We start from the raw sequence: 144179 nt of genomic DNA on the forward strand, positions 1-144179 counted from the left end.
CTTATTGATTTTCTGTCCAGAGGATCTGTCCATTGATGTGAGTGGGGTGTTAAAGTCACCTGCTATTATTATATTCCCATCAGTTTCTCCTGTTACGTCTGTTAGTGTTTATTGTCGGTATCTGGGTGCTCCTATATTAGGCACAAATATATTGAGGATTTTAATATCCTCTTCTTGAATTATCCTTTTACCAATAGTGTCCTTCTTTGTCTTTCTTTATGGCCTTCATTTTAAAGTCTATTTTGTCTGATATGAGTATTGCAACTCCTGCTTTCCTGTCTTGTCCGTTGGCATGAAATATCTTTCCCATCCCCTCACTTTCAATCTATATGTGTCTTTTGCCCTAAGGTGAGTCTCTTGTAGACAGCAGATTGTAGGTTTTTGCTTTTTTATCCAATCTGCCACTCTATGTCTTTTGATTGGAGCATTCAGTCCATTGACATTTAAAGTAACTATTGATAGATATGTATTTATTGTAATTTTAAACCTTGTTTTCCAGTTGATTCTATGTTTCTCTTTTGTTCTTTTCTTTTTTTAGTTGGATGATTTCTATTTATTTTATGCTTGAGTAATTTTCAGTTTTTGTGAATGTAATGTTGGTTTTGATTTGTGGTTGCCCTGTTTTTTAGGTTTGTTAACCCCTTCCTGTATCTGCTTACTTTATTCTAATGGTCATATAGGCTCAAACACATTATTAAAAAATATTCAATCTATGTTTTCTTATTTTCCTTCCCCACATTCCATGATTTTGTAGTCGTTTTTAACATCATCTTCTTGTGCATACTTTTGCTATTCCTTGTGTTTATCATTGCTTTTGAAGTAGGTTTCTTTTTTTTTTTGTCTCCTCTCTTAGATCCATATGCTCGTTTATTTAAGTGATTGCTTTCCAATCATGGTTTCCTCCATCCTGTTTCTTCTTACTTTTTTTTATTTAGAGAAGCCCTTTCAGTATTTCTTTTAGAATGGATTTAGTATGGCTGTATACTTAGCTTTTGTTTGTTGGAGAAATTCTTTATTTCCCCTTCTATTTTAGAAGATATTCTTGCTGGATAGACTATTCAAGGCTTCAGTTTTTTTTCCTTTCAGCACTTTAAATATATCTTGCCACTCCTTTCTGGCCTGTGGTGTTTCTACAGAGAAATCAGCTGGTAGCCTTATGTGGATTCCTGTAAAATTAACACTTTGTTTTCTCTTACTGCCTTTAGAATACTCTCTTTACATTTAACTTTTGACATTTTTATTATTATGTATGTCTTGGTTTGCTTCTATTTGGGTTCAACTTGTTTGGGGCCCTCTCTGCTTTCTTTATCTTGATATTAGTTTCCTTTAGACTTGGAGAGTTTTCAGCCATAATTTCTTCAAATATATTTTCAATCCCCTTTTCTTTTTCTTCTCCTTCTGGAATTCCTGTTATGCAAAGATTGGCCTACTTTATATCGTCCCATAGATCTCTTATATTACTTTCATTTTTTTTCATTTGGTTTTCTGTCTGCTGTCCTGATTGGGTGATTTCCATTATTCTATCTTCCAAGTCACTAATTTGTTCCTCTGGATTATTCATTCTGCTCTTTTGTGCCTTTAGCTCAGTTCGCATCTCTGCAAATGAATTTTCTGTTTTCTATGTTTCTCCTTATATTTTTTTAGTTCCTTTTTAAAGGAATCTGCATTGCTTTTTATCTCTGCTATTATTGATATTTATTCAGCCTTAATTCCTTCAGTATATTCTCTATTTCCCTTTTGAACTCAATGTCTATCAAACTGCAGAGGTCTGTTTCATTGTTTGCTACTTCCTGTGAATTCCTCTGTCCCTTTCACTGGGAATGGTTTCTGAGCTTCATCTTGCTTATGTTTTTCTTTTCCTGTGAGTTTAGGGAAGCAAAACTATGGTCTTGGGGGGCTACTTCCTTTGTATCTTGTGGGGGGTTACTATTTATTTTTGGCATGGGAGTTTGAATATTTGCTGTCTCTTTCTTTGGTGTGAGCAGGCTGTTATTCCCAGCATGCTGAGTGTGTTTACGGGTAGAAGAAGGCAATGGGTAGGGCTAGTAGTCAGTGCCTGGTTGCTAGGCTTTTGACAGCAGCAAGGACCTGCAGGAAGGTGCCACTGGCTACTCCTAGTTGCAGGGCCCTTATGCAGATCAACAAGGTGCCCAGAGCATTTGGCAGTGGCAGCAGCAGGGTATGCGAGTTCTCAGGGGAGTGAGAGCAAAAATAGGTGGTGTTCAATTGCAATGCCCTCTTCTGAGGTGATTGGAGCCACCAGTGGTGCCAGTTCAGGGACCTCTCATGGTAGCGGGCCATGCCCACCTCTGGAGTCTGTGATAACTGTGATGGTTTTGCCCCCACCACCTGAAGACCATGCATGAAGCACTCCATCTCACATAGCCCACACAGGAGGTGCTAAACAGGCTGCTCCTAGTTGCAGGATCCTGGAAAGTGACAGAGATCAAGCCTGTGGGCACTGCTTGGAGCATTCAGCTGGGGCAGCAACAGGGCCAGTGTGCTTCCAGGTGTTTAAGAACAATAAAAGATTGTGTTTGGCCACAATGCCCTCCTCTGTGGGGCCCTTGAGGTAATGGGGAATGCAGGAGTGCCTGTTTTGAGACCCCTAGTGGTGGCAGGCCACACTCACCTCTGGAGTCAGTGATAACTATGGTGGTTTGCCCCCACCACCTGTAGACTATGAAAGACGCACATCATCCCACTTAGACCCCACAGGAGGTGCTGTACTAGCTACTCCTAGTTGTAGGTTCCTGGGAAGGAACAGTGATTAAGTGCCTGGGCATTTCCCAGAGCATTTGGCAGTGGCAGCAGCTGTGCAGGTGTGCTCCCAGCAGGATCAAGAGCAACAACAGGTGGTGTTCCATCACAATGTCCTCCTCTTTGGTGCCCTATGAGGTTGTTGGGACTGCATGTGGTTCTTGTTCAGGGATCCCCAGTGGTGGTGGGCCATGCCCACCTCTGGAGTCTGATAACTGCAGTGGTTCGCCCCTGTCGCTTGCAGACCATGCAGGAAGCACCCTGTCGCATTAGCCTACACAGGAGGTCCTTCAACAACTGCTCCTAGTTTTAGGGTATGAGTGCCACCCAGAGCATTTGGTAGTGGCAGCTGCAGTGTGGGTGTGTTCCTAGGGGCATGAAAGCAACAGTGTGTGGTGCTTGGTTGCAAGTGCCCTCTTTTTTTTTCCAACCCCTAAAGTACCAGGGGCTGCAGGAGGAGCACACTCACAGGCCCACAGTGATGGCATACCATACCTCCCTCTGGCCTCTCAGAAGACTGCTATAACCTGTCCCTGTCACCTGTAGATCATGCAAGAGGCACCACATTGTACTTAGCCCCCTCGCTGCCACCAGACCACACAAGAGGTGCCTGGTGACCTGCAGCCCTCACAAGAAAGCCCAGTCTCCCATAGCCTGAGCAAGTGGGTTTTCACCACTGGTAGCCTGCACCAGAGCCACCCCATCCTTTGAGAGCCCACATGTGCATGCGTGGTGAGATTCCTATGGTAGTCCACCCCTCCTCTTCTGGCCCTCCCCAACAATGGGGCCTTACTTCTCCTGTGGGCCCAGACCATTTCCTAGGTTCCCTCCACCATGGTGTTCCACTCCATAGCACACCACTCCCCTGCCTGTGGCACACTGCTCCTTAGCTCCTCAGGCTGTCCCCACACAGCCAAACAGGGCATCTCAGGCTGTGGTGTCTGGGGTGGTGGTGCAGATGATCTGTGTGGCTCTCACTCTACTTTGCCTTCCTCAGTTCAGTTGCTGTGCTTTTCTCAGTGACTTTGAGCTCTCTCAGTCTTGGCCGATCTCCCCGTAGGTTAGGTGGCTTCCCAGAATGTGGGTTCCTTTTCTCTTTCACAGCTCCCTCTCTGAAATGCTAGTCCCATCCTGATTCCTTTTCTCTCTCACTCTTTTTCCTTTTGTTCTATCCAGCTATGTCAAGAGTTTCTTGCCCTTTTTAGAGGTTTAAGTTCTTCTGCCAGCATTCAGTAGTTGTTCTGTGAGAGTCGTTTTACATGTAGATGTGTTTTTTTGATGTGTTTATGGGAGAAGGTAAGTGAGACATTTTACTCCTCCACCATCTTGTTCCACCTCTCCATTTATTTATTTATAAAGAAAGATTCAGAGGGTGAGATAAAGGTTACCTTACTTATAGGAATGAAAAGATGACAAATTTAGAATCCAAATTTTGAACCAATGTCTTCTGTCTGATTCAGAGACCAAGTTTTTCCCACCATATGATGGTTTATCCTCAATTGATCCATTGCCTGCCATTGGTCAATTCACTTGGCAGATAAACCTGTCAAGAATCATGTTTTTTTTTTTTAGGTGTGTTTTTTTATTTTTATTTGATTTTTCTTGTTGTTTCCATTAGTTAAGCTGTTTCTTCAGTTTGTAAATAGATGTAAGCTTGTAGAATTTTATTTTTTGTTTTATTGGAGTGATGGCCTTTTTAAATTTTGAATTTATCATTGATTATCAACATAAAAATCAATTGAGTTTTCTTAGAAATTTTACTATTTCTTCACTAGACTCACTAGAGCCAGTTCTAGGCCATTTTTGCTTGTATGGCCAATTTGGATGATGGGAAATTTAGATTAAGATTGTCAAGAATTTCTGGAAAATGAAAAAAACTCCTACGGGTTTATTGAAGATGAAGCCAAACAAGGCACAGGGTTTGGATTCCTTTGTCCTATATTTATCATTGCTATCTTCTATTTGTCCATACTCCTAAAGTAAACTGATTAATAAATGGAATTAATAGTATGTTTTTTTTTTAAGTGTTTGTTTTGGGGATAAAAACAGGATTGAGAAATTAAAACTTTTTTCTTAGTTGCTTGCAAAAGCACCACTGATTTTCAAAACAACATTAATTTCAACAAATATATGTTGTCACCTCAATGGACTCATTTGGTGGGAAGTGGTTTTACATGCCAATCTGTGGCCTAATCTAAACTGATGCTTTTGTAAAAGTATATATTTTGAAATTTTCTCTTCGTACTATTAAGCTTTGTTCCTCCTCTGTGATATAATCCACTGAACACAGCGAAAGACATGTTTCACAACAACAGTATTTTTTAAAAAGAAGATACAAAAGTCTTCTTTTTAGAAAATAGAAGCCTATTTTAGAAAATAGATGTCTCTCTGCTCTATTGTTTACCAGCAAGTTGCTTCAAGTTTCCAAAACCTGTGGCAATTTGCAGTTTTGATAATATGTGACTTTACATTCTGCAACCAGGTACAAATTATTTAAAACAGTAAGAAAGAGCCCAACTGATTACCTAGGATGAATATCTCAATAAAATAGCATTTCATTTAAATTTAATCATCTATGACTTGTTAAGTCATTAATTATTACTATTAATTTATTAGAAATAAAACTATTATTCAGTTAATAATTTCAGTATTATTATATGATTAATGTGGAAAGGTAATATTTTCCATTGCAATTCTTTTTGTAATAATCCTGTCTTGAGTCATTGCTTTGTTAATGCTTTATTTAGCAGATAAAAAACCAAAAACCTTGTATAGTTAAGACCCAGTAATAATTTTGTAAAGTTTAGGATAGTTTATTATTTATCAATTTAATACTTTTTAAAGATAAATGAATCCAAATATTATTTGAAGAAATAAGCATCATTTTATTTTAAATAGTTTTATAATTTTACATATAATTTTAGTCATGAGAAAGTTTACATGTCAAAATGTATTAATCCTTAATACAACTAAAAATATATATATGTAATTCTATCAAGTATAGTCCAATTCCATTTGTGATATTCAACACTAAATTTGAGGTTCATTAAAATTAAGATGTTCCAAAGATGAATTTTCTATAAGAGAAATTATTTTTTAAGAAATACAAGGATTTTTAACAATACCAATATGCATTAACATTTTTCCATAAAACATACACTTCAACATTAGTAAAAACATTGGTTATTGAAATTAAATTATCAAAGGATTTAATATTCTATACTTTCAATCAGTAATCACTTTTAAAATATATTAAAGATAGTCTTTCATTGAAGAGATCTTTCCCTTTGACAAACAAAACAAAAAAAATCACCTTTTAAAAATGGATTAAAAATGTATGTATAGTGAATCTAGGTTTGCATTTTACATTTTGCTACATCATGTAGTTTTTAATTAGGTATATTTTATAAAAATAATACCACTCTTTTGAGTTCCCGTCGTGGCGCAGTGGTTAAGGAATCCGACTAGGAACCATGAGGTTGCGAGTTCGCTCCCTGGCCTTGCTCGGTGGGTTAAGGATCTGACATTGCCGTGAGCTGTGGTGTAGATTGCAGATGCTGCTCGGATCCCGTGTTGCTGTTGCTCTGGTGTAGGCTGGTGGCTACAGCTCCGATTAGACCCCTAGCCTGGGAACCTCCATATGCCGCGGGAGCAGCCCTCGAAAAGGCAAAAAGACAATAATAATAATAATAATAATACTCCTGGATTGCGATGTTCAAATATGATCACCCAAGCTAATGCAATAACATTTGAACTTCATCAGTTTGACTTCTCAAAGCAAACTGATAAAAAGCCTTCCAAGTAAAAGATTATCTCAAGTATGTACAGTGCCTCAATTCTCTTAATTTTATCTCAACTGGATGTAAAGGATGATTAATAGAAGTGCTGATCATAAAATGATTTTCAAGGTACACAAATAGATTCAGTCATCTATTTAAGTCCACAGGTACTTTTCCAATAGCAAGTGGCCATGGGTACAAGTTATTCCCTGAAGCCAAAACAATTCATTCCACTTTGAAAGATTATGTGTTTGAGCAGGAAAAAATTATTATTACTGCATAATTCCCATTTCTAGAAGTTCACATTAAATTTATAACTAGCACCCAAGTTTCACCATGTACCCCGTCATCATCATTATCATCTTCTCCTATAAATACTTACTAAGAAGTATGTATAAAATATTATATACTAGACTTTTGTTATATTTGGCATTTACATTTCTCAGACTGAAGCCAATTTTACAGAGCTGAATTAATACTAGAATTTAGTATGATTATTTTAAAATTCCCTCAAAAGACAAGGAAAGTTTCCATGTAGATAATTCAAACTGTTATGCATTCAAGGAAAAACTGGATTTTCTAAAAGGGTATATAAAAATGCTTTCTATTTCCATTGTATTCAATTTTCTCCTCGAACTAAAATTCTATTAATGACTATAATCAAAATGAAAATGTGCAAGTCGGTTTATGTTGGTTGCATCTCTGGGCATTGTTGTTCAGATAAAATTATTGTCCTTAGAGTGAGGCAAAATTGTAAGGCTTCTCAAACTTTGCAAATAACATAACTTTGTGTTAAGTATATAAAAATTTAAAAAATACAAAATGCATTTTTGGAAGCAAAATTCAAACTTTTATAAAATAAGAATGTAGTACTTCTACATATCCTTTGTAAATGGACTACATATATATTTTCAAATTTCGTCAAATCAAGTAAATTAATGAACCAGATGATAATCAAAAATAACCTGGTTATAACTTTAAAAAATAGAAAAAGAGAAAAAAGAGAAAGAATGAGGCATTCACTCTTATTAGAAGGTATATGTACTCAACAGCAGGAATCGTAGGAACAGCTGTTAGCCACCATGCTTAAATTGGCTGTGAATACCTGAAATAGTTGTCCATAGTAATAGGAAATTCATGGTTATTTTACACCTTTAGAATAGCTTTAGTTCCAGCCTATTAAAGCTCATTCTTTCTTGGAGGAAGCTCAGGATTACACGGTTTCCACATCTGTGGAGCATGTTGTGCTTCTCAATCATCTAACTGCACTAGACTGGCACAATAAGATCACTGTTTCTAGGCATTTTCTCAAGTCATGTTTGTTTTCAGCAAGACAGCAGAAGGGAGGGCAGGAGAAACAAAAGCAGATTGCCCAGTCAAAGGATTAGAGGCCATTTTTCAGCCCACGTAAAACTGTTGGTAGAACCATGAACAAGAAACCCTCTTTGTCTTTCCTTTCTTAACTAGCTTGACCTATGAGAAAAGAAAGTTCTCTGCATTTCCCTTATCATAAAGAACTTCTTCTTCTTTTTTAATAGTTACAGCTTTAGATCTTTATGGAGAGGAATACTATTCAGTGAGTAGCATGAAACACTGTTTTCATTATAAAATAACAACATCAGTCAAGCTTTACCAAAAAGAACCTTTTTTAGATAAAATTTTATAAGCCTACTCTTTTTCTATCTTGAATGTTTTTGATCTCAAATTTTTAGAAAATAATAAATGACACAAGAGATTTTTTTTGAGGTATTACTGAGAATATTTGCCTGAGTATAAAATGTGAAAGTTATTATGTAAGAAAAAAAAAGTTAGAGGTGTTTTAAAAGTATCTAAAAAGATAGTCATTTGTACTGAGTTTGGGATTTAAAAAAGATGTTTACAATGGGTTTTCATCCAGCTATGATTAAAAAAATAACTAACAAAAAGGACATTGCAAAAACTATCTTAAGGTCCAAATAAACACATTATTCTCCCCAGCAAAATTTTCAGAAGCAGTAATCTTTTACTTCAGTAGTCATTGAAATTTTCTCTAGAAGACTAAATTCTTCTTTAGTTAATTGGACTTCATGAAGTGGAATGGACAGGAAGAAATTGAATGTTTATCTGCTATTTTTTACATACCTATCACCATTTCCATATATTATTGGATCAGGATATGTTTTGAATTGGATGGACATGACTAACTCATACTTTATAGGACTAATTGAATTTGATTAAAAAAAAAGACCTTTGCAAACCAACTGCAAAGCTGACCAAAAACTTCTCCTATCCATTAAAAATTATTCTCCAAACATGTTTTATGAGATATGCCTACCATCAACTTATTTGTCTTTCATATGAGTTTTTGAGGGTATTTATTGGATAAATCAAACTTAGGAATATTACAGAGATGAAAATAGAGGGAAATTTACAGTGAAGGAAAAAGATAACAATGATTAAAATTTATGTTTTAAGGCAAGAGTGCACAATTTTTATTTAATAAATCTCTGGCAAATTGTGATGTCTCTAATAAGAATAATTCATCTTTTTTCAGATTGTGTCTATGTAAGAGTCCCAACAGAAGGGAAGAGGACAGGAATGACTTTTGATGGTTATTTGATAGTATTTTTAAAAAATCTGAAAACGATTTCATCAAAGTTGAATCTGCTTATGTTAAGGTAGCCAATTGTGCTGCTTATTTCTCTGATGACTTTGGGGCAAATGAGTTGACTAGTTGCAAAAAGATTAATTTGCAAAACAAGATGTAAAAAGCAGTTCTTTTGCTTTGGTGGACTTTCTTCTGTGCTAATCCTGTCCAGTTATAGTTAGGGGTTGGTATCTTCTTAACTTCAAACATTGATCTCCAATTTATATGCATTTTTAATCCCTTCTTACAGCTCATCGAGTCATGGCTTTTATTATTTCACTGATTAGTAAATGGTTTTTGTTGATACTTAGTTTTATATGGCCCAATTTTGACCACTTTATCAGAAGACCTATAGGAAATATTTTCTTAAGGTATGAATGATATTTTTCACCCTCTAAAAGTTATAAGTTCATACCAGCTCAGGATTGGGTAATAAGTATGGAAGGCTCATAATTCTTACCTGATTGACTGAATTTTGACTTTAGCTTGGCCAGTAGGCTTGGCTTTCATGTGTTTCTCATAATTTCTTCTCTGCCATGCCCCTCCCCAACCCTCACCAAATGGCACTGGGTTTTTGTTTTTGTTTTTTTTTTCTCTTAGATTTGGATCTTCATGTTTTCAGCCTTAGGTTTATAAACTCAGCTCTTCTCCTAAGCACTCTGTTGATATGCTTCTTGGAGTGGATCCCTCAGCCCTTGGTTTTTGTGCCTTTGTATCTTATTCCTCTGCCCAATTTCCTGCCTTACAGAGGCTTTTGCATTTGCTTCCATCTTATTTAGAAAGTATGTGTGAAGTTAATCATTGGAAGTGAGCATTATGAACAATTTAATAACCTATAAATTAACTTTACAAAACAGAATTTGTTCTCTACAGCCTACATGAAGTCTGGGCTGTGGGGAAAAGTATTTTGATTTGAAAGCAAATCTTGCTTTGGAAACTTGCTCAGTTTCCAAAGATAGATGAAAAGTCTCTGAAATTTTGGAAGAATGCTTAGTTTTTGCAGCTCAAGTTATCAAATCATTCATATGTTAATTATTCTGTTTTAAACACATATTACTTAGGGTCAGATGGTTTAAACAAAATCTGTATTAAAATTGTCATTTGATTAAAATGAAAAGCTGTAAGAAATTAACTCAGAATACTGGGAAAAATTCCATGGTGCCCACTTATACCATACATTTATTTACTTATTTAACTTTTTTTTTGGCTTTTTGGCTTTTAGGGCCACACCCATGGCATATGGAGGTTCCTAGGCTAGGGGTCCAATTGGAGCTGTAGATGCTGCCCTATGCCAGAGCCACAGCAACATGGGATCTGAGCCACATCTGCAACCTACACCACAGCTCACATCAATGCCAGATCCTTAACCCACTGAGCAAGGCCAGATATCGAACCTGCGTCCTCATGGGTTCCTTAATCACTGAGCCATGATAGGAACCCCTTATACCATACATTTAAAGGGGCAAGATGTCAAGCTATTTCACAAATCTAAATCCCCCATCCCACAGTAAGACTAATGAAATGACCTGCTACCTAGATCTGCAACATAGTTCAAAGTTGCATATATCAATCACTTAGTTCAGCCAGCCACAGAGAGCTGTTAGGCAATACAACCTTCCACATAGACTTCTAAGAAAACAATTGTTAGATTATATAGATTCTGTAACCATGTTCCATGGAAAAAGCTTTCTTTTTCCTGCAATGCTACCATTTCAATAACTGTTTATCTTAGTTTATTCAAGGTGCTATAACAAAATACCATAGAACAGGTAGCTTATTCAACAAATTTATTTTTCACAGTGCTGGAAGCAAGGAAGTATGACATCAATGTGCTGTTAGAATTGGTGTCTGGTGTTTAGACAGCCATCCTTTGGGTGCAATTTCACATGACAGAAGGGATAGCGATCCCTTTGTGGGCCTCTTTTATAAGAGCCCTATCTCAATAATATGGGCTCTACCCTGGTGAATGAAATACTGCCCCAAGACCCCACTTCCAAACAGTATCACATTGGGGATTAGGTTTCAAATATGAATTTTGAGAGGATGCAAACATTCAGTCTATATAGCACTCTTTAATTTCTTTCATTTGCCTAACAGGAATCAGGCACTGCACTAGATGCTGTGGATATAAAAGAGAATAAGACAGCATTTCTGTCCTCCGAACCTCACAGATTGGTAGGCAAGACATGCTTAAAAGTATAAATTTTCATGGTAACAGAGGTATTTCTCTAATAGAGTTCCTCTGTTAGTTTATACATCTATTTAGTGTTCACAGGATTATTTTCAATAATATAAGTAAATATGGTGTTGGCTCATAAGCTGGCTATGCCTAAAGACTGATCTTTTCAGTGAACCAGAAATGATCCTCTAGGGTTTCCTATTCTGAAATGATCACAAAAGACTGATATATAAAACTGATATATATGAATTCATTAATTCAGTAAGAAATATAATTATAAGAAGATTAGACGTTCATATTCATTTTCCAAGCATATTCTTTCCCTTTAGGCAATCTGTATTAAAAGCCAAATTATTAGGATATTGCTTTATGAACAGGATATAAAAGCAGGGTACTATTACTTTTTGACTCTCATCTCTATGAACATGTTTTGTCCATTTCCACAAAACCTGGTAGACAAGATGCTAGCACTCGTAGTTGTAGCAAGGTGAATCTTGCATAGGACTTCTGTTTCTTGGTAAACACCATCCCAAGTAGGATGTTTATTGGCTCAATATTCAGTCATGTCTAAGAAACCATTGACTAACTTTAATAGATAACAAACGTTATATTAGCTACTTTTCCTATATTGTTTTGAGCTGAAACCTGGCTCTTGCTTGAAGATACCACTGTCTCTTTCAATTTTGAGCTCACTTTCCTGAAGGTCAAGAAGTAGGACTGCATCTTGTTTTTCTTTCCATTGCAGTTCCATAATAATTAGTAGACAGCTTTTTAAAATAAAATGGTCTCTTCTTTTAAGATTCACAGTGTTATGTTCAGTTATCTTTTGCCTCTGCTTTTCTTTTTCTTCTCTCTTCCTGATTCCTAGGTCAGTCCCCCTCATTCACTGAAAAATTTGGCAGGGAATGAATCACATGCCTTTTCACTCAAATCCCTCACTATTCTCACTCTGAAATAATAGCAGCAATTCTATTAACGTGGAATTTCCATAGCCCGGAGGTTATTCTGACTCCTTATTGTGGCCGTATACATTTCTGTAGCAAATTGTTACACATTAATGTTGAAATTTAAATCTTTTAGGGAAATCTTATTTTCACAATCTCCAGGTTCTTGGAGTCATTCCTGTCTCCTCTACGTCCTGACTGTAAGTTTCAGCTGAAGAGGTGGCATAAAGTGAGTGTCAGGCTTTTCAGGGAGAGGAGTAATGGAAGAGTTAGTAAAGACTTCATCAGAGCTTAGTTTTAAAAGATCGGTAGGAGTTTACCACGCTGGCCAGATGGCAAAAACCTTCCTAGTAGAACTACATTATAAAGTAGCATGCTAGATGATGAAGTGCATGTGGAGGAATGGTAAGAAATGAGACTGGACACATAGCCAAAGATTCCTGATTGCTGTCGTCATGATTGGTTTCATCCATTCACCGGCATGTGTGAAATAAGCCTTTGATATGGCTTTTATTAGTAATCCATGGGTAGCCTTCTTACACTTCCTCTGAGTTCTTGGACTTGACTTCACTTCTGTCTCTTAAAGTATACATTTTTTCTTCCTGCCACCCAATCTACATAGCCACCACACCTCAGACAGGTATTGAGCTAGAATAAGGCAGTTACCAGATTATGGAAGGCCTAGTAGATATGCAGATTTTTTTTTTTTTTGGTCTTTTTAGGGCTACATCTTTGACATATGGAAATTCCCAGGCTAGGGGTCAAATGCGAGCTGCAGCTGCCAGCCTAAGCTACACCCCATAGCAACACAGGATGCGAGCCCCATCTGTGACCTATACCACAGCTCACGGCTATGCTAGATCTCTAACTTACTGAACGAGGCCAGGGATTGAACCTGTGTCCTCACAGATACTAGTCAGATTCATTTCCACTGAGCCAAGAAGGAAACTCCACATCAAAATCCTTTTTTTATTACAATTCAAAGTGTTGAAAACCAGACAATTTAGTTAATACATGATGCTCTAATAATACTCTGGCCAACCTATCCAATGTTTTCTTTACATTCCTTCCATGAAAGTTAATTTGGTTCAAATTCTTTTGTATGTGTGTGTGTATGTATGTATGTATGTATTTTGCTTTTTAGGTTTGGACCGTAGGCATATGGAGGTTCCCAAGCTAGGGGTCGAATAGGAGCTTCAGCTGCTGGCCTACGCCACAGCCAAAGCAACACAGGATCCAAGCCACATATGCAACCTACACCACAGCTCACGGCAACACTAAACCCTTAACACACTGATCGAGGCCAGGGATCAAACCTGCAACCTCATGGTTCCTAGTCGGATTTGTTTCCACGGTGCCATGATAGGAACTCCACTTTGCTTCAAATTCTTGATATTGGATTTCGTCTTACTGCTTTCAGGCTCCCCAAAAGACACTACCTGAGACCTAAGTGCTTTGTGTCAAATCAAAGTGAAATTAAGTATATTCAAGTCATTGAAATGAAAACTACATAGATTCCTTATAAGTTATCTGTATCAAGGTAGAAAAGAGATATATGAAAAAAGACATCATAGGACTTACAATACTGGTTAGCAAAGTTGTGGTATACAGTTGGTCCTAGCATAGAGTAGCTTTCCCAAGCTGTTTCATAATGATATTAAAATTACTACCAAGAAAACATAGTTCAAGAATAAGATTTATGGTTCAACTGATGGCTTATCATTATTGTTCCCCTAAATATCCTCAGAAAGATCTTTTGATACAGGCAATAATGACAACTACCTCTAAATTTTTCCACTCTTATTTGGGTCTCCATGTCTGTATGCTATGGATCTCTTAAGTCAGAGGAAATGGTTTTTAATAAATTGAATCATCCTTTCCATCCTTTCTTTTCTGCACAATGTCCCCACACCTGTACTCCTATAGAATATGCCCTCACCAAGTCCCCATCCACTCTGTTAAAATGGATATCCTGGTAGAAGGGAAGGCAATTTGGTACTAGGTTGAGAGGTAAGTTACTAAGGTTTTCTACTAACACTTCAGATAGGTTGAGAGGCAGTTGGAATTTCCTAGGAATTTTTGTCCATGGACATTTGAGGAGATTCCAGGATCCAGGTTCGGTTAAGCTCTGATGAGTCCATTGGGAGTCCAGTCACAGCTTGACGCTCCTCCTACTTAGGTTTCCAGTGGAAGTTGATGTTCAAGAGTCTCAAATTGCTCCAAAGTAGATTGTGTGGCTGTGGGGAACCTGTTGGCAAGGAACCATCCTTCCCTTCGCCTCTGATCTGCCAGATTTTTGCTTTATTATTTTGCCCAAAAGGAAATCATTGAAGTGATTAGAAATCCAACACATATTATCAAGGGGAACTGCTGGCTTGAGTGACTGAGTCAATGATGGCAAAAGTAGCTTCACAAGTTTCACTTCATTAACAACATTAAATATATTTAACTTTAACACTCTGTGATTCTTATTGTAAGTTAAATAATTCTTTAAGATGAAGGTATTCAGAAAGAGTAGACAATAGTAAGGATAAGAGAAAACTGCTTGAGTAAACTTTTGCCATTCAAACAGCAAAAGAGAGAAAAAAAATCAAAACAAAAAAAAACCATTTTCAGTTAAAAGGAATGTCTGTAAGAAAGTTTAGACTTCTTCAGCTGATGTTGGGACACATCATATGCCCATTTTTACTGTACTTTGAATACTATATACCATTAAGTTGTCTGTACCAAAATATGGGAATTTTTTCCCAATTCCTCACTAGTTGCCTAGGGATTAGATCTCATCTTTAGTATCTGACCTTGTTTTTTAACTATGAACCTATAGGGATTGACTTGTTCATGATTTGATACATATAAAAAATAATGATCTATATGGTACTTAAACAAGAAGGATTTATACTTTTTGCTGCTAGGAAGTTTGGTAGAGGAAGTTTGCTGAATCATGGGTGGATGGTTAATCTGTCATCCTGGGCTCTCCAAGTAATCTTTTCTTTGACACCGATAAACAGTTATCTTGTGCTTTCTGCCCAACCTTAGAGGAACCAGAAACTCTGATATATTCTTGAAGATATCAGTTGTCTTTCAGGTACCAATTTACTCTTGAAGACATAAGTTGCCTTTCAGGTACAAACCTGATATGCTACCAGATGTTCTGGTTTCAGTTTTATTGTTTCTAATAAAATAAAGGCCACCACTCTAGCTGGTCCCTGGCTATCTGCTCAGCTGAGCCTGTTGTGCAACACTCAAATGAAGCTGAGTAATTGGAGCAATGGTAAAATTATGATTATATTTCACTAAAAAATAAACACAAAAAATTAGAAAAGACTTCAATATTTTTAAAGACTTCAATATGTTTGCTATATGGGAAACACTTTGATGGATTGGATGTCATAATGTCTGTAGATTTATCTAGCTCTCAAATTCTATGATGTGAATTGTACCTTAACTATCTTTATAAGAAAGACATACCAATGTGAAATACAGTCTAATCTAGTCATATGATCCAGTTGCTCGCAAAACTGTGGACATTTAAGTGTTGGGGGAATTTGTAAGTATTGCAAAGAATCTATAAACTCTTTTTGTACATACTCCTCAGGCATAATTCATAGATAAAGTAAAATATCTCTAGTATATATAGATTTGTCTATAAGGATTCTTTTACTATTAATGAATTCACTTAAAAGCTTCCAGAAATAAATTTAGTAGCTTTTGTATCTATAAGTACAATAAAAATTTTTTTGAAAAAGTTAAAGGAAACATAGGAATTTCTCAACACAAGGCATGATAGAACAATATAGAAAACATAATTAAAACTCTGAAACGTATTATAGAACAGAAGATTACTAAAGAGAGAAAAATATATTTTGTTCTAGAATAGGAAAATACTGAAATTTGTCAATTCTCCCTAAATTAATATATTAGTGCTAAGCATTCAATCCCAGTCAAATTCTTAAAGTATTTTTTAACATGAAAAAATAATTCAAAAGGACATCTGTAGGAATAAAGATAAGTAAGAAGGAAAATAATGGAAAAAAAGACATTACTAATAGTAACTGTATTATAAAATTTCATAAATTAAAAATTAGTGTGGACATAGATCAATAGTTCATTGATCTGAATGGACCAGATTAAACTCAAGTATAATGGAAATTTAATACCTTGTAAATGTCATTTAAATTAGTAAAGAACTAATTGGATCATTACATAAATGGTGTTAAAACAGATATGGACATTTCTTCACTATTTACATAAAATAATAAATTTAAATTGAAGTATGAAGTCATGTAAGTATCTGCAAAAATCCTGGGTAAATAATCTATAATCTTGGGATAAATAAAGCTTGTTAACCACAAATTAAACATAAAATAAGAATATATTTAGCACCTGCATAACCCCCAGACAAGGGAGAAATTCTGTAAGCCTGCATTTGCAACACATAGGTTGAAAGAGTAATATCAAATATATTTTAGAAAACCATTATACATCAATATGAAAATGTGTTGAAAATTTCTCTCAATATTAAGGAAAGGGTAGGATCATTCCTGTTTTCCTCAAACAATCTTCACACTCCCATGGGCAAGTGATGTTTGGCTAGGAGCATGTTGGTTAGAGGAGTCTCTTACATGTGACTGGGAAAGTCTGGAAGCATAGCTTCTTTACATATTTTTCCCCACTGCTGTTAAAAAACAATAAAGTTCTTCAAATCCAACATCATGCTCTCATGATCTTTTTCAAAATTTGTGTGTGTTAAGACACCCCTAACTGCTCATACCATGGAATCAGACCCAAAGTCTGACATAAACATGGGAGGATATATTTCTGTGGCAATACTAAGCTACCTCACTGTCAAGTTTTTACTCTTCTGGGTCATTGTGACCCAATCTTTTATAGTACAAGAGCTGGAGAGCCAGTCAGCAATTAGAAACGGACATCAACTTCTATTGCAGATCAAGCAGAGGTTGAATGCAACTGCAGTACAGAAGTCATATAAATCTCTTTGGTCAATCAGCTTGTGCTTGCCCACCCAAGTCCAAGGAGATTGATATGTACTCTCTTGTCTTTTGACCCAGCACAGTAGATATGACTTTTCTGTAGGAGCTGCTTTAGAGAGTACATTTGATATTAGATCTATAAAAAAAGATTCAAACTTTTGAAACATCTCAACATCCTTAGGGCAGCCTAATATAATTACCAGTATTAATTTTTGACCATGGCCTGATTTATTATCTATCCTAGAACACAAAATGACATACATGCTTTTTAATGAATTAGAGATCAGATCTTATAATCCAGTGCTGTACCAAACACAGTAAAAGACATTACCCAACATTCTAGTACCTCTCCCTCAAGAATATTTTTTTATGTATATGGGCTTATGTATCATGACATCCAGTGGATGAAAATTAGAAAAGGAAAACTGGTTAGTAAATTATTTTATGTCTACAATGCCAAATATCTCACTAGCTCTACTTCACCAAACTTGCTGACTCTTTCCTTACCAAAGTTCAACTGTGCCCATCTGCTTGTAATTAGAGAATCTTAAAGACACAGACAACTTACTTTTCTACTAGGGTGAGCTAGCATTATCCTGCTCACACGAACAAATCTAACCACCTAAGAAAATAACACCTGCAAACACTTTCCTTACATAAAGTGTTTAAGTGACTTTGAAGAATTTAGTTAGCTAAAAGTAGTTACACTGATTTTGTACTTCCCCAGTCCATTCACATCAGGGAAAAAGACCTCTGCTTAACGTAGAAGAAATATTTCTTTTCTCTCTCTCTCTCTTTCTTTCTTCCTTCCTTAATAGACATGTTTAACATTTAATAACAACCAAGTATCCTCATAAGGACCACATTTAATGATTTTAGTGGCCAGTATTAGCGTGGGCTATTACAACAAAAATATAGACTGGGTAGCTTAAAGAACAAACATTTCTTTCTCACTGTTCTGGAGGCTGGGAAGTCTAAGACCATGGTGTCAGGATAGTCAGGTTCTGGTGAGAGGCTTCTAGTTTCCTCACATGGAAAACCAAGAAAAGATATTTCTCTCATCAAGAAGGAACAATAATCTCATCCTGAGGGTCTCATCCTCCTTATCCTTGGACCTAATCTAACCCTAATTACCTCCAAAGGCCTAACATCCAAATGTCCTACATTGAGGATTAGAGTTTCAACCATGATTTTCGAGGGGACATAAACATTTAGATGATAGCACAGCCTGTAAATAAGATTTTATTAATATTATTGTATGAGTGAGTAAATTGAGGAACAGAGAGATTAAGTGCCTTGCCCAAAATAACACAGCTTCTAATGGAAAGAACCAGCATTTAAATCCCAAGCAGTCTGATTCCATTTTTAGCCTCACTGCTATGCTAAATTTCAAGTTACCAAAAAAGTTATCCTAAAAATGTGATATCAGAGTTCCCGCTGTGACACAGTGGTTTAAGAATCTGACTGCAGTGGCTTGGGTTTCTCTGAATGCACAGGTTCAATCCCTGGCCCAATGCAGTGAGTTAAAGGATATGACATTGGTGCATCTGTGGCATAGGCCACAGCTGTGACTGGGATTCAGTTCCTAGCCCAGGAACTTCATATGCTAATGGTCCAGCAATTAAAAAAATGTGATATGGAGCTCAGAAACTAAAATTTGGTTTTGTACTACATATTATTTGTGAGTTCCAGTAATTTCTAAGGATACAGAATAGAAACAAAAATCATAATAATCAATTTGTATTAGTCTATTGTATTTTATTATGCCATGCAGAATTACTATTGCCAACCTAATTTATTTCTCAGACATCAGCAACACATAATATGTCATCTAAGTTGTAACCTATTGCTAAGCAGAGCATGGGTGCTGGCTATTACTACCAGGGGAAAAAATATAAGTGCAATGAGAGGCACAGTTATTGTGTGTGATAGTTAATTTTATATATATTAACTTGGACTTTGTTTTTGGGTGAGATAAATGTTTAAATTGGTGAACCTTGGGTAAACAGATTGCTCTCCATAATGTGGGTGGTCCTTATTTAATCAGTTGAAAGCCTAAATGGAACAAAATGACTGCAGCCTCCCTGAGCAAGCAGAACTCTTCAGAAGACTGCCACACTGTCTTTGGACTTGATCTGCATCATTGGCTCTTCTGGGTTTCAAGACTGGTGGTCCACACTGCAGTGTTTTGACTCACCAGTCTCCATAACTGAGCCAATTCCTTATAAATAAATAAATCTCCTTGTGTGTGTGTTTATGTGTGTATTATATACCTTATATATATATATAGGATATATATCACACATAGTACATATATGTATACACAGACACAAACACACACAGACATATATATGTACCCACATATATAGGATACAATAGAATAGTTATGTGTGTAATATATGTATTTGTTTCTTTGGAGAATCTTGACTAATATATTATACTTACTGAGATTTGGTTGGGTGGATGAAAAAAAATAAAATATACCTGAAGAAAGCCCAATGTAATACCCCAAAGAGAAATATGCAGATAAATGTGACATCACTCTGTCTATGGATTTCATGCTTAATTGAAGACTTTGAATGATAGGATAAACATGAAAAGAATAGTGTTAAAGGCTCTAAATGTGAAAGAGACCACATCAAAATGATGTAAAACTTGAAGCCAGCTGTATGCAAGGAGATAATCTTGATCAAATGGAGTATTGTGATTGTGAGGGAACATGAACTGTATCACAACTTGGGGCAGGGGAGGAAATTCACAGAGTAATCTAGGGAAATGCTTCTCCCTAAAGCTGTGGGATGCAGTACTGCATCTATAGAATCCAGGCCATACTAGCTGAATACAGACATACATATGTAGAGGGAGGGGGTGCCTCAAGTATGAGAGTGGAAGAGAAATGTTAATGCTGAGAAAATGCTGTAAATGAAGTATTGGTAAAATCTGGTGATTTGAATGTGGGATATACAGGATTAAGGATTCAAAAAATAATATTTAGTTTATGGGCCTGAAGAACACAGATTTAGGGATCTGAACTGAAAACTTCAGCTGGATTTTGAAGCTCCTCCACAATTTCCTTGAAGAACTATAATTGATTTTTTGGAATGAATGGAATGGTTTATATGTACTTGAGGCAGACCATAGTCCTTTCTGAAATAATAAGTAGGCAGTCAGATTTATTATTATATAGAAGTGGAAAAATATTACTAGGGACAAATGTTTAGATTTCCTGACTTTTTATGTTGACATTTCAAGTTCTAAACCACAGTCAGCAAATATTAATTTTATACTTTCCCAGCCAGGTAGCTATTGCCCTATTTTACACTTTTATTACAACTGATTTTTAGGTTTGGCTGGTAGAAGTCTGTACTGCTACATTAATTTGAAGATTTATTAGGTTTGAGTTTTAAAAGGGAAGTTCTAATATGAAAAGATATACAGTCAAAATTGATGCGGCAGTTATTTAAAATGCTTAGTCTTAAATTATGGATGGATTTATTATTTTAAATTAAATATTTTTTATAAGTTATTACATGAGAAATACACAGAGGAAGAGATTTCTTCTAGATGTCTATTCAAATCAGTACTATAGGAATCAGAGTATACTTATTCACATGGCTTTCTGATAATTCTAGAATATTCTGGAACCATAGCGCTCAAGACCTGCTACCCTGCTATATATCAATGGACACAGTGAGTTAGCAGACACCACTTGGCAATGACATTTCAGTTAGTTATCTGATCTAATTGATACCATGGCATTGTCAATTCTCACATTTCCTGTTGCATTTTCCAGGGTCTAAGACAACTATTGCCAATGTTTTGTTTGTTTTTTGTTTGTTTGTTTGTTTTTTAATTCTCCTAAAAACTCTTCGTGTTTATGGAAGTGAAGCTGACAGATCTGGCTCCAAGCTGCCTTCTTAATCCATACAACATCAAACAGGGTTGATTCAAGAGTATGCACTCTGGACCCAAACTGTCTGTATTAATATCCTAGTCTGCTCTTTACTAGCTGTGTTATCTCAAGTAAGGTACTTATAATCATATTATGGTTCAATTTTATTATCTGAAAATGGGCAAAACAATAGTAGCTACCTCATAGGATTTATATGAAAATTAAATGAACACCTTAGTCCAGGTCTTCTAGAAAGCAAAGCATGACGGGGATTTAAGAGGCTAAACTTTTTTTTTTGTGGTTCCAGTATAGGGTGGTAAGACAGAAGAAAAGAAAACTGTTGTTAATAATGTAGATAAAATGATGCTATATAATGCTTATAAATCTGGGTTCTATTTCATAGCATGGCATTTGGAAACAAAGCAGGGATTTTGATAGTCATCTTTATCCTACATACATGAGAATTACCTGAGAGGGCTATAATAAGGAACGAGCCACAGAAAAAAGAAGTTATCTTCATGACTCATCAGCTGTTGCTCTCATCAAAGTTTACTTAAGTGTAGAGCTGGCTCGCATGCAATTCAAGGTGTTGTCCGTCCTTTGGCGTTTCCTCAAGGAATCTTGCAGAGGTTCATCTCAGTCTGAAAGTGGAGAAGAGCCCTAGCACAAGTAGGGCTTTGAAGGAGGGAATCCATCAAGAAATCTGAGAAGGTGTCCTAAGTACCTCACAAAATGAATTAATATTTTTAAAGCACTTAGAAGAGTACCCAGTAATGGTAAATATGTGTGTTAGTTATTGTTACTCTGAGACAGGATAAGAGAATGTGAGGTAAGAATGAGACTAGTACATAAATGGTTGCACTTGATAGTGATTTTAATGACATTCAAATTGTCCCAAGATTGTCTCTGATGTTATGAGTTAATTTGAGACATAATTACACCTCCCTTTACATATTATATACACAAAGAGGGAGATAGAAATGGTCAATTCTTCCAATATTTTTTTCCCAACCAAGACACAGCTAGTGATTTCAGAACAGGCTCAACTCTAATTCAGATGATGGTCCTAGTACCCAGGGGTGTTGTCTGCATAGGGGAGTAAAATAATGCTGCCATGATTTTGGAGAGATGCCACAGGAATAAATGGGGAATGGTATTTTTTTATTATTATTATTAGTATTACAACATTTTCATCCCAATGGGGAGTGGTATTTGACTTTGTCTCTGGACATCTCTGTTTAGTAGTATCTCTTTCTGGCTTCAAAGCTTATGAGTTGCAAGAAGGCATTCCTGAAAAAGATTAAAGTCATAGAATGCATCATGAAGGACAATTAGCTATAACTTTAGGGAGCAAAGCATAGAAGGTTTCTAATAAATGCAGTTCTGCCAAGAATCACAAGGATGGACCTGAGCAGTCTCCCTGTGGTTAGGATTATCAGGTGAAAGCTATGGGATGGTTCAAGAAAAAAATAAATAAATAAAAGCACAAATATAAAAGCATAAAAACTATCTGTCCACCCATGATTTTTTTTTCCCAAACCCATCCTACAGTCAAGTCCTCAGTTTTTACCAAACTATTGCAGTATAGTCTTCAAACTTAGTGTGTCAGATATTGACATGCTGTAAATATGCAAGGTAATTTCAAATTAGGTAAATCTGAGTCATCTAGATGCTGATATAAAGTTCTTTTTCTATAATTTAGCTGGTTTTTCTCCTCCTCCAAAAAAGATTAAAGAAGAATACCATTCAGTTTCCTTCTAATTAATATCACTAAAACGGCAAGAAACCAAATGTCTCGGCTTAACTGTTTGCATGTGAAGTGGGATTCCCTCCTTGAAGAAATTTTTGCATCGTCAAGGGACTACACTGACAGCTGTTGGGCTATTCTCGGGCAGACCACAGAATTTGCCCCTCCTTCTTCACGTCTGATGGAGATTTATGCCAGATGCTCAGAAGAAAGGACAGGATTTCAAAATCTTAAAGTTAGGGGGAGAGTGGGTTGTTTCAGCATTCGGAAATACTTTTAAGCTTGGGAACTTGTGGTGTTAGCATATAAATTATCTAACACACAAGACAGAGCTGCCACCTAATTAAAGACTCAGAACACTTAATGGGTCAGAGTGGGTTTTCTCCCAGTCACATTGTTTTCTTGGCTTCAGGAATATGTGGATGGATTTTGAGATGCTTACCTCCCAAACTCCAAATTTTCTTTTATGATTGCTTCACTGAAATAAACATAGATGATATTAACAAGAAATTATCACTACACAAAATTTAGTGTCTATACTTTAAATATATAATTTGTATGTTTTTTTAAACACATGGATAATGTAAAGGAAAACTGCTGTGATGGTTTTTTCACTGTTGTCATTTAAGAATTAAAATAACATTGCTACTTACAAATTTTTGTCACTTAGCAAAGAATGCTACATAAATTAGATTTGTGGGTTTAAATTTTAATGTCTTAAAGTCTATGATTTAATTATTCATATCTGGAGTAATTAAAAATAAATTTGATCCTAAACATCTTATTAACCTTTTTCACTTTGTTGTCATACTCTTTGGAGTATTTTATTAACTTTACTATCCCCAGCTATTTTTGCTAAATTTATTAAACTTTCCCTCCACACTGCCAGACCCTAGGGTTAAGGGGTAAACACATTATAAAATTAAAAAAGAAAAAATAAAAAAATATATAAAGCTCTACTCTCGGAATAATTAGACTTGAGACCGGATTCCAGCAATAAGAGTTTGGCATGCAAGCCTGCTTGAACCATCCACTTGATTCTGTCAGTTATGTAAAAATTTACATAACTTCTGCTTTCCTATTAACAATTACATTTCTTCAAACTCCAGTTTATCCATTCTATTAATGTTGTAAGCCTTAACTAAACAATATATCATAAATGAACTTCATCAGAGTAAAAGTGTAAAAATACATATCTCTAAATAAGTTTTTAAAATATTGCAGAAAAGCATTACTACATTTTCAGATAATTTTAATAGCTATTGAAAAATAGCATTTACACTATTGAAGAGCTGTAAAAATGCTATATGTACTAAAGAGAAGAGATTAGGATTACAAATTTTAGTCTGAATCTCTTCAAATATATAATTCATACTCCTACTCTTAATTTAAGATTTAAAAAAGCTGCAAAGGTATTGTTTTTAAGTCAGTATTGCCTCATAGTAATAGCACAATTAACTAAGTCACTCCTCCTTGATCTCCTTTATGGTTATGTTTTGTTTCTGCTTTTATTTTGTTTTGTTTTTTATCTTCACAGAATAATACACATACTTTTAAAACTTTCTGTTAGGAAACAATCCTGGAGCAAGTGCAATTCTTGTGTGCAGGATATTTGATTTAGATTTAGATCACCTCCAACAAAAATGGCAGTCTGTCTAACCTTATATGTATACGGGTGGGTGTACATACAATATCATATTCCTATATGAAAATAATCTATTGCAGACATTAAGTTTTTGACTAAGATTTTATGTTCTCCTGCCTACATAGGAAGCTCGCCCCTGAAGTTAGGCATGACTATATAAATTGCTTTAGCCAATGAAATGTGAGCAGAAGCGCTGACACGTTGCTGTAGAATTTACCTTATCCCTCCACCACACAGTGAGAGTTGGGTCCCTGAATGAAAATGACATGGGAAGAGTCCTCTCACAGTTTGCTATGGACATCTGATATTAATCAAAACACACACAAAAAATCTTTCTTGTTCGATCCACTAAGATTTGTTACCACAGCTGATATGTGGCTTTCTTAATTCTCTCTTTTTGTATTCCTCATTTTTTTCCTATCCGAATGCTTGCAGAAAATAAAACAAGGTCATCAATCTTCTTTTCTAATTAATAGTGTAAGATGGAACAAGAAGACAAGAGTTAGTTGAAGCTCAGTTAGACAACAGTGGACTTTTTCCCCTCTATATAAGTATCTTTCCACGTATAAGTATCATTAAAATGTTTAACCCTGTAATTCTCTACTCTCTTCAATGCGTCCAGTACTTTTTCAGTACTGACTTTCCAGTATTTTTTGCCTGAGCTATTTAAGTAAATATTCAGTGCGAAAAACAGATCAGGGGAAAGGAACAAGGAGAATGAGTAACAGAAAACTTGCTGTAGAAAAAGACTGTAAAAATAAATTTAAATGGAGTGTAATCTATAAAAACACCAAATCACTTTGTTGTGCACCTGAAACTAATATTGCAAATCAACCATACTTCAATAAAAAAGAAAAATATGAGTTATAAAAATATGTTAAATGCTTATTGCTTTTGACTCAACAACTTAAAAATTGAAATTCCTAGAAAGAAGTTAGGAATGTACAGGGCATCTCTATGACCTTAGATGATAACCGTAAGGGCAGCTACTACTGATGCCATAAAATGTCCTTTAGCAATAAAATTTGTTTGACTTATGAGAGGGAGAGAAGGAAGGAGGGGGAGAGAGAGGGAAAGAAAGAGGGAGGGAAGAAGGAGAAAGAAAAGAAGAAAGACTATAAAAATATGAAATGGCTCTAGTCAGTATTGTTTAATATCAGTTTTGCCACAAAATAATGATATTAATCAAATTATTTCTAATCTGTCAAAATCCATGATCCAGCCCACATTTTAAGATTGGAGTTTCTGGATTTGTATTTCTAATATATAACTGTCCCAGGCCACACTCCAAATCATTTGAATCCAGAATCTCTCAGGAGCAGTAATACTATTATTTTTTAATTTTGGGGGGACATGCTATTCAAACGGGCACCTCATTAACTGAAAGCATATTTTGACATGATTCCCATTATAACATTAGAAATGAGAGTGGGTTTGGTGGCAAACATGGATTTCAGATGCAAAATGTTTGAAGGATTATACCACATCTTCATGTTTCTTCCAAGAGCTGTTTTGGTTGTAATTGTTATTTTGTAATTCGAAGTGACACTAGAAACAACTATGTGCCCCCAAAGAACTAAAGTGTCAAGACGGATGATACATCACAAACAGGACCATGAACTTCACTAGAGAAATACCTTTGTTAGGTCACATAGTGATAATTGGGAAACACATTAGAATGGCAGAGAATATACTGCTTTCATTTTTTTTGGTTATTTTTTTGAGGAGAGATCTCCCCACCTTATCCCTCCTCTTGCCTTGCTTTTATTTTTTGTTTATTGGTCTTCATTTCTAGATCCACTAACTGACATAAGCAATTTTAATTACTTAGTTCCGAAAATGTCTTCTGAAGGGACATTTATATTATCTTCAGTGTTGTAGCAAATTGCAGTTATTTAGGAACAGCTGCTGCCTGCTTCAGGTGTGCTGATAGTGTCAAGGCATACTACCCATTTGGATCTGAAGGTTACGGACCATAGGTCGTAGAGTTCCTGCCATCAGGGTTTCACTTGTTTTTCTTTTGTTCAGCTCACATTTCATCTTTACTCTTTCTCCCTCCTTGAAATAGTGGCGATACATTGTAGTTCCAATTTCTATTGGCAAAAATAGCTTTCATTTTGATTGAAACATTTAATTTTGAGTCATATATTCACTATATTTTTTTTCCCATTTTATTCATCTCCAGGGTTTATTTTCATGGAATTATTACCCTCATGGGTAAAATTGTTTTTATATGTGTGTTCATTTAAGTGTATTTGACAATTGATTTTTATAGGATATATAACATCTCTTCACTTTAATTACCTTGGATGATAGAATTGACTGTAACTAAGGGGAATTGATTTTTTAAAGTATGTGTGACATTTAAAAATACTTAACTCATTTTACATATAAAAGAATGAAGGTATTAGGAATAGTTTATCAGTTTCCCAGAAATCAAACTGAAGGGGTGTTGAGCTGCAAGCTGTTTATTATGGAGAATACTCAGATTGACACCTGTGGAAAGGAGGGAAGGGAAGCTGTGATGGACTGACAAGAAACACAAGCTGCAGGCAGACCTAACACATCTCAGCTGACCCTTCAGGTGATTTTGAAGCTTGAATGCCTTTCAGAGTTGCCCTGAGTTGGGTCAAGATGGCTAGACCTTTATTTCCCTACATCTATCAGTCATTTCATAAGGTGGGCCACTCAGGAGTAGGAAAGTGACCTTAAGGAAAGGTGAGCGTAGGCGGCAGTGTTCTGCATCTGTGGTGGTCCCTGAAGAAAGTTGTGAAGACTATTTGTTGACATATGTCCAGCATCTGGAGGTTCAAGCCCTTCACTGAGGACTATTTCAATGCTACAGCACTGGGTAAGTATGCACTTTTCATATAGTATGTATGTATAAATGTATGTTTCTCTTGCTGAGTAGATGTGAATGACATGTCCTAATGCTGTTTAAAAATGTTTCCAAAACTTTTCCCAAATTCGCTTAGTGTCCAATCATAGCCTTTTTAATATTCTAGATTGGTAGATTATTCATTTGCTAATTTGTCTTTTATACAGTTTCAAAAGTAACAAACCATCATTTGTAACGAAAAATATCAGAATGAAAAAAATTAGAAAGACATTTTAAATGAGGACAAACTATAGACTAAACCAGTTATATATACAGAACTTCACCTGGGATGTAGTTTATTGAGTTAAAATGGCCTTGTCTAATGTCTAAATGTTAGTAGATTACTAATAATTATAGACCGAAAGGAAAGGTAACTGCTGAAACTGAGAAATAATACAATTTTGATCCAATGGCAAACATAGGTGTTACTGCTCTATATCCAGTATTTTTGGTGAGAATATATGAGATGAGAAGGAACTAAAATTAAATGTTATACTTGTTTAAACCTTAGATCCTAAAGAATATTTAGAAGAAATAGGTTATACAGAAAAATCAAGTAATGGTAGATGGAAAGAGGAACAGAACATCAAGTTGTATCTTAAAATGTTTCATAATGAGTCATATTTTCCCAGCTCTGAGCTCTGTGAGTTTTCCTTTTTATCTAGGGGAGGAGAATAGTCAATGGAAGGAGGAGCCTAGGGAAAAGTAATAGGGAAGGGAAAAATGTAGGAATGGGGGTAAGAATATAGGAAAAAGAGAAATATGAAAAGAAAGAAGGAAAAGAAAAGCACCTATTACCATTTTTTTTTAAAAGAGAAAAAGAAAAGGGAAGATGGGAGAAGGCATCAGAAATTGATCATGTGACTTTATAACATCTTCAAGACAATCCTACACAGATGCAAATGCTTCTACAAAAAGCAGTTCGACACATCTCCCAGTGTCTTTGCATGATTTTAATGGCTAACTTTCCAATTGTAGAAAAAGTGAGATATCTAAGGGAAGGGTATGGTTAAAAAAATGTTGAAATGGTATCACTAGGTTTTAAGTTTTTCTGATCTTTTAACATAGAACAAACCCCTGCCTCTAATTTCAATTCAGAAGTGAACTACAGGTGCAGAAGTGGAAATGTTCATAGCACAAAAACTTCAGTTTCCTCAATATTTAATTAGAATAATCTTCATTCATATGGCTATATTGAGATTAAATCAGAAAATGCTTTTAATGGATTTAGCGTACTGCCTGGCACATGATAATTTATCAATCCATTTCATCAATTAAAATTATTACATTAGATATTTTAAAACATTTAAAAATTGAACATGAAACATTTAAGGAGTTTATTCATTCTATCTGCTGTCAGTATTATCTACACATTCTCAATGCTGGGCACAAAATTCTACCTTAAAAATATATGCTAACTTTTTGTGCTAACAATTCTAAAAGTGCTTTAAATATCTAACCTTTGGGAGAACTACCTGTAAAGGAAGACTTTACAACTTCACACAAAATGAGAAAAACTATGGATGAATTTATCCTAATGACTTTTGTTCTTTAAGGGAAAGCTCTCTGGAAAAATAGGCAGGGAGGTCCATGTATTGTCAGCTGTAAATTTAATTTCAATGACAGTACAGACCCAGTGGATAGTGGGGTCTTCTTCCGCAGATAACTGTATCATAAATAGAAGTTAAGCCCTATTCCTAGAGACCAGAAATAGTCCAAAAAGCCCTTGCAATATGACTTATTGATTTTTTTTTTCTTTTTAGGGCCACACCTGTGGCACATGGAAGTTCTCAGCTAGGGGTCGAATCCGAGCTACACTTGTCAGCCTACACTACAGAAACAGCAATGCAGGGTCTGAGGTGTGTCTGTAACCACACCACAGCTTGCAGCAATGCTCGATGCTTAACGCACTGAGCAAGTCCAGGTATCAAACCTGCATCCTCATGGCTACTAGCTGGATTCATTTCCACTGAGCCACCACGGGAACTCCAACTTGTTGATATTTAAAATTTACTGTTCGTGCTTCCACATAATACATAGTAACTAGAGCATGTGAGAATTTCCTATTTCTCTGTAATGGGAAAAAGCACTTACTTGAATTGCCATGGCTTAAGGTAATTAACACTTAAATACGTGGACTTTTAAATCTTCAGATGCACAGAAAGTATGTTTTCTCCCAAGAATTTCAAGGTCAATTTTTTAAAGAGCCGCTTTATTTTTTGCCATTATAACTTTTAAAAGAAAGCACATACACCTATACAAATTCTATTCTTCTCAAGGTGTGAATCCACCCATGTCTACTACATTGATTAAAAGTTGTGAAAATCAAATGAAATAGTTGTGACAGTAACATTAAAATCTGAGTTCCTTTATGAAATCACACCTTTCCCTGTGTTTAATTAAATCTTTAGTATAACCTCCTGATATTTCCATCCTGAAATGCCAGATACATTTCAGGTTTCATTGTAGGCAATAAGAGGTATTAAATAATAAAATGAATAAAAATTTATGATACCTCCTTTCAAGGAATGTACAGGCCTACACATGTATGAATTTATTTTGACATTAGACACCTGTTTTTCTTTGGTAAAAGACAATATAAAGTTTAGGGTTTGTATTTTTTGTTTGTTTGTTTGTTTGTTTGTTTTGTCTCTTTAGGTCTGTACCCGTGGCATGTGGAAGTTCCCAGTCTAAGGGTTGAATTGGAGCTGTAGCTGCCAGCCTATACCAAAGCCTGATCTGAGCCGTGTCTGTGACCTACACCACAGTTCACCTCAATGCTGGATCCTTAACCCACTGAGTGAGGCCAGGGATCAAACCTGTGTCCTCATGGATACTAGTCAGACTCGTCTCTGCTGAGCCATGACGGGAACTCCAAGTTTAGTATTTTAACCATTTTTAAGTATATGTTTTTGCGACATTAAGTACGTACACACTATTATGAGACCCTCTCCATCATCAACATCCAGAAATTTTTCACCTTCTTGAACCAGACCTCTGTACCCATTAAACACTAACTCCCTATTCTCCCCTCCTATCACCCCTGGCAACCCACTATTACACTTTCTGTCTCTATGAATTTGACTACTAGAAATATCCTTTTGTAACTGGTTTATTTCACTTAGCATAATATCTTCAAAGCTTATCCACGTTACATACAGCCTCTGACAAAATTTTCTTCCTTCTTAAGAAAGAACTGCATGTGTGATGTTTTGTGACTTTTACATTCCCATAGTTCCCAGTGACTTCCTTTTAGAAAAATTTACCTGTATTTTTAGATCTTTTCTATAAACCATTTGTTTTAGAATAGTTTCAAGTTTACAAAAATAGTTGCAAAGAGAGTACAGAGTTTCTATATACCTCACAGACAATTTTTCCTATTGGTAACATCTTATATTAGTATGGTTCATTTGTTAAAACCAATGAGCTCATGTTGATACATCATTACTGTCAAAGTTTATACTTTATTTAGATTTCCTTAGTGTTTACCTTAAATTTTCTTATTCTGTTTAGGATCCCATCTAGGATAAAACATTGTATTTAGTTATCATATTTCCTTAGGCTGTTTTATATTGTGATTCTTTCTCAGACTTTCCTTGTTTTTTAAAGACCTTGGCAGTTTTTTAACTGTTCAGTTACTTTGGATTTGTCTAATAATTCTCTCATGATAAGACTGGGGTTATAGATGAGGGGGACATAGAAGTAAATTGCCTTCCTCATCACATCATATTAAGGATACAGACTATCAACATATCTTATCATTGCTGTTAATGATCTCACTTTCACTGAGAATCACCTTGTCTTTACAGTGAAATGACTATGAACACACCAGTATATGTTTGCCATTTTCCTCCACCATAAAGCCGCTTTCCCCCTCTTTCCATGCTGTTGTCTTTGGAAGCAAGTCCTTAAGAGGTACCAACATTGAGCAAGCAGAGAATGAGGTAACCCTCCTTAAGGCAGGGGTAACTATGTAACTTATTTGAGATTCTTCTATATAAGAGATATATCTATTCTTCAAATTTTATATATTTTCACAATCATTTATTTACATCAGTATGAATGAAGCCATTTTTAGGAAAAAAAATAACATAATTTAGTGTTTGTTATGCCACAGGACCTGTGTTAAGTGTAGTACCCATTAATTCATGTTATCTTAGCCACAACAAGTTTTGGGATATGTGTCCATGTGTATTCTTTCACATTATTAATAAATAAACCAAATCTTAGCCTTAATAACTTCAGTTCTATGAGAAACATTACACATCCAACTATTTTGGTCATATAACAAATTTTTTAAATCTTTTTAACATTTATTCTTTTTATTTATTTTCATAAAACCATATGTTTTTAAAGCATAGTTGATTTACAATGTTGTGCCAATTTCTGCTGTACAGAAAAGTGACTCAGTTATGCAAACATAAATATATTATATATATATATATATTTTTTTTTAATTCTTTTCCATTATGGTCTATGCAAGGAGACTGGATATAGTCCCTGATGCTATGCAGTAGGACCTTGATTTATATCCATTCTAAATATAATAGTTCGCATCTACTAACTCCAAACTATTAGGCCATCCCACTCCTTTTCACCCTCTGCTTGGCAACCACCAGTCTGTTCTTTATGTCTGTGAACCTATTCCTGTTTTGTAGATGGGTTCATTTGTGCCCTATTTTAGATTCCACATATAAGTGATATCAAATAGTATTTGTCTTTCTCTTTCTGACTTCATTTATTATTAGTATCTCTAGTTGTACACTTGTTGCTATGAATGGCATTATTTCATTCTTTTTTATGGCTGAGCAGTATTTCATTGTATATATGTACCACATCTTAATCCACTCATCTGTCGATGGACATTTAGGTTGTTTCCATGACTTGGGTATGGTAAATAGTGCTATTCTGAATATTGGGGTGCAGGTATCTTTCTGAATTGTTTTAACTAGATATACACTAAGGAATGGGATCACTGGATCATATGCTAATTCTATTTTTAGTTTCCTGAGGAACCTCCATACTATTTTCCATAGTGGTTGTAACTAATTTACATTCCCACCAAAAGGGTAGACAGGTTTCCTTTTCTCCAACCCTCTCCAACATTTATTTATAGACTTATTAATGATGGCCATTCTGACCCATGTGAGGTAGTACCTTAGTTTAGTTTTGATTTGCATTTCTATAATAATAAGTGATGTTCAGCTCTTTTCATGTGCCTACTAGCCATTTGTATGACTTCTTTGGAGAAATATCCATTTAGGTCTTTGCCCATTTTTCCACTGGGTTATTACTGTTTATTTTGTTATTCAGCTGTATGAGTTGTTTGTATATTTTGAAGATTAAGCCCTTTCTGGTTGCATAATTTGCAACTATTATTTTCCCATTTTGTAGGTTGTCTTTTCATTTTGTTTATGGTTACCTTTGTCGTGCAAAATTTGTAAATTTAAGTAGGCCCCATTTGTTTATTTTGTTTTTATTTCTAGACTGACCTAAGAAAATATTTGTACTGTTGATGCTAGAGAATGTTTTGCCTATGTTTTCTTCTAGGAGTTTTATGGTATTTTGTCTTATGTTTAAGTCTTTAACCCATTTTTGTGCATGTTGTGAGGGTGTGTTCTAATTTCATTGATTTACATGCAGCTGACCAATTTTCCCAGCACCACATGCTGAAGAGACTGTCTTTTTCCCATTTTATATTTTGCCTCCTTTGTTAATGATTATTTGACTGTAGGTATCTGGGTTTTTCATTCTGTTCCATTGATCCATATGTCTGTTTTTGTGCAAATACCACACTGATTTGATTACTGTGGCTTGTAATATTGTGTGAAGCCTGGGAGAATTATGCTTCCTGCCTTGCTTTTTTTTTTTTTCCCCTCAGAATTGCTTTGACAATCCTGGGTCTTTTATGTTTTGTTTTTGTTTGTTTGTTTGTAAATTTTTGCTTTTTAGGGCCATACCCATGGCACATGGAAGTTCCCAGGCTGGGGTCAAATTAGAGCTACAGCTGCTGCCACAGCCACAGCCACAGCCACAGTAATGTGGAATCTGAGCCGCATCTGTGACCTACCCTACAGTTCACAGCAATGCCAGATACCTAACCCACTGAGTGAGGCCAGGGATTGAACTCAAATTCTCATGGATGCTAATTAGATTCATTTCCACTGTGCCACAACAGAAATTCCTATTTTATAGTTTTATGTAACTTTTTGGATAATATTTCCTAGTTCTGTGAAAAATACCCTGGCTAATTTGATAGAGAGCACATTAAACCTATAGATTACTTTGGGAGTATGGCAATTTTAACAATATTAATTCTTCCAACCCAAGAGCATGAGATCACTTTCCATTTCTATGAATCCTCTTTAATTTCCTTTTTAATGCTTTATAATTCTCGGTATGTAAGTCTTTCACCTCCTTGGTCATATTTATTAGTGTTTTTTTTTTTTTGCTGTGATTTTAAAAGGTATTTTTTTCTACATTCCTTTTCTGATACTTAATTGCTAATGTACAGAAATGCAACTGATTTCTGTATGTTAACCTTTTATCCTGACATTATGCTGAATTAATTTATCAGATCTAGTAGTTTTTGTGTTGAGTCCTCAGAGGTTTCTATATGCAGTATCATGTCATCTGCATATGATGACAGTTTTACGTCTTTCCTTACAATTTGGGTACCTTTTATTTCTTTTTCTTTCCTGACTGCTGTGGTTAGGACTTACAATACTATGTTTGACTGACATGGTCATCTTTGTCTTGGTTCCGGATTTTAGCAGGAAGATTTTCAGTATTATTTCAGTATTATTTCAGCTGTGGGTTTGTCATAAATGACTTTTATTATGTTGAGATATGTTCCCTCTGTACCCACTTTGGTAAGAATTTTTATAATGAATGGGTGTTGAATTTTGTTGAATGCATTTCCTGCATCTATTGAGATGAGCATGTGGTTTTTGACTTTTCTTTTGTTAATGTGATGTATTATATTGATTGATTTGCTTATGTTGAACCATCATTGTGAACTTGGGATGAAAGATACTTGGTCATAGTGTATTATTGTTTTTATGTGGTGTTGGATTCAGATTGCTAAAATTTTGTTGAGAATTTTTGCATCTATATTCATCAGAGATATTGGCCTATAGTTTTCTTTTTGGTGTTTTCTTTGTCTGGTTTTCATATTTGGGTGATAGTGGATTCATAGATTGTCTTTGGGAGTGTTTCCTCCTCTTCAAACTCTTGTGAGGGATTAAGCAGGATCAATATAAGTTTTCCTTTTCCATTGTATGTTTGGTAGAATTAACGTGTGAAGCCATCTGGTCCTAGACATTTTTTTTTAATAATTTTTTTATTTTCCCACTGTACAGCAAGGGGGTCAGGTTATCCTTACATGTATACATTACAATTAATTTTTTCCCCCACCCTTTCTTCTGTTGCAACATGAGTATCTAGACAAAGTTCTCAATGCTATTCAGCAGGATCTCCTTGTAAATCTATTCTAAGTTGTGTCTGATGAGCCCAAGCTCCCAATCCCTCCCACTCCCTCCCCATCCCATCAGGCAGCCACAAGTCCCTTCTCCAAGTCCATGATTTTCTTTTCTAAGGAGATGTTCATTTGTGCTGGATATTAGATTCCAGTTATAAGTGATATCATATGGTATTTATCTTTGTCTTTCTGGCTCATTTCACTCAGTATGAGAGTCTCTAGTTCCATCCATGTTGCTGCAAATGGCATTATGTCATTCTTTTTTATGGCTGAGTAGTATTCCATGGTGTATATATACCACCTCTTCCGAATCCAATCCTCTGTCGATGGACATTTGGGTTGTTTCCATGTCCTGGCTATTGTGAATAGTGCTGCAATGAACATGCGGGTGCACGTGTCTCTTTTAAGTAGAGTTTTGTCCGGATAGATGCCCAAGAGTGGGATTGCAGGGTCATATGGAAGTTCTATGTATAGATTTCTAAGGTATCTCCAAACTGTTCTCCATAGTGGCTGTACCAGTTGACATTCCCACCAACAGTGCAGGAGGGTTCCCTTTTCTCCACACCCCCTCCAGCACTTGTTATTTGTGGATTTATTAATGATGGCCATTCTGACTGGTGTGAGGTGATATCTCATGGTAGTTTTGATTTGCATTTCTCTTATAATCAGCGTTGTTGAGCATTTTTTCATGTGTTTGTTGGCCATCTGTATATCTTCTTTGGAGAAATGTCTATTCAGGTCTTTTGCCCATTTTTCCATTGATTGATTGATTGGCTTTTTTGCTGTTGGGTTGTATAAGTTGTTTATATATTCTAGAGATTAAGCCCTTGTCCGTTGCATCATTTGAAACTGTTCTCTCCCATTCTGTAAGATGTCTTTTTGTTTTCTTTTGGGTTTCCTTTGCTGTGCAAAAGCTTGTCAGTTTGATGAGGTCCCATGGGTTTATTTTTGCTCTAATGTCTATTGCTTTGGGAGACTGACCTGAGAAAATAGTCATGATGTTGATGTCAGAGAGTGTTTTGCCTATGTTTTCTTCTAGGAGTTTGATGGTGTCCTGTCGTATATTTAAGTCTTTCAGCCATTGTGAGTTTATTTTTGTGCATGGTGTGAGGGTGTGTTCTAATTTCATTGCTTTGCATGCAGCTGTCTAGGTTTCCCAGCAATGTTTGCTGAATCGACTTTCTTTTTCCCATTTGATGTTCTTGCCTCCCTTGTCAAAGATTACTTGACCATAGGTGTCAGGGTTTATTTCCGGATTCTCTATTCTGTTCCATTGGTCTGTCTGTCTGTTTTGGTACCAGTACCACACTGTTTTGATGACTGTGGCTTTGTAGTATTTCTTGAAGTCTGGGAGAGTTATGCCCCCTGCTTGGTTTTTGTTTCTCAGGATTGCTTTGGCGATTCTGGGTCTTTTGTGGTTCCATATAAATGTTGGATTGTTTGTTGTAGTTCTGTGAAAAATGTCATGAGTAATTTGATAGGGATTGCATTGAATCTGTATATTGCTTTGGGTAGCATGGCCATTTTTACAATATTGATTTTCCCAACCCAGGAACATGGAATATCTTTCCATTTCTTTACATCTTCTTTGATTTCTTTGATTAACGTTTTATAGTTCTCGGCTTATAGGTCCTTCACCTCCTTGGTCTGGTGTATTCCAAGATATTTGATTTTGTGAGGTGCAATTTTAAACGGTATTATATCTTTGTATTCCTTTTCTAATAGTTCATTGCTGGTTTACAGAAATGCAACTGACTTCTGAATGTTAATCTTATATCCTGCTACTTTGCTGAATTTATGAATCAGTTCAAGGAGTTTTGGGGTGGAGTCCTTAGGGTTTTCTATGTATAGTATCATGTCATCTGCATACAGTGACAGTTTGATCTCTTCTCTTCCTATATGGATGCCTTTGATTTCTTTGGTTTGTCTAATTGCTGTGGCTAGGACTTCCAAAACTATGTTGAATAGCAGTGGTGAGAGTGGGCATCCCTGTCTTGTTCCAGATTTGAGTGAGAAGGCTTTCAGTTTTTCCTCATTGAGGATTATATTTGCTGTGGGTTTCTCATAAATGGCTTTGATTATATTCAGGAATGTTCCCTCTATACCCAGTTTGGCGAGGGTCTTGATCATGAATGGATGTTGGACTTTGTCAAATGCTTTTTCTGCGTCTATTGAGATGATCATATGATTTTTGACTTTTCTTTTGTTAATGTGGAGTATGATGCTGATTGATTTGCGTATGTTGAACCATCCTTGTGAACCTGGGATGAACCCAACCTGGTCATGGTGTATAATTTTTTTGGTATGTTGTTGGATTCGGTTGGCTAAGATTTTGTTGAGAATTTTTGCATCTATATTCATCAATGATATTGGCCGATAGTTTTCTTTTTTGGTGGTATCTCTGTCTGGTTTTGGAATGAGGGTGATGGTGGTATCATAGAATGTCTTTGGGAGTATTCCTTCTTCCACCTTTTGAAAGAGTTTAAGGAGGATGGGCACCAATTCCTCTTTATATGTTTGATAGAATTCACCTGTGAAGCCATCTGGTCCTGGACTTTTATTTGTAGGGAGTGATTTTATGACCTCTTCCATTTCATTTCTAGTGATCGGTCTGTTCATTTAGTCTGTTTCTACTTGATTCAGTTTTGGCAGGCTGTAAAATTCTAGAAAACTGTCCATTTCTTCCAGATTGTCAAACTTGTTGCCATATAGTTGTTCATAGTATTCTCTTATGGTTTTTTGTATTTCTGCTGTATCTGTTGTGATTTCTCCTTTTTCATTTATACTTTTGTTTATTTGGGTTCTTTCTCTCCTCTTTTTAGTGAGTCTGGCCAGGGGTTTGTCAATTTTGTTCACCTTTTCAAAGAACCAGCTCTTGGTTCTATTAATTTTCTCTATTGTTTTTTGAGTCTCTATTTTATGGATTTCTTCTTTGATCTTTATAATTTCCTTCCTTCTGCTGACTTTAGGCCTTTTTTGTTCTTCTTTTTCTAATTCATTTAGGTGGAGGGTTAAGTTGTCAATTTGGGATCTTTCTTCTTTTTTGAGAAAGGCGTGTATTGCTATAAATTTCCCTCTGAGCACTGCTTTTGCAGCATCCCATAGATTTTGAGAGGTTGTGTTTTCATTATCATTTGTTTCAAGGTAGTTTTTAATTTCCTTCTTGATTTCCTCATTGACCTATTGGTTTTTTTAGTAGCATGTTGTTTAGTCTCCATGCAGTAGGTTTTTTCTCTTTCCTTTTCCCATGGTTGGTTTCTAATTTCATGACATTGTGGTCAGAGAAGATACTTGAGATAATTTCTATGCTCTTAAATTTATTGAGGTTAGCTTTGTGTCCCAAGATGTGGTCGATTCTTGAGAATGTTCCATGAGCATTTGAGAAGAATGTGTATTCTGCTTTTTTTGGATGTAGTGTCCTGAAGATATCAATGAAGTCTAACTTTTCTATTGTTTCCTTTAGGATCTCTGTTGCTTTATTGGTTTTCTGTCTAGAAGATCTGTCCATTGATGTGAGGGGAGTATTAAGGTCTCCTGCTATGATTGTCTTCTCATCAATATCTCCCTTTATGTTGTTAATATTTGTTGTATGTATCTGGGTGCTCCTGTATTTGGGGCATATATGTTGACGATAGTAACATCCTCCCCTTGGATGGATCCCTTAATCATTAAGTAGTGTCCTTCTTTGTCTTTCTTTATGTCTTTTGTTTTAAAGTCTATTTTGTCTGATATGAGCATTGTGACTCCTGCTTTTCCGTCATGTCTATTGGCGTGAAGTATTTTTCCCCACCCTTTCACTTTCAATCTATATGTATCTTTTGTCCTAAGGTGAGTTTCTTGTAGGCAGCATATTGAAGGTTTTTGCCTTTTTATCCACTCAGCCACTCTGTGTCTTTTGATTGGGGCGTTCAGTCCATTGACATTTAAGGTGATAATTGATAGATGATTATTTATTGCCATTTGAACCTCGTGTTCCAGTTGATTCTATGGTTCTCCATTCTTCCTTTCTTTTTTTTTTTTTTTTGGTTGGATGGTCTCCTGTTATTATCTGCTTGAGTGTATTTTTTTTTCATTTTTTGCAAATGCAATATTTGGTTTTGGCTTGTGGTTGCCCTGTTTTTTAAGTATGCTAACCCCTTCCCATAATTGTGTGTTTTAGCCTGATGGTCCTGTAAGTTCAAACACTTCATTACTATATTAAAATTAAGAAGAGAAACGTATAAACAAACAAAAAGGGTTATTTACTTCCTAACATCCCTTGCCCACATTTTATCGTTTTGATGACTCTTTTTTATTTTTTCCTTTTTAATTTTATTTTGTTTGAAGCATGTTCATGATTAAATCTGTATGCTGGCTTATTTGAGTGACTGCTCTCTGATTTCGATTTCCTCAGTCCTAGTTCTTCCTCTTCTTCTTTTTTTTTTTCTTTTCTTTTCTTTTTTCTTCCCTTTCCTTCCTTTTTGGTTTAGAGAAGCCCTTTCAATATTTCCTTTAACCTGGGTTTTGTGTTGCAGTATTCTTTAAGTTTTTGTTTGTTCGAAAAAGTTTTTATTTCCCCTTCTATTTGAAATGATATTCTTGCTGGATAGAGTATTCTAGGTTGCATATTTTTTCCTTTTAGCACTTTAAATATCTCTTGCCATTCCCTCCTGGCCTGTAGTGTTTCTGTAGAGAAATCAGCTGATATTCTTATAGGGGTTCCCTTGTAGGTAACATTCTGTTTTTCTCTTGCTGCCTTTAGGATCCTCTCTTTATCACTAACTTTTGCCATTTTTATTATGATGTGTCTTGCTGTGGGTCTATTTGGGTTCAGTTTGTTTGGGGCCCTCTGTGCTTCTTGTATCTTGAACCCAGCATCCTTTAGATATGAGAAGTTTCCAGCGATAATTTCTTCAAATATATTTTCCATCCCCTTATCTTTTTCTACTCCTTCTGGAATTCCTATTATGTGTAGATTGGCCCGCTTTATATTATCCCATAGGTCTCTTATATTGCTTTCCAGTTTTTTGATTCGGCTTTCTGTCTGTTGGCCGGATTGAGTAATTTCCATTATTCTATCTTCCATATCACTGATTCGTTCTTCTGCATTATTCATTCTGGTTTTTACTGTCCTTAGTTCAGTTTGCATCTCCGCAAATGAATGTTCTAGTTTTTCTTGGCTCCTCCTTATATTTTCTAGTTCCTTTCTGAGGGTATCTGCATTACTGTTCATATCTTCTCTTAATTCCTTCAGTATTTTTACTAGTTCTCTTTTGAACTCCAGGTCTGTCAGACTGCAGGGATCTGTTTCATTGTTGACTGTTTTAGGTGAGTTCTCCTGTTGGTTGGTTTGACTGGGGGTGGTTTCTCAGCTTCTTCATCTTGCTTGTTGTTTTCTTTCTCCTGAGGGAGTTGTACTCTCCGTTATCGGGCAGTGTTTGCCTTGTCACTGCCGTGGAATATTTCCTGAGGGCTGGTGTTGTTGTTCAATCTTTTTTGAGGCAGTGTGGCTTTTCTGGAGTGTTGATGGGGCTAACAGTGTTTCTTTGAAGCAAAGGAGGGCTTCCTGAGGGCAGACAGGACTGGGAGGTCCACACCACGATGGTAGGTAGCAGATTTCACTTGGTCATGCAGAGCTTGCTCTGGTGTTTTTAGGCTGTGGGGTTCTTGCAGGGGGTTGGCAGTGTTGGGCAGCTGTTCCTCAGGAGTGCAGCACCCCCTGGGGGCTGTAGCAGCTATCTGGGTCACTGAGAATCTAAGAGGCTCTTCCCTAGGGCCTCCCAACTCAGAAGGACGGCCTGCGAATGTAGGCGGATCTTTTCACAGTCTGGCCGAGCTTGTTGCAGCTTTTCTGGGCTTTAGGAGCTCTTCCAGGGGGCTGGTGGTGCTGAGCAGCTATTCCGTGGGAGTGGGGAAACCCCTGGGGGCTTGGGCGGGTAGCAGGGCGGCTGGAAACCCAAGAGGCTCCTCCCCAGGGCAGCCCGACTCAGAAAGACCATCTGAGATTTTTCCCGACTCGGCCAGGCTTGTTGCATCTTTTCTGGGCTGCAGGGGGTCCTGCCTGGAGCTGGCAGTCCTATGCAGCTGATCCACTAGGGCACCCTCTGGGGGCTTGGGCAGGTAGCAGGGCCGTTGGAAACCCAAGAGGCTCCTCCCCGGGGCAGCCTGACTGAGAAAAACCATCTGAGATCTTTTCCCGACTCGGCCAAGCTTGTTGCAGCTTTTCTGGGCTGCAGGGGGTCCTGCCTGGAGCTGGCAGTCCTATGCAGCTGATCCACTAGGGCACCCCCTGGGGGCTTGGGCGGGTAGCAGGGCCACTGGAAATCCAAGAGGCTCCTCCCTGGGGCAGCCTGACTCAGAAAAACTGTCCGAGAATTAGGCAGATCTATTCACGGCCTGGCTAGGCTTATTCTAGCTTTTCTGGGCTGCAGGCCTTTTCTTGGGGGCTGGTAGTGTTTTGTGCTGCTCTGCGGAAGTGTAGCCCCTCCAAAGGGCAAGCAGGCCTGTGCAGGGACAGCCCCTGTGGTGGTAGGCTTCAGGCAATTGTTGAGGCCAGCCATCCTGGATGGCAGTCAGCCCCAGGTTCGGCGAGACCATAGGGGGTGGCAGGGGTAGGGGGAGGGTATGCACTGGGAAGCACAGCTTTCAGCTAGCTAGCGGGCCTGTAAGCTTGCTGTGGCGTGGGGGGTATTCTATGGGGACCCACCCCTTCTTCTCTCCCCTCCCCAGCATGGGCGCAGACCAGGCTCTTTTCCCAGGTTCCCTCTGATGCGGCTTTCCACTTCCCCGCCCCTAGAGTATTGCTCCCTTCCACTGCGACAGCTTTGTTTTCTAGTCTCCCAGGCAGTCTCTGCCCCGTCAAATGGTTTCTAGACCTCCCAAGCAGTTTCCGCTCCGCCCCACCCCTCCAGCCCGATCTCGGGGACCAACCCCTGGAGCCGAAATCTCGGTGCCCAGCCCCCACCCAGGTGTTGACATTTGAGGTAATTTTTGATAAACATGTGCTTATTGCCATTTTAAACCTTGTTTACTAGTCTCTATGGTGGTGGCAGTGGCAATTTTCGGTGACTGTGCCCGTAGTTCAGATGGTCCGTTCGGTTCTTGATCGGCTTTTCCGTACTCCAACTTACTGCTACACTCTTCTCTGCATCTGGAGATTCCTCCAGTTCGTTTGATCTTTCCCTCGAATAGGTGACTTTCCAGGGTGTGGGATCCCTTTCTCCTCTACAGTTCCCTTTCAGGAGCGCCCGTCCCGCTCGGATTCACCTTCTATCACTCTCCTCTTTTCTCCCGTTCTGCCCAGTAATGTCACGAACTTCTTGCCATATTGGAGTTTGGGTTCCTCTGCCAGCGATTGGTTGCTGTTCTGTGCGAGTCATTTATTCTGTAGATGTGCTTTTTTTGTTGTGTTTGTGGGAGAGGGTGAGCGTGTCCCCCTACTCCTCCGCCATCTTGTCCTCTCTTCTGAGTCTGGTCCTAGACTTTTGCTTGAAGGGATTTTTTTTTTTTAATGACATGCAATTTTATTTATAGTGATCTGTCCAAATTACCTATTTCTTCTTGATTCAGTTTTGGCAGGCTGTATGTCTCTAGAAATTTGTCCATTTCCTCTAGGTTTTCAAATTTGTTGGCATATAATTATTCATAATATTCTTTTATCTTTTTTTGTATTTATGCAGTATCAGTTGAGATTACTCCTGTTTTCATTTCTTATTTTGTTTATTTAGATTCTCTCTTGGTAAGCCTGGCCAGAAGCTTGTTAGTTTTGTTTACCTTTGAAAGAACCAGCTCTTGGCTTTATTGATTTTTTTTTTCTCTTATTAATACCTATTTTATTTATTTATTTATTTTATTTACTTACTGATTTTTATGATTTCTTTCCTTCTGCTGATTTCAGACTTCATTCTTATTCTAATTCTTTTAGGTGGTAGGTTAGGTTGCTGATTTGATATTTTTCATGTTTTTTAAGGGAGGCTTGTATCACTATAAACTTCCCTCTAAGAACTGCTTCTGCAGCATCTCATGGATTTTGAATGGTTGTGTTTTCATTGTCATTTGTTTCAAGGTATTTTTTAATTTCATTTTGATTTACCTGTTAGAATTTGTTTTATGTATTTTGGGTTTTTGGGGGGTTTAATATTATCTTCTTTAATTGATCTTTTTTATCATTAGTGTCCTTCTTTATCTTTCTTTATGGACTTGGTTTTAAAATCTATTTTGCATGGTATGAATATTGCAATTCCCACTTTCTTGTTTCTATTTGCATGAAGTATCTTTTCCCATCACTTCACTTTCCATCTATGTGTGTTCTTTGTCCTAAGGTGGGTCTCTTGTAGGCAGCATATTTTAGGCTTTTGTTTTTGTTGTTTTTGTTGTTTTTGTTGTTGTTTTTCTGTCCAGTATGCCTCTCTATGTCTTTTGATTGGAGTATTCAGTCCGTTGACATTTGAGGTAATTTTTGATAAACATGTGCTTATTGCCATTTTAAACCTTGTTTACTAGTCTCTATGGTGGTGGCAGTGGCAGGCAATTTGAACCCACATCTAGAGTCAGATGGCTACAGTGACTTTCACCCACTCCCACAGAAGAGGTGCCCTGATGCTTGAGGGCTTGTGTGTGAAGAGAAAAAAATTCCTAAAGTGGTTCTGCCCACCCCCGCTTCCTCTGCAGCAATGATTCCTTGCTTATCTGGCAGTCCCAGGCCTCTGCCAATGCTCCCTTGGCTGTGGCACACCACTCTCTAGCCTCCTCAGACTGTTTCCACAAAAGCATCCCTAGCTCTTTCCCCAGTTCTGACCTCCAAAGCCACAGCCTTAGCACCTGCCCAAGTGTCTCAGGCTATGGTGTGCTTGGCAGTGGTGCAATTGTCTTTATGACATTCTTTCTGCTTTGCCATCCTCAGACTGGCTATTGTGCTTTTCTCTGAGTCTTTGAAGCCCCTTCCCTATCCCAGCTGATCTCTCCACCAGTCAGGGGGCTCCCCCAGTGTCCAAATTCCTTTCCTCTTTCACAGAACCCTCTCAGGAGTGCTGGTCCAGTCCTGATTCCTTTTTCACTCTTCTGTCTCTTTCTCTTTTCCTTTTGTCTTACCCAGTTACGTGGAAGATTTTTGCCCTTTTTGGAAGTCTGAGATCTTCTGTCAGCATTAAGTAGATGTTCTGTGAGAATGAAGATTTTATTAAAAAATGTATTTGTGGGAGGTGAGCTACATGTCCTACTCCTCTGCCACCTTGATTCCACCTGCAAATGGGATTTTAAGTTAATCTATGATCCCAAGAAATTGATGCTATTTTTGAATTATTTTTTTCAGCAACACCTGATAGGAATTTTAAGTATGAACTTGATAGAATTCTTGAAAACAATCTGACAATGTAGGGGGAACTGCAATTGTAGACTTAAGGAGCTTTGCCAATTAGTACAGAGCTAATAAGTGTCTGATCCATAGTAGGAGTGTAGGTGTATCTCATGCCAACCACTGCCTTTAATAGTCATATTTGATTAATCTCTATGATGTATGAATCTACATAATTTATATCTCATTTAAAAAATGACTATAGAGAAGAGGTTAAAAACTGTAGGCTTGGATCCCTTGGCTAGCTGAGAGCCTTGGGAAAACTGTACATACATTCAAATCTTCAGAATATGTACCTATAAATTGGGGGGAGGGAGTAGTTAGGATGATAGTAATAAATTATAAGGATTAAATAAACTAATTAATGATTGATTAGAGTTCTTTTCATGGCTCCTTGTACAGATTATGTACTCAGTTTATATCAGATGTCATTGTCAACAGCATTATTGTGTCCTCATTTCATATTTGTATATTTGACATAGTATTATAGTTAAGGCTGGGTTTCCTGGAAGACAAGCCTGAGATAGATTTATCTGCATGTGCTTAGACCTTGAGGCATGCAAGACAGGAATGGGAAGAAGGTAAGCAAGGGTGTGATCAGGTGAAGTCTTGCCTCAGCCTGACTGATCCCATGAGGAGTTCTAGTGTATAAATTGCTCTGCCAAGATTGTTCTACCTAATAATAGAACTGGAATTTTGTATATTGCACCAGTCAAAATCATTGACTATGGGCTACAGAGGAGAAGATGGAGGAATGGGACTGGTGTAAAATTTCAGGTGCAACCAGGAAGTCCATGGATCATCCTCAGAAGGTTTCCTAGGTGCAAGGCATCACCAGTAAAATAGTGCAGAACCAGTAAAACGGCACTGGAGGAGAGTAGGCAGGGCACCAAAAGTTACCAATATAGTCTTTTCTCCCCAATTACATAGCAAACACCCTATAAGATAGACAAGACATTTAGTAGAATTACAGATAGCTCTTAAACTGTACATTTAGAGCAAAGAGTTTGCAAAAGGAAAATTGGACATTTTATTCCTGCTTGGAACCTTTTAACAAAACAACTCACTTTGTTGTGGCTATTGTATTTTTTGCATGATTATTTTGTTCACATTGGTCTGTGCTAGAGATGGCTTGGTTCTCTTCCTGGAAACTAAAATATTTATCAAGAAATGTTCATAGAAACACATGGATGGAAATACTACATCCAATAAAATATCACAAAGTTTATATAGCTGTGGTACTCCACCTCTTGGTGCATTAATCCCCACCCCCTCCTTTGTTTAGTACCTCTACTTTGTCCCCACCCATTGATACTCTGATTCATTTGGTATGGGGTGAGGCCTGGGGTTTAATTAGGTTTCAAATCTTCCCCGCCAAGATTGAGAACAACCAGACTACAGTAAAAATTAGCCAGTTGGAAAATTTTAAATTGCCTAACTCCTTCAAAATGCAAGCAAAGAAATCTGCATCATCTTGAAATTATCCCATTAAAACATTCAAAGGTATATAATGAATTTTCAATGATAATATTAAGAAAAATAGAAATTAATATTAAGAAAAATAGGGATTATTTCAGAATGTAAAAAAGTATTCATTCAAGATGCTCCTGGAAAAGCAGACATTCTATCATCCTTCCTATTCCCTCCAAAATAGGAGTCTTGGGTCTAAAAGAATATTATTTAAACCATTTTGAGTGAACTGACAAATTAACTTAGGCAAGCAGATGATGTAGTTAAAATGTTAGGCCAGGTATATATGCAATTTTACCAAAGTGAAATTTTAGTATATTTTCAAAAATTAAGCATGCAGAACTAAATTCAAATGCATGAGCTCAAGCTGGTACTATTTAGTTGATATAGTTAAACCAGGCCTAACATAATCCCAGTCAGATGGAAAAGCAGTAAAATGCATGTCATAATATTTTCCTTTCTCTGAAATTAACATTAAAAGTTTTAATAGAATATTAAAAACTAAAACAAGTGAAACAGTTTTAATTACTCTATTATTGGCTATGAAAGGAATGGCAATGTTTTACATCAGTGTCTAAATAATCATGATTTTCCTCCCATGTAACCTATCAACAACATTTTAAGTCATTTTTGCACTTAAAGGAAATAAAGTTTATAGAATTATCAAACAAATATCGCAAAAGCATGTTGCATATGCTATAATTATTATTTTTAAACAACTGAGCTCTCGTTTTTTTTTCAGGGAAAAAAAACAGTACTAGAAAAAGAAAAAAAAAGTATATAGAAGCCCTCTCCAAAAATTTATTACCCTCAATTAAAAACAATCTACTCTGATTATCACTATAATTCTATAAAGATCACATTTAGAAAACTCTAGTTTTGTTTTTCCTGGCCACAAGAATTAAAAAAAATAAAAGCTAACATTAGGTTTCTGGTGGTTCTGTTAAGTTTGCCAGATAAATGCCTCAATTGGAAGCTGTAACTATGATTTATTGGGCTTGAAATATGAAACATATCTTTCATGTTGGAATTTTAAATATCTTATTAAGCAATAGTAAGGTCTATTCAGGACTTAATCAAAACAAACCACCAAACAAGTATATGTGGTACTTACTTCCTCTCTCAGGAACCGCCAGCTAGAGGAGGTAGAGGAAAAGAAATATCTTTACATTCTCAAACTCTTACCTCACTTTCCATCAGGGTTTCAAACACTGCTGTCTCAAGAGATTTACACACCCAGTAAACACTTGGATGCATGTAAATATATATGTTTAGAAGAGCAACTTTTAGTGCATTAGACCTATATTATAAAATACCTGACAAAGTTGCCTACTATTGTCCTTGATAAAATGAAGAAAGTTGGCCTCATTTATATTGAGAGAGATGCCAAAATGCAGGTAGCATGTGTTAACTCAGTTTTCACTCATGTTTCGGAATACATTTTTCAAACTTTATAAAAGGATAATTTTTTTTTTTTGTCTTTTTAAGGCCTCACCCGTGGCATATGGAGATTTCCAGGCTAGGGATCTTATCAGAGCTACAGCTGCTGGCTTACACCACAGCCATAGCAATGCCAGATCCGAGCCACGCCTTCGACCTACACCACAACTCACAGCAATGCCGGATCCTTAACCCACTGAGCAAGGCCAGGGATCAAACCTGCAACCTCATAGTTCCTAGTCGGATTCATTTCTGTTTCGCCACAATGGGAATGCCAAAGGACAAATGTTTGCATACTTTTGCAAAAATCTTTCATGGATGTTTTAGAGGTTTGGAAAATACTGCCTCTTATTTTATTTCTTTTTAATGAAATCTAGTCTTTTAAAAATACACATTCTACTTCTGGTTTTTCCTTTTTTTTTTCCCCTGTGATAACAGTGTTATAAGATATGAGGGGAAGTGCAATTTAAATGATGATAATTAGGCTTATAAATCTGTTGGAAGAAAATGGACAACCAAGGACACATGCTAGAAACACCATTATAATATTAAAAATAATAAAATAAGACCTTTTTGCCCTGAAACATACTAAAAATGTGCAGTACTGAATAAAAATTGACATTTTGTTCAAAAAAGCCCTGAGCAACTCTAGAATGGTAAGTACAGAATTACACTCACCTTTATGTGAATTAAAGAGTTTAAGTACAACTGGCTATTTAATTGATCGGGTTGTAACACTGCTGTTACCTCCCTCAGGATGTGCAGAATTAGATAAATGGAAATACAGAGTTTTTATTAAGTTTTAATTGTATTTTATTAAGGCACAGGGAAAAAAAGACATTTTTGTGGTTTTATTATCATAGTAATTTGCCAAGAGAAGAATTTTAATAGTTTCAATACTAATTATTCAAAGATAGATTAAGCTCTACAAAAAGAAAAATGGTTGCTCAGAGAGTTGGACATGCTGAGGAATAACAGCTAACATTTGATACAACAACCCATGCTGATCCTTTTAAAAGGAAAACAGTTGGATTAAGAAAAATCTGCATTTCATGAAAAGCCAAAGGAATACATAGAATCATAACAAAGACAAATAAATATTCACACCATTTATTCAACAAATGTTTATTAATTGCCTGCTTTGTGAACCAGTAACTTTTAATCACTGGGTCTACAAAGTCAAATTATAAACTGTACTGCCCTTGAGGGGGATAGTGGGAGGCAGAGAGAGAGATGAATCAAAATAATCTAGGACAGTGCTGGAAAGGATTGGAGTTCTGTAAAATTCCAAACAGAAGGATCCATGAGAACAAAGGTGGGGGAAGGGATGTTTCTCCAGAAACTTCTATGTACACTGAAATTTGAGGCAGTGGCAAAGAGTTCAATGTAAATGTGGCAAAAGCATTCCAGGTACAAAGTAGTAAAGCAATAGCAGGGACTGGCCAAGCAGGCAAGGGACAGATAACAAAAGATCGCTTTTCACCATGATAAAGAGTTTTCAATTTATCCAAAAATTTAAGAAGGAGCCTATGGCAGCCCCTCACCCCCACTTAAATTGAGGTAAAATTTACATAAAGTGAAATATACTCACCCAAAGATTCTTTGTGGGCCAAGGATATAATGAGATTTTCACTTTACAAAGATTAATTTGGCAGCAGTATGGGAAATAAATCATTCACCACCTGTCTTTAGAACAGTCATCTTAAATATACCAGGTGTCTCTGAAATATTTGTTGCTCACCAAATGTCTATGTGCTCTCATATTTTCCCTGCCTCTGAAAAGATGGAAAGGAAGGCCATCTGATTAGTTCTGGACAGAACTGTGTCAAAGGATCCAGCTTACTTTCTTCCCTTTGGTGCAATCTTAGAGCCCTGTGCTCTGTATGGTACAGGCACAACATGGAGAGCTTCTGTCAGCCTAACTCCTGGAATGATTATGTGGAATGGGGTCAATTTAAGCCCTCCTCCATCCTCCATCCAGGAACCTAGATGAGTTACAATGTGAATTTAAAGAAATTTTGTTTCTTCTTGTGACATAGTCTAACCTGACTAATGCAGTCTGGTCACTTCTTTATTCTTTGAAGAGTTTAGTTCCTTTGACAGTCAACATTTGGCATCTCATAATTCAAGGCAGTTTTAATATCTATGTTGATGGTGCTTCCAACTCAAGACATTTTACCCAACTTTCTGTTGCCAAAATGATCTTATCTTCCACTCTATCTTAACCTTTAATTCCATGATCACACACTAGTATTTTCATGACCATCAAGAATTTCATTTTTTTTTCTTTTTGCCTTTTCTAGGGCCACTCCTGTGGCATATGGAGATTCCCAGGCTAGGGGTCTAATTGGAGCTGTAGCCACCAGCCTATACCACAGTCACAGCAATGTGGGATCTGCGAGCCGAGTCTGTGACCTACATCACAGCTCACGGCAATGCTGGATCCTTAACCTACTGAGCAAGGCCAGGGATTGAACCCGCAAGCTCATGATACCTAGTTGGATTTGTTAACCACTGAGCCACGACGGGAACTCCAATAATTTCAATTTTGAAACTCTTCCTCTCTGGCTTTTATCTCCTGTTTTTCTAGCCAATTCCATGTAATATTTCAACTCATATTATTCTTCAGCTTCAATGAGACCTATAACCTATTGATCCAACTTTTCACTATTCCTCTCCTCCTTCGTATCCTCACTTTTTAAAAAATCTCCTGAGATCCTAAGGCCATCATTATGATCATTCAACTAACACATTTGTCCTCTGTTGGTTTTTTAAACTGCCCCTGGAAAAACTTCAAATCTAGCTGAAATAAACTCTGCCACCTCTGCATCTAAACCTTTGCAAATGAATGGGACTGGAAAAAGAAAACCTGCTGAGCATATTGACTACTTTCATTTTAAATTCATGACTTCTGTGTGTGTATATATATATATATATTTAATTAGTATTTTGAACTTTTAATTAGTATTTTAAAACTTTTCCTCCTTCTTACGTTTCCACCAGATATCACCAAACTTGTTCATTGGTGATTATCTTGCTTTCTATTCCTTTAGGAAAATTGACTTAAAATCAGAAAAGAGGAGTTCCTGTCATGGTGCAGCAGAAATGAATCCAACTAGGAACCATGAGATTTCGGGTTCCATCCCTGGCCTTGCTCAGTGGGGTAGGGATCTGGTGTTGCAGGTTAAGGATCCGGTGTTGCCATGAGCTGTGGTGTAGGTCACAGATGCCACTTGGATCTGGCATTGCTGTGGCTGTGACATAGGCCAGCAGCTGTAGCTTTGATTTGACCCCTAGCCTGGGAACCTCCATATGCCACATGTGCAGCCCTAAAAGGACAAAAAGACAAAAAACAACAAAAAAACCCCCACAAAACAAAAGAAATCAGAAAAGATCTTTATCAAGTTACAACCACATGTGCCACATACACTCATGCCATACAGTCTTCTTTCCATCCTATAATAACTATACCTAAGTCATCTGTAACCCTTTCCTAGCCTAACTTCTGTACTGTTGCCCTTGATTTCAACTCTCCTTCCCTACTCCTGAATATGGCTCCAGAAATTCAATTTTCTGCAATGATGAAATTTTCTCTCTTGAGCCATTCTTGCCAACATGAAAAGATACTGTATCAACCTCAAACACTTATTCTTGGCCCCATATTTCCTTGCTTTTACCACCCCCACCTCTGCTCTTCTTTATAACTTTCTCCTCAGAAATCATCTATACTATTTATTTCCCTCCTATTCCGCTCTTTCCATTCTTTCTTGAATTCAGTCCCATTAGCTTTTTCCCATCACACTACTGAAATTCTTCTTGTCAGTTTCTCGAATGATATTCATGTTGCTAAACACAAGACAATTCTCAGGTCTCATATTTTCTAAACATTTTCAATTCTCGTGTTTACTTCACAGCCTGCATTGGTTCCCTCAACTTCAGATTTTTAAAACAAGTTGTCTTCATGATTTTTTTCTTTTCTTTCTCTTTTTTTTGGTCTTTTTATTTTTCTAGGGCCACTCCTGTGGCATATGGAGGTTCCCAGGGTAGGAATCTAATTGGAACTACAGCTGCTGGCCTACGCCACAGCCACAGCAATGAGGGATTTGAGCTGCGTCTGTGACCTACACCACAGCTCATGGCAACACCGGATCCTTAACCTACTGAGTGAGGCCAGGGATCAAACACGCAACCTCATGGTTCCTAGTCGGATTCGTTAACCACTGGGCCACAATAGGAACTCGTTCTTGATTTTTTTTTTTCCCTAATTACTTTATTTTTTTATTACTCAAATGAATTTATTACATCTGTGTTTGTATAATGATCATAACAATCTGATTTCACAGGATTTCCATCCCACAGCCCAAGCACATGCCCCCACCCCCCAAACTGTCTCCTCTGGAGACTATAAGTTTTTCAATGTCTGTGAGTCAGCATCTGTTCTGCAAAGAAGTTCAGTCTGTCCTTTTTTTTCAGATTCCACATGTCAGTGAAAGCATTTGATGGTGGTGTCTCATTGTATGGCTGATTTCACTTAGCATGATAGTTTCTAGGTCGATCCATGTTGCTAAGAATGCTGGTATTTCGTTCTTTTTTAATGGCTGAGTAATATTCCATTGTGTATATGTACCACTTCTTCTTGATCCACTTCTCTGTTGATGGACATTTACGTTGTTTCCACGTCTTGGCTATTGTAAATAGTGCTGCAGTGAACATTGGAGTACATGTGTCTTTGCGAGTCAGGGTTTTCTCTGGAGAGATGCCCAGGAGTGGGATTGCTGGATCAAATGGTAGTTCTATGTTTAGTTTTCTGAGGAATCTCCATACTGCTTTCCACAGTAGTTGCACAATTTACAATCCCACCAACAGTGTACTAGGATTCCTTTTTCTCCACACCCTGTCCAGCACTTATTGTTTGTAGATGTTTTGATGGTGGCCATTCTGGCTGGTGTAAGGTGTTACCTCATAGTGGTTTTGATTTTCATTTCTCTATTAGTGAGTGATGTTGAACATCTTTTCATGTGTTTTTTGGCCATCTGTATGTCTTCTTTGGAGAACTGTCTGTTTAGATCTTCTGCCCATTTTTTGATGGGGTAGTTTGTTTTTTTGGTATGGAGCTGCAAAAGGTGTTTATAAATTTTGGAGATGAATCCCTTGTCAGTTGATTCATTTGCAAAGATTTTCTTCCATTCTATGGGTTGTCTTTTCATTTTGTTTAGGGTTTCCTTTGCTGTGCAGAAACTGAAGTTTGATTAAGTCCCATTTCTTTATTTTTGTTTTTATTGTCAATACTCTAAGACGTGCATCTGAGAAGATGTTGCTGTCATTTATGTTGGAGAGTGTTTGGCCTACGTTTTCCTCTAGGAGTTTTATCGTATCTGGTCTTATATCTAAGTCTTTAATCCATTTGGAGTTTCTTTTTGTGTATGGTGTTAGAGAGTGTTCTAATTTCATTCTTTTCCATGTGGCTGTCCAGTTTTCCCAGCACCGCTTATTGAACAAGCTGTCCTTTCTCCATTGCATATCCTTGCCTCCTTTGTCATAGATTAGTTGGCTGTAGGTGCATAGGTTTAGTTCTGGACTTTCTATCCTATTCCACTGATCTATATTTCTGTCTTTGTGCCAGTACCATACGGTTTTGATGATTGTTGCTTGGTAGTATAGATTGATTGTTGCTTGGTAGTATAGATTGAAGTCCGGGAGCCTGATTCCTCCAGCTCCATTTTTCTTTTTCAGGATGTCTTTGGCTATTCTGGGTCTTTGGTGCTTCCAAACAAACTTTAAAATATTTTGTTCAAGTTCTGTGAAAAATGTCCTTGGTAATTTGATAGGGATTGCATTGAATCTGTAGATTGCCTTAGGTAGTATAGTCATTTTGATAATATTAACTCTTCCAATCCACGAGCATGGTATATCTTTCCATCTGTTTGTGTCATCTTTGATTTCTTTCATCAGTGTCTTATAGTTTTCAGAGTACAGGTCTTTTGTCTCTTTAGGTCGGTTTACCCCTAGGTATTTTATTCTTTTGGATGTGATGGTAAACAGGATTGCTTCCTTAATTTCTTTTTCTGCTCTTTCATTGTTAGGGTATAGAAATGCCATCAATTTCTGTGTATTTATTTTGTATCCTGCGACTTTGCCAAATTCGTGGATGAGCTCTATCAGTTTTCTAGTAGAGTCTTTAGAATTCTCTAGGTATAGTATCATGTCATCTGCAAATAGTGATAGTTTTACTTCTTCCTTTCCAACTTGGATTCCTTTTATTTCTTTTACTTCTCTGATTGCTGTGGCTAGGATTTCCAGAATGATGTTGAGGAGTAGTGGCGAGAGCGGATATCCTTGTCTTGTTCCCTGATCTCAGCAGGAATTCTTTCAGCTATTCCGCATTGATGATAATGTTAGCTGTGGGTTTGTCATATATGGCCTTTATCATGTTGAGGTAGGTTCCCATTATGCCCACTTTCTGAAGGGTTTTTATCAGAAATGGGTGTTGGATTTTGTCAAAGGCTTTTTCTGGATCTATTGAGAGGATCATGTTTTTATTCTTCAGTTTGTTAATGTAGTGTATCATACTGATTGAATTGCAGATGTTGAAGAATCCCTGCATCCCTGGGATAAATCCCACTTGATTCTGATGGACAATCCTTTTAATGTATTGTTGGATGAGGTTTTCTAGTATTTTGTTGAGGATTTTTGCAATGATGTTCATCAGTGAAATTGGTTTGTAATTTTCTTTTTGTGTGGTATCTTTGTCTGGTTTAGGTATCCAGGTGATGGTGGCCTCATAAAATGAGTTTGGGAGTGTCCCTTCCTCTGCAATTTTTTGAAATAGTTTCAGAAGGAGAGTTAGCTCTTCTCTAAATCTTAGATAGAATTTGCCTATCAAATAGTGAAGCCATCTGGTCCTGGACTTTGGTTTGTTGGAAGTTTTTTAATCACAGTTTCAATTTCAGTACTTGTGTTTGGTCCATTCATCTTTTCTATTTCATCTTGGTTTAGTCTTGGAAGATTGTACTTTTCTAAGAATTTGTCCATTTCTTCTAGGTTTTCCATTTTATTGGCATATAGTTGCATATAGTAGCTCTCTTATGATAATTTGTATTTCTGTGATGTCCATTTTTACTTCTCCTTTTTCATTTCTAATTTTATGGATCTGAGTCCTCTCTCTTTTTTGCTTGATGAGTCTGGCTAGGGGTTTATCAACGTTGCTGATCTTTTCAAAGAACCTGCTTTTCATGTCATTGATCTTTTCTATGGTTTTCTTTGTTTCTATTTCATTGATTTCTGCTATGATCTTTATTTCTTTCCTTCTACTAACTTTAGGTCTTGTCTGTTCTTCTCTCTTGAGCTGCTTTAGATGTAAAGTGAGCTTGTTTACTTAAGCTTTTTCTTGTTTCCTGAGATGGGCTTGTATTGCTATAAACTTTCCTCTTAGAATGGCTTTTGCTGCATCCCATAGGTTTTGGAGTGTCGTATCTTTGTTGTCATTTGCTGCTAGGTATTTTTTAATTTCCTCTATGGTTTCTTCACTGATCCATTGGTTGTTTAGTAGCATGTTGTTTAGTCTCCACGTGTTTGTGTTTTTTGCATTTTTTTTCATGTTGTTGATTTCCAGTCATATAACATTGTGGTCAGAAAAGATGCTTGATACAATTTCAATTTTCTTAAATTTACTGAGGTTGGATGTAGCCCAGGATATGATCAATCTTAGAGAATGTTCCATGTGCACTTGAGAAGAATGTGTATTCTGTTGCTTTTGGATGGAATGTCCTATAAATATCTATTAAGTCCATCTGGTTTAATGCATCAATCAGGGCCTGTGTTTTCTTATTGATTTTCTGTCTGGTTTTCTGTCCATTGCTGTAAGTGGGGTGTTAAAGTCCCCAACTATGATTGTGTTATTGTCAATTTGTCCTTTTAAGGTTGTTAGCAGTTGCCTTATATATTGTGGTGAACCTATGTTGGGTGTGTAGATATTTAAAATTGTTATATCATCTTCTTGGATTGATCCTTTGATCATTATGTAATGACATTCTTTGTCCCTTAAAATCTCCTTCATTTTAAAGTCTATTTTGTCTGACATGAATATTGCTACTCCAGCTTTCTTTTGATCCCCGTTTGCGTTAAATATTTTCTTCCATCCTCTCACTTTCAATTTGTATGTGTCCCTAGAAGTGAAGTGGGTCTCTTGAAGACAGCATATATATGGGTCTTGTTTTTGTATCCATTCAGCCAGTCTATGTCTTTTGGTTGGGGCATTTAGTCCATTAATATTTAAGGTAATTATTGATATGTATATTCTTATTGCCATTTTATTAATTGCTTTGGATTTGCTTTTGCTGCTCTTTTTTCTTTCCTTCTCTTGTTCTTTTCTGCCTAGAAAAGTTCCTTTAGTATTTGTTGTAAGGCTGGTTTAGTGTTGTTGAATTCTCTCAGCTTTTGCTTATCTGTGAAGGTTTTGATTTCTCGTTCAAATCTGAATGAGAGCCTTGCTGGGTAAAGTAATCTTGGTTGGAGGTTTTTTCCTTTTATCATGTGAAGTATATCATGCCACTCCCTTCTGGACTGCAGAGTTTCTGCTAAAAAATCTGCCGATAACCTTATTGGGGTTCCCTTGTATGTTATTTGTTTCTTTTCCCTAGCTACTTTCAAGATTTTCTCTTTGACTTTAATTTTGGTCAGTTTGATTAATATGTGTCTCGGGGTGTTCCTCCTTAGGTTTATTTTATATGGTACTCACTGTGCTTCCTGGATTTGAGTAAGTGGTTCCTTCCCCAGATTAGGGAAGTTTTCAGCTATTATCTCTTGGCATATTTTTTCTGTCTCCTTCTCTCTCTTCTCCTTCTGACACCCCCATTATATGGATGTTGGTGTGTTTAATGTTGTCCCAGAGTTCTCTGAGACTCTCTTTATTTGTTTTCAGTCTTTTTTCTCTTTTCTGTTCTGCATCTGTGATTTCCATTAATCTGTCCTCCACCTCACTTATTCATTCTTCTGTCTCCTGTATTCTGCTGTTAGCTGCTTCTAGTGAATTTTTTTATTTCAATTATTGTATTTTGCATCTCTTCTTGTTTAAGTTTTATATCTTGTATCTCTTTGGTCAGTGTTTCCTGTAAGTTATCCATCTTTGCCTCCAGTTTATTTCCAATGTCTTGCATCATCCCCAGCATTGACAGTCTAGTCTTTCTCCTGGAGGCTTAGAATCTCCTCATGGCTTAGCTGTTTTTCTGGGGGTTTTCCTTCCTCCCTCATCTGAGTTATAGTCCTCTGTCTTTTCATTTTTATAGGGTTTTGGTGTGGTGACCTTTTTACAGATAATAGAGTTGTAGCCTCTCTTACTTCTGGTGTCTGCCCCCCTGTGGCTGAAGTCAGTATGGGGGACTTGCCGTAGGCTTCCTGATGGGAGGGGCTGATGCCTACCCACCACTGGTAGGTGGAGCCAATTCTAATCCCTCTGGTGGGTGGGGCTTAGTCTCTGGATGGGGTTAGAGGCAGCTGTGTGCCTGAGGGATCTTTAGGTAGCCTGTTTACTGAGGGGTGGGGCTGTGATCCCACCTGGATTGTTGTTTGCCCTGGGGCTTCTCAGAGCTGACTGACAGGTGGGGCCAGATTTTCCCAAAATGGCCACCTCCAGAGAAAGGCATGCTGGTGAATATTTCTAAGAGCTTTGCTTCCAATGACCTTCCCTCACAACAAGCCACATTCACCCCTGTTTTCCCAGGATGTCCTCCAGGAACTGCAGTCATGTTTGACCCAGATTCCCATGAAGACTTTGCTTTGCCCTGGGACCCAGTGCACGTGAAAGTCTGTGTGCACCTTTTAAGAATGGGGTCTCCATTTCCCCCAGTCCTGTGGAGCTCCTGCACACAAGCCCCACTGGTTTTCAATGCCAGATGCTCCAGTGGCTCTTTTCCCCATGCCAGATCCCCACACGTGAGAATTTGATGTGGGGTTCAGAACACTCACTCCTGTAGGTAAATCTCTGTGAACCAGTTAGTTTCCAGTCTGTGGGGCTTCCCACCCAGGAGGTATGGGGTTGTTTATATCATGAAATTGCCCCTCCTACCTCTTGATGTGGCCTCCTCTTTTTCTTCTGGGGTAGGGTATCTTTTTTAAGGTTTCCGGTCCATTTGGGTAAAGAGTGCTCAGTCTTTAGTTGTGAATTTTGTTGTTTTTATAAGAGAAGTTGAGCTCCAGTCCTTCTATTCCACCATTAGATCACAGGTTTATCATAAGATGATACAATTCAGGAACAGCCAAATGGAAGATAGGACGCCTGAGGAGGTGTGGGTGGGACCTATTTTGGAAGAAATCCTTCTTTCATTTCCTTTAGATGAATCCTCAGTGTGCCTAGGCTTTTAGAAAATTCTCCTAGGGCTGTCCTCCAGTCAGACTCCTGGGGTTGCGGGCTCCTGGTTACACATTCACCATGTGCCAGACAGGTCACTACCACTTAGAGGAAGTCTCTTTCTGGCAGAGAATGCCAGGTGACCCCAGAGAAGTGTCTACTGAGGTGGCGACCAACCTGGCAAAATACTGTCTTTCTCCCAGGGCAGGTACTGGCTTTCTCTGCCCTCTGGGACTTCACAGTCCCAGCCCCAGTCACTGGGGGCGACTGACAGCCAGCCCCTGTGTGCCTCTGCCACCTGGACTCTTGATTTTTTTCACATAGCAGATGGAACTTTTTTCTCTGCTTCTCCTCATTTCTATCATCATCTCTTACTCAGTTGTTGAGTCCCTTAGCATCTCTTCCTAATTCAGTGCTTTCCCCTCTTTGTTCTGTTCTCAAAAGAGAAGTCAGAATATTTTTTTCAAAATTCAAGTAAATCATGTCACTACTTTCTTCAAAATCTTCCAATGGGTATTTTTCTCAGAATAAAGTCCTTACACAATCTATAAGTTTGTTTTCTGGCACTATAAGTTTCATTTCTGTGATTTCAACCATTTTTCCTCTTTTTCACTTTGCTAAAAAGTGAGTGAGTGAAAAGTACTAGAAAAGTGCCATCTTCAGGGCTTTCATACCCACAAGATATCTGTAGGTCTGATTCCTTCTCTGGCTTTGGACATCTGCTCAAGCATCACCTTCTCAGGCCATCTTAAACCATCGTAAATAAACATTATTACTTTCTTAGCAACCTTGTGAGTTAGATAATAATTTTTATATTAAATTGAGGGAAAATGTTCACAAGATATTATCCCCATATTATAAAGGAGGAAACAAAAGCTCATAGAATAGTAACTACAGTGTTACTTTGTACTAGGGATTCTAAGTTTTTTATATATATTAACATATTTAATCATAATAAGAACTATATTATTATTATCCACAAATATAAAATGAAATATCCAGAATCAGAGTCACTGAACTTCATAGACAGCTGAGACAACTTCTGTGAATTAATAGTCTTTTCTTTTACTCTATGGCCTCCTGATTTTATCACTCAAATCATACAAAATCACATTATTAGTGATAAGTAGGTACCTAGGGACTGGTTATATATATTTTCAGCTAAATCTCTCTGCCTATAATTATACATTACTTTGACTATAATTTTTAAATTATGAAATATTTAAACCCAGAGTAATTATAAATTTTGAATTGTTGGCATTTCTATATGGGCTGTTTTGCTATACTTTAGTCTATATTGTAAATTTTTAGCACAATTCTGGCTTACCCAACTGATAGTCTGTTTCTCTTAATGCAGAATTGTTTTAGAAATGTTAAGATGTAACTTCTAAAAGAATGCTATCTCAGAAATTCACACTTACTCCTTTCAACCTTTGGATAATTTTTGAAATATTTGTGCATCTAATTCACTATCACAACATCAATGGTGCCTAACTAACAATAGTTGGCAATGCACAAAGCCATAAAATATTTAAAACTGAAGAAATGCCCAAATCTACTTTAAAGCAGGGATTAGTAAATCCCTCCAATCTGATTCTAGGGATAGTTAAAAAATTGACACTCTAATATGATTCTAGGGATAGTTAAAATGTGACATAAACAGGTATATATTTAAAATTTTGTTTCAAATTTGCAACAAATTTAAGCATCATTTGCCTGCTCAAATTACATTTTTGTTTGTAAATTATCTATTAAAAGTCTCCATTCTTGGGCATATATCTGGACAAAACTTTCCTTGAAAAAGACACATACACCTACATATTCATTGCAGCACTATTCACAATAGCCAAAACATGGAAACAACCTAAATTTCCATTGACAGATGAATGGATTAAGAAGATGTAGTATATATACACAATGGAATACTACTTAGCCACAAAAAAGAACAAAATAATGCCATTTGCAGCAACATGGGTGGAACTAGAGACTCTCATACTAAGTGAAATAAGTCAGAAAGATAAAGACAAACACCATACGATATCACTAATATATGGAGTCTAATATACACTAATATATGATATCACTAATATATGTAGTCTAATATACAGAACAAATGAACCTCTCCACAGAAAAGAAAATCATGGACTTTGAGAAAATACTTGTGGTTGCCAAGGGGGAGGGGAGAGGGAGTGGGATGGACTGGGAATCTGGAGTTAATTGATGCAAACTATTGCCTTTGGAATGTATAAGCAATGAGATCCAGCTGTATAGAACTGGGAATTATATCTAGTCACTTGTGATGGAACATGATGGAGGATAATGTGAGAAAAAGAATGTATATATGTATGTGTGACTGGGTCACTTTTCTGTACAGTAGAAAATTAGCAAAACACTGTAAACCAGCTATAATGGAAAAAATAGAAATCATTAAAAAAAATTCCCATTCTTCTACCCATCACTTATGAAAGTGTTGTTTGCAAGGTACATCAGAGGTTGAACTTATTATGCTGCTCATCAATGTATGCAAACCTCATTTTTTGTTCTAGTTTCCCTTCACTCTTAATCTCTGCTTTCCTTCCTATCATGCAATTGAAAACCATTCTCTTGTGTTTGATATGCCTTAAAAAAATCATGTAGTCATATAACAATATAACATATCTAGAATAATTTTTATATGGTTTTTAAATGTATAAATGGTATGGGCTATAGATCTTGTTCTTTTTTTGTGGTTTTAAACCCAATGTTGTTTTTCAGTGCTATCTATTTTTTTTTAATATACACAACTCATTGTTTCCATTGGTAGCTAATATTTCACACCACCTCATTTTTCTCATTCAAAAACTTCTAGCTGCATGAGGCTTCATGCTTGTTTAAAAAAAAAAGCCACAATAAATATCTGACCACTTGCTCTTATAAAAACCATGTAAGGATTTCTCTGATATATGCATTCAGAACTGTGATTTCTGCCTCAGAGGGCCTTCTTCTACTTAATTATACTGAGTACTGCCAGTTACTTCCAGAATTCCCATGCCAATCTATACTCTCAGCAATAATTCTTTTCTCTGATTTTTCAATCTGTTTTTCACTCTCACTCATTTTTTTTTTTTTTGGTCTGGGAATCCCCATTTTCCACACTCATATCTCATGCCTCATGTATGTTCTCATAGTGGTGATTAAAGACAGAATGACAGAGATTTGTTTTAGATCAAAACATTTCTAATATTAGACTAATACAGAGTAAAAGTAATTTGTGAGATAAATCTAGACTTTTACCTGTGGCTGTTAATAATTTATTTCTTTACCTTGTAGGTATTTTACTTTGCCATATAGTATATTTGTTTTAGGTCCCATAAGTAAAAGCTCCTTAGAGGAGTTCCCAGTGTGGCTCAGTGGAAACGAATCTGACCAGTATCCATTAGGATGCAGGTTTGATTCCTGGCCTCAATTAATGGGTTAAGGATCTGGCATTGCTATAAGCTGTGGTGTAGGTTGCAGACATGGCTCAGATCTGGTGTTGCTGTGGCTGTGGGGTAGACCTGCAGCTGCTACTCCAATTCAATCCCTAGCCTAGGAAACTCCATGTGCCACACGTATGACCCTAAAAAGACAAAAATAAATAAATAAATAAATAAATAAATAAATAAATAAATAAATAAAAAGCTCCTTAGAGATAGGGGTGCCTTAGATATTCTAATATTCATCCACTCATTTATTTATAGAAAATACTATTAAGCAGGTCTCTCATTCCACTAGTTTTCTAAGTAGTAATAATACAGATATTAGTAAGATTCAGTTCATGTCCTAAGCAGCTCTAATTGATAGTGGAGAAAAGTGTAGAGATAAATAACAAAAATTCAAAACAACAACTGCTATAATAGAAGTATATGCACATATATGTGTTATCTTTTGTATTTTGTTTATGCTTCTCTGGTCTTAAGGCTTGAGAAAGAACAGCAAGATACAAGTTTTTATTTTTCTTTTCTTCATCTTTACCTCATTCTGTGTTACTTACAAAGCAAGTACAGTGATAAGAAAACAAAAGCTAAACAACCTCTTAAACTTTAGTGAGCAGTGAATCACAACTGTACTCAAGAATGTTTTCCTCCTAATATTGACTTTGTTAACCAAGTTAAAAAATTGAACGAATAATAATTAATTTTTTTTTTTTGCTTTTTAGGGCTGCACATGTGGCACATGGAAGTTCAGTTGGAGCTGCAGCTGCTGGTTGAGCTGTGTTTTATGACCTATACCACAGCTCATGGCAATGCTGGATCCCTAACCCACTGAGTAAGGCCAGGAATCGAACCCACATCTTCATGGATACTAGTTAGGTTCATAACCTGCTAAGCTACAATAGAAACTCCATAATTAAATACTTCTTATGCAAGGTCCTGAATGTTAGTGAGACAATGGAAAGTAAAACCTCACTTTTGATATAACAAAGCTGGTGAAGATGGACCTTTGTGAATCACATCTTCTCCTGATAGAAGAGCTGGTCCAGAGACAGGACCTCCATAGTACACAGCAATTTGTAAGGAGGGTATCTTAAGTCTTTAGCTTCTTTTGAAATTTCTTGGAATTAATCCTTTTGGAAGACATCAACTAGATTCAAACCATAGTTTTATAAAAGTCACTACCTGTTGGTTAGCCATATGCATTTCAAGATGAAGAGTTCAGGAGAAGGAAATTTAAAAGTTTAATGATGGAGACACTAACAACTTTTTCCAATTAACTTGATAAAAAGGACTTTCTCCCATTTTTTTTCATGTTCTCTATTTGACTGGCATGTATAGGTAGGATAAGGTGATTAGAGATGAGCTGTTATAAATTTTGGAACATTAAGAAACACTAGATTCAAAGACAATAGAGGAAAAAATGTGAGAACTCTGTCTTGGAATGTTTTGTAGACGAAGAAATATTTGAGGAGAATCTTCAAAGGTGACTCACCAGGTGATTTCACCAGGTAAATGAGGGAGAAAGGGACATTTTTGGTAGAGAAACTAATATCTACAATGACACAGAGGCATGAAATAGCATACTTTGTTCAGGAAGTTAAAAATAGTTCATTAACACTGGAGCACAGACAGGGTTAGAAGGCCAGGAAGGCAGAATTGTGTGAAATGAGCCTGGAGGGGTAGGTCTCATGAGAAAAAAATATATACAGTTTATTCTAGAGAAGTGGGAATACTCTTTATTTTTTTTTCTTTAAAAGAAACCCCTATATTTAATATAGAATATTTGGAAAATGCAGAAGAGTAAAGAAGACAAATTTACTCACTATCCTACTATCCTGAGATGACTGCTATTAACGTTTCTTTCTATATCACCAGCCCCATCCATATATCCATCTATCTGTATTATTAGTGCATAACTATTTTTTAGTTTACTATTTAGTTTACTATACATTTTAGTTTACCTGTTTTTAGTTTACTAAATAGGATTGAATGTTTTGTATTTAACATTTTACTTAGTATACTATTTTACCCAAATAATTATGGCATTTCTATAGTATATTCGGAATAAACCCCAGTTAAATTTTAAAAGTGAAATGATAAAATTCCATGTTGATGAGTTGATTTATTTTGAAAGGAAAGTCACAGTAAATATATTGTGTACTAGTTATGTCTGGATTGTGATAACATGGATAATTTTTTTTGTATTTTTTGATTTCCTCCCAATGAATTCATTACTAGATTTTAGTGTAAACATTGTCTGGGGATCTTTAGTTTTGATTCCTAAAAATCCAAAACTATACCAGTAATATTTTCCCCATTGTCTTTTGAAATCACTCCTATTATAATACACCCCTAAAATGCTTATGGAATTTCACTCTTGTCAAGATTTCTAATTATCCTCTTGTTGCTAAATGCAATTCAAGTTCTTACTCATCTTCATCTTGGACCTATAAGGGTCATCCGATATGGTTGATTAATCCTGACTCCTTGAAACACTGTTTTGACTTGGCTACTGGGGCACCTAATTCTGTGATTTTCCTTTTACTTCACTGCCTATATCTTTTGGGTCTTCTTTGCTGGTGTCTCTTGGCTTCTAAACTTTGGAACAAACCTGGACTTAGTCCTAGGATTTCCTTTTTATGTGTGCATATGTATATAATGTTTACTCATTTATAACAATTTATATATGTATATATGTGTATAAATATAGATCAAATATAGTCATATGTAATTTATTTTTATTATATTTATACATAGGATTCAGGATTCATAGACACATATATATATCCAATACATAATCATTATCTAGATGATTTTATTTAGCCTCCTGACTTTATATATCAACTTTATAGTTTATGCAATATATAAACTCTCATCTTTGTTTTATTAGCCCAGTCCTTTCCCAAGAACTCCAGCCTAAAACTTATTTATATTCTATCTCTAAGCATAACCAATTCCTCATTTTACCCATCAAACCTTCTGCTCACACAGCCGTCCAATCTCAGTTAATGACAACTCCATCCAAGATTCTTGTTCAGCTAAAGAATCTTGGGGGAAATACTTGGCTCTTCACATTCCATATACAGTCTATCAGCAAATCTTCTCAGCTATACATTTAATAAAATATATCCAGAATTGGACTGTTTCTCACCATTTCCACAGCTATGACCTTCAAGGGACCACCATCTCATCCTAAAATACTGCAAAAGTCTAATAAATTGTCTCCCACCTTTAGGCATTGTACTAATGTTCCAGATTATTCACCACCAATTGATAGTTTAGATATTAGATCATTTCATTCCTCTATTCAAAACTCTCCAGTGGCTCTCTATGTCATTCAAAGTTAAAAGTTTATAGAACATTCTACAAACCCTTACATAATCTCGCCTCCTTTATATCTCTGAACTTAGTCTTCACTCCTCTCATCTTTCTTTTGTTTTTTTCAGCTATACTGCTCTCCTCTGGAAATAAGCTAGACATACTCTAGCCTCTAGTACCTTTACATGCTCTTCTCTCTCTTTCTACCTACATGACTCAGTCTCTTATTTAATTCTGTTTATTTTTTTTTAATTTTAAAATGTTACCTTCTCAAAGAGGACTTTCCTTATCACCCTATTTAAAATTACTGTCTCCTTTTTATGCTGTATTTTACTTATTATTATCAAATAAAATTACAAGTTATTTGTTAATTGCTCTTTCCTTGTACAGCAGTATAAGCTCCGTGAGGACGTGAATGTTTTGGTTTTTGCTTTTTTTGATATAACCCCAGTAGTACAACACCACCATATCATTACATTTTTTGCTGAGTAAATAGATGATTGAATAAAAGATTTATATAAATTTGACATATAATTTCCAACATTTTGAATGTCAAATATATACTGATGTATATTATACATATATATTTACATATTCAGTAGACATGTAACAGAAAAGTTTATGACATGTACATTTTTCTACTTCATTTATTTTTTCACTTTAAGTTTTATTGAAATATTATTAACTTGCAGTGTTATTATAATCTCTGCTATACAACAAAGTGGTGTAGTTGTACATGTACACATATCCATTCTTTTTCAGATTCTTTTCCCATATGGATTATCACAGGATATTGTGTAGAGTTCACTGTGCTATACAGCAAGTCCCCCTTGGGCATGTTATTTTATAATCGCATTCAACTTATGCTTTACGTATGTTGATGTGCTTACTCTAAAATGAACAATGTTGAATTCTTTGTTTAAGTCACAGATCCCTTGAGTTCATATTAATGGAATCATAAAATGTACAGCCACCATAGAGATGATTCCTGTTTTATTTAGACAAAAGCATAAGACATGATGATTTTTCATAGATTATTATAATTTATGACATTTCAATCATACCATGAAATTTCTGTGTTTCTTGATAATAATCATATTTTTGTTTCAAGTCATGTGGCATTAAGAGGTGAAAAAGTAAGAGAAGAAAAAAATCAAAGTTATTCAAAAAATTCAAAATACTTAAAACTATTATATTGGAAGCAATGGGATTCAGGATGCCCTATCCCAAAATACTGCCCCTTGGCATGCTGTACACTCTAAGATGAAGGGATTTAAAAAATGGAAGGTGCAGAAAGGACTCTCTGACCTTTTTCCCTGAATCAGGCCATAAGACACTTGTGTGAGAGGAAAAGAGCAAACTTAACTTCAAAGATGGTGGGCTGTCACGAGGAAACTGAAGGAACACTCATTACTGTTTACCCCAGTTTACTACCCTTAGCCCATACCCTTTATTCTTCTGTTGCTTTTCTATAACTTTCCACTTTTCATCAAACCTAATGTAAAAATGCTCAGGCTTAACAATTTCTTCGTCTCCCTTTCCATATAAAGGCTCCTGTGTCTCATAAACTCCTGTTATGTATTTAATAATTTTGTACACTTTACTCTTCTTAATCTGTCTTTTGACAATCTAATTTACAGGGCCCAAGCCAGAAAGCCAAAGAGGGTAGTAGGAAAAATAATATTCACCCCTTATAAAAGTATTCAAATTTTTCTTATCCTAAAGCAGAATAAATTGTGCTGTGTATATTTTATTGTGAAACCACATGAAAGAAATATCTTGTTTTTTGTGCATTTAGGATATGTTTATAAACATGTAACATGTATAATTATATATTTAATTAAATATGTAGTTAATTGGAAAGAATAATATGGATTAATGTATTAAATTTGAAACAACTTTTTTTTAGCTGGCTTGTATATTTCAAGATTTTGTATTCATTTAGAATATATTTCTACATCTGAAGACATACTAATTTTTTTTCCTTCATGCTATATATAACTCAATCCTTTTTTTTAAGTTGGAAAGTTCACTTGTACTTTAGTCTTGGCTTTTGGTCTTGACTGTCAAACACAGGCTCTGGATCAAAGGGCTTAAAATCTCATCATCCCAAAGCCAGTAAGTGACAGAAAGGCTTTTCAATAGCTCTATAGAAACCAGTTCTACTGAGTAAATTATATGCTACAGTCAAACATTATTCAGAAAGTTTTAGACAACATAATGGGCATGAGAATTCCATCAATGTAGTGTCTTCATTGAGAAAAGTTCTGTGATATGATTTCTGTGCTAGTTTTTTACATGAGTCTCAGTTTATTATGCTATCACATCTGAACTAAAGCATAAATGATAGTCAAGCAACAAATTGTGCAATTCTGAGTCACAGCAAATATGCAGCAAACAAGTAAAAAAAAACATAACTATTTGAAAATGCAAAACTAAAGGTGAATCTATCAGCTTATTGCTAGAGAAATGTTAATTCCACTCAGCTCATTTATTCACTATATTAATAAATAATAAATACTAGCTGTAATAAAACAAAAAGTTTAAATCAAAGCAGCTGAGACCAAATAAAAAATTTAAATTAGGTACCATTCTATTGATAACATATTAAAACTAGGGAGTATTTAAGTGGTCTGTTTCATACAAAACATAAGATGAAATATTTTTTGAGAATGTTAAGAATGTTTATATTCTAATATCCAGATTATAACAGCATTCCAATATGCAGCAACCCTGATCCACTTCTTATTTTTCATATAATAATTAGCTTCTTGATTCTGTGGCATTTGTATTAGAAGTGTAGAAATTCTAGCTCTTCTACAAGTGACAACAGTCAATGTGGGAAGTAATGGAGAAACTTCAAGGCAGTAAGCAGATCTCCTTGTCCTGCTTCCAAACAGCTGTCAGTCACAGGATATCTACAACAAGACACTGCTGAGGACAAAGTGAGCCATTTCTTGGTGCCTGTCATCTCCATAGAGGACTCACAGCAGGCAGGATAGCAAGATTGGTTACCTGGGAAATCCAGGCTTGGGGGATGTATAACAATGAGAATGGCATTAAACAAATGAACGGGGATGGTAGGGCACTCTCTTCATTGGATGTCTATTTAGCACACATGACTCCAATGGCTGGGAGAACAATGCAGATCCCAAGAGAATTCACAACCGGTTTGTGTCAAACCCTCAGTTTAGGCTAAGGCATGTGTCCTTTGCTTTTCACTGTCAAAAACCTCTAAAAGCCGGGAGTTGTACTCTACAGATTAAGACAATGCCTTCTTCTTCCTTTTTGCAATAGGATTACAGTACTACTTGCTGTCTTGCTTAAAACACTTTTTTTTTTTTTTTGGATCTTGTTTTTATACTCAAATGCTTGATTGACAATACCCTGGGAGATGTCATAGTTTATGTGGCAATCATTGTAGTATCCTTGAGCACAGAGATGTTGTGAAGACTCTCTCCCAGGTGTCTCATCAATGTACCAGAGGATGGCCTCTTGTAGGGCTCACTTGTCCACTGCTTTAACATCAACTGAGGTCTATTTGAAGAGCATTTAAGAAAGAAGACATTAAATGGTGCAGGGCAGAAAAGAAGGAGAATAAGTTCATCAAGGGCCTCCATCTGAAAGCAGCATGTGCGGAATGTCAATTTAATAATAGAATTAACAGCTTTTCTCTGCTGTCACTCTGTCACAATGGCTCCTTTGACAATTTATAAAATGGACCCTTTGTAGATGTCAGTGAGTGGCACTGGATACATTTGTGAATGCCTTGCATAACTAACATTCTCCCTGATGCTGGGTTTTCAGGATCTGTCCCAAGAAGCTTTACAAAACTGACCCAGAGAACTAGTGTGTGAATACCCAGTGAACCTTCCCTACCCCAAATACAGTATTTAATACTGAAAGTCCACCATCATGAAATCATAAATCAAAGTGCTTAACTATAAAAGAGTGTCAGGCCAGAAGATTTTTTTGGACTAGTTTACTCCAATACAAAACGCATCTGCTCACTTATTAACTTTGTGATTAGCTTACTATACACTGATTTCATTATTCCAGGCTAAATTTGGCCTTTCTAAGTATACTTGGGTCATTCTTATAAATTGAGTCCAGCTTTTTAAAAACCGTGAATGGCGCTGACAGCAGGAAAGGAAGAATAATACAAGAACTACAATTTCTCAGCACTCAAGTTCTAGATTATATTACTTAGATTATTCTTTGTTGTTTAAACTTTTTTGGTTAATTAGTATTAAATTAAATCAGGAAAGCAATATAGAAAAAAATACAAATGGATTTCCCAGATATCCAAGATCAATTTCCTATTCAAACTTCAGTGATTCACCCCATGTATGTAGAGGGAAACTCTTTATTGTATTTTCTTATTTTAGCAGTGTTTCACAAATTGTTATTCCTAAATGAGCAAATGTCTAAAAAGTGTTTGAATCATGATGGGAAATATATAAATTTTACTATTGTCATCATGAAATTGGATTTGCCAGACTAATGACATTTTTGTTTACTGTGCTAAAACTAAAATTATAAAATACATAAATTATATCTTATGATAAGAATACTGATCAAATGACAGTACTCAGTGACAAATGACAAGGAATATTTCTTTTAACAGTCATTGATTCATTAATCCTTTTAATCTGATTTCCTTGAAGAATAGTTTCACAGCATCTCTGATAGTTACATTATATAAAAAATGTGCATTTTGTCAGAAAATGATTGACACAAATTAGAAAATGTTGAACTAGCTTATTTTTATCTAATAATACAAAATATTCAACATTACATTATGTATAAGATTAGTTTAATTTGGGGTGAAAAGAAGAGAAGCATAAAGTAATTCTGCAGTTAATTTATAAAGTTCTGGACCTGTGAGGAAACTTAAAGATCATGAATCTAACTTCATCATTTAACCTGTGAAGAAACTGAAGCCACAAAATTTACTGACTTTCTGAGTTTTAGGATAAACTTTCTGTTAGTAATCACTACAGAACATGTTAGAAATTGTCAAATAATTTAAAGAATTTTTAAAAATAAGAAAATAGGTGGCTCAAATTATTTGGCTGTGAAACATCCCCTTTCTACATTGATTCTTTGTCTTGTATATGTAGACTACTAAGCATTTTTAAAAGTATATTTAAATTTATAACATAAGGCAACACATGAAATGGGAGAAAATATTTTCCGATCATAAATCTGATGAGATTAAATACAAAATTTATAAGAAACTCATATGACTCAATAGCAAAAAAACCCAAATAATTAAAAAGTAAGCAGAAGAATTAAACATTTTAGAACACTGTGCATTTTCTTTAGAAAAATAGAAGCTTTGAATTCATTTATTTGTGATGAATAAATACAGATCCATCTTCTACTCTCCTTATACAAGTCCCTATAGTATGTTTGAATACTATAGGCAGAATTCTTCTTGAAATTGTCACATAAATTTATGTGAGCAACTGTCTATGGTTAAGTTTAATCTGTGACTGTGGAATAGTGCAGCCAAGTTTGTATTCCATAATGTTCTTTCAAATTATACATTGTTTTAAAGTCTCACCTTATATACGTTTCGTTGACCCCCAAAACTAAAAATTTTTTAAATTCAAGGCAAAAGTACAAGATCATGTCTCACAGAAGGTTAATGGAGAAACTTGGATTGCCATTCTTATTTTCAAGAAGTTTAAAAAAAAAAAAGGAAATTTGAACATTACTTTATCTACAGGACTCTTGAAAGTGAGATGATGATAAAAATGAATCTGTGTGACTATCTCTATGATAATATTAGAAAACATTGCATAAATTAATGCTACAAAGTTTTTGGCTGCATTTTGGTGGGTGCAGGTAGAAAGCTGCATAGGGATGTGTGGTTTAATATTATAATTTTATATTTTCAAAGTATTTATTTTGGAAATTCAACCATAGAAAAATGAAAGCTTAAAAGTAGTTTGGGGGCCATTGGAGGCATGTTTTATGAATAAAAATATGGTTGTGAAGACAAAATTTGGCCTATCAATGTCTTTAAAGGAGACAGGAGAATGTTTTAATCATAAAGGAGGCATAATGAACAAATTGAGAAAATGGATAAAGCTTTCTTTGCAATCTTGTGTTCATAGGAATAAAATAAAACTTGTAAGAGATCAGCTATAAACTAATTAATTGCAACATATTAAACTTAAAAATGTAGCCATGTCAATACATGTTCTTGGATATATAACATGGAAAAAATAACCAGAATTAGGTTTACATAATGTTGTATTCAGGGAAATATTTTGATCTATCTTTAGGATATTCTCAGAAGACTGTATTTTAATACATCTTTCTCTGAGGAAAGATCTTTAAAAAGCATCCAAAATCCATGCTTTGCTCAGTCAATTAACCATCAGAAGTCTTTTAAATCAGTTTCGATATCAAGTTCTTATACTAGTTCATTCTCATTCAACTCTTGACTAACTCTGAATGGATTATTCATTCACTTGGTTATTTGTAAAAAGGCAGCCACCACAAATATTTAATGCCAATGTTGTTTACTCAGCCCTTCCTAGATAGCCAGGGTTCAATATCTTTGCACTATGATTTTCTCCACTGAAGGGATTAGACCAGGAAAATCTCGAGGGGCTTTGCCAGTGAAAAAGATTCAGCCATATTCACTAAAATGGTCTTTGCATGTTCATTACCTTTCCCTCCTGAGCACTCCATCCTTTGGGGATGAGGACGCTCCAACTAGCTAATTTCATTACTCCTGATTGGAAGGCAGTATATCTCAGTGTGCACAAATTCACTGACATCCTCATTTATAAATGAGTGGCCTGTGAATTTGCTTACCATGAAATAATTCCACAAAGTATGGGTACTTTAGGTGAACAAAAAATATATATATATTGAATTTTTCTGCCCAAAAGGCAAGTGTGTCAGTGGAATAACTGAATTCTCTTTACACTGAGGCAATAGGCCATACTGTAGTATTTCTCATTTAAGGAAAAAAGGAAAATAAATTTATTAAATGTTGATTTTCTAAATCCATATAAATTTGCCAGGAGCAGTTGACTATTCCACATGCTTTTGAATTTCATCAGTGTAAGGAGTAAGTAAAAGGAATTCAAGTGGTATTTCAGTGTCCTGAAATAAGCCCTTTTACGAATTTGTATATGTTGCTGAAAATGTGGCATGTAAAATATTTAGGTCCATTTCATTATAGTCTCAACACAGGATTGAAATGGATCAAGAACTATATAACCAGTGAGCCAGCCAAGTCAAGCATATGTGAAGATAGAAAATCCTCCATAAAAATGATACACAACATTAACTATAAATATAACTGTGGCCTCCCATCTATTGATGATTTTCAATATTCTCAAGTGTTATGTAAGTATAATTCATCAAAAATTCAGACAGAAAAGCCAGATGACTGGTACATCTTCTTCAAAATCATTACATGAGAGGCACTGTTTTTTTTCTAGAATTTAAAAACAGTAGTCTATTATATTAGAGAAGGCAGATATAACTTAGAGAAGCTGACCAAGTAGTCAGGCCTACTACTCCATATGTATCATGTTAATCATGTTATTATATGTTATCATCAGGTATGATCAATCTTGATGCTCCTACAGAGACAGTATGTATTATATTAAAATTATTGTTTATTCAAGAAAATATAGTCATCCAATTTGATGAAAAGACAAAAATAAGTCAAACTTCTGTTACTCATTAAATGAATAAAAAACTTGCTTAATCAAGTTTTTCAGGTCTCAGAGAGACATGATGTAAAAATCGCCGATGAAAGCACAATTTCAGCATAGGATGCAATAAAAAATTTAGTCCAAACAAGTAATTAAAAGAATCAAATTGAGAAAAGAGTGAATCACCCTTATTGTGATTTTTTTTTTCTACATGACTATTACATAAATACTTCCCATATTCTTTTTCTTATGCAGTATCTGGACTCCACTCAAAATAACAACATGCAACATTGAACATCTTGTAATAGTTTCAACAGTAAATTCAGAGGTTTTAGCAAAGAGGGAACATATACTATTGTTTCTTGTTTTTTTAATTGATGTTGTAACCAACTGCCACAAATGTAGTTGTTCAAAACAACTCATATTTATTTTCTATCATTCAAAAGTTTGACAAAGCTCTCACCATGCCCAAATCCAGTTTTGTGCAAAGCTGAGTTCTTTCTAGAGATTCTAGGGGAGAACCCACATTCTTTCCTTTTCCAGCTCCTATAGCTACCACCTGCATCCTTTGGCTTGTGGCCCCTTTCCTCCATCACAGAATCAGAAGCGTTCTTTCTCTCTGACCTTTCTTCACCTGTTGCATCTCTATCTCTGATCCAGGCTGAAAGGGTCTCTTGCTTTGAGAATTCATGACAAGTTTGGCCAATCAGGATAACCAAGAAAGGTTCTCCCATGTCAAGATCTTTAACCTTACCAGTGTTTACAGAGTCCTTTTATTCTGACAGTTACCATATCGGTGGGTTTATGGGATGCCAACCACAGAGCAGAAATGCAGCACAAGATTAATTCATATTAGACCATATTTACAATTTACTGTGACTTGCACCCTTACTCCAATTTTTGTCAGTGTTATCTGTTGGATATTTACTTTCATGCTTATTCAGTTTATTCAGAAATTTAAAAAATAATCCGAGTCCAAAATTTGGCATCCACCACATGGTGTGGAAACAACCCGTTCCCCTCATTCTGCAGAGAATCTGTAGGATTCTCTGGTTCAGTCTGTACAGCCAGCAGTTTGGAGATGATCTCCAAAATCCTTGCCAATTCTTACAACTGAGAGGATTCAGAAAACAACACTGAACTTAGACTTTTAGCTTTACACTTAGACAAGCCTTTTGCCTTTTGAAATAACTTAAAAGTTTTATATTATAGGGTAAATATTTTGTAAAAAGTAGTGATTATTTAGTAAGATTACCTAGTTATGATGCTTTTTTAGATTTTGTGAACCTGTCCAAATAACTCATGCTTTGCTTTCTCATTTATATCCATTCTTATCATATCTCATCAGATAGGGGTGAGGGTCAAATCTACTGATGTTAAATTTGTACGCAATAAGATGCTATACAAATGTTACTTAGTATTAATAATTGATTCTTAACATCACACTTGGCTAGAGTATTCTCATTTTCATTTTAATTAAAAGAATAAATCACTAACACATATGCACACTCACATGCACACAGAGAAAAAGATAAGTTGACTTGATTAATTAGGTGTTTCAAGAAATTTTTCTAGAACTTCCACATTTGCTGTCTTTCCCTCTGGAGGGTTTTTTTTTGTTTGTTTTTTGATAAGGAATCACTTTAACAATTCGAAATCCTCTATGGAGATGGGGCTGAGGCCTGGGCAGGACCAGGTGTTAAATTGCCCGAGGGTAGCATAAGTTAAATTCTTGAGACCCTTGGGGTTGATAAATTAAGGTGTCATTCCCTTTTTCATTTGGAAGAATTGTCTCAAAATAAAGTATCTCACAGCAAATTGCAGGTACCCAAAAAATGGTTCCGCAAGCAAGAGAGTGTACTTGTCTTTCCAGTTTGCTCCTAAGCAAGGAAGGAAGTAGGGAAGTGGGTTAGCTAAATGTCCACACTTCCTCTTGGTTGTCTTTATCTCTCTCTCACATCAGTTAATATTTTATGTCTTTTTTTTTTTTTTTTAGGGCTGTACCCTTGGCATATGGAAGTTCCCAAGTTAGGGGTCAAATTGGGGCTACAACTACCAGCATACACCACAGCCACATCAACACAGGATCTAAACCACATCTGTGATGATCACTGCAGTTCATAGCAACACCTGGATCTTTAACCTACTGAGCAACGCCAGGGATGGAACAACAGTCAGGTTTGTTACCTGCTGAGCCACCATGGGAACTCTGGTTAATATTTTAATTATCAAAGTAATTTCTGATAAGGCCTGTGTGTATAGGAAATATAACTGGAATTTTCATAAATTCTAAAAGCAATGCCATGCGGTTGGATTTTTTTATGGCATCTTTTCTTGGAGGTAACAGTGTACCTGCTCAATTTCAGGTTCAAACGTCCACCCCACAGAAGCACATGATACTTTCTGAAAGATCCCTCTACTGGGTGGATAGCAATAAATCCCTCCTCAGTCCGACAAGTTGGCCTTTATTTTTTGTATTGCTCTGGGCATCTCACATGACATTCCCAAATAAGGTATTGTACTACAAGCCTGCTATGGTTGCTAGTAATGACTTAACTGCAAAGGAATTATAACAGTATGAATAACAGTGGTTTGCACTGTGAATGTCCTCGCTACTCCAAAAATGCCAGAGCAACAAATATAAAATGCTTCTCATTTGCCAGTTTGAAAGGAGTAAAAGTCAGAGGACTACAACTGCTGCTAATCTGTAAACACTGATTGTTCATTCAACAGCAGGAAGGAAAACAATGTAAAACAAGCCATGGCATTAGCCATTCTGCTGTGTGCAAAGGCAGTTACATTAGGGGAATGAAAATTAAATAAAAATTATATTCAAATACGAGACATTTGGGTGGGAAAGCAGTTTTGCTTGCTAACTTGTTAAATAGGAAATGCTTGTGCATTTTGTCTTCAGGTTTTTTTAGGATCACAATACTATTTTTATGGAATATATGTCTTTTCCACTATGTTTTATCTAACATTATAAATCAATGGCAAGGAATTACAAAATTTATATTTTTAATTATATTGTATACCTCTTGCTTCCAAAAAGGATTTGAGTTACTTTACAAAATAAATACAACATCTTTTTTTTTTAAGTACAGAAATTTATTTAAAAGACCAGATAGATAGTAAATGACAGTTTTTTACACGGCATGTGAGGATAAACATGATTAAAGAGTTTACTTACTCAATGTTCAGTAAATATTCCTATAACATATGTACAACTTAAAACATTTATTTACTGAACTGATTTTTAAACTCTAGAATTGTAATTTACAGTTAAAGATTACAGGTTGGATACAACTTTTGCATCATATTATAGATTAGGTTAGTGAATTGAGCACACATCCATTTCACAGGAGGTGGAAAATTGAGAAGCTTCTCAATCTAGAGAATGAATGAGTGCTTCTTGGCTGCTAGAACTTCATTTGATAAATATCATCAAATACAGGACTTTTCATGTTGCAATGAGTAACATTTAATTCATAACTATGAATCAATGCTGCATTCCATTAATAAAAGGCAAACACATTTTGCTCCGCCAGCTTATTGTTAAGTGTCTTTGGGCTCTAATAGATCAGATGTGTGGACTCTCTAAATTAATTAAAAAATCCACGTACTTGGATATTCCTTTTATCCAGATATCCTTTCCATTAAAAGTGATGCTAGTCTAATTTAATTGCTTCATTTCATGACCTCACAAGGGTGTTCATTTGTCTAAATATCCTTTTTCTAATGCCTCAAATATAGCATGGTGAAATCTTGGCAAGCCAGATGCATGAAAGTAGGAAGGGATCTCAGAATGTTAGGGATGACTTTCACGACTGCAGTTACCCTTAGAGGTTTATTGGCAGCTCCACTCTCAGAAGAGCCATGGCTGTAGAAATTGACTTCTTCCGCAGTGAGAGCTGCACTTCACCCTCTCCTCTTGCTCTCTACGTTTCAATGTTCTGTTGCTCCCCCATGGGACAAGAAATGGCTTACACTTGAGATTCTTGAACGATTGCCAGAAAGGAATTTACCCTGAGAATTGCCATTTTCCAGGTTCCCATAGCGTGCTGTAAACCCAATTATCCAAGCTGGGAATGAGAGACTTGCCTGATATGAATATAGGAGTAAAGATCTAGATGATAGTCATAATGAATGACAGAGTTATCTTCTTAGGGGTGGGGGTAGAAGGGTCTCTCCTACCTCATTTTGACATTCTTATAAGAAAATTAATATTCACATTCATATTAACAGCCTTACTTCACTTAAATCACATATAGACTGTGGCATGAGACATACTACTCAATATCGTGTCTTAGTTCCAAATATTTAAGTATTTTCTCATTTTTTAAACTAGGTCAGAGGTTGACAAACTATGGATGGCAAGCCTAGTGGGGTCTGCTCTCTGTCTTTGGTAGGCCCACAAGCTACAGAATGATTTTTTAAGTCATTGAAAGCAACCAAAAGAGAAGTAACGTATCATGGCATGTGAAAATTACATGAAGTACAAATTTTAATCTCAATAAGAAAAATGTACCTTTGAATGCAACGCACTTGTTTATTTATATATTGTTTATGACTAGTTTTACACTACAGCTGCAGAGTTGAATAGTTGCAACAGAGACCTTATGGCTCAGAAAGTCTCTGATATTTACTATCTGGCCATTTACAGAAAAAATTCCCTACTTGCCAACTGGATTGTATAATCTTTAGGGTCAGAAACCGCACTGTGTGCACTTTTAACATCCTTCAGATTGAAGAAAACATAGGATATTCTCAATGACAATTCACTGTTACCCCAAGGTGACTGCCAATTCAAAATAGGCATAAGCTCTACTTGTCATCAGAGAACATTGTGGCCTAGAGGAATTTTATAGCTTATGAGCAGGACTCCTAGTGTTCACAACAGAGGGTTGCACATTGAGAAAATGGCCTATATAATTAATTAATTGCTGTACCTTCATTCTTCATATGGATAAAGTTTAAACTTAAATTATTGGAGAGATAAAGAAAAGGAAAAGGGAACACACACTGATAGTAAAGTTAAAAAGACAAGGAAATGGAAACAGTACCAGTTTAGAATATAAAACCTACCATGTGTGTGACAGGTACCTATTATGATTTTTTTTCCTTTAATGCTCACAAAAATTCCTTAGACTGGTTTTATTACTATCACCATCTCAGTGTTGGAGAAACAGAGATCTGTGGTTAAGGAACTTCTACAGGTTTGAAAAGTTGGGGAAACTCGATTAGAATGCAGGTTTGACTTGTCCTCAGTATGTATTTGTTATGGGGTGGACTTGTGTGCCCCCACCCCCAAATTTAGATATTGAAGTCCTAGTAGCACCTCAGAATGTGACTGTTTGGAGATAGAATCTTTAAAAAGGTAATTAAATTAAAACAATTGGGTGTGCCCTCATCCAATGTGACTTGTATCCTTATAAAAATATAAACTTCAGACACAGATGTGTATAGAGGGAAGACTGTAAGACCACACAAGGGGAATGTGGCCATATACAAGAAAAGTAAAAAGGCCCCAGAAGAAACCAAACCTGTTGACACTCGATAATGGACTCCTTGCCTCTAGAACTGTTAGAAAATAATTTCTGTTGTTTCAGCCTCCCTGTCTGTGGTACTTTGCTATGCAGCCCTAGAAAACAAAGAGCATATCTAAAAAAGTTCAAGAGAAATATGATTTCCATGAGACCAAGTGACTGCTATTAAGAATATTAATAAAAATAATTTGCATGATTGAACATTCATGTTCAAAACTTACCTGTGGATTTCAGCTACATTTTTTGAGTATCTATCATATATATAGTATGCTAGGTATTCTGGACTTATTGATGAACAAGGGAGATTAAGTTCCTGTCTCTTTGAACCTTACCCTCTGAAAAGCAGTCAGTAAGCATAGGAAGAAATACATTTGAAGCAGAAATAGAAATCTTATAAAAAGTACTTGAAATATCATAGTTGTGATATTTAACTTCAGAGTTAAATGAGATATTTAAACTAAACCTATGTGGTGAGAAGACATTTAAAATACTGAAGAAAAATCTTCCAGAAATAAGACAGAATTTCTGACTATTTTGGGGACATATTTGGCCCATATGAATGAAGTTAGAAAGACTGTTGTGGGTTTAACATAATAAAAAGGGGAGAAGCATTTGAACTGGAGAGGTAAGCAGGATGAAGGTTTTGTAGAGCCTTTCTCTCAGTGAGAAAAACTGAAAAGGTTTCAAACTAGGGAATGAAATGATAGGTCTTAAATTTTTATTTCACTCTTAGACCAGGTGAGCAATGATGACTGGATTAGAGTTTTAGCTGTAAAGCTATTAGAGACTGAAAATATTTGAGATGTACATTGGAGGTAATGGTAATGAAAATGCTATGTTGGATGAAGAACATGGGAAAAATAGAAGAAACAAGGGTGAATCCTTGAAAGGTGACAATCAACCTTTGTCTTGTAGAAAGACAATGACTAAAAGTCGTATTTTTAAAGTTTGTATGTTAAAAACATGAGCAGTAACATGGAGTAGACAATAAGACATACAAGTATGAGGTAAAAAGCATAGGCAGAGACAGATGCACAAATATTGGAAGACATAGGTCTAAATAAATCAATATTGTAAAAATGGCCATGCTACCCAAAGCAATATACAGATTCAATGCAATCCCTATCAAATTACCCAGGACATTTTTCACAGAACTACAACAAACAATCCAAACATTTATATGGAACCACAAAAGACCCAGAGTCGCCAAAGCAATCCTGAGAAATAAAAACCAAGCAGGGGGCATAACTCTCCCAGACTTCAAGAAATACTACAAAGCCACAGTCATCAAAACAGTGTGGTACTGGTACCAAAACAGACAGACAGACCAATGGAACAGAATAGAGAACCCGGAAATAAACCCTGACACCTATGGTCAATTAATCTTTGACAAGGGAGGCAAGAACATAAAATGGGAAAAAGAAAGTCTATTCAGCAAGCATTGCTGGGAAACCTGGACAGCCGCATGCTAAGCAATGAAACTAGAACACACCCTCACACCATGCACAGAAATAAACTCAAAATGGCTGAAAGACTTAAATATACGACAGGACACCATCAAACTCCTAGAAGAAAACATAGGCAAAACACTCTCTGACATCAACATCATGACTATTTTCTCAGGTCAGTCTCCCAAAGCAATAGACATTAGAGCAAAAATAAACCCATGGGACCTCATCAAACTGACAAGCTTTTGCACAGCAAAGGAAACCCAAAAGAAAACAAAAAGACATCTTACAGAATGGGAGAGAACAGTTTCAAATGATGCAACGGACAAGGGCTTCATCTCTAGAATATATAAACAACTTATACAACCCAGCAGCAAAAAAGCCAATCAATCAATGGAAAAATGGGCAAAAGACCTGAATAGACATTTCTCCAAAGAAGATATACAGATGGCCAACAAACACATGAAAAAATGCTCAACAACGTTGATTATAAGAGAAATGCAAATCAAAACTACCATGAGATATCACCTCACACCAGTCAGAATGGCCATCATTAATAAATCCACAAATAACAAGTGCTGGAGGGGGTGTGGAGAAAAGGGAACCCTCCTGCACTGTTGGTGGGAATGTGAACTGGTACAGCCACTATGGAGAACAGTTTGGAGATACCTTAGAAATCTATACATAGAACTTCCATATGACCCTGCAATCCCACTCTTGGGCATCTATCCGGACAAAACTCTACTTAAAAGAGACACGTGCACCCGCATGTTCATTGCAGCACTATTCACAATAGCCAGGACATGGAAACAACCCAAATGTCCATCGACAGAGGATTGGATTCGGAAGAGGTGGTATATATACACCATGGAATACTACTCAGCCATAAAAAAGAATGACATAATGCCATTTGCAGCAACATGGATGGAACTAGAGACTCTCATACTGAGTGAAATGAGCCAGAAAGACAAAGATAAATACCATATGATATCACTTATAACTGGAATCTAATATCCAGCACAAATGAACATCTCCTTAGAAAAGAAAATCATGGACTTGGAGAAGGGACTTGTGGCTGCCTGATGGGATGGGGAGGGAGTGGGAGGGATTGGGAGCTTGGGCTCATCAGACACAACTTAGAATAGATTTACAAGGAGATCCTGCTGAATAGCATTGAGAACTTTGTCTAGATACTCATGCTGCAACAGAAGAAAGGGTGGGGAAAAAAATTAATTGTAATGTATACATGTAAGGATAACCTGACCCCCTTGCTGTACAGTGGGAAAATTAAAAAAAAAAAAAAAAAGATTCCACAAGGAGGAATTGTAGATTGAAAAGGAAAAAAAAAAAAAAAAAGGATTTAGAAGTCTGGAGATATCCAGCATTTAAAATCAGTGGAAGTACCTGAGAAGAAGTGACCAGTGAGTTAAAAAGATAATCAGAAGAGTATGGTGTCACAGGAGCTTAGAGAAATGGTGGGAGGGAGCAGACAATGGTGCAAAGGACATATTAGTATGATATATTCCAACTTGGAAATCACTAGAGATATTTAAAGAACATTTTCAGTGAAATGAATTGAAACCCATTTGGGGTTTATTGAAGGGAGGGCTGTAGGTAGGAGAGAAGTTTCAATAAGTATGAAATTTTTTTCTGAGTTGTTTTGACATTAAGAGAACAAAGAAAATGAATAGAAGCTGGTGGCTGGTGGTAATGTAAAATCTTTTTTTTTTTTTTTTTAAAGATGGAATGTTAGGAAGGCTTTTTGTTGATGTTCATTTTGCTTTTTGAAATAATCCAGGAGTGAGAAAAAGTTGATGATTCAGAGAGAAAAGGGCTATTTGCACATTCAATCCTGAAAAGCAAAATCAATAAATGAATGGGGGTGAAAGGGGATCTTCAGACTATGAAGAAACTGGTTTTAGATAACAGCAGATGTCACTTTCTTTGTAACCAGAGGAAAGAGACTATCCTTGAACAGACATAGATAAATGAATTTGCCTACAGGAGGAGAAGATCTAGCGTTATGGTAACAAATTATTTTTAATAACATTTGATATAATACCTTCAGTGTAGAGTGAGAGAGTGTGGTGTGTTTGGAAAGAGAAGAAAAGTGTGAAATAGGAACTTAAGATCTTGGAGAAGTATAGTGGAATTATAATGTATGCTGAGGGCCTGTTTGAGATCCATAAACATAAACTTAAAGTGAGATCAGTCCAGAGACTGGAGGGATTTTTTTTTTCTCTTTTTCTCCCACCATACACAGCTGCTGAAAAGACTAGTCGTTGGTGAATGGTTAGATTTAACCACTGTTGGGGGTTTGCCAGTGAGTAGGTCAGAAGGAGAGGAGGCCAAGAGCATTAAGCAGGCATGGGCCATAGTGCTGCACAGTTATCCAAGGAATCTAAAGACTTTCATTTGGGTAAAGAAAGCCATGAGTACAGGGATTGTGGAGAAAGGTAAAGAAAAAGATGGATTTGAAGAGTGAAAAATTCAAGGTAAATAGTAGAGGTCTACAAAAGTTTGAAATTTAGCTGGAGTGCAATTAATTCAGTAAGTGAAGAAGAAAGAATGTGGTCTCGAAAGGGGAAGTTTAAAATACAGATTTTTGAGGTGGGATTGATAGAGATGAAGACAAGATCCAGGAGAGTATAACCTTAGAAGTTGAAGAGACGAAAGATTTTGAATGAATCAACATTGAATTCCCAAGAATGATAACCAGAGTAGCAAAAGAGAAATCATTGCCAAGGAACTTAAGATGATTATGAATAAGGAGATCTTCTCTGCTTTTTCCCTCAAAGGAAAAGGGTGAGAGAATCTTTATATATTAAAGACATTCAGGCTAATATCTTAGTTTTTATTTTAGTTTTAATTATATATGTGTGTGTGTGTGTGTGTGTGTGTGTGTGTGTGTGTGTGTGTGTATGTCTTTTTTAGGGCTGCACCTGTGGCATATGGAGGTTCTCAGGCTAGAGATTGAATTGGAGCTGCAGCCACCAGCCTTTGCCACAGCCACAGCAATGCCAGATCCGAGCTGCATCTGCCACCTACATCATAGCTAACGACAGTGCTGGATCCTTAACCCACTGAACGAGGCCAGGGATCAAACCTGCATCCTCATGGATACTAGTCAAATTTGTTTATGCTGTGCCACAATGGGAACTCCTCTTAGTTTTTAGAAATGAGTGAATTCTCTCTGTTTATCCCACCTTCAAACTGTACAAATGAGTAATAATTTGGAGTGACTTTGTTAGTGATATCAGAATATCCAAGGGAATATTTTTGATCAAACCTGGGAATTATTGGCACTTATATGTACATTTAGAAATTGTTCCAGCTGCTTTGTTCTATTTAACAAAAAGTTAAGAGTTTTCCTCAGAAATAATCTAGGAATTGCATGTTATTTAGAAATATTGTTTTCTAAATTCATACCAATAGTTAAAGCAGTAGAGTTTTAAAAATTGAAATAATTTCAGTCTAGGAGGCAAAGTTCTCCAAAATGGATATATTTTTTTAAAAAGTGGACAATAAGTTAAGAAACAACTATACAACACAGTTGATTTAGTTATTTCAGGAAAGTTGAGAAAGCATATTAGAACACATCTTAAATGGGTAAATTCGAATGACTTCATTAACAGTTTATTCTTTAATCTAAAACTGTATAACAGAATAGGATGAAGATAGGCCCAGAGATAAAACTAGGAATGATATGAAAAAGTATATTATGAAGAATAATACATTCAGTACTAGATTATATATGCCATTATATAGCATCCCCTCTCTTAAGGAATATAGGTCACTTGAGTAGAACACATTCAGAAGGAAATATTGATCTGACTTATGATATATTGCTCTAAACACAGACAGATGATTGATTTTTTTAAATGTGAAGAAAATTACACAGTTATTTTATAAATCACAGCTTGTTTAAAAAGAATAGCATATTCTTAAAGTCCTAATAAATGGAGTCTTTCTGTAGGTAACCAGACTGTTATATCATAAACCCATAAGCAGTAAGTGTGCCATCTATTGGTGAAATAAACACAGTGCAAAAATACCTGCAAAGTAATTGGTCTCAGGACAAGTGATACAGCGTTTTTCATATTCCCTTGAAAGTGATGTTTCATTATAGCAAAACATCCTAATTAACCCACTGGAAAAAATGGGCTTGTTGCAGCTGTTCTAGTGGCCCAGTAACAGAAAGGACATCAGATCAGAAGTCAGGCCATCATGGATTTTGTCCAGCTTTCTGCAGTAGGAAATGTAACACTGCACATGTTGTTTCAGTTCCAAAGGCCCCACTTTCCTTTTATATAAAAATAAATTAGGAGATGATAGCAAGGATCCATTAGTTCCTTTAAGTTCTAACATTTTACAAATTTTATAACCTGAATATATGAGTAGAGGCAGATGTTGTTTCATTTAGGTTTACCATTCTTTTAATTTAACTCTTAAAGACATACAGATTCCTTTGATGTAAATCATAAGAAGGCATTGTAGCTAAAGTCTTGCTTTTAGGGACACATAGATTAATCAATTTATAATTGAATACATAAATGAATAAGTAAATCACATTTTTTTGAGAAAAAGCTAGCCTAAGCTTTCACTTTATTTTTTTTATTTTTAAAAATTTTATTGAAGTATAGTTGACTTACAAAGTTATGTTAATTTCTGCTGTACAACAGTGATTCAGTATTACCTATACACATATCCATTCCTTTTCAGATTTTTTTTCCATACAGGTTATCACGGAATATGTATTGAGTAGAGTCCCTGAGCTACACAGCTTGTCCCATTGTCCAGTCATTACATATACCACTGTGTGCATGCCAATCCCTAACTCCCAATCCATTCCATCTCACACTTTTCAACTTTGGTAACCACGAGTTTGATTTCAAAGTCGGTATGTTGTTTTATATTTTATAAACAAGTTTATTTGTATCTTTTTTTAGATTCCACAGATAAGTGATATATAATATTTGTTTTTCTTTGTCTGACTTACTTCCCTTAGTACGATAATCTCTAGGTCCATTCATTTTACTGCAAATGGCATTATTTCATTATTTTTTAATGGTGGATTAATATTCCATTGTATATATATTCCACATCTTCTTTATCCATTCCTCTTACAATGGACATTAGGTTGCTTCCATGTCTTAGCTATTGTAAATTCTGCTGCAATGAATATCAGGGTGTATATATCTTTTCAAATTATTGCTTTCTCTGGATTTATGCCTAGGAGTGAGATTGCTGGATCATATGATAATTCTATTTTTTAGATTTCTGAGAAAACTGCATATTGTATTCCATAGTGGTTGTACCAATTTACATTTCCACCGACAGTGTAGGAGGATTCCCTTTTCTCTGCACCCTCTCTGGCATTTATTATTTGTAGACATTTTGATGAGGGCCATTCTGATCTATGTGAGATGATACCTCATACTAGTTTTGATTTGCATTTCTCTGATAATGAGCAGTGTTGTGCATCTTATGTGCTTTTTGGCTATCTGTATGTCTTCTCTGGAGAAATGTATATTTAGATTTTCTGTCCATTTTTTTGATTGTGTTGTTTGTTTTTTGATTTTGAGCCGCAGGAATTGTTTGTATGTTTTGGAGCTTAATCCCTTGTCAGTTACTTCATTTGCAAATATTTTATCCCATTCTGTGTGTTGTCTTTTCGTTTAGTTTATGGTTCCCTTTGCTGTGCAAAACCTTCTAAGTCTAATTAGGTCCAGTTTGTTTATTTTTGTTTTTATTTTCATTACTCTAGGAGGAAGAACTGAAAAGATATTACTGCAGCTTATGACAAAGAGTATACTATGTTTTCTTCTAAGAGTTTTATAGTAACTGGTCTCACATTTAGGTTGTTACTCTATTTTGAGTTTATTTTTGTGTATAGTATTAAATATACCAAAGAATGTTCTAATTTCATTCTTTTACATGCAGCTCTCCAGTTTTCCCAGCACTGCTTATTGAGGAAAAAAATCTTTATTGTATATTCTTGCCTCCACTGTAGCAGATTAATCACCCATATGTGCATCAGTTTATTTTTGGGCTTTCTATTTGTTTCTGCTGATCTATATTTCTGGTTTTGTGCCAGTGCCCTTTTGTTTTGATTACTATAGTTTTGTATTATAGTCTGAAGTCAGGGAGCATGATTCCTCCAGCTCTGTTTTTCTTTCTCAGGATTGCTTTAGCTATTTGGAGTCTTACATGTTTCCACACAAATTTTAAAACTTTTTGTTCTACTTCTATTGAAAATTCCATTGGTAATTTGATAGGGATTGCATGGAATCTGTACATCACTTTGGGTAGTGTAGTCATTTTGACAATATCTATTCTTCCAATTCAAGAGCATGGTATATCTTTCTGTCATTTTTTTTGTAATTTTTGATTTTTTTCATCAGCATCTGTTCAAATTACAGGTGTTTTGCCTCATTGATAGGTTTATTCCTAAGTAATGTATTATTTTTGATGCCATAGTAAATGGGATTTTTTTCTTAATTTCTCTTTTTAAACTTTTGTTGTGAGTGTACAGAAATGCAAGAAATTCTATGTATTAATTTTATATACTGCAACTTAATTTATTTTAATTAATTAATTAATTAATTTTGTCTTTTCTAGGGCTGTTCCCATGGCATATGGAGGTTCCCAGGCTAGGGGTCTAATTGGAGCTGTAGCCACTGGCCTATGCCAGAGCCACAGCAATGTGGGATCCAAGCCATGTGTGCAACCTACACCACAGCTCACGACAACGCCAGATCCTTAACCCACTAAGCGAGGCCAGGGATCGAACCTGCAACCTCATGGTTCCTAGTCGGGTTCGTTAACCACTGAGCCATGATGGGAACACCTGCAACTTAATTAATTGATGAGTTCAAATAGGTTTCTGATGGCATATTTTGGATTTCCTATGTATAGTATCATGTCATACAAACAGTGAGAGTTTTCTTTCTTCTTTTCCAATTTACATTTTTTTTTATTTCTTCTTCTTCTATTATTGCCTTGGCTAGAACTACCAAAACTCTGTGATACAGTGGTGAGAGTGGACACCCTTGTCTTGTTCCTGATCTTAGAGGAAATGATTTCAGCTTTTCACTGTTGTGAATGATATTAGCTGTGGTTTGTCATATATGGCTTTTATTTACTGAAGTTTGTTCCATGTCCACTTGAGAGTTTTTACTATGAATGGATGTTGAATTTTGTCAAAACCATTTCCTACATCTATTGAGAAAATCATATTTTTTTATTCTTCAATTGTTAATGTGGTGTATTGTGCTGATTGATTTGCAGATACTGAAAAATCCTTGCATCTCTGGGATAAATCCGTCTAGATCATGGTGTATGATTCTCTCAAATGTTTTGCTGGATTGATGGATTTAGTATGCTGGTATTTTGTTGAGGATTTTTGAACATATTCTTCAGTGATATTGGTCAATAATCTTTTTTTGTAGTATCTTTGTCTAGTTTGGGTATCAGGGTTATGGTGGCCTTATAACCTGGATCCTTCCTCTGCAACCTTTTTTTTTTTGTCTTTTTGCCATTTCTTGGGCTGCTCTCATGGCATATGGAGGTTCCCAGGCTAGGGCTCCAGTCGGAGCTGTAGCCACTGGCCTATACCAGAGCCACAGCAACACAGGATCTGAGCCGAGTCTGCAACCTACACCACAGCTCATGGCAACGCCAGATCCTTAACCCACTGAGCAAGGCCAGGGATTGAACCCGTAACCTCATGGTTCCTAGTTAGATTCATTAACCACTGCACCACAATGGGAGCTCCCCTCTGCAACTTTTTAGAAGAGTTTCAGAAGGATAGATGTTAACTCTTCTCTAAATGTTTGATAGAATTTCCCTGTGAAGCCATCTGGTCCTAGACATTGGTTGGAAGGTGTTAATCCTATTTTCAATGTCAGTACTTGGGAATGGTCTGTTTATCTTTTCTATTTTTTCTGGGTTTAGTCTTGGAAGATTGCATCTTTGTAAGAATTTGTCCATTTCTTCTAGGTTGTCCATTTTATTGGCATATATTTGTCATAATCTCTTATGATCCTTGAATTTCTGTGATGTCAGTTGTAACTTCTCCTTTTTCATTTCTAATTTTATTGAATTTAGCCCTCTCCCTTTTTTCCTTGATAGGTAAGGTTAAGGGTTTATCAATTTTCTTGATCTTTTCAAAGCACAAGCTTTTAGTTTCATTGACCTTTTCTATTGTTTTATTTGTCTATGTCTCATTTATTTATGCTCTGATTTTTAGGATCTATTTCCTTTTACTAACTTTGGGTTTTGTTTGTTCTTCTTGCTCTAATAATTTTAGGTGTAAGGTTAGATTGTTTATTTGAGATTTTTCTTGTTTCCTGAGGTAAGATTTTGTTGCTATAAACTTTACTCTTAGAACTGCTTTTGCTACATCCCATAGGTTTTGGATCATTGTGTTTTCATTTTCATTTGTAGCGAAGTATTTTTTGATTTCCTCTTTGATTTCTTCAGTGATCCATTGATTGTTTAGTAATATATTCTTTAGTCTCTACATATTTTGTGGTGTTTTGCAGTTTTTTTCCCTGTAGTTGATTTCTAGTCTCATATTGCTTTAGTCAGAAAAGATGCTTGATATGATTTCAATTTTCTTGAACTTAGTAAACCTTTTTTTTTTTTTTTTGGCCCAACATGTGATCTTTCCAGGATAATGTTTCATGTGCACTTGAGAAGAATGTGTATTCTATTGCTTTCAGGTGAAATGATCCATAAATTACAATTAAATCCATCTGGTCTAATGGACAGGCATTATTTAAAGACTGTTTTTCCTTATCGATTTTCCATCTGTATTATCTTTCCACTGCTGAAAGTGGAGTGTTAGAGTTCCCCACTATTATTGTGTTATTGTCAGTTTCTCATTGTATGGATGTTAGCAGTTGCCTTATCTGTTGAGGTGCACCTATGTTAGATGCCTATATATTTACAATTGTTACATCTTTTTCTTGGATTGATACTTTGATCATTATGTGGTGTCCTTCTTTGTCTCTTATAACCATGTTAATTTTATATTCTATTTTATCTGATATGAGTATGACTACTCAAGCTTTCTTTTGGTTACCATTTGCATGGAATATCTTTTTGTATCTACTTACTTTCAGTCTATATATGTCCCTAGATCTGATGCGGGTCTATTGTAGACAGCATTTTTATGGGTATTGTTTTTCTATCTATGCCTATGTCTTTTGGCTGGAGCATTTAATCCATTTATATTTAAGGTAATTATTGATATGTAGATTCTTGTTGCTGTTTTATTAATTTTTTTGGATTTGTTTTTGCAGGTTTTTTTTCCCTTTCACTTTTGTTCTTTTCTTTTGTGGTTTGATGACTATCTTTAGTATTGTGTTTGGATTGCTTTTGTGTGTTCGTATATCTATCGTAGATTTTTGATTTGTGATTCCCCTCAGATTTTGATATACCAGTCTATAAATATACAAAATTTTAAGTTACTTGTCTCCTAATTTCAAATGTCTTTCCAATATCCTGCTGTATTCTTCTCTTCTCAGGATTCCTTGTTTTGATATCATATTTGTGTGTAGATTATTTCTTACTTTTACTATATGTTTACTTTACCAGTAACCTTTCCCATTTATGATTTTCTTGTTTCTAGTTGTGGTCTTTTCTGCCTAGAAAATTTCCTTTGGCATTTATTGTAAATCAGGTTACATTGTGCAGAATTCTTTTAGTTTTTGCTTCTCTGTAAAGATTTTTATTTCTCTGTTGATTCTGAATAGAAAAAACATTTGAGAAGTTGATGTCAGAGAATGTTTTGCCTATGTTGTCTTCCAGGAGTTTGATGGTGTCTTGTCTTATACTTAAGTCTTTCAGCAATTTTGAGTTTATTTTGGTGCATAGTGTGAGGGTGTGTTCTAGCTTCAATGATTTGCTTGCAGCTATCCAGGTTTCCCAGCAATACTTACTGAAAAGACTGTCTCTTTCCCATTTTATGTTGCCTCCTTTGTCAAAGACTAATTAATGATAGCTGTCTGGGTTTATTTCTGGCTTCTTTATTCTGTTTCATAGGTCTGTATGTCTGTTTTGGTACCAGTACCACACTATCTTGATTGACGTGGCTTTGTAATAGTGACTGAAGTCTGGGAGAGTCATGCCCCCTGCTTGGTTTTTGATCGTCAGAATTTCTTTGGCAATTCTTGATCTTTTGTGATTCCATATACATTTTGGATTGTTTGTTCTAGTTCTTTGAAAAATGTCATGGGTAATTTGATAGAGGTTGCATTGAATCTGTAATTTCTTTGGGTAGTAAGGCCATTTTTACAATAGTAATGTTTCCAACCCAGGAGCATGGCATAGAATTCCATTTCTTTGAATCCTCTTTAATTTTCTTGATTAATGTTTTATAGTTCTCAGCATACAAGTCTTTCACCTTGGTCAGGTGTATTCCCATGTATTTGATTTTTTGGGGTGCAATTTTAAAAAGTATTGTACTTCTGTGTTCCTTTTCTAATATTTCATTGTTAGTATGCAGAAATATGACTGATTTCTGAATGTTAATCTTATGTCCTGCTACTTTGCTGAATTTGTTGATCAGTTCAAGTAGTTTTGGTGTTGAGTCTTTAGGGTTTTCTATATATAATGTCATGTCATCTGCTTACAGTGACAGTTTTACCTCTTCTCTTCCTATTTGGATAACTTTTATTTCTTTTGTTTGTCTGACTATGGTGGCTAGGACTTCCAGTACTATGTTGAATAACAGTGGTGAGAGTGGGCATGTGTGTCTTATTCCAGATTTTAGTGGGAAGACTTTCAGCTTTCATCCATTGAGTATTATATTTGCTGTGGGTTTGTCATAAATGACTTTAATTACGTTAAGGAATGTTCCCTCTATACCCACTTTGGTAAGAGTTTTGATCATGAATGGTTGTTGGATTCTGCCAAATGCTTTTTCTGCATCTATTGAGATGATCATGTGGTTTTTGACCTTTCTTTTGTTAATGTGGTGTATGACATTGACTGATTTGTGTAAGTTGAACCATCCTTGTGAACTTGGGATGAATCCCACCTGGTTGTAGTGTATGATCTTTTAGATATGCTGTTGGATTCAGTTGGCCAAAATTTTGTTGAGAATTATTGCGTCTATATTCATCAAAGATATTGGCCTATAGTTTTCTTTTTTGGTGGTATCTTTGTCTGGTTTTGGAATTAGGGTGATGGTGGCATCATAGAATGTCTTTGGGAGTATTCCTTTTACTTCAAACTTTTGGAAAATTTTAAGGAGGATGGGTATAAATTCCTCTTTGTAGGCTTAGTAGAATTCTCCTGTGAAGCCATCTGGTCCTGGACTTTCATTTGTAGGGAGTGTTTTTATGATATATTCAATTTCATTTCTAGTGATTGTTCAGTTGATCTATTTCTTCTTGAATCAGTTTTGGCAGGCTGTAAGTCTCTAGAAAGTTGTCTATTTTTTCTAGGTTGTCAAATTTGTTTGCATGCAATTGTTCATAGTATTCTCTCATGGTTTGCTGTATTTCTGTAGTATCCATTGCGAATTCTCCTTTTTCATTTCTTAGTTGGTTTATTTGGGTTTTCTCTCTCTCTCTCTCTTTTTTTTTTTTTTTTTTTTGTTGAGTCTGGCCAGAGGTTTGTCAATTTTGCTTATGTTTTCAAAGAACCAGCTCTTGGTTTTACTGATTTTGTCTATTGTTTTTTGAATCTCTATTTTATTGATTTCCTCGCTAATCTTCATGAGTTCTTTCCTTCTGCTGACTTTAGGTTTTGTTTGTTCTTCTTTTTCTAATTCACTTAGGTTGTGGTTTAAATTGTTGATTAAGATATATTTAAATTAAAGAAATTCAAGAAATCATTTATTCAAAATTTAATGAAATTAATTTGAAGTGTTTGGGTTTTGTTGTCATTTCTTGTTCGTTTTTTAAATTTTTTTTGTGTGTGAGACTGGGTCACCTTGCTGTACATATTTTTAAAATTTTTTATAATTTTAATTTTTCCATTATAGTTGATTTACAGTGTTGTGTCAATTTCTACTGTACAGCAAAGTGATCCAATCATAGATATATATGTTCTTTTTCTCTTAGTATCCTCCATCATGTTCCTGGATATAGTTCCTTGTGCTATACAACAAGATCTTATTGCTTATCCAATAATTTTCATCTATTAACCCTAAACTCCTTGTCCATCCCATTCCCTCACCCTCACTCTTGGCAACCACAAGTCTGTTCTCTGAGTCCATGAGTTTCTTTTCTGTGGAAAGTTTTATATGAGCCATATATTAGATTCCAGATATAAGTGATATCATATGGTATTTATCTTTCTCTTTCTAACATACTTCACTTCATAAGAGAGTTTCTAGTTCATCTATGTTGATTTTGTTCTTTTTTATGGCTGAGTAGTATTCCATTGTATATATATATACCACATCTTCTTTTGTTTGTTTTTAAGTGACATAAAGTCATAGGTTTCTCTTTGAACAGCATAGTAAACAAAATGTCTTATCATTTTGCCAATTCATTTTAAAATTAATATCTTGAATAATTGAGGGTACAGGGAAATTAGCTGATGCAATGAAATTGGCACAACTTTTTGGTAAATTAACAAACTTTAATTCAATAATTCTTCTCAGATTCATTCTTAAGATAACAAGTAATTCAGGGCAGGAATTATGTACATATACATTCTGTGTTTTTCATAATATAGAATGTTTAATACCTAATACCAATAGGTTATTCAACAGTTGTTGCTCCAAAGAACATGGAGGAAAATGGAGAAATTCAAACATAGTTTTCACAATTATATGATACATTCATCAAATTTGATGTCCTCATTAAGAACAACCAAATAAATCTAAATTTCAGTGTCCCATCGTAGGAATAAAAATAAGTAAGCTAAAAAGAGAAATCTGTAATTTCATATCTGAATATTCTTAATATAACATTGTTATGCTTACAAATTTTAATTAGGAAAATAACGTTCATATTTTATTACACTTTTGTCCTGTTATTGTAAATCATATACTTGAGGTCTGTACCAGTCATGCTGATGTTATGAGATGTGCGATTTCTCAAGAAAGTTATGGTATTCATTTATTAAAAGGAAATAATACCTACACAGGGAAGATATACTGAATTCTTTCTTTCAAAGAAAAATCCCAATATGTCTCAATAGTAAAAAAGGAAATATAATCTCTATTATAGATTTATTTTCCTAACTTTAGCATTAATATTTTATTTTATTTTATTTTTAATTTTTTTTTATTTTTCCACTGTACAGCAAGGGGATCAAGTTATCCTTACATGTATACATTACAATTACATTTTTTCCCTACCCTTTGTTCTGTTGCAACATGAATATCTAGACAAAGTTCTCAATGCTACTCAGCAGGATCTCCTTATAAATCTATTCTAAGTTGTGTCTGATAAGCCCAAGCTCCCGATCCCTCCCACTAATATTTTATTTCTCTAATGTTTTAACCATCAATATGTTAACCAATAACAATGAGGAACATTACAATACATTTTTCTTAGAGGATGAGGAGATGGATTTTATGAGGTGGAGGTGACAACATTTATAAGACCCCTGAGTCTTCACACATGTTTCAGTCATCAGACTAAGCCTGAGGCATAAACAAGTTTAACCTTTGTGTCTAATGTTTCTTATTCATTCTTATGTTAAAAACCATGTCATCACAAATTTTGGACAGTATTTCACGATATAAAACTAGAACCTCAGGTATGTGTTTGTACTATCAATTTGAGTCTATTTTGTAACAAGAAGGAAATAAGAGGTGAAAGAGCAATAATACAATGTTAGCAGTTGGGTTTTTCCCAAGACTCCATTTATCCTGCCTAAGTATCTACCTCAGATCTGAGGTCTGGAAATTCAATTATTTTTTTCAGTGAGAGCCATTCATTTAACACCTATTTGCAATATTAAATTGGTTGTTTTATTTTCCATTCAGCTCACTATACATATTGTTTCAGCATATGTAAACATATGAAGGAAAAGATAATAACAAGTTGTAAAACAAAACCTCTTTTCCACAATCAATGAAAATATAAGTATTTCCATTTATTTGTAGAGGGCATCAGATAAGGGTATGTGATTTTTCTGTGAAATTGTACTATTCTGATTTGTAATCTTTTGAAAATTTCATTTTTTTAGCACACCTGGAAACTCTTACTTCTTTCTGAGTGTTAGCTAAGCATGGAAATGTCTACTGAGACAACAAATATGGAATGCCCCCCCTCCCCAAAAATAGATTAAAATATGGCAGAATAAAAAGTATTTTTAAGAACTTGTCACAGGAACTTAAAATGGTTTCATTTTTGTCACCTACGAAATACACTCAGAAATTATATCAAGGAGGAAACTAGAAGGGACATTCGTACAGAAGACATATTACAAAATGTTGTTTTGGAAGAATGAGAGTCTTATGCAAGTACAAAGAAACGAAGATAAATTTGTTTCCATATATCCATTTATCTGAGCAGAATTTATAATTAATTGGATATATCTTTGCTTTCTCTTATATTTCCTTATCAGTTTCACATTTCTTGCAATGATACTCCAGATATTTAAGAGGCATTTGCTTTTTAAATTCCCTGATTTCAATTGCTCTATAACCTTTTGGATGAATTAACTTTCAAGTGAAAGTTTATCATGCTATTCTCAGTCTGATTTTTTTAAGTTTGATAGAAGTAGTTTGACTATCTTTCAGTTAGTCTAGCATGAAAAAGCCATATTTTTCATACTTTCATATGTATTTGGAAAGATTTCCACTCTTGGTTAACTCAAGTTTATGTGCAGTATGACAATCTTATATCTGTCTTCTGGCTCCTCCACCTGCCAATCTATCATTACTAGGGCCAACATTGATCTTAAGAGACTGAGGATGGAGGATGGAATGAGGGTAGTGTGAATGTGAACTGATGCTAGGAGAGAGAGAATAAAAGCAATAGGTATAAGACAATTTGGAATGTATTAGGTGAGATTCTCTCTCAAACTTTCATTTTTTTCCCTATTCACATGAGAAATGGAAAAGGAATAGTACTTATTATAAGTGAGGGATTCTGAGAGCAAGTGATCAGGTTAATTTTTAAATATAATTTTGGAGAAAAGGAGTAGGAGTTAATAGAAAGGGAGCATGGGTAAAATGGAAACAGTAAACTTAGGATTGCTAGAGCCATGATTTGGGTTCATTATAATCCTGAATAGAAGATTAAATTCATGGAAAATGAAAAAAAAGCATTTGAAAATTCTCTCTTTAATAATTGTTTAATGGAGTTCCCATTGTGGCGTAGTGGAAATGAACCTGACTAGTATCCATGAGGATGTGGGTTCAATCCCTGGCCTTGCTCAGTGGGTCAGGGATCCACTGCTGCCATGAGCTATGGTGTAGGCTGGTAGTTGCAGCTATGATTCAATACCTAGCCTGGAAACTTCCATATACCATGGGTGCAGCCCTAAAAAAGGAAATATTAGTAACAATAATAATAATAAAATGAATAAATATATATATATTTTTAATATATGATTCCACATTGCTGTGGCTGTAGTGTAGGCTGGTGGCTACAGCTCCGATTAGACCCCTAGCCTGGAAACTTACACATGCCGCCAGTGCGGCCCTAGAACAAACAAAAAACAAAAACAAACAAAAAACAAATAAAATATATGATTCCAGCCTAGAGAGTTTTACTTTAATTCCTTGGAAGATTCTAGAAAGACTCACTCAATAATCAATTTAATATTACCTAGCAAAAGAGTAAACACTAGGATAATATAAACAGCCAGGCTGTATGAAGAATAAATTGGGTCCAACTATTATTATTCTTTCTTCAAGTGACAGCATGGTGACTTCAAGATAAGAAGGGAAGCAACGTATTGATTTTACATTTTACAGAAGATCTCTTTTCCATTCCAGATGGCATTCTTTCACAGGTAAGATGAAAAATAAACCTGTGAGACACATATGTCATGTCCCATGGGCTCCAATCTAGTCATTGTTACTTCATGAATAATCTGACTAAATTGCATAATATCTATTATTTTAAGTCTAAATTTGTTTAAAGAAATTGATTACCTTAGTTGACATTAGGGGATCATTAGAAATAAAACATTTAAAGGAATATTTATGACTGTTCAGAATACCACAGATAGGAAATAAGTGTCTGTAGCCAGAGAAGTTTGGATCGCATTAATCATTGAGAGTAAGGTTTAAGTGTGAAATTTCTGCTTTGGCTTCATTTATTCCAATTAGAACAGAAGGACAAAGAAATTCTTTCTCTGAAAAAACAAAGTTTTCATCAAGATGCTATAGACTGAGAACTGTATAAGACATTGAAATAGTCCCAACTTGAGAGATTAGGTTGAGAATTGACTAAGGAGCATGTGAAAGTATACCTGCCTTTCACTTCTCAATTCTTAGATGCAGTTTATATCATTTTATTAAAGTGAGAATGGTTTTGAATACCTCTCTTCAGAAATTCAGAGTGCAAATGTGATCACATCCACTGTTTAACAATCTTAGATTCTGCTTTGGTAAAATAAAGGGACTGAACTATAATTATTTTCAAGATTCTTTGTATCTCTACAACAGACATGCTTCCCTTTCTTTCTAGAAGGTCACCCAGGCTTGTTAAAAATGAACAATACTGAAGGCTTCATCTGAGTATCATAACAGAAATATTTAGAAATTTTATATTTGCTTGAAACTTACCTCTGCTTAATTTTGTATGCATGTTTTTAATGTATGGTTTTAAAATGTATACATTGCCACATTTTAAGTTAATTAGAAAAAAATCATACTAAGCATAACAGTAATTCTCAAGCCTGTAATGGTTCTTCCACCCTCAAGAGGCTATAGTAAAATAGTTGGGGTGCTTAGTGGTGACAATCACTAAGAGGAGGAGGAACGACAGGCATTTAGTCCTTGGAGAATAGGGATGCTAACATCCTGTAATACATTGGACAGCCCGTAAAATAAAGCATTGCCCTTCTCAGTACCCAGGATTGCCCTTGAAAAAGGCTAATGAGCTGTACTAAATACCTTTCATACTCAAAAACTTGCAGGTTTCTCCTTTAACCTTAAGTAGGTAGTAAATGAATTAATACAGACTAGAAGGTTTCTAGAAGGTTGGTCTTTCATATTCAATCCAATTAATAAAAGCAAATATAATAATATGATAACAAACAGACACACTTTCTTCATGTGTAAGAGTGATGCTCAGCTTGAGGTTGACAGTCTTTCTCTTGTGTTGCTTTGAGTGTTCTTTTCTGAAGAAGAAGATAATGAAGAAACTGTTGACCAATGTTTCCAAGAGCTATTCTCACAGGGGCATATACTGATCTTCAGAAAATACTTTACAGTGATTATGTGGCAAAAAATCCTTGGACAGTAGCCATAGAAACTCAATAACTGAGGAAAACTTGGCAAGAAATTAGAGAAAGGGAGAAATAACTTTCCTCTGTTAGGATATTGTATAGATGCTTGAATTCTAACCTCCTTTTGGATAAAAACATGAGCCTATAACTTCTTCATGTTCTGTCCAGCATCTGGAAGAACTCTTAAGTAGATTGCCAATATTTCCCAAGCATTAGGTTACTACTAGATTGATAAATTCTCAAAATAGAATTAGATGATTAACTCATTATGATATCGTACTTGTGTGTTTGTATTTGTGTGTGTGGGTGTTGATAAGAAGACAACACAGCTTGGTTAACATTACAAATACCTTTGCTTTCAATGGAATTTGAAAATTATTAGATAGTCAAGAGATATGAACTATCAATGAATATATAAAATGTAATAGAGAAATGAAAGGCATAATACTCATATTTGCTGTATACAGTGTGAGAATGAACTTTGTGGCAACTAAGAATAACATTGGGAACATCCTGAGCCATAAATAGCAGATTTATTAGCAATTATTTGTGTTATAAGGAAAAACTATCTTAATAGGAAATATAAAATGTGAAGGACAAAATATTTCTTTCTCTTAAAGATTCATTAGAGTCTTAATAAATCCTTGCACAGTTTCATTCTTTTTTGTTTGTTTGGTTTTTTATTAGTCAATGAATTTATTACATTTGTAGTTGTACGATGATCATCACAATCCAATTTTATAGGATTTCCATCCCACACCCCCAGCACATCCCCCCACCCCCCAACCTCTCTCCTTTGGAAACCATAAGTTTTTTTAAAGTCTGTGAGTCAGTATCTGTTCTGCCAAGAAGTTCATTGTGTCCTTTTTTCAGATTCCACATGTTAGTTAAAGCATTTGATGTTGGTGTCTCACTGTCTGACTGACTTCACTTAGCATGATAATTTCTAGGTCTATCCATGCATGTTGCTAAAAATGCTGTTATTTTGTTCCTTTTAATGGCTGATTAATATTCCATTGTGTATATGTACCACATCTCCTTGACCCACTCCTCTGTTGAGGGACATTTAGGTTGTTTCCATGTCTTGGCTATTGCAAATAGTGCTGCAGTGAACATTGGAGTACATGCGTCTTTTTGAAACACGGTTTCCTCTGGATAGATGCTTAGGAGTGGGGTTGCTGGATCAAATGGTAGCCTCCTATGACTCAATACCAAAAAAACAAACAACCACATCAAAAAATGGCCAGAAGATCTAAACCGACAATTCTCCAAAGAAGATATATGGATGGCCAAAAAGCACAAAAAAGATGTTCAGCATCACTCATTATTAGAGAAATCCAAATCAAAACCACTATAAGGTATCACTTTACACCAGCCAGAATTGCCGTCATCAGAAAGCCTATAGACAAAAAGTGTTGGAGAGGGTGTGGAGGAAAAGGAATCCTATTACACTGTTGGTGGAATTGTAAATTGGTGCAACCACTGTGGAAAACAGTATAGAGATTCCTCAGAAAACTAAAAATAGTTTCAATTTTTTTATAAGCAGATGTGGAAATTTTAGTGACCATCAAATAAAACTTTATAGGTAAAACATAGGGTTAACTAATGCTAAAAATATATATTTTTCCAATTAAACAGTTCTATTAATGCCAAAGAGTGTAGGAAGTTTCTCAGATAGAAAACCTTTTTAATTGGCAAGTTTATGGTTGCTAAGTTTTTCTAACTTCAAGCACAGCAAAAATGCAAGTGCATATTTAAAGTTTAGCAGAACAGTAATATAAACTAGTGTTTTACTTTTCCTAGTTAGAATTTTCCTTTTACTTTCTTTAAATCTCCCAACCTTCATTTTATCGGAGAAAAACATAAAAAGTATCCATAGAGGGTTGAGCTTATTCCCCTCATTGAAGTGATACTGTGGATCAATCTTTAATAAAAGATTAACTAGATTATATCTATGTTTTTTCCTCACTGAAAGCTCTTCAAGATGAAGGAGTGGGGAATCTTTCCAGCTGTTGGTAAATTCATATGCATTAAGGATTAATTTTCTTAGGTGATTATATGAGAAATCTAAACACATTAAGGGGGCAAATTGAAAATATTAAGGAAAAGTATGTTATACATCAGAGGTTATTAAATCAAAGAAAATATGCCCCAGTTAAAATGTGAGATTTTCAGAGTTTCTGTCATGGCGCAGTGGAAATGAATCAGACTAGGAACCATGAGGTTGTGGGTTGATCCCTGGCCTCAGTCAGTGCCATGAGCTGTGGTGTAGGTCACAGACACGGCTTGGATCTGGTGTGGCTGTGGCTGTGGCATAGGCAGCCAGCTGTAGCTCCGATTAGACCCCTAGCCTGGGAACCTCCGTCTGCTGTGGGTGCAGCCCTAAATATCAAAAAAAAAAAAAGGTGAAATTTTCTGCTTTTCCCTCTTCAATGGGACTGAGATAGAGGCTGCTCTTTCAGCCTAGAACCCAAATGAAAAAACCTTGTGCAGCAGAAATGCAGACTATTTCAGCCTATAGTTATTAAGCTTTTTTGAGGTTGTTATCTTAGCAAAATCTAGCTAAAGCTATGATATATCTTTAAGGTACTAGGATGGTGTTTGGCATATTATGAGGTCAATTCATATTGGTGAAGTTGCTGTCAGCACTCTTTCTGTTGCTTTTCATATTGCTGGGTTGTTACCTACACCTATGTTCTGAGAAATGGAATTGTTGGACCCTGGAACTCCACTTATGAATACTGAGATAGAAGTTATACAGATTTGGGAAACCTGTACCTAATATTGAATACCACCAGGATGGAAACAATACCTGAGGAGGTCTGAACAAGTTGGCTATATAAAAATGTAATCAAATGTGGTTTGGAAAGCATAAATAAATAATCTGATCTTGCTTTTCATTTGAGGGGCTTCTTTTCAATTGAGAGAATTTCAATTAAGCCTGGAAATCAGGCTACTAAAACTAAGGTTTTTGTTTTTGTTTTTTAATCTAATTGGTCTCTCCTAGCCTAAGAATAAACAGTAGAAGTTGCTGAGATTCAGAATAGGAGCCCCCAGATTCTCTGGAAATCATGGAAAGGACTGAGGGTTGAAGTCAGGTGCCTCCAGTGGCCTCAGTGTGACTCCAGAATCTCATTTAAAGTTATCTCTACATAGCTTCAAGTCAGAATGTGAACTGTTTACCTTTTCAAATGCCTTGTAGGCAGAACTATCATAAAGGGACAAAAGATAGTACTAACAAGATGCAAAATGACTGTGAAAATACAAGCTTTCGAGGTTTGGGCAAATATCTGGTTGGAAAATATGAATGGGTATGGATCACCATACTTTTCAAAAGAATGATCATAAGAATTTAATTTTTCTTTGGTTATATAATGAAGTAATTAGTCCATAAATATTTATTAAATGTATATATGATAGTAAGAATATTCAGAAGTTAAAAATATCTCAGATACTGACCCAGCCCACACAGTGCTTACACTCATATTGGAAGAGAAAACTGCCACTAAGATATCATTTTTTAAAAATTCATTACAGTGCTAAAGTATAGCATAGGCATTAAGAGTTACATAGGACTTCTGAGCATTGCCTGCATACTGTGTGTTATTATGATTAAAAAAATGTTTACATGTATAGCTGAATCACTTTGTTATACAGCAGAAATTATCACAACATCATAAATCAACTATACTTCAATAAAACTTTAAAAATAACAAAAAACATGTTTTAGTGTTTGGTAAGCACAGCTATAAAAATGATTTATCTATCTGAAGTAAGTATATTATTCACAGAATGAAGAAATTAGAATCAAACTTACTTATGCATTTAGCTTGGGATTATAGATATTTGAGTAAATAGTAACTTATTTTTAGAAAAATTTTAGAGATGACTTCCAAATTTCTGTTCAGTAACTCAGTCTCTGAGAATTTTTCTTACATCTAGTCTAATTTACTTGTGCTAAATAGTAAGCAAGTCTAAATTTTTCTAATTCCTAAGGAGTTGAGAAAAACAGAAAACTCCCTCACCCAATTAACTCTAAAATCACAACTTGGAGTTGCCCTTGTGGCTCAGTGGGTTAAGAAACTGACATAGTGTCCCTGAGGATGTGGGATCTATCTGGCCTAAGGATCCAGTGTTGCTGCAATTTACCCTGTAGGTTGCAGATGCTGCTCAGATCTGGCATTGCTTTGTCTGTGGTATAGGCCTCCAGCTGCTGCTCCCATTCAAACCCTAGCCTGGGAACTTCCATATGCCCCAGGTGTGGCCCTAAAAAAGAAAAAAAACAAAAACAAAAAAACCCACAACTTTATTTATCTCTTTCCTATATTCCAACTTCTCCATTCAAGCAATAAAAGAAAGGGAATGAGGGGAGATAAGGTGATAAGCTTGGAAAGGAGAAATAAAAAAGGAAAAAAATCAATCAGGCAAGACTGTAATAACGCTATTAAAAAGTCAACCTTCCATTAAACATGCAAAGTTAGGATAGTCTACAGTTGAATCACAACACCACTGCATCTAAGCTTTTCTTAAAAAGCGGCAATTTTTAAAAATCACCCATACGTTAATGAAGTTTTTTTGTTTGTTTTTTCCTGAGAACTTTTGGTCACCAAGTTCTTTTCACCGATTTATTGGCATCCAAACATTGATTTATTAAGAAACACACAGCATATCAGTTGGGGAGACAAAACTGGATCCAGTGTTTACTAGCTCAGTTGATCTGATGCTTTTCCGAACTTTCACTTTAGACAAAACTTTTCCTTACCTAGTTAAGTAAAGATTAAGAATTATCAGAGAGAATATTCTTTTATCAAATTCTACTAATATGGGAGTAGGAACATTCCTTCAAATGTTAGGGGCACTTTGGAACTTTTGATGAGTTGATAACCCTGGGTAAATATTAATCAAGAGAATTTGGGAGTTCCTGTCGTGGCTCAGTGGTTAATGAATCCGACTAAGAACCATGAGGTTGCGGGTTCGATCCCTGGCCTTGCTCAGTGGGTTAAGGATCCGACGTTGCCGTGAGCTGTGGTGTAGGTCACAGATGTGGCTCGGATCCTGTGTTTCTGTGGCTCTGGTGTAGGCCAGTGGCTACAGCTCCGATTCGACCCCTAGCCTGGGAACCTCCATATGCCACAGAAGCGGCCCAAGAAATGGCAAAAAGACAAAAAAAAAAAGAGAGAATTTGGAAGTTATCTGTGAGTAGTAAATTGTATTTATTAGTAATTTAAAATGATAAAATATAGTAGTTACAATGCATTCATATGTATTAATAATATAATATGAAAGTATGATATTAAAGTTATGGATAAAATGATAGTTAATATTGAATTATTCCTGGTTAGAAAGATAAAAGTTTAAGTTAATATTAGACTTCAGCACAAAAATCAATGTAAACATATATATGATGTCAGAGGTTGGCTTATATTTTGATTTTTTCTCAAATACTCTCCTACATAGGATATACAACTTACTAGCACACACACACACACACACACACACTCCTCTAGTGTATATGTATATATGTATATATCACACATATATATATGGATATATATATACCAAATAAACTATACAATTCTCCATATTAAGTGATATATTGATAAAAATTACAAAGCATATTTTGTTGGTAAAGCATATTTAAATCAAATTTTATGTATATATGAGGTTCAGGTAAGAATTTATGTGCACCATTTACATTTTCTGTGGCTATATTGATTTTTTAAATTGAGAATAGTTGATTAACAATGTGTTTGTTTCAAGTGTACAACAAAATGATTCAGCTATATATACATATATTTATACTTTTTGAGATTCTTTGCATTTTATTTCAAGATATTGAATATAGTTTCTTATGCTATGCAGTAGGTCCTCTTTCTTTATTTTATATATAGCAGTGTATCTTCCCCTTTAGTAACCATGTTTGTTTCCATGTCTGTGAGCCTGTTTATGTTTTGTAAATAAGTTCATTCATATCACTTTTTAGATTCCACAGAGGAGTGATATCATATGATATTTGTCTTTCGCTGTATGGTTCACTTCACTTAATATGATCATCTCTAGGTCCATCTGTATTGCTGAAAATGGGATTATAAGTGTTCTATACATTTTAATGTATTGAGTATGTAATGGACATTTTCTGATCTTTTTCTGCCATCTAGTGGTATACTTGATGGTTTGTCTTTTTTTTTTTTTTTTTTTTTTTAAGACCAGTGTAAAAATTTTATTTTATTGGAATCACAGATTTAGGTCATGTAATAAGTTCAAAATTGTGAATAAACAAAAAGAGAAATTCAGTGTATGCATTATATGAGACTTTTATGATACCAGTCAATTGCAAAATTTTTCCAGGGTTCTCTCTCATTTCATACAAAATATAAAACTTCAAGGTTAGAATGAGCTGGAAATGGCTATTGGTCAAAAATCACAATCTCTTCAATGAAGCACCAAAGTAACTAAATGGAAAATAGGAGATTTAAAATTTCTAACTAGCTATTACATATTGTTTTAGACTTTATAATTGTGAAACACTTATGTGACAGGTATTTTTTAAGCACATATACACATAATAGTTCTTTTATTTATGGTATATATCTTGAATAAAAATGTATATAACATCACTGAATATTTGTTGGCTTAACACTAACTGTAGACATTAACTGTCTTTAAAAGTAGGAAAATGAAAGTGATTTAGAAGCCTACAATTTAGAAGGCTAGAATAACTATTGGCAAGCTCTTCTGTTTGAGATAGACCCTATCTTCTTTAGTGAAGGGAGAGTCACAAGAGAAAGCAGCTATAGGTGGCATGAATAGAGAATGCCATGCATTTCTAAAATAAAACATCAAAATGACAAGTTCAGTAGCGTGAACAACTTACAATGGTTATCATATTCAAGGGCAATATTGACAAGTTCATACACTTTTGAAAAGTTTTGTCAGACATCAGTCTGATTAATGAACACCCCATCCAATGCCATATACTCCCCAGGAAGTAAGGATGTAAGCATTTTGGAATAGTATTCTGTTTTATAAATATGTTTTGCTGAGGCAAAGTCACCAATTTTGACCTTTTGGGTAAACAGTTCAATTATTTTATGCAATGCACTTTCTAGCAACAAAATTTTTAAATTGAAAAAATATGTGTATATACCTATCAATACTACTCTCTTAAATTTAAAGCACATAAATTTATCTCATTACACAAAATGTATAGTTTTTTTGTTTTGTTTTGTTTTTTGGTTTAATTATTTATTTATTTTTTGCTTTTTAAGGCTGCACCCATGGTTAAGGGTGAAATTGGAGCTGTAGCTTCCCACCTACACCACAGCCACAGTAACGCCAGATCCTTAACCCACTGAGCAAGGCCAGGGACCAAACGCATAACTTCATGGTTCCTAGTCAGATTTGTTTCCACTGTGCCACAGTGGGAACTCCTAAATGTACAAATATTTAAGAGTTCATTTGACTTTAAAAATACAGTGATGGATTTTAAAACTACAGAAAATGACATTTTCATTTAAGGCTAATGTAAATGAAATTGGTAAACTTTATAAATATGTATATTTAATTATAGTATCTGTTTTTGACATATGAATACATATATACAAAGACAAATATAACATTTAAAATACATCAACTTCTATCAGGTCTATATGTATGTGTACTATATATTTGTATGTATTTAAACTATGTATGTATATATACATAGTCATTTATATAAATCAGATACATATAAAATCATATATATACTATATACAGTAACCAAGTTTTTAATCTAATACCCTGTCCAAATAATTTTTATATTATTTTTTTCTTCAGGAATATTTTATTGTTTATGAAATAAAGTTTTATTTCTAAACTTTAGGTAACTATTTCTTAGTGTTAGATTTTTTCCTATTAAAATCAATAAATAACTCCAACTATTTAAGCCTATTCATTATTAATTTTATTACAAATACCTAATAGTCAAGTTAAATGACAAGGGCATTTTAAGGATTTTTGATATGTATTTTCATATCACCATCCAAAAAGCCAATAAAAACTCTGAGAAACAATTTCCAAGTAAGTATCAAAAGCCTTAATATTTTATGCCCTTTGACTACATATTTCCACTCTTATAAATTTGCCCAAAGGAAACAATATAAAATTTATACAGTGCTTTAAGCCCAAAATTCATATCAGTGACATTTATTACTTTGAAATATTGGAAACCATGTAAAAATTCAATAATATTTATGCAAACTATGATAAAAAGTATATTCTTTATGAGATATAGTCATTATAATTACAACAAAAATCTGCAACATGGAAAACATAGACAATATAATAAAAGTAAAAATACGTATATAGTACATTAGCACTACTTAAAAAACCATACAACGATACTAGAAAACCCACCCAAATAACACTAACCACGGTTGAATAATCGGGATAGAAGCCACCTTTTATTTTTAAACATTTTTTTTGTACTTACACATTATCTAAACAAGCAAGTATTGATATATCAGGAAAAATATTTCATTAATTTTGCAATTTACCTTTGTGGCTCAGCAGTTCATAAACCCAACTAGGACCCATGAGCATCCGGGTTCAATTCCTGACCTTGACCAGTGGATTAAGGATCTACCATCGCTGTGAGCTGTGGTGTAGGTCACAGATACAGCTCAGATCCCCTGTTGCTGTGGTTGTGCTGTAGGACAGCAGCTATAGCTCCAATTCGACCCCAAGCCTAGGAACTTACATATACTGCACAAACAACCCAAAAATAGCAAAATGTAAGAAGAAAGAAAAGTAATTTCATTAATTTTTTTTTATAATATAACTCATGCAAATCTACCTTTCCCAAAATGGAATCATTTAACTTCAGAATTATTTACTTAAGGTGGATTTTAGCAAAACAGAATCCTAGAAATTGATGTTTATAATTGTTAACAACTCATTCTCTTCTCCCAATAATTTCTTCAAGTTTAAGAGAACTCACAGATGAACACATACTAGAAAATGTTTCTTTTCTTCTGCTATATGAATATTGCATAACTATGACTAATTCTAGATATTAGAAAAGGGTAGCTCTTCCTAACTGGTGCAGAATAGGTGAGAAAACTACTTACAATTTACAACAGCAGTTCCTAAACTACAAGCCAAAGAACTCCAGAGAGAAAGTTTTTGTAAAGATTCATAGATCCATGGTTATACCAAATATCTACAGATAAAAATGTGTATTTCGTATACCTAATATAATTATAAACTCAGTGAAGGGACCAGTGTGATTATTATATTTGAATTAATAAATGGATAAATTAAAGTTTTGTGGCAAATTAATAGTAAAATTTTAACTGAAAGTATAAATTCATTGGGTATTTTTTGAATTAATGAATGGCAGAATTGTGGCTTTTATCACTTATAGGTCTAATATTGATTTTAGTATTACAATGTAGATTTATAGTAAAAACCATGATTCTTGATTCTTAAACTGTAGTGTCCATAGGGATCACATGAAGTGTTTACAATAAAAATTTTACTGCTTAATCCTAGAGACTGCAATAGAAATTTTGGGGAAAATATTAAACATTCTGGAGGATTCCAGTGTGTGTGATCTTTGACCTTGGTTTTAAACACAGCCCTTAAATGTCAGAAACAACTAGACACTTAGGAGATACAATAAAGTGCTTGTCTAAAGAAGGAAGCAGCACCATTGCAGCCTAATAATAAGCATTTTTAGTCTATTAGGAAGATGATGTTCAAAATAGGAAGTTGACACTAAATACTGAAAAAAGTCTAATCTAACTTAGCAATAAGAACTCATGTCCAGAGGGCTAACATCATGTACACAAACAAGCTCTATGTATATGTGCGCATATGTGTACACACATGTATGTGAATGCACATGCGTGCATGATAAATTACCCTCTGGGGTTCTGGAAAATAAACTATTTCAATTGCTTCTGTGTTTGCTTGTTGTGTTGTTAAACAGGAGGGCACTAACCACACTATGTATTTCCTTGGGGTGTCCCTATTCTTAATTTACTCTGAGAGGTAAATAAGTACTCAAATCTGAGTGATTAGTGTTTTAGAAAATTCTTGACATTTTAAAACATAGCCATTTTTGCAAAACTGCTCAAATCAAATCTTAAACAAATAAAGGATCATGTTGTTATTAAATACCAGAAACCTCTCCAGTGAGGCAGAATTTAAATGTAACAAACACATAACACCTCTTCGTAGTTACTATTTCTGAGGCTTCTGTTGTTTTTTTGTTTTGTTTTTTCTGCCCTCATGTCTTCTCTATTTTCTTCTCATACTGGCTTGCAGCTAGCAGGAGCCACTCTCAAATGGTGATGTGATTTTGCCCCTGACCCTTGCTGTGACTGTAGATTTTGTAATCTAAGTCAATTTCACTCACAGCAGGGGCATTGGTAAAGTGTTTCAGTTCTGAACAGCAAATTGGTTAAACTCTTCAGTTTTGGATGTCCAACGGATATCCATGGGCAACTGACTTCCATAAAACCAAACAAAGGGCGTCTAGTCCCAGTGTGACAAATATATACTTTATATGCTCAACTGAGATACAGTGATGCTTATAATCTTTAGGCTCAAATATTCAGATCTTGGTTTGCTGACCACTTGTATTATTATCTGTAATCTAAGCAATGCTTTACAAGGATATAACTCTCCCATTCTCAAAGAAGCTAAATTATGGCACACCATAAAAAATGGGGCAAGATATTGTACAAGTTTCAAATTTGTGGCATTGCAAACAACCATCAGGTAGGCAAACCAAGTATAAGCTGGCTCATATGTAAAAGAAACTCAGAAGCAGCCTTAATCTAAATTCCTGGAAAAGAAGAGCTTCTCTGATGGTATGGAATAGTATTTCAAATAAGAATAAGTTGAATAGTTTGTAGAGCATGAGCTAGAAACTCAAGGGCCTGCTGAAGAACATAATTATATGAATTGGGCTATATGTGGGACAATAAGAAATGGTGGGGCCAGTGACAAATTGGTTAATACATGATTCTCCTAAAAGACTTTTAATTCAAAAATAACTAACACACATACAAGGACACTGTGACAACAAACAAACAAACAAACAAACAAAAATGTATGTGGGCCCAATTTGTTCCATAAGAGAGACCCTTGTATAAATCCGTCATTAGAGTTAGACTCAGGAACTTCTCCAACCTAAATGTTCTCCCCTTCTGAAAACTTTGATTTATTCTTCAGTTTTCCAACAGGGGCCCTGCATGCAACTCTGTAGCCCTTTTCAGCTGTGTGTTATTCTGATTAGAAACTTTTGGCCAACACATAATATTATTTCAATGGTTTAAATTCAGAAAGACATGCATGGATGATCCTTGATTCTTAAGATATTAGAAGGCACTAGATAAGCTGTATAATTAATGATAAAGCTTTTTATTAAAATGCTTTAAGAAAATATGTGTTTTCTCCTCATTACTGTTTCTTTTGTTTAAGGCCCTGGCACACTGGGTTCAAATTCTGTGCACCTCAGCCTGAGAAGGGTCTGTAGAATGTTACCCACCATGTTTCTGGAGTTTTTATGAAATCAATTGTATAAGAATGCAGTGTAACATAAAACTAAATTCTTAGTGAACAAAATGAGAGATGAGAATTCTGCTGAAACTGAGCTTTGAAAAGAGATGTATGTGGAACTCAGTCCATCCTTTGAACATGCCATGAAGCTTAGTAGTCTCCTGAAATCTACACTTTATCTCATGATTACATGAGCCAAATTTCTCACCTGAAAATTTGAGAGAAAATTTGCGTTACCCTTATGTTAAAGTAGATCTTAATGGTTTTTCAGGAAAGAAATTCTTTTGATCATTTGAATTTCAGTTAAAGTTTAAGCCTATTGAAATGAATTGATCACAGAGTAGCATAGAACTTTTGGTTTGATCTACGTTGCTTAATTTGTATACATATGGAAAAAATACAACATCTGTTTGTCCATTCAAACCATGTCTATATTCTTTAAGAACAGGCACTCCAATGTCCTTATAGGCTGGAAGGAAATATCAGTAACTAGAAATGATAGTTCCTTATGAGCATTCTACAAATTTGGAGGGTAAGAGGACTCAAAATTACAAGCAGAAGTATGAATTTTCTGTATCTAAAGACAAAACTCTCCTTTATACAGCAGAGTATATTTTTTTCCCAAAAGGCTGAAAATATTTTTGGCTATTTAGATATAAATAAATTCTATTCATAGAGATTTCATTCTGGCTTATGTATTGAAACAGATATAATTCAAAGAGATTGTTCCATCCCATCTCTCCCCCAACAAGTTTCTATTTTATCCTCTCTGTAGCTTTCAAGTTATGAAATTTCAATCCCCTAGAATCGCTTTAGGCCTCTTGGCTGTTTTTTCAACCTTATAACCAGCACAGAGTGCCTGGCACATAATTATTTCTCAACAAATAATGGATGAAATCAATGAGTTAGAAAAGACTCTTTACTCATGTACCAGAAGTAGAGGTATTGACTTACTTTCCCCTGAAAATGTCCCAGAAAATAGAATTTAAAATGTTTAACAATTGGTCTAATATATATGGGTCTGCTAGTAAGCTGCCAGGTAGGAACAACATACATGATTTTCTTACATGTATGATGTACATTTCTTACATTTTCCATTTTATGTGTAGTTAAAAACTGTGACATTTGACAAGTAGATCAAATAAAGACTTTTTTCATTTTTAAAAGTTTCATTGAAGTATAGTTCATTTACAGTCTTGTGGTAATTTCTACTGTACCACAAAGTGATTCAGCTATACATGTACACACTTCCATTTTTTTTTCAGAATATTTTCCCATTTAGATTATCGCAGGATATTGGATCTGTGCTATATAGGAGGTACCCATTGGCCAGTGAAGACTTTGGAATCAATCTAGGGTCTATTGGTAATTTCTCCTCTTTTTTTTTTGTTTTTGTTTTTGGTTTTTTTTTTTTTTTTGCTATTTCTTGGGCCACTCCTGCAGCATATGTAGGTTCCCGGGCTAGGGGTCGAATCGGAGCTGTAGCTGCCAGCCTACACCAGAGCCACAGCAACGCAGGATTCGAGCCGCGTCTGCGACCTACACCACAGCTCACAGAAACGCCGGAACCTTGACCCACTGAGCAAGGGCAGGGATGGAACCCGCAAGCAACCTCATGGTTCCTAGTCGGATTCGTTAACCACTGCGCCACAACGGGAACTCCAATTTCTCCTCTTAAGGAAGGGCTAGAATACATAGCTCAGTCATATGTAGGTCTAGAAAAGTTTATATATTACATTTTAAATTTGTGAACATACCTGTGAAAATTTTCTGAAGATTTTTTTAAATAAGCATTACAATGATTAAATATTTTTAATTACTCAATGAATTTTATTACATTTATAGTTGTACAACAATCATCACAACCAAATTTTATAGCATTTCCATCCCAAACCCTCAGTGCATCCCCCTACCCCCAACCTGTCTCATTTGGAAACAGATTTCTTATTCACAGACTCAGCATCTGTCCTGCAAAGAAGCTCATTATGTCATTTTTTTAGATTCCACATGTAAGTGACAGCATTTGATGTTGGTGTCTCACTGTAAGACTTCACTTAGCATGATAATTTCTAGGTCCATCCATGTTGCTAAGAATGCCAGTATTTCTTTCCTTTTAGTGACTGATTAATATTCCATTGTGTATATGTACCACATCTTCTTTATCCACTCCTCTGTCAAGGGACATTTAGGTTGTTTCCATGTATTGGCTATTGTATATTGTGCTGCAATGAATGTTGGAGTACATGTGTCTTTTCGAGTCATGGTTTTCTCTGGATAGATGCCCAGGAGTGGAATTGCTGGATCAAATGGTAGTTCTATGTTTAGTTTTCTGAGAAATCTCCATATTGTTTTCCACAGTGTGGTTGCACCAACTTACATTCCCACCAACAGTACCATAGGGTTCCTTTTTCTCCATACCCTCTCCAACATTTTTGTTTGTAGACTTTCTGATCATGGCCATTCTGGTCATTGTAAGGTGGTACCTCACAGTGGTTTTGATTTGCATTTCTCTAATAATGAGTAATATTGAACATCTTTTCAAGAGTTTTTTGGCTATCAGTATGTCTTCTTTGGAGAATTGTCTGTTTAGATCTTCTGCCCATTTTTTGATGGGTTTTTTTGTTTTTTTTTTGGTATAGGAGGTGTTTATAAATTTTGGAGATTAATCCCTTGTCAGTCGATTCATTTACAAATATTTTCTCCCATTCTGTGTGTTGTCTTTTCATTTTTTAAGAGTTTCCTTTGCTGTGCAGAAAACTTTAAGTCCCATTTGTATATTTTTGTTGTTATTGTCATTACTCTTAAGAGGTGGATCTGAAAAGATGTTGCTGTCATTTATGTCAGAGAGTGTTTGGCCTATGTTTTCCTCTAAGAGTTTATTTTAATGAAGATTGTGCTATTGTCTTTATGAAAAATGGTGAATTATTAGTTAATGTATTTTTTTCTCAGTTATCTATGGGTTAAGAAAAGCTTTTAATATTTTACAAGATTATATTCATTTTGAATATGTGGTTTATTTCTTATTCACATAAAATAAGGGAATGCAGAAAATATGCTGATGGCTGTTTTTTGGATGTTCATGTTACTGAATATTAATAAAATTTTTTGATCTGGAGGTCAAAAACATTTTTTTATTTCCAAAACTTTCTAGAACTGTCTGCATTTTTCCTTTGGAAACAGAGACAATATATGGAAAATATTTAGCTGTTTGGGAAAATCAATTGCCACATAATACATCAGTTACCACACAAATGTCATATAATACACTGAAGTGGTTACAAAACAACATGGTTTAATTTTATTTGTTTGTTATTTGCACGTAAATATTTTCCACATGAATAACGTCAAAATATCCTCTAATTCAAGCAGAAACTCACAAACACCATTTGTTTCTTTTCTATAAAAATCTTAACATGTAAGATTTACTTAGAAGTTCTTGCTGAAACATGAAAGCTGAGGAAAATCCTATTAAATCATTTGCTCAGGTAAAATATCACAAACCACAACAGTGTGTCAATTGAAAGAAAAAAAAGTACAATGTAAAAGCTGAGTCAAGTTTATTCAGTGTCTTACTGAGGACTATAGTCCCAGAAATAGCCTCTTAGTAGCTCTAAGAAACTTTTCTGAAGAGGTAACAGGGAAGGTCAGTATAAGTGTGACCTTGGTGAAGGGAGTACATTCAGCCAAGCACCCATCTCAGTAGAAAGCCACTGCTAGTCATGAGGAGCTGGTGATTTTAATGCTTTTCTAGGAGTGGGAAGATACAAAAATCCAAGTTCATAAAAAGTTTCTCCAGAAAAAACACAAGCCTCTTTTTCCAGTTTTCCCAAAGCACAGAGTGCCTCATTCCACCCTGAATTCCTTTCAGGGTGTGTGTGTGTGTGTGTGTGTGTGTTGAACATCTGCAACTGCAGTGGCTAATGACCTGATTCTTGTAGAACAGGTGGCAAATAATATTCCAATATTCATTCCTAGGAGTAATTTTTTTAAAGGAGTATAAATGGAATAGGAGTTACAGGATTCTAGAGTTTGGGAAAGCAACTGAGAAAACCTGGGTTCTTACTACCATAATCTTAATTAAGAAATAATCTACAGTTCCTTAGAACATTATTTCTGCCTGTCTTGTTCAAAAATAATCCACATATGTCACCATATATGTTGAGATGTTTCTACTAGTTACCTCCTGGTAGATTTTCGAAGTGCTGATCACAATCTACATTTTTTCTCAAATATCAACTGCCACCCCTATTTGTGTTCCAAAGGTAGCTGGCGAAAATTTGTGATTCATATCATAATTTTCAAAATCAAGCTTATAGGTTTGATGTCATTTGAACCATATTCTAGCAAATTGAAATGTAGCAATTGTAAATATCAACAAAATCTTCATGGTTATGAGATCAATGTCTAGATTTTCTTTTGTTAACTTCTGGCTCAGTTTTGAAGTTAAAGGATTACCCATTTCTTGACACTATAGAAATGTAATTATAAATATCTTTTACTATATTAGGACCTCATGCCAACTAAAGAGTTGACATATATCAAGTGCTCTCCTTTGATCATAATATCATTGGGATATGAAAAGTTTATTTGGAATGTATTTTCATTCATCTGCAACTTTTCTATAGGAATGAAATGGTTGAAATATTATAGACAATACTAAAGGCAGAAGACAAGCTAGGATTCTTAGGTGAAAGTTATTAAAATGATTTTTAAAATAATACTGAATTTTTTCATATTGAGAACTGGTATGGAAGAGCCCCTCAGCATCAAGGGGGATAAAAAGACAGTATTTGCAACAGAAACAAAAGTAATTTTTTTTTATCCATACTGGAACTGTAGCATCAAGGCTATTAAGTATATAGTTTCTCTTGTCCTCATGCCAGGTAACTTTTGGGATTTGATGTAAACATTTTAAACTCTTGTGTTTTTCCACATGTAACTAAACATCAAAACAAGATCAAAAGATCATTTCTCATTAAAAATTTGCCTGCTGGTCATTTAAGTATATAGCTTATCAACATGTATAAAGTTATAATATATCAAAGGAGAAATGTAAATAGTATATGTTCATCCCTGTTCCTAGGGATTTCTGTGAATAAATTTTCATTAATCTAGCGGCAAATGTGCCCTAAACTTGTATAATTCATGCCCTTTCTGGTTGAGTTTAATAAGAAATAATCTGCTATTTTTCATTTCCTTTCCTCTCCCTCCTCCAACTGCACTTCTATAGAAGTCTTAAATGTTTATGTATGTATCCAGCTATGCATATTGTAAACATCTGTTAACTCAGTAAAATTCATTGCAGAGTAGTCATTATTTTGAAGGAATACTGAGCTCATCTCAGTGAAACTAAATTTAAAACCTGCTTCAATCTAAAATTAAAGAAATACCAAATCAGAAGTTTGGATTTTACTTCATTGATTTGACCAAGAAGCCATTTAAGAAAAACAATTTATATCCTTTTACTCTCGTGAATGTTTTTAAAATATACATTGTGTGTACATGTACACATATATAGCTAATATGTGTATTGCATATTATACATGTGTGTGTATGTATTTGGGTGTATAGAAAGAGTGTCATCAGAAATGTCATACCTGGAGTTCCTGTCATGGCACAGTGGAAACGAATCCGACTAGGAACCATGAGGTTGTGGTTCTATCCTTGGCCTTGCTCAGTGGGTTAAGGATCCAGCATTGCCATGATCTGTGGTATAGGTCACATATGCGGCTCAGATCTGGTGTTGCTGTGGCTGTGGCATAGGCTGGCAGCCGTAGCTCTGATTAGACCCCAAGCCTGGCAACCTCCATATGCTGCTAGTGCAGCCCTAAAAAAAAGAAAGCAAAAAACAAGAACAAAAAAGTCATACCTGGGTTCTGAGGGACAACTGGATGTGGTAGACCTCTACAAAATAGAGATTTTCAAAATGCAACTAGAGATTATAGTGCTAACTGAAGTAAGTCAGAAAAGAAAGACAAATAGAGCATGATATAATTTGTATGTAGAATCTAAAATATGGCACAAATGACCCTATCCACAAAATAAAAACAAACACACAGACATAGAGAACAGACTTGTGGTTGCTAAGGGGGAGGGGAGAGGAAGTGGGATTGACTTGGAGTTTTGGGGTGGTAGAAGAAAACTATTACATTTAGAGTAGATAAGCAATGAAGTCCTACTGTACAGCACAGAGGACTATAGACATTCTCCTGGGATAGACCAGGAAGGAAAATAATATTAAAAAATAATGTATATATATGTATAACTGAGTTGCTTTGCTGTATAGCAGAAATTACTACATTATTAGTCAACTATAGTTTACTTTAAAAAATTAAAAAGAAAAGAAGAAGAAAAGAGAAGGAGTATATAGTCTTCAAAGCCTAAAATATTTACTATCTGACACTTTAGAGAAAAGTTTACTCATCTCTGTTCTAGGAGATCCTAAGAATATTCTATGCTACAAGATACAAGTGGTCTTTTAATTTTGATATGGGCTCTGGGTTGTGCCTGTAATTTCTGTGTCCTAGACATATAGATACTGTGGATTCTCAATAAATATTTGAAGTGTTGATGAATAAAATAATACATGAATAAAAATTTAAAAAGTAGAGGTGTAGTCTACATAACTTATGCATGATATCTGTATTGTTCAGGTATCACAGGATGCCAAGTAAACCTTAGCTGTTTCTCATTGAAGGTGAATGATAATTGTAACTGGGAAGCTGTTATAAGAGGCATTGAGCAGAACATGTTAGCCAAACATCACAGCAAATTATTTTCTAATGGTCAATTGAATGGAATTTGTTATTGTAATAATGTATGGGCTTAGAGGTTTATAAGAAGTACCATAGAACTATGATAATTCATAGTCTGGTACCATTCACTTTGTTTCACTTGGACAACTGAAGGGGAAAACCATTGGCATTATTATCTTTTCCTTGAGGAGGTTTTATAGCCTGGGTTGAAATTTATTTGCTTTTGTTAGTTGATATTGTTAGGTTGCTATGGCATATTTAAAGAGTCCTATTTTGTAAGATATACCCTTAGGACTAAAAATTTAATTATAAATAATTTAATGTACCTGCTTTGAAGCTTAGAAATAAAACCAATTATTCCCCTTTTACTTTGATATGCAACCTTGTCCCAAACCTTGAACTTAAATCTAGAGTTTTTATTGACAAAATCAAATTTGGATCACTATCACAATTTTTTTCTTGTGGCCCTTTTATTTGTTCTTTTGAAGTTCACTATATTTTAGGGGAATTTTTATTGTAATTTTTTCTCTTCAGGGAATCACAATGTGGGTCAGAATTGTTTGAAACAAGGGAGGATGGCAAGCCAAACCCTTGACTTTGTTAATCCATACCTTTAGGGTCTGAATGTCACATAATAACTAGTGACTACCTAGAGGATCCACTGTTCTTTAATGTACAGTATTCTGGGAATACAAGAATCAGTGCCTCTCAGACACACTATATGGCCTTATGTTCTCTAAGCAACTCAGTCTCTATTCCTGTCTGGCTTTTCCTAACTCTACCCAAGGTCAGGATCTTGTCACTTTTCTTCACTTAAAAGGGCTAACTCAGGTTGGGTAAATTTAGAACTGCTAAAAACTAGCCTAGCCAACATAAAGAGGCTCAACCGAAACACAAGCTCAGCAATTCGTTGACCCCATTAAGGCCATTGGAATTGTGTTAATAGACTCAGCAAGTCAAAAAGGAGAGACTGAAGATACTTCATACTTGGAATCATTGCCACAGCATCCTACTCACAGTGCCAATTCTTTTAACAGAGCACTTAGCATCCTCTGCTTTGTGCTGGGGAGCATGACTCTCCAAAATGTGTTGAGGTTAGGACAAATGAAACAGGCACCAGTAGAGAGCAAATAGAAAAGAAAATTATGACAAACAACAAAAGAACTCTCTGAGAAAGGCTCAAATTTATTCTGGAGTAAACAAAGCAAGTAGGGAGGGTAGATTTGCAGGCAGTTGGCTCTGGTTTTTATTGAGGTTAAGAGGTAGGGTCCAAAGGAAGAGAGTTTGCTTGATTTGAATTTCCCTGTGTAGCCAAGGGAGGCTTTCTTACTGCCTTACCCACAGTTAGGGGTAGGGGGAAGGAAAGGAAAGGTGTGTATGAAAAATGTCAGAGGTCAAACAACAGAACTGGTGTCGTACTCTTAATTATAGTCTCTAGTGCTAAATTTTTGAAATTATATTGCAAAAATTTGCACCAAAATTATGGAGCAAAATTAAATTAAATAGGAATTACCAAGAGCAACACTGCAACTGTGAAGCACTACAGAAAGTTCTGAAAAGATTATATATCATTGCCAGTAGAATCTAAGCTTCAAAAGGGAATAAATCAATGTTTTTCCACCTATCATCTGTGTGTGAAACAGAGAAAAAAGTCAATATTTTTGAATGAATGAATGATGGTTTTGGGGGGACTCTCCAAGGAAATGATATTTGAACTGATGCCTGCAGTTATTTGAACAGCAGGGAAATATTTAGACAGAGGAGAAGGAAATAGAAAGACCTATAAGCAGAAAGGATTGGAATTTTGGAGAAGCTGAAAAGAGGCCATTATGTTGGAGCTTGGTGACCAAGGGAGAGAGTCTGATGAAATCAAAATGGAGAGACAAATAGGAACCAGACCATGTAAAGCCTATCAGGCATGATGAAGAAATTAGATTATATTATAAAAGCAATGGAAAGTCATTTTAAAGAGTTTAAGCCAGGGAGTGACATGATGTAATGTAGAAGAATAGTCTGTCTTCTTTATGATGTACAGGGAGTGCAGGGGGTAAAGATGAAGGGGGAAGTTATTACATGAGTGGAGAAAAGAGGTGAGAGTTGAATGATCATAGTGAAGATGGAAGATGGAGGAAGTGATAGTAATAGGAATGGGGAGAAGTGGGAAGATATAATGTGTATTTTGGAGATAAATGACATCCTCAGTGATGGACTAGTTTTGGGAAAAGAGGAAAAGGTATGCTTTCTATGTTTGTTGGCTTGAAACTTTGGGTATATGGTGTGCTTTTATGGGAATAGGGAAAACTCAAAATAGTAAAGGAATACTCTGGGTTTGGATGAGATAAACATCTCCTTTTAGAAATATCAATATGTGTTAGTGTATAGATATTAACAAGGAAATTAAATATATGAGTCTTGAGCTATGTTTAAAAACTTCAATTCATTGATATTATTCAAAATCTTGTCAAAATGTAAAGCCTTCATGAAACTACCTGAGCTAAAATAATATAGCAGAGAAGAGAGGCTAAGAATGAGTTCTGGCTACTCAAAATTTAAATTAATAGAAGTATAGCTAACAAAAAGAGAATGAAGCAGGTATTCTCAATGAAAAGCCAATGCAGTAGAATAAAAATTTGAAGAATATGCTAAAATAAAAGCCAAGAGAGGATAGAAAGATGAATGTTGAATTAAGAAAAACATTCATAATATTCATTGGGGAATGTATGTAATCAGATAATGTAACTTAATATAAATAAAAAATGTAAGTATGGAGATAATCAATCTGGAAAGACACAGCATGATGGAGTGGTAGTGGCTTTTAGATACAATCGTTCTAGAAGATTTCTCCAAGAAAATGACCTCAGGAGAGATCTTGATGAGAAAGGGCAAGCCATGTGAAGATGTAGAGGGAAGTCTCTCCAGGTTAAGGAGGAAGACTCCAGGAAAGCTGATAAGGGCACGAGCTTGAGATGTTGAAGGAATACCAATGTTCACTGTGTCTGAAGCTGAAGTAAAGGTGGTCCTAGAGGTAAACCAAGCCAGGTCAGGTGGGACGTTGTATACCATGGATAAGAGTTGGCATTAATGAATGGTGCATCTTAGGATCCTATAAAGCAATGAGTTAAATAACATTGGGGGTTTTCCAAAAGTTATAAAATTAAAAGAATTCTGATATTTCTAACAGATTTGATCATTAGTGTTTTTTGAATAAAAATCAATGCCTTAATGTTACCATGTTCACTTCAAAAATAGAAGTATGAAAGGTAGATACATAGTTGTGTAGTTGGAAGATTTTGAGAAAAATGGTATGTGATTTAATTTAAATATTTAAAATCATTTTTACAAAGATAAAGAAAATATAAATTGTTTAAGATAATTTTTATAATTTTCAGGAAGCATAATGGCAGCTTGTACTATGTGGTAAGAAATATCTAGCTTCTAGTTGTATTTTGAAAGTAGAATCTATAAGGAATACTGATGGATTGAACATGGACTGTGAAGGAATTGTTAGTGTTTGAGAAGAAAAAACACTGCATAATATGATTTATTAGATTTATAGACTAGTATATTTTCAATTTGATAATACCTAGCAAAGTTCTTTGCTCATAGACAAAGCACAATACATGTTTACTGCATGGAATAAAATATTGTGAAAAGGACTTGAAAATCTTAATGTCCTGCTTACTATGCTAAAATACAAAAAAAAATCTTTTTTTTTGAAATTTTATTTTTTTACAGAATAAAATACATACATTTAAACACAATTACATTCACACAGATCATTATATCATGGATCTTAAAAAACGGATTAGGTGACTCCCTCTGGAGAAGTGGAATGGAAAATATGCTGAGACAAATAGGAAATTTATTCTATACATTATCCCATTTTGTATGGCTTTCATCCTTACTATTTAGTTTTATCTACTGCATTTCAATTTTTCTTTAAAAATTAGCATTATGTTAAAATTGTTATGTTATGCAACTAAAATTTATATAGAAGAAAGCCTTATATACCATTAAATATTTTATAGAGCATAATAAAAAGAATAACTTAACTGGTAAGAATAACAAAAATAATATACCCTCTGAAAATAAGTAAAATATAAAATTGGTTCAAAAACAGTGTAACTATATAAATATGTCCTCACATTTTGTTACATCTTATTGATTCTTCAATATAGGCATTACACCATTCTAGGTGATGTGATAAACAAAACATTATAGACCTTACATTGTACCATGGAGAGAAATGGTTATTAATAATACAATTGTAGAACTGTATTATTTAATTGCATGGTTGCATTATTTAATTATAATTATCAAAAATTCTTTGATGGAAAGGAAATCTGAATCAGATCTAAGAAGACTTCAGAATTCCAAGAATGATGTCAAATGACCCCCTTCATGGTGGATTATGCACTTATTTACTATGAGAAATATTTCTTCTTCAGAGATTCCTTGTTTGTGTATCAATTGTATTTTTGGTTTGCAGTTATTCTGAAGTTTTGATGTAAGAGTCTATATGTATATGAGATTGTTTTAAGATGTTGTTCTCTTAATTACAAGTTCATCTCCACTGTCCTGCATTTGTATCCACCTCTTGCCATGATTTCTGATTTTGTGGTATAATTGTGCATGGATGATTTCATATCTTTACTGTATAGATACCTTTACTGGTGAGCCTTGTCATTTGCGGAATTTTTGTTTCCTGTTGCTGTCTTTTCTTTTCTGCCTAGAGAAGTTCCTTTAGTATTTGTTGTAAGGCTGGTTTAGTGTTGCTGAATTCTCTCAACTTTTGCTTATCTGTGAAGGTTTTGATTTCTCCTTCAAATCTGAATGAGAGCCTTTCTGGGTAGAGTAATCTTGGTTGGAGGTTTTTTCCTTTCATCACGTTAAGTTTATCATGCCACTCCCTTCTGGACTGCAAAGTTTCTGCTGAAAAATCTGCCAGTAACCTTATTGGGGTTCCTTTGTGTGTCACTTGTTTCTCTTCCCTAGCTGCTTTCAAGATTTTCTCTTTGTCTTTAATTTTGGTCAGTTTGATTAATATGTGTCTTGGTGTATTCCTCCTTGGGTTTATTTTATATGGTACTCATTGTGCTTCCTGGATTTGAGTGAGTGATTCCATTCCCATGTTAGGGAAGTTTTCGGCTATTATCTCTTGGAATATTTTTTCTGTCTCCCTCTCTCTCTTCTTCTGGCACCCCTATTATATGGATATTGGTGCATTTCACATTGTTCCAGAGTTCTCTGAGACTCTCTTTATTTGTTTTCAATCTTTTTTCTCTTTTCTGTTCTGCATCCATAATTTCCACTAATCTGTCCTCCACCTTGATTATTGGTTCTTCTGCCTCCTGTATTCTGCTGTTAGCTGCTTCTAGTGAATTTTTTTATTTCAGTTATTGTATTTTGCATCTCTTCTTGTTTAAGTTTTATATCTTGTATCTCTTTGGTCAGTGTTCCTGTAAGTTATCCATCTTTGCCTCCAGTTTATTTCCAATGTCTTGCATCATCTTCCACATCAACAGTCTAAAGTCTTTTTCCTGGAGGCTTAGAATTTCCTCATTGCTTAACTGTTTTTCTGGGTTTTTGTCTTTCTCCCTCGTCTGAGTTATAGTTCTCTGTCTTTTCATTTTTACAGGTTTTTGGTGTGGTGACCTTTTTACAGATAATAGAGTTGTAGCCTCTCTTACTTCTGGTGTCTGCCACCCTTGTCAAAAATCTTGAAGACAATTCTTCAACTTTCCTTTTTATTCTTAGAAAGAAAATATCTAACAAAAATCAAAATATATTCATAGACCCTAACCATAAATATGTGTGCTCGTATGCTACTCGTGATTACAAAGTAAAATTAATATGCTATTTCTACCACTAATGATAAAGATTAGAACAAGCTAATCATATAAAATAGATATGTAAGAAAAGATTTGCAAGAAAATATAAAATTGCTTGAAGCAAGTGAGATAAAGGAATCTAAAAAAAAAGGCATAAAAAAACAAAAAGACAACTTACAGAATGGGAGAAAATAGTTTCAAATGATGCACCTGACAAGGGCTTAATCTCTAAAATATACAAGCAACGTATACAACTCAATAGCAAAAAAGCCAACAACACAATGGAACAATGGACAAAAGACCTGAATAGGCATTCCTCCAAGGAAGATATACAGATGGCCAATAAGCACATAAAAAATGCTCAACATCACTGCTTATGAGAGTAATGATAATCAAAACTACCATGAGATACTACCTCACACCAGTCAGAATGGCCATCATTAATAAGTCCGCAAATAACAATTTCTGGAGGGGATGTGGAGAAAAGGGTATCCTCCTGCACTGTTGGTGGGAATGTAAGCTGGTACAACCACTATGGAGAATAGTATGGAGGTTCCTTAAAAAACTACATAAAACTACCACATTACCCAGCAACCCCACTCTTGGGCATATATCTGGACATAACTTTCCTTAAAAAAGACACATGTACCTGCATGTTCATTGCAGCTCTATTCACAATATCCAAGACATGGAAACAACCTAAATGTCCATCGACATAAGATTGGACTAGGAAGATGTGGTATATATACACAATGGAATATTACTTAGCCATAAAAAAGAATGACATAATGCCATTTGCAGCAACATGGATGAAACTAGAGACTCATCCTGAGTGAAGTAAGTCAGAAAGAGAAAGACAAATACCATATAACTTACATATGGAATCTAATATATGGCACAAATGAACCTTTCCACAGAAAAGAAAATCATGGACTTGGGAGAATAGACTTGTGGTTGCTGAGGGGGAGGAGGAGAGAGAGGAAGTGGGATGGATTGGGAGCTTGGGGTTAATGGATGCAAACTATTTCTTTTGGAATGTATTAGCAATGAGATCCTGCTGTATAGCACTGAGAACTATGTCTAGTCACTTATGATGGAGTCTGATAATGGGAGAAAAAAGAATGAGTACATGTATGTGTAACTGGGTCACCATGCTGTACAGTAGAAAAACATTGTATTGGGGAAATAACAATAAAAAATAAAATTAATAAAAAATGACATAAATGAATTTATTTACAAAACAGAGATAGGATTACAGACATAGAAAACAAACTATGGTTAGCAATGGGATAATTGTAGAAGAGATAAATTAGGAGTTTGGGATTAGCATATACACACTACTCTACATAAAATAGATAAACAATAAGGACCTACTGTGTAGCACAGGGAACTTTACTCAATATCTTGTAATAACCTATAATATAGGAAAATAATCTGAAAAATAATATATATATATATATATATGTGTATAACCGAATCACTTTGCTGTGCATTTGACATTAACACAACATTGTGAATTTACTATAATTAAAACAATTGGGTGATATTTTCTGTGAAGTTTAATTTATAGCTAAATATTTCACGTATCTGTAACTGTAAGTGTGTTTCATATGTGTATTTCATAGATCTGTAACTCTAGGTCTTCTAGTTCTCTCTGAAGTAACATGGTACTAAGACACTATTTTATTCTATAAACTCTTAAGAGTAAAATTTGTTAGAAGTATCAGGAGCATACCTCTTAATTTTATGCATTTTTGGAAAATTACCTAAAGTGATTTGTTTTATCCAATTCTAAAAATCATCATTTATTAATATAACATTTTAAATTTTGGTCTATAAATAACTAAAAAATGACTTTCTTTGATCTTGGGTTAAATAATTGGAATAGCGTTCTCTAAATCTTCCCTCAGCCCTAAAACAGAGAAGTATCACAAGATATAAAGGATTAAAGGGTCTGTCCTGTTAATGAAATGGAGGTAGAAGATGTAGGAAAAGATCAGGTGTCTAACCATTACATGGCTATACAAGTAAAACTGTTGCTATACGTTTATAAAATACAAACCATTTGATGTTTTATGATAAAAATATATGATTTCATCATATATTTTTCAAAATAACGTATGAAATAAATAACAATTCGTATTATTCTCTCCCTATTTTTCACTCTGCTTCTCTCTTTTCCAATCTTTAAAACCATAAAATGGGAGTTCTCATCGTGGTGTAGTGGTTAACGAATCCGACTAGGAACCATGAGGTTTTGGGTTCGATCCCTGGCCTCTCTTAGTGGGTTAAGGATCTGGCGTTGCCATGAACTGTGGTGTAGGTTGTAGATGTGGTTCGGATCCTGCGTTGCTGTGGCTCTGGCGTAAGCCAGCGGCTACAGCTCCGATTAGACCCCTAGCCTGGTTAACTCCATATGCCACGGGAGTGGCCCAAGAAACGGCAAAAAGACAAAACAAACAAACAAAAAACCATAAAATGGACCCAACACAATTTTAAGACTACTCCAGGAAGCATGTAGGTTGTTTCCTTCTAGGTACCTTTGGCAAGCTTTGGAGTTTTTATGTTTCCTGAAATAATAACTAGAACCTTGTTCCCTCCACCCCTGCCCCCCCCCCAAAAAAAAAACCATCAGCTGATAATCATATCTGGAAATGACTAACTCAGGAACAAATACTATGCAATAAAGTGACCAAAAGGCATAAAAACTACTTTACTTTTCTCCTTCTCTGGTGTTGACCTAGCCTCTCCACTCATGTTTCTTCATATTTCTCATTGTTGTTTCCTATTGATTTTACCATATCCTCAGTCCCTGCCTTTTATCTCCTAAGAGAATGTCTTTCTGAATCTGCCTGCTTTGCTTTTATTAGCCCCTTTCTCTGAATCTGGATTTTGTAGGTCTCTTCACTTAATCTGTGCCAGTCATAATGACTTGTAAATACTTATATACAAAATACTCATTTTACATATGTTATGTTAGTATGCACTTTGGTAGTCATTTTTGAGTAAAAGAAAATGTGTAATTGAGAGTCCTTGAAAAGAGAGAAAACTGATTAAGGTTTTAAGCCATAGAAGGAAAAACATTAACACTTTTTAAAAATGCTGTATAATTGGAGTAGCTCCCTAGTGTATGCCAGCTCCCGTCTCTATCACCAATCCTCAAATGGGTTCATCTTAATCAATTTTTCATTTTTGGTCAACAGTACCATGTATAACATTAGATTAAAGCAATTAGAGCCACTTTTGCTTCATGCTGCATCTTTGTTCTTCATCCCTATGACCCTATATACAATGGCAATTTTTCATTTGGAGAGGTTACTTTATCCATTATTTTCCTACTACTTTAGGATTTCATTATTTAGTACCACCTTAACTATCACTAGGTTTTTTTTTCCTTTTGATTCATTATACACTCTGCCTCTTACATTAAAATGCATTCTGAGAGAGGATGACACCGAACTTACTAACAAATTAATTCTAAGCACAATAAGATAAAATTATAAGAAATAGTTATATTGATTTAAAAATAACAAACTTATTGAAATACAGTTCATTCACCATGCAGCTCAACCAGTTAAAATGTACAGTTCAATAGTTTTTAGGATATTCAAAGAGTCTTACAACCATTATCAGCACAATTAATATCAGACCATTTTTAACAACCAAAAAGAAACGCAATGCACATTGGCAGTCATCTAATTTCCTCAACCTCCCTCATCCCTAGGCAACCACTTTCTGCCTCTATAAATTTGCCAATTCTGTGCATTTCATATATCAGAATCATATAGATGTTCTTTGGTATCTTGCTTCTTTTCACTTAAACTATATTAAGATTTATCCCTATTGTAACATGTATCAGTACTTCAGTTTTTTTTAATAACAAAATAATACTCCATTGTATAGACAGAGCACATTCTATTTATTCATTATCAGTTGCTGGACATGAGGGTTTTTCCACGTTTTGGCTATTATAAATAATAATAAACATTTGTGTACAAATTTTCAGGATGAGTGACACTCCTTATTTAAGCTTTTGTGGGACTGCTGTACTGTTTTCCAAACCTCTGCATCATTTCATAACTTTTTTTTTTTGGCTTTTTTTTTAGGGCTGCACCAGCCACATATGGAGGTTCCCAGGCTAGGGGTCCAACCCGAGCTGCAGCTGCCAGCGACACCATAGGCACATCACAGGGGATCTGAGCCGCGTCTGCGACCTACACCCCAGCTCACGGCAACGCCGGATCCTTAACCTGCTGAGCGAGGCCAGGGATCGAACCCAAAACCTCATGGTTGCTAGTCGGGTTCGCTAACCACTGAGCCACCATGGGCACTCCTCATTTCATAACTTAAATAACATTGCATGAGTGTTCGATTATCTCTACATCTCCTCCACTACTTGTTATCATGTCTTTTTTTTATCATATTCATCCTAGTAGTTGTGAAGAGGTTTTGATTTGCATCTCTCTGATTGTTATCCAGTGCTTTGAGTGATCTCAAATTACATTTCATACCTGGGAGAACTTACAAACTTCCCTGTTTTAGATAGATGTTTATTTCAAATGTAATTAAAAAGATTAACCTTGAGGGAGTTCCCTGGTGTCCTAGCAGGTTAAGGATTCCACATTTGTCACTGCTGTGGCTCAGGGTATGCTATGGGTGTGGCCAAAATAAAAAAAAAATACTAAGCTTGAGTAATAATGGATGATATCAAAATGCAGATGGGAAAGTATCTGTACATACAGGATACTTTTGTTGGCTTATTCCCACTTATGACTTCTCTACAGTCTCTGCCTATAGCAATGTCTGCCAGTGGTGGTAGAATCAGTGGTGACTGGAGGATGCACTAAGTGATTTTTTTTTTCAGTTAGGTGGCCCCATAACAATAATCCAAATGCTGTTTCTAAAGTTATGATGGCTCCAATCCTTCCTATGTATCATTCTAATGGAATATTACAGGTTGGTTTTACAAGAGATTAACAAGAAACTACCGAAAAGTTGGAAACTTCTTTTATATCACTGTAGTCTCATCTCCAGATGCTCCTAAAACATCTTAAATAGATGTATTTAACAGATGGTTGCCTCTCAAAGAAATCTAAAGCTCTTTTAGGGGAAGAATCTTTTTGGTGTATTAATAACAATGGCAATTGATGTAACATGAGATGCAGGTGTTATCCAAGAAAAAACACATTTACTTGATCACTCAAAGCAAATTCAAATAGATTGCTTTGGCTTAGTCTTGTTTTGCCTTTGTGTATGTCTATGAGCGCATTGTTCAGTTCCTTAAATGAATCTGTTATTTGGTATTTACTAAGTATGACATGATTCTTGAATAAGTAATTTTTGCAAGGATATTAAAAATTCCATTAACATGCCGGTTTAGAAATTATAACTTAACATTTTTAAGCACATAATATTTGGAAATTATGTATTTGTTGAATAAGTATATTTTAAGTGTACAATTGTATCAAAATTGCATTTCCATATGGCTAAAATAATAATTCATAAATATATAAATTTCAGGATTGTCCCGCATTATTGGAGGCTCTAGGTACAAGCAAGAATGATGGACAATAATTAAGTGTATTTGTCTATGCCATCTGGAAGCCTTTTACAGTATATAAATTAGTAAGATTATTATAATATTCTTAGTTAATGGATTCTGTCAAATTTGAGATCTAGATTTGTTTGTGGTTGAAGGGCTGTTTGTGTGTTTGACATAAGTGCTTGGTTATTTCAGTGATGAGGGGTATTAGTAAATGCTATTAATTCATTCCATTGTATCTTATTGTTTTAATAGATTGAAACTCAGGAAACTTACTGAGGATTTTGCAGTTTGGGACAAAGTGTATATTGTGTATTCAGTTGCTCATGGTACATAAAGCAGTACTCAACCTTTATTTAGGGTTACTGTGGGCCAAATGGTTTGTCTTCTTGGCCTAGTAGGTTTTGGGGGCAAGAAAAATTCAATACACCTTTGTTGTAGAGAACGATATATCTGATTTGTCTATGGTTCCCAAGAGAGCACACCTAAACCTTTGTGATTTCCAGAGAGCTAGGATTGTCTTTTATTCATGGTGAGCCCTTGAACCACACCTGAATTTATGCTGAAAAAATGACTCATGATGGAACCGGACATGCCAGAAAGGCTAGCCGCATGGTTAGAGGTTTGAGACTTTGAGCTATGAGGTATCTGGTAGACCTCCTGACATCTGGAGAGGAGAGAAGGAAAGAGATTGAGTTCAGTGGCTTGGGTCATTGCTGTGGTGTGAGTTCAGTCTCTGGCCCAGGAACTTCCACATGCTGTAGATATGGCCAAAAAAAAGAGGCGGGGGGGGGAATGAGATCTCATGATTCCCTCAAGAGTGGTTATAAGTTTATCAATTATTTATTATCTAGTAGTTACTATGCTCAACACTAAATGCTGCCATGTAAAATAGGAATTTTGCAGAAGAGTTACCACAGCAGTGACCCAAGCCACTCATGTGGCCAATGAGTCAATCAATCATGTAGACATAATAAGACCTCACAAAAATTCTGGACACTGAGGATCAGGTGAGCTTCCTTGTTGGTGAACACACTGATGTGTGAGGAGGGTAACATGGAAGTCCTGTACTCAGAACTTCTCAAAACTTACCTGATGTGTTTCTTTATTTAGTTGGTCGTGTAAGTATAAATATACTCCTGTATTGGATTTTGCATGTCATTCTACTGAATTATGAAACCAGAGGAGTAACAGGAAATCTTGAATTTGTAGTCAGTTGATCATAGTGCAGGTGAACTGGAGATCCCAAACTTGTAGCCGACATCTGAAATAAGAGACTTGACTTCAACTTGTGGAATCTGCACTAATTTTGTGTAGTCACTGTCAGAACCGCATCACAGTATTGCAACATTCCAATTTATTTCTACCTAGAGCTCTCCAGTTCATCCCAGACATTTTGCCAACAAGCCTCTAAATGGCCATATTCAAAACTTTGCAAAATAATGTTACTTGGCAGATAAATACTATATGTTCTGGACTCTGATCATCTATAACTCCCTTAATTATTTAAACCAGCCACAGACAGTGCTTTATAGAAATTATAATATGGAGAAGTATCATGACTACAAGAATACAAAATGAGACTTGCTGTTGAGTTAGGCGTTATCTACCTACCACTAACAAGAATTATGACCTTGAAAAAAATCACTCTGGACCCATTTCATCATCCAAAAAATAACACATTTGACTAAATAAACTTTTTTTTTTCTTGTCTTTTGTCTTTGTTGTTGTTGTTGTTGCTATTTCTTGGGCCGCTCCCGCGGCATATGGAGGTTCCCAGGCCAGGGGTTGAATCGGAGCTGTAGCCAATGGCCTACGCCAGAGCCACAGCAACGCGGGATCCGAGCCGCGTCTGCAACCTACACCACAGCTCACGGCAACACCGGATCGTTAACCCACTGAGCAAGGCAGGGACCGAACCCTCAACCTCATGGTTCCTAGTCGGATTCGTTAACCACTGCGCCACGACGGGAAATCCTTTTTTTTTTTTTTTTTGTGACTAAATAAACTTTAAAGTCTTTGGGAGCTCATAGGCAGTAAGATTCTTTTGAATTTTAATGCCTCAGTTTCCCTGTTGGCAAATGAGAGTCCATTTGACTGAGTCGTATTCAACTATGATAAGAAATAAGTGAAACATTTCTACCTTCATGAAAAGGATAAACTTTATTCATTCTAAATACGTTATAACTCTGTTAAAATTTTCACAGGAAAATGAGAAAGCAAACAAAAATATGTAAGGCTTCTAGTTTCAGTAGAAAGTGGTTTTCCCTCAGCATATACCAGTGAGGTAAAATGTTGAGGTATATATGTTAAGAAGCAGAGATGGAAATAATATGATATTTGATTTCTACTTGGATATAATTTTAAAATTAATACAACATGAAAGTGTTTAAAACGTTTATAATAAGTGACACAAAATCTGCTTACTACTTAAATAACCCTTCCTTCCTCTCTTCTCTTTTCATGTTTATTTAATATCCCCCACCTGACTCTGGATTTTGAGAGAAATTACTCATATCGGTGTACAAGCCATTGTAAAGCAGACACACATTAATGCATGTGTGTCAATGAACATGATGGCAAAGGAGCTATGCCAATACAATGCAAGAGAAGTTCACACTATTATAAAGCTATAAAAGGAATACAGAATTTGGAGTCAAGCAGAGCCTGATTTGAATCCTAGCTGCTCCGTACACCAGCTGTGTGTCCTTTGACAGCTTACATTAACTTCAATGAGCCTGTTTTCATCTGCAAAATTCCTATTTTACACGGCTGTTTTTAGTGTTTAGCATAGTGGCTGCTACATAATAAGTAATTGATAGAATAGTAACTTCTTTTGAGGGAATCATGAGATATCATTCCTCCCCCACCCCTTTTTTGGCCATATTTACAGCATGCGGAAGTTCCTGGGCTGGAGATTGAACTCAAGCCACAGCAGTGACCCAGGCTGCTGCAGTGACATAAATTCTTAGCCCACTGGACCACAAGAGAACTCCCTCATTTTCCTTTTTTGACTTCAGGTTCTACATCTTTCAAAAGAGAAGTAGGACTAGGTAATTACTAAAGATATACCCATCTTTAATATTCTTATTATTAATTATTTTTATTGATATTTTATCACATCATACCATCAGTATAATTTATTATACCACATTATGAAATATGAGAATTCTATTATTTCATGAAAGGCAAAGAAGTAAATTCAAAGTATTTGTATTGTTCTTGGCATTGTACAGTAACTGTCAGAGTATAGAATAGGTGCTTCAATTTTATTTTCATGCCACTACCCCTTTCCCTCATGGGTAAAGTCAAGTATATTTTCTGTGGAGGTAGTAAAGGCCTCAGGTATATTGCATGGTGGTAGACTAATGTTAATTTTGAATGAGGTATCTCAGCCTTATCAGCATATAGAAGATTTGGTCAAAAACCACTATATAAAGAGGAAGGTGCATTGCAGGATATTTCTGACACACTGGTTAGATAGACATCTGAGTTAAAGATATCCTTTCAACCTTGCATTAAGTAAATTGTTTATGTGAAAATTCAGTTTCTCTCTGTAGATCAACTGGGACATAGCTATGAGTTTTACAAATAAATGCAATATGAAATTTACTTAAATAGCATTTGCCTTTTTGTGTGTTTTGATTCACCCTCGACAATTTGGGGGATATATGTATAATATAAATAATTAGAACTCTAGTCTATTTTGCTGATGTTGAACTTTGGATATTTTCATTCTTAATGCAGAGATAGTCACAAAAACTGGAGACCTGAAAAATAAGAATGAGATTTTTAAATTAATAGCCAGCTATATTTCACACTGCTAAGATTTAGGTTATAACTAGAGTTATTTGCCTTTTCAGAAAAAAAGTGGCATTTTTTTCCTTTAAAAATATAAAATTCATAGCAGGATTATTATGCAAGTAAAAATAAAAATCCTCATCTTTAAATAGTTGAGGATGGTGACAAAGTAGAGCAAAGTCATTTATTTAAAAAGTTGATTTTAAATTAGTGTTAAAAAAAACACAAGTAAGCGCTTCCTTTTTCTGATGGAACTGTGAGGAACTCAAAAAGCAAGAGTTAAAAGGCTGCCCAACAGCTCTAAATTTTTTTGTGTACAGCCATGTACAAGACTATCTTCATCTACTCACTGCAGATTTGATTTTTATGAGCCTCAAATTTTTTTGTATTGAACTTCTGTCATATTATAATCACAAAAATAAGATTTACTATAGTACAGCTTTTTGGTAAGTGGTGGGCTGAGCCTGCCAAATGACTTTTGAGAGCACACTTGAGGAATGGCAAAATCTTAGACAGATGCATTTTTTATATTAGTTTCTAAAAATCCTAACAGGGAAGTTTTCCTTCCAATTAATAATTCAATGGCCAATAAAAGCTGTATGGGGAAAGAATGAATTAATATAACAAAATGAAAAAATTGAGGAAAATACTCTATATTTTGCTCTGTTCCTCAAATATTATTTTTTCTACTAAAAGTGTAAAAAAATGTCAAACACCAGATTGAGGTTATGATAAAAATCTTACAAAAGGGCCATATTTAACATCTCTCATAATTTACTGGGTATATATTATAAAATTACAATTCAAAGACAAAGTGTAACTAATTCCAATTGATCTGTGTGCACATCTATTTTCCAGGTGGATTGTTGAACAGTTTATCAAATGACACATCATAGAGCTTTATTTTCCTTTTTAAGAATTCATTTATTTTACGTGAATTATCTGGGATAACTGATTAGGTCCCACCACGTATTCTTTAAGTGCAGACACAGGCTATGAATCTCCCCAGAAGGCAGGTATTCTCATTACTGAGACCGTATTATTCTTACTGGATTTCTCAAAGTCTCTGTTTCCTTAGATGCTAACAAATCATAACCAATGTCTGTGTCAGGCCCTCACTTTTCTTGCTGGCCCTGGTGTTATTAGTTAGGAGGCCCTCCAACTATGTAACAAACAATGTAAAGGGATGGATCCAAGAGAAAAAAAAATCTTCCAGCATTCTCTGGTCATAGATGAGAGGGTGTTCATCCTGACTACAGCTATTATTCCAATGAATCTTACAAGTTGTATCCAAGCAGTACTTTTGGTTTTAATATTTTAATTATGCTAGATAGCCAGTATAATAGGGCTGCTGTTAACCTTGGGGGATCAGACACAAGGAGTCAAAAGTCATATAGATCCTCAATTATAAACACAGGGAAGAGGCAAGATAAAGTTTATGGGCATAAAATTGCCTGTGAAATCACTGATTTCCTTATACAGTAGTATGTGAATAGAAATGAAGAAATAAGCAGCATATAACTTAACATTCAACATCTAGGAGATGTATTCAAAGCAGGCTACCAACATACAAACTATGTCTTGGGGGGCATTATCCAAACCAGTAGTGCTTTTACTTGGTGTGGAATAATAAACAATCACGGTGATCTGTTTAATGTAGCTCATAACAGTCATCACTTCATGAAATATCATAAAATTCCCTTTGCGTTTATTGTCTGTTTTCCTTGGCCTTTTCCTTTTAGTTTAAGCTTCTTGATGAAAGGCTCTGCCTGCCTTAGTCATCTCTGTATTCCCAACTGTTGAAGCAGTGCCTGGTCCACTGTATGCACTCAATACCTATTGAGGGCTGATTGATAGTACCTTCCTATTATGCCTTATTTCTTATGGGACACCATTGATGTTGATTTTCCTTTGTGTAGTATTTCAAAAAAACTTTTCATACATTATATTTTGAAAACCTCTATCAGCTGTTTTCTTTCACACATAATTTTAGGGGCTCCAGATTTTAAGGTTTTAGTTACTGTTTCATAAGGAACAAAAACTCAACAAATTACACAGGACAAACTGTTTATGACAACAAATCAAATGCGAAAATACCACCTCATAATTAAGTCATTGGTTGGACAGCTAATGTGGTATGTGACAGTTTCACACACACAAAAAAAGTTACCTTCTTCTAGGAAGTTATTATCAACAGTATTTGGAAAAGCAGTTTTGAAGTAATAACCAAATTTGAAGTAATAACCAAATATTGTCAAATAAGAATTCTCATTTATATCTAAATATTTTTATATATGACTAAGCCATTGTTTAGAATTCACAAAAAATTCAGTCGGACTTAAAAACTTTTTTTATGCAAAAACAAATAACTGGAAGTTAATAATAAACTAAATGTTTTATCAAACCTATGGGACACCATTTTGAATTCCAAATTTTAATAAAAATTCAAAACAAACCCTCATACACTATTGGTGGGAATGTCAATTTTCTCAGCCACTATGGAAAACAACATGGAAGTTCCTTAAAAAATTAATAATAGGAATTCTCGGAGTTCCAGCTGTGGCTTAGTGGAAACAAATCCAACTAGTATCCATAAGGATGTGGATTCAATCCCTTTCGGGGATCCAAAGTGCCATGAGCCATGGCGTAAGTCACAGATGCTGCTCAGATCCCATGTTGCTGTGGCTGTGGTGTAGGCCAGCATTTGCAGCTCCAATTCGACTCCTATCCTGGGAACTTCCATATGTCTCAGGTGCGGCCCTAAAAAAAAAAAAGGAGTTCTCTCATGGCACAATGGGATTGCTATGTCTCTGGAGTGCTGAGGTCCAGGTTCATTCCCTGACCTGGGAACTCCATATGCCTCAGGGCAGCAAAAAGAAAAAAAATTAAGAGAAATACCACATAATCCATAAATTCAACTTCTAGTGTTTACCTAAAAAACATTAATTTAAAAATATATATTTACCCCAACATTTACTACAGAATTATTTACAATAACCAAGATATGGGAGCAACCCAAATATCCACTGATGGATGAACTGATAAAGAAATGTAGTATGTGTGTATGTATGCATATATACATATGGAATATTAGCCACAAAAAATAATGAAATCTTGCCATTTGCAACATGAATAGACCTAGAGGGTATTATGGTAAATAAATCAGAAACAGAAAGAAAATTCTCTATGTTTTTACTTATATGTGAAGTCTAAAAAACAAAGCAAATGAACCAAAAAAAAGAAATTGCTTCACAGATACAGAGAACAAACTAGTGTTGCCAGAACAGAGGAGGGAAAGGGAGGGATAGGGAGAAAGGAAAAAATAGGTAAAAAGGATTAAGAGGTACAAACTACCAGTTGTAAAATAAATGAGTCATAGGAATGTAATGTATAACACAGGGAACACGATCAATAATATTATAATAAATTTGTATGGTATGTTATATATAAAAATGCAAATCACTATGCTATACAACTGAAAGTAATATAATATTGTAAATCAACTATACTTCAGTAAAGAAAAAAAAACAGGAATGAAAAAGAAAAGTACAATTTCAAATTGTGAATTTTCTTTTCTACATATTAATTCAACTGTGTACATGTTTTGGGTGGAGGGGGATTTGGAAGTCTAAAAAATAGCAATTCAGCTATGGGTCTAATATGAGATATAATGTTCTGGTTACAGAATTAAAAAGTAATGTCATATGTCTGAAAAACAGTAATGTACTGCTTGTGTCAATAATTTCTGAGAGATTTACTAGCATAAAATTTTACTATTTTTTTGTGCATATATTGTGTCACAATGGCTACAAAGTTAAATAATAAACTTATAAACAGCAATATTTATCTTTTCCCTCCAAATTTATTACTATTCCTTACTATGAAAGATGTTCATTAATAAATATAAGCTATTAATATTAAATTATTATCAAATTATGACTTAAGTATAAGTAAATTCATAAACTTGTTTGCTGAAGAATACTTTTTACACATTTGTTATAAAGTTCTTGGAAGTTTGTATTTTCTATTGCTCTAAACTAAAAATCAATCTGTTTGATCTTTATATATATATAATGCATTTATTTCTTTACAAAATAAAAGAAAAATTAAGGTTAAGCACTCTCTACACCTTGAAGATAAGCAAAAAATTCTGTAAATATGCTCTATTAACATTTTTGAAAGGGCATGAGATGTTATATCTTAAAAATAAATTTATATCTCAGATAAAAAATAAAGCTTTAGTAACTCAAGCCTAGAATGTTTTGTGTCTGTATGAGGACTATTTATGTTTATATGAAGTTTTTATTAAATTTTGTTCCTTTCATTTTTCTAGTTCAAATTTTGGCCACTTTCTTTCATACCCTGTTATCTATCCCAAATACCAAGAAGGGATGGTTTCATTAGAAGACAACTGAGTAGTTGTCTAAGTGCTGTGATTGACACCTGTTAAGATTTATCTGAACTTTTACCCAAATTCATCTTCACAGTTTCATCCATGTCTCATTTTATTTTTTTTCTACTTTCTTGAGGACAACTTCTGAAGTAATTTAGTTCAAACCTCCATCAAAGGAATTATTACCCATCCTGACAAGAGATCGTTTGTGCAAAGGGAAAATCTTTCCTGCATTTTTTTTTCTAAATCATATACTTCAAGAGATTATTCACTTTTTTCAATACATTTCCTTTTCTTCTTATTGACTGAGAAATGTTTCAAGAACATGAACATCTTAATGGGGGTCATGAAAAAAAAGGTGAGAAAGGATCAGTCCTTTCAGAACATGGAGCACATCACAGGGAATTAGACCTGGTTTAGGAGAAGCCATTGCACTCTTTAAGGAAATGTTTAGCTAAATACTAAAAGAAGTGCCAGAAAAAGAGAAAGGGGAGGGAGGAGAAAACTTTGCATTTAACAAAAATTTTGGTGAAGCCTGCTCCTAGGTGATTTTCTATTTTCAGGACTCAGCCCAATTCAAAACTGTTTTAAGAATGAAGAGTGAAGAGTAATATAAGAAGCTTAAAGGATTTTTTTCCTACACACTAATAAACAAAGTAAGTAGGTTGCCTTAAGTTTTTTAGACATAGTGTAAGTGATTTTTATCAGTAACGGTAATAGTGTGTGCAGAGTGAGGAAACTAAAAATTTACAGTCTAAATCTTCCTGACCTCATAAAATTTTCTAATACTTTAAATAGGCTTTAACAATGTTTCCAGAGAAAAGGCATCTGTTTCTGGTAGTGGGTTTAATTAGCATAAACTAGTATCCACACGATATTCAGCAGCTCAGTTCAGAAAATGATTTGTTTCTTTGAATTGATAAAATCAGATTTTTAAAATATCTTTTGACCAATACTTCTATTTTATAATATTTTAACACATTATACCTTTTTTCCAAATAGTCATATATTCAGATCTTTTCAGGGTAAGTTCTATTACTATTGTTATTATTAAAAAAGAGAAAGAAATGAATTATGGTTGAAATTCGAGCAGTGAACACTGTCTGAAAGACCTGAGTATGGGTCTAGAGCCATGATCAGTAGCTCAAAGCTCAACCCTAACCACTTAACTATGCAGGTATGTTGCAGCAGTAGTCATTCAACCATGCTGAATTTCAGGTAAATCACCAGAGGCTCTTACAGGTTCACGTAAAAATTTCTCTGGCATTAAAAGAATATCCTTCATGACCGCATTTTATAGCTGTAAGCTCTGACCAGAAAATTGTAGTTAGTTCTACTCTTGAATAGAAATAGAAAATTTGTGTTCCATTAATTTCCACTGCCCAAGTTATAGGTTGCTTGTTCCTCTGATAAACCTATTTAAAGGATAATGAGTACTTAATTTACACAGTACTTAGTATTTATACAAATAGTAAGAGGAGCACAGAAAATACATACAGAGCTTTCTGATTGTGTTTGTTTATGTGGCCTAAACTACTCATAAACATTGATAATATGAAAAAAAGAATGTGTATATAAATATATATATGTATGTACGGGTCACTATGCTGTACAGCAGAAATTGGCATGACAGTGTAAATCAACCATACTTTAATAAAAAAATTAAAAAAACAAATTCAACAAAACAGAAAGAATGAAGTAGAATTATTTCTCTGAATTTTCTTTTTGAATTTTTTATATTTATATAAATATTTGACTAAATATAATCTTATAAGTAGATTCCTAATTAATATAACATGATGTTGGTAACATCTAATAAAAAATCTTTAACTTTGTTTTGAAACAGAAATTCTTCTAAGTAAACTCTACATATAATTAATCAAATTCAGTAATTCTGACAAAGGTCCTCTGAGCCTTGTAAAATGCTCGTGCATTTATTAAACACTTAAGTCACACACTTCTATACTATTAGTTTGGCCAGCTGTGTAGCTGTTTATCCTCTTGTACTGAATTCCTGAGAGAACAAAGATATTCCTGTTGACATCCCTTAAACTTCTGCCGCCCCACAGGGCCTTAAACCAATGAAGCGAGAAATTGAGTTGAGGGAGTGGAGTGGACTCCTGACAATATTAGCAAATGGTTTTGTGCTAATCATCAGATCTGGCCTTGGAGGATTCTGGTTCCCAACTATGCCTCTTTTGATGGCTCTGTTAACCTAATGGGCATGATCAGATTGTGTCCACACAAATCCACAACTGTCAATTAAAAAGTAGTGGGGAAAAATTCAATGTTTATTCTCTGCTGTATGTACAGCATAACAAGCAAGCACTTTGACTCTTTTTCAATAAAACCAGTTGGCTGAAAATCAAGTAGACATAGAAGTGTTCAGAATGGAAGGTCTGCCTTCAAAAACCAACATCCTAAAATGTAAAACTAAATAAATGAATAGTGGGGAACTCCATACATGAACATGTTAAATAAGAACAAATGCACATCATTACAATGCTAAAAAACTTTTTGATTTATTTACCTAATTACTTAGTCATTCTACTTTAAAAAATGGGATAAATTATCTGATAGATCCTGTAAAACACAGTGGAAGGTAAATCAAGATTCCTGACTTCATGGAGCCTATAGTCTAATGAAGTAACAAGGCACTAAAAGCAATAAATGCTGAATATATGAAGACTGAGGACAATGAAGGCAAAGGGTTGATTTGTGGAGTTACTGAAGAATAAAGATAATCTCTTTGTTTTAAATTATCAGGGCCTTACCTTTAAAATAAGCTTGTCCTTATAAAAGTTAAATTAAGAGGTATCTGTATTTTACTTCTTAATAGTTTTAACTGGAAAAAAAAAGCTGAGTATATTAGTACTTAAAAACAAGGTTTTCTATTTTCCCAAGTGGGACCATTCTTAGAAGCAAACAGGGAAGCTTATTTCAAATCTCTAATCTCTTCTGATAACATATTTTTCAAAATGGCCTAAGATTCATTGTATAAAGATAAGTCACTGATCTAAGAAATAATTTATAGAGTGTAGACAAATGTCTTTACAATAGTTATCTTTCTGGATGCAACTGTTTGGCATCCAGTTTCTTAAATTTCCTACAAAAAGGTGGCATTTTGAGCTGTAATTCTTTCATCTAATCGCATGGAAACCTGCCAATTCATATTAACATCTTGACACCGGATTGCCATAAAATTATTATAAATTCTTCTAATGTAAGATGGATTTAAATTCATAGAGTTGAGCTTTTTGTTGTGTATCCATTAAATGCCTGATCCTTTGCTCTTTGTATCAGCAAAACTTTCAGTCAAGTAAGTCAGCTGTTGGCCAGAATACGAATTATAGATTAGGCCCTGAAAGGTTAACAGTTTGCTGTTTGGGATGCAATTGAAAATCTAGAGAAAACAAAAAGAATAAATGTGAGTTAAATTCTTTCATATTAACTTGTACACCAGGTAACTGACATGTCAAGCTCTTTATATTTAGACTTTACCCAGCAGTGGTGGAAGGAATTCTTATTACCATGATACAGTTCTTCTGTTGTTTAACAGAAGGTGTTAACCTTTCAATTGCTACAAAATTAAAGGTTTAACCTGGAAACCTACTCTAGACAAAACGAAAACCATTATCTGAGGCTGTTACAAGGCTCATCAAAAGGCTGGAAATGCTCCAGAGATAGTTTCAAGTGTATTGGGATATAGTGTAAGGAAAATTTCACTATGATATTTTATCTGTGTTGCAAATGATCAGAGAACAATGAACTTAGTCCTAATGCAATATGTAATAGACACATTAAATGCACATCAATGCTTGTAGAAGAGGCTCCCTACCTAAAGGGTCATCAAAAACTTTTCTAGAAAGAATTACAAATTCTCAACAATTTATATTAATGTTAAACTGGATAATTTAAAATAATATATTAAAAGTGCAATGCTGCACACTTTTTATTATTAGTTGGGTCAAAGACAAAATTAAATTTGAGACAAAATAATCACTACTTTTTCATAAATTATAGTAAGGGGCCCCATCTGATGTAGAGCTTGAAAGATGTTAAGAAAAGAGAGTACATTTTATAAAGTAAAAAGAAGAAATATTCATAAAGCCTTTGGTTATAACAATTGTTCTACTAAGATAGGATTTTGGGAATTGGAGATTGGAGGGATTTCAAATTGGTTTTCAGGCATATTTGAAGCCTCTGTTTAGCTGCAAGGGAGTGATTTGGATATAGTTCAAAAGAGAAAGTCTTGTTCATTGTCTTAGGGGAAGGTTTTCTGTGGCCAGCCATTTCATGGAACAAGTTGTGGTCAACAGGCTGTTTTTGGAGGAACTCTCATAATAGTTCCTATGGGGTGTGTGTGGGTGGTGGTATGATTGCCATGCCAGGTAGTTTCTTACTTGTTAAATTTGTTAAACTCCTTATTTGTTGAGTTTGCATTTATTGAACATACAGTGAATAGTTTGAAGTTAGAAATTGACAGCCATGTCTCTTCAAACCTGTGATTGTCAGACACAGAGAATTCTTTTAAAGTACACATAAAACTGAATATATATATATATATATATATATATATATATATATATACACACACACCGAATTCTTTTAAAGTACACATAAAACTGAAACATAAATATATACACACACACATATATATATGCATATATATTATATATAGATACTATAAGGAAAATAAAAATTAAGACTTTAAAATATATAACTATATCTATTTTTATTGCTATAAGCCTAAAATGGTAAATGTATTTTGTCATATAAAACCAAACTCTGCTGCTATTCATCACTAACATAAGAAATACCTACCATTTGAATCATGATAAGAAAAATAAAATACAATAAACTTGTTACTTACAAACATCTCTTTCAAAGTTGAACATCCTCTTCTCTTTACCTCAGCAAATAAAAATTGTTTTTCTAAGTCAGGAAATTAATCAGCAAATCAACAAGTATTTAGCAACAAGGTACTTTGCTAGGTGATGTGAAAAATAGGAGTGGCCCCTGCCATCCAGGTATTTACAATCTACCTAAAGACAAGACACACACACACAAATAAGACATGTTTAACAAAATGGAATTAAGTGTTTATTGAGGTTCATTGCAAATATAGATGTCTTGGGTGTCAACAGGAACCCTAAGGCATGAGTTATTGTGAGATTGAAAGAAGCATTGCCGAACTCAAGGTGCTTGCAGGGACTGTATGAAGTGAGCTGTGAAGAGCATGATGACTTATCTATGGAATACCCTCATTAAGATTCCTCTTAGTAAATGAATGTCACAATGAAAATGTGAATAATAGAGGAGTTGCTGCCTGAGAGAATGCTGGAACTCCAAGAGGACAGAGCAGAATGATGAGGCAAGGGTTAATTTTTGTTTGAGACAGATTAATCTGGCTTATATTGCATCTTTGGGTGAAAACTAGGGAGATGAAATTGAAAAAATCCTTAGGGCAATACTATGGATGCTAAATAGATGAGATTTTAACTGGGGGTTTAAGGTTTATCTATGGAGTGACAGTGTCCCTCAGAGCATGACCTCCTTTCCTCTCACTCTACTGCTCTTCCTTGCTGATTCCCTCCATTGCCCAAAGTTCAATGATTGGTTGGTTATTCTTTCTGCTTGCGGCCTTACATGTGCATACCCCTGGCTGGTAATATTCTCTTAATACTTAGATCTATATATAAAAGGATATGTTAGTTGCACCTGAATGTCCTATAAATATCTCAAACCCAACATATCTAAAGTATACATATTATATTTCCCTGTGTACTTGCTTCTCCTTCTTTTTTTCCTATTTTAGTAGATGACATGACCTAGTATTTGCTCTTGACTTTTGCTTTGTCCTCACTTTCCAATTCAGTGCATAAATGTTTCAATTCTATCTCCAGCATATGTTCAAATGCATTAATTTTTCTATTGTATGCTAAAAATAGTTTTAGATTTTCAGGAAAACTGCAAAGACAGTAAAGAGAGTTCCCATATTCACCACACCTGGTTCCCTTTATGATGAATATGTTACATTAATATAGTATCGACTTCATGATAAATGAACCAATATTGGTACATTATTATTTAAACTAAAGCTATGCTTTACTCAGATTTTCTTTTCTTTCTTTCCTTCCTTCCTTCTTCCTCTCTTTCTTTCTTTCTTTCTTTCTTAGTCCTACACACATGGCATATGGAGGTTCCCAGGCTAGGGGTTGAATCAGGGCTGCAGCTGCTGGCCTACACCACAGCCACAGCAAGGCCAGATTCAAGCCACATCTGCAACATGCACCACAGCTCAGGGGAACACCAGATCCTTAACCGACTGAGCAAGGCCAGGGATTGAACTTGTGTCTTCATGGATGCTAGTCAGATTCATTCCCTGGCCGTGAAGTAAACTCCCAGATTTCCTTATGTATATTTTTACTTCCCTAGATTGTTTTGTTTTGTTTTTTGGTTTTTGTCTTCTTATGGCCACACCCACAGTATATGGAGGTTCCAAGGCTAGGGGTCTAATTAGAGCTACAGCTGCCAGCCTGCACCACAGCCACAGCAACGCAGGATCCTAGCCGCATCTGCAAACTACACCACAGCTCATGTCAACACCGGATCCTTAACCCACTGAGGGAGGCCAGGGATCAAACCCACAACGTCATGGTTCCTAGTTGGATTTGTTTCCTCTGTGCCATGATGGGAGGGAACTCCTACTTAGATTTTTAACTTCATGTCTTTTCTGGCTTCCATGAAATAATCCAGGATACCACATGTCATTTGGTCTTCATTTCCCCATTTTGGCTGTGATAGTTTCCTAGACTTCCCTTTTTGAAGTTCTTAGGGGTTTCGAGGAATACAGATTTGGTATTTCATAGAAGAGCCTTCAGTTGCGATTTTTCTGATGTATTCCTTATGCTTATTCTCAGGTTATGGTTTTTGGAAGGAGACCACAGACAAAAAGTGCCATCTTCATCATTTTGTAGTAAGAATATATATACACTGTCAATCTGACTTATCGATGTTAATCTCAACCACTTGGCTTAGTTTTTGTCATTGTTTGTCAAGTAGCTGTAAAATCACTATTTTCCCCTATTTTCACTATCACCTTTGGAAGGAAGTCACTATGCACAGCCCACACCGAAGGAGTGAGGATACAGGCTCCACCTGCTTGAGGTCAGAGAATCTACATACTTTATTTGAAATTCCTCAGCATGGGAGATTTGTCAATTGTCCCCTATTATTTATTCATTCCATCATTTATTTATATCAGTATGGACTATTGAATGTTTAGCTTATACTCTAGATTATATTCATACTGTATAATGTCTCTCAAATTGTTCCAGCTTTGGCCTTTGGGAGCTTTTGCAGTTGATTCTCATTCTTTTTCATTTCTCAGTTGACTTTCATTTCTCCCACAATTTCCAGCAGAAACTACATTCCTTCCTTCCCTTAGGATACTGTTTTTCCTCCTTCATTTTGTGTAATGTAAAAAAGTTTAAATTATCTGGCAAGTTAAACTACTTTTGTCCCCTAAGATGACCTCTCCTGTGTCAGTCTCCAAATACAAAAGAAACTATTATGAACCAATCCTGTACAGCTCAGATGTTGCATTAATTTTTATAATATTTTCTCATTCTTCCTATTTTTTTGTATTAGTATATTTTTCCCCCTGGTGGTTGGCGTGCTTTATGTGTTTTATTATTCTCTATAATCTATCTGAGTATGCAATTTGCACTTAATCTCCTATGAACATTTATTGATATGTGAGGAAAGAGAAGTAGTGATACTGAGAAAAAAATAGGACCCTTCTGAACTTTGCTGCAATGTACTGATTTAGGGATCATATCAATTCATTCCTCAACAACAGAGAGTAAATCAGTGGTTCTTAACATTTAGTGTATATCAGAATCATCTGGAAATCTTGATAAAATAAGTAGACTATACCGCTAGAGTTCTTGACTCAATAGTTTGCCTAAGGATTTGAATTTCTAGCAGGTTCCCAGGTGTATTGATTTTCTAGGGCTTTCATTACAAAATACCACAGACTGGGTGGCTTCAAAAACAGAAATTCATATTCTTACAATTCTGTAGGGTAGAAGTCCAAGATCAAGGTGTTAGTAGAGTTAGTTTCTTGAGGCCTCTCTCTTTGGCTTGCAGATGACTCCCTTCTTCATGGTTCCCTCAAATGGTCTTTCCTCTGTGCATACCTCTGTTTGGTGTTTCTCATCTCCATTTCTTATAAGGGCACTAATCAGATCAGATTAGGACCCACTCTAATATTAACTTAATCACCTCTTGAAAGACTCAGTCTCAAAATACAGTCATATTTGGAGGTATTGAGGATCAGGGCTTCAATATATGCATTCTGGGGACACAAAGGTATGCCCATAACAAGATCATGTGAATTTTAAGAATTATTGGCTTACATCATTGAGCAAAGCCAGGGATTTTCTAAAAAAAAAAAAGCTGAAATGATCTGGATAAGTTATTTGACAACACCAGCTAGAAGAGGGATGGTGATCTGTGGATAGGAAGGCTCCTCTTTCTCAGAATTACAATTACACACTGGGGGAGTTTGGGGGAAAAACCTGAGTTGGTATGGGGGCAGTACTTTATCCCTCACCTTCTGTGGACTCAGAATCATTCAAAATATTATATCCACCTGAAGGATGTTCAAAGTATTAAAACTCTCAGCCTGCATAAGTAATTTTACCAGTTCACTGCTTAATGTGTTATGTTATGCTTTGTTCTTATGGCTTTCTGTAGACTCCTCTTAAAGATACTTATGTGTGGGGACACTGGGTTTTCCAGACATAATCACTGGGGCATTTGTGTTGGGAGGATTATAGGTATCATGTCAATTAAGGAGTGCTTTATTTCATAGAGTTTTTATTCCACAGTTGTTGCAGATCTTTCTTCAAGGAGGTAAGCAAAGGTCTCTGCCAATTCCTAATGGGGTCAGGATTTTTTACCAATTCATCCCTTGAAGTTACCAGCCCTTGGTAATACATGCCAAATGTAGGCATCTCCAATTTAGCATTCTACCCTGCTTGGAGTTCAAGTTTTGTAAACTTTCTTTCTAAAATGAGGAAGGCCAGACCTATTAAAAGCCAGTCTCTAGGACACTTGAAATTAACACATCAAGACTGCAAATTCTGGATTTTTTTCTGACCTCTATGGATTTCTCCTAATTTCTCAGATGTTTCATTATATGCTTAAAGAAGATAATTGTATGTGTGTGTTTGTATGTGTGTTTGTCTTTATTTTAATTATATTAATTTTATCATGACCAAGTGTTTTTAAGTAATATTTATGTTCCCCACCTCCTCTAATTCATCTTTGTTTAGATTTAGTTTTACCTAACTGTGGAAGGGACCTTAGTGGTTATGCTTTTCAAACTACATCTATGCTAAAAGTCGGAGGTTGGTGGTAAAGCCAGCATCACTGAGACCAGGAAGGAAGAGAAATATTCCAGAAAAAGCATTTTAAAAACTTTCACAAGTGTCATAGAGAAATCAATGAAAATGAATTTATCTCCTCAAATCTTCTATTTCAAACATGTACTTTTAAGCACATGTATGCATGTGTATCTATGGATAGAAAGGGAGGAGTAATATGTCTCCCAAATAAGAAACCTCAGAGGCACAGCAGATTCTTCCTTCATTTCCATATCCAATTCAACTCAGACAGCTAAAATTCAAACCTCTAATAGATTTTTGAATCTAATCTTTTTTTTTTTTTTGGCCATCATTGCATCTAACTCTTCAGCAACTATTGCTTGCCTTATTTCAGTCTTTTAGCTTTATCTCTTCAATCAAATGTTAACATCATATCCTCAATTTTGTCACTTTTCTCACAAAACTTACTATCTGGCCCCATAGAAAAATGTTTGTAGACATCTACCTTAGATGAATAAAATGGTTCCTTAAATTTTATTTTGGCCTCCTGTTCTCTGTACTCCCAAGTATTCAA

General features: G+C 35.2%; 1 long non-coding RNA gene across 1 annotated transcript; it reads left to right on the top strand.

Moving 5' to 3' along the window:
• The first annotated feature begins 26885 nt into the window (after positions 1 to 26885).
• LOC125113474 (uncharacterized) lies at positions 26886 to 109035 on the top strand. Its single transcript, XR_007131467.1, has 3 exons — positions 26886 to 27414; positions 94801 to 94898; positions 107811 to 109035. It is a non-coding gene; the product is annotated as an uncharacterized LOC125113474 (long non-coding RNA).
• The last annotated feature ends 35144 nt before the right edge of the window (positions 109036 to 144179 follow it).

The sequence above is a fragment of the Phacochoerus africanus genome, chromosome 1, assembly GCF_016906955.1.
Source record: "Phacochoerus africanus isolate WHEZ1 chromosome 1, ROS_Pafr_v1, whole genome shotgun sequence".
NCBI classification, from domain to species: domain Eukaryota; kingdom Metazoa; phylum Chordata; class Mammalia; order Artiodactyla; family Suidae; genus Phacochoerus; species Phacochoerus africanus.